The sequence below is a fragment of the Pararge aegeria genome, chromosome 7, assembly GCF_905163445.1.
Source record: "Pararge aegeria chromosome 7, ilParAegt1.1, whole genome shotgun sequence".
Lineage (NCBI taxonomy): Eukaryota > Metazoa > Arthropoda > Insecta > Lepidoptera > Nymphalidae > Pararge > Pararge aegeria.
The window spans coordinates 16,918,427-17,052,180 of NC_053186.1; the positions used below are offsets into that span (position 1 = coordinate 16,918,427).

At 36.0% G+C, this 133,754-nt stretch overlaps 4 protein-coding genes, 1 non-coding gene and 1 pseudogene across 5 annotated transcripts; 5 read left to right on the forward strand and 1 right to left on the reverse strand.

The window, feature by feature from the left end:
* Positions 1-13,353: 13,353 nt before the first annotated feature.
* On the forward strand, positions 13,354-43,380 carry LOC120625197 (ras association domain-containing protein 10). Its single transcript, XM_039892182.1, has 5 exons — positions 13,354-13,405; positions 39,488-39,628; positions 40,527-40,651; positions 41,633-41,847; positions 42,169-43,380. The coding sequence occupies exons 2-5, from the start codon at positions 39,493-39,495 to the stop codon at positions 42,962-42,964; spliced, it is 1,272 nt and encodes a 423-aa protein (XP_039748116.1). The 5' UTR covers positions 13,354-13,405; positions 39,488-39,492; the 3' UTR covers positions 42,965-43,380.
* A 3,214-nt stretch (positions 43,381-46,594) lies between these two features.
* LOC120624958 (proteasome subunit alpha type-1) lies at positions 46,595-59,849 on the reverse strand. Its single transcript, XM_039891801.1, has 6 exons — positions 59,711-59,849; positions 58,944-59,194; positions 57,924-58,083; positions 57,165-57,374; positions 55,249-55,425; positions 46,595-46,932 (listed from the first exon to the last, which is right to left on the reverse strand). Exons 1-6 carry the CDS (start codon positions 59,711-59,713, stop codon positions 46,912-46,914), a joined length of 822 nt encoding a protein of 273 aa, XP_039747735.1. The 5' UTR covers positions 59,714-59,849; the 3' UTR covers positions 46,595-46,911.
* Positions 47,956-48,072, forward strand: LOC120625481 (annotated as a pseudogene).
* Trnaw-cca lies at positions 49,168-49,239 on the forward strand. The gene has a single exon. It is a non-coding gene; the product is annotated as a tRNA-Trp (tRNA).
* On the forward strand, positions 51,623-54,065 carry LOC120624956 (alpha-N-acetylglucosaminidase). The gene has a single exon (XM_039891800.1). The coding sequence runs from the start codon at positions 51,663-51,665 to the stop codon at positions 54,006-54,008; it is 2,346 nt and encodes a 781-aa protein (XP_039747734.1). The 5' UTR covers positions 51,623-51,662; the 3' UTR covers positions 54,009-54,065.
* Positions 59,850-76,737: 16,888 nt separating the features above from the next.
* LOC120625272 (FMRFamide-related peptides-like) lies at positions 76,738-104,984 on the forward strand. The gene is made up of 3 exons (XM_039892286.1): positions 76,738-76,772; positions 103,398-103,533; positions 104,207-104,984. The coding sequence occupies exons 2-3, from the start codon at positions 103,403-103,405 to the stop codon at positions 104,634-104,636; spliced, it is 561 nt and encodes a 186-aa protein (XP_039748220.1). The 5' UTR covers positions 76,738-76,772; positions 103,398-103,402; the 3' UTR covers positions 104,637-104,984.
* The last annotated feature ends 28,770 nt before the right edge of the window (positions 104,985-133,754 follow it).

Here is a 133,754-nt window from a genome sequence, read left to right on the forward strand (position 1 = left end):
CCGATTTACGCGACTGTAGAATGTGGTTTACGCGTAAAACTCCATATCTAGACTGATTTCTCAAGTTCTTTTTAGTTAGTATTTTTTTTATAAATTTTTTGCAACATATAACTGCAAGATATAGGTATTTTCCTTTATATTGTTAAACCGAATGTAATGTAAAGATTAAAATCTATAGTAAAAGAGCGTTATGCAATCCGAAATTTAGAAGATTATATCCTCACTTTTTATTCGACTATTATCGTATCGTATCGTATAAAATTTAATAATAATAAATATAATTACCTAAACATAAACGAGAAAAATCTTCCATAAAATTTATTAAATCAGCGGCTACTTTCGCTCGATTGGCCATCTGAAGGAACATTGCTGCCAGCCTTAAAATTGTGAAGGTTGTAGTTTTAATTTAATTTGTAGGTTTTTTATGTACATTAAAAGTTTATTCACTAATTACCTTGTTATTTTGCAGAAACAATCAAAAAGAAAGGGTGACTGGTAAGACACGTTTCAAGATTTTGAGCACAAACGCTTATTTATGTTACATGCAACGCTGTAAATAATTAAAGTAAATACATAGAAAAGTGTAAAAGTATACTGTGTACGTGTACTAACATTTCTATGTACACAAAGTATTGAATAAACATGCTTCGCAAACACACATTATTTGTTTAATGCCTCACCTATCCATATTACGTTAGGGTGCAATCCCATTAGCGCGGCAGTCTTGCACTCACAGTTTACTAAGCAATTTAATAACTAAGTGATCGGTAGGTAATTAATATATATATTTATAAGGCAGACTTAATATTATGGCTGTTTATATAACTTATTACGATTCTTATAATCGTTGCACCTTGTAAAAGTCAAACTCAAATACTTCTTTATTAAAATAGGCACATAGACAGCACTATTACTAATAACATTTCATACAAAATATGTACATAGTATTGAGATGTTGGCAATAACTACATTCGTAAACTTAAAAGTAAAGCTACGTTAAGTCTATATACCTTGATATACAAAATAGAACGTAGGTTATAACTGCCAACTGAACAAAATGCTTTTATTTCTTAGAGTATTCTACATAAACCTTTCATAATAGCACATTGTACTATACTTGGTACATGAATAAAGAAATATTAAATACATTTCTACAGTCCTGCTTAAATCCAAAAAATATCAATAGTATTTCTTGAAATACCTACTATTCATTTAGTAATAGGCACATTCGGCGTAAAAAAGAACATCCGTGTAACATATAATGTTTATTTTTACAGCTCAAAACAATTATTTTCCAAGGAATCTGAAAAATAATACTTTTGTATGCATTTTTCGATTATGTCACATTTATTTTTTCTCTATTAAGCCATTTTTAATGCATATTTTAAACATAAAATAGTGTGAATGTGCCACATCTGTCAGGCGTCCCTTGATATATTTGTTAAGTTGTCTTTGTAATTTTTTTATTGCGTACATTTTTACTATACGCTTATTGTACTACAAGGGGACGCCAACTTATGCAATTAAATTAACTCCCGCCCCACCTTTGTTTTTACTCTACCTTGGCCCAACGGGATCATAACGTGTAAAATAGAATTAATTAAAAAGGTATTTCGGACACGAGGCACCAAAATATAAAAAAGACAACGAAACCAACTTTAATACAAAACTAGTGCAATTCATTATTATCAGACTTTTAACGTTCCACTGATGGGGTATGGTAATCTCTCAAAATAAAAAAAGTTTTAAAGCAAATACCCATCTTGCTCCTTCAAAGCGAGTTTGTGGTCATTAACTCGCTTGGTTATTACCACTAGCAAAATGTGCTAGTGGTAATAACCAAGACCGACAGCTCAACGTACTAACAACCTTGTACAAGAACAGAGTGGTGGGTTAAAGCTTCATTCCTCGTTTTAAGTGCAAGACGGTTCCCAACATTGGGACATTAATATACTAAGGACGGTGATTGTACTAGTCAATCCAAGTTGATATCCATATTGAGGAAGTTGTGTATATATAATATAATGAAATGTGATTCGCTATTTTGTGATAGCGCCTCTTGGATTTGAAATTTCTACTAGTCAAGCTCTTTCATTTAATACCGATATTGTAAAAAGAAATGTAAATCATCAAACATTGCTAAGAACGCTTTCGACTAATTCACCTTTCAAGCAAAAAAAACCAAATCAAAATCGGTTCATCCGTACGGTAGTTACACACAGAGAGAGAGAGAGACGTCAAACTTATAACACCCTGTCGTTTTAGCGTCGGGGTTTACAATCGCATATATTATAAGCAAAACTTGTTAACTGAACCGCACCTTAATGCGCAAACCTATCCATTTTTATTCGTTGTAAGGTGATATACCTATCTATAAGCAAGTAATGAAATTACTTTATAAATCGGAAGTTTTCGTTAGCACAGCTTCCTACAAGAACATTTCGATAAGTAGGTTTTATTTGACTTCGGAATATCATTAACTTCTTATTTTAACTAGGTAATTGATACCATCTTAAATTTAGCCTATCTCTGTTTTTATAGTATTGTGAAGAGTTAAGCGATAGACTAGTGGTTAGGACTACGGCTTCACTTACCGAGGCGCCGATTTCGAATCCCAGCAATCACCTTAACCTTTTCAAATTTATGTGCGTTCATGCAATTGTATTTGAAATATCACAACTTTAACGGTGAAGTAAAACATCGGAAGGAAAACTGCATGCTAGAGACTTCTCCCTAATGTCCTCAAATTTGAGCAATCTATTTCATTCAATTGATGAATTTCTGCAATTTAAGCCTCAGAACTAGATTGTTTATATATAATTGACCAAATTTGTGTGTGTGTGTGTTGGGGTTGCCTGACCGGATATGTTGCGACTTTTTATTTTGTTAAGAACATTTTATCACATGGTTATACAAATAAATACAATTAAATGGTTATACAATTCAATTTAATTTCATTTCATTTCAAAGGCATGTGAAGCCCACCAATCTGCACAGGGCCAGCGTGGTGAACTATGGCCTAAACCATTCTCATTGTGAGAGTAGACCTGTGTCCTGTAGTGAGGCGTTAGTTGTTAGAATGATCTCGTAGTTAGTAGTGCAAATCAATGAATAAGTTATATTTAGTATCGGGCCTAAGATACTTTGATAATATAGCTTAAACGTGCCAATTCCCCATTCAAATGTCCCTATTTGCTTAGTACATAAAGTTTAATCAATGTCCTATTGCACGCCTCATAAGCGAAGCGTTGAGGTCGGCATTACTGTCCGTTTGCGCATACCGAGTGATTCTCCAACTTAAAATATCACTTTTTTTTATTCTTTACTGCTTTTATAGGTGAATATAAATAGACAAATGTTGAGAAAAAACACTATTTTTAACACTCATGAAAATGTGTATATTTAAATCTCTTTTTATTATTTAAACTAATAAAAAAATTGTTTAAAAAAAGTTTTGTCTTGGACGTCCGTGTGTCTGTTTGTGCGGATCCCGTATCTTGCGGTCACGATAACGAGCGAAATACTTCACTTAACGAGTTGTTTTTTTTTATAGGCTTCAGTATTTTGAGGAATGCAGTTTAATTATTATTTAAAAATAATCTCAATTTTATTGTAATGAATGAGATTATGAGGCGTGCACTTTTGGATTTTCGAACTATTTCTTAATTGAGCAGAATTTTGTTTTGTTTTGATGGCGTTTCATAAAATCAATTTGCAAAAAATGCAAAACCATATTAGTAGGTATTCCACTACGTAGACAAAGACGCTTTATTCACAGTTATAAACATAAAGAAAACCGGTCAAGAGTGAGTCGGAACCGTCAGGTCAGGGTACCGTACTATAAATAATATTTATCTTCCCGTGGGAATTGCAAAGAGTTATGATCTCCGTTCACAGTCTGTTATCTGTGTTTTATGGAGGTGCACCTATGGAGATATTCAATGAAGGAAATTGATTTACATTTACGATTAAAGACGTTTATAATCGCAATAGGAAACCGACTGTTTATATTAGCGGCACATTCTGTGCGTTGGGTCCTAGATAGATAGGTCAAAGTCAAAGTCAAAGTCAAAAATATCTTTATTCAAGTAAGCCCATAGGTGGCACTTTTGATGCGTACATTACATGAGTATTACGCGGTAGTGAGATGAAGGCGATAACCATACTCGTAAACTAAAAACTAAAGCTACGAGCCTACAACAAACTTAGCCAAGTGTTTTTTTTGTTATCACCATCTCACATTGTCATTTAAAATTATTAGAAGAGCAACCTGGTTAGAACAATCATTCACACCCAACCTTTTTTATCGATTACGTACGATCCTTTATACTATAGTAGGACTTTTCTATAAGCTTACGTTTAATACAAACTTTGAACTTTTTAAGAGACGAGATGTCTTAAAGATGTCAATGGGTAGTTTATTGTAGAATTGTATGCAATTCCCTTTAAACGAATTACAACAAATCAAAAGTAAGAAACCATTACAATACATATTAGGATCCCGGTATAAAACTATCAAACCGGTGAAATGTTTAAAAAAATTTTTTTTAGTTATTACATATCCTGGACTGAAATTTGTTAGAAAACACAAATGCAATATATTTACTGACATATTAATTTAAATATATGGAATATGTTCTATTCCAGTGTCTGTTCCAGTGAATGTTGTTTTATATCGGATCTTAGAAAAATAGGGTGATAAGGTGGCCTTGTCACGTAAAGTGATCTTTTTAGTAGTATTGTCAGGACGTTCATTCCCTACGAAGTGTTGCGCCTTTTCTAGGCGATCGTTTTTGACATAGGTACCTTCAGGTGGGCCATGTGTTTGATCCATCAATTTTTACATAGATATTTGTATATTATCACATGGTAGTGATAATAACCACAGCTTAACGTGCTCTCCGAGAGACGGGAATGGATAAAACCAACTTCCCAACTCAGCGTACCAACTAAGATTTCCTTACGGCAAAACCCACTGAGAATCAAATCCACTAGGTCTCGCATGCACACGAGAGAGTTATTCTAAATTTTTCTGGGGTATATCTCTATAAGAAAAATTTGTAACGAGTAGAGATTATTATCTCTTGGCGCGCATGCTAGACCTACAGGTGACTATCTCACAGCGCGAGGTCTTAATTTAAGGTAAACATTTAGCAGAATAGATGGGGCAAAGGCCTCAAACCTTAATCTCAAAGGCCTTTAATCAACAGCCTTGTTCCTTAGCTTCAAAATCAAAATTAGCTTACTTTTACGTAATACCTAACTGTAAAAGGTAATTTGCATATAAGTCATATATGCAAATGATCACCTTTTACGTGAGTCCACGTGCGCGGGACATTATAAATCATCGTACGACAGTTGCTTTACATTGGCGGCCATCTTGTTACGGTTATCTAGTTCTTGATCTAATAGCCAGAGAGCCTGTGGTTGAAATTTCGAAATCCTTTCGTGTGGCAGAAGTTGAATTTTTTTTTATTACACTACTACTTTACTCTTGACTCACCTCTCTTATACTAGCAACCTCAGTATAAGAAAGGTGAACTTTTTTTTTTAATATGCCTTGCGCTTGAGCACTATCAAGCCTGATGGAAAACAAATGTCGCGGTCTAAGTTGATTCGCGCTTGTCTTGAAGCCATTCAAATTGTATGTGGTAGGAAACACCGATGCCGGTAGACCGTTCCAAACCTTAGCAGTTCCTACCAGAAACGTAACGCCTATAAAATCTGTTAGGGTTGTGGCAGTAAAATCCTTGTCAGTTTATACGCGGCTACGTACCGAAACGCTAAATGTCTTGGCAGCGCTTCTTTGTCATTAGAGTAACCATGTATTCACGGAGCCTTCCTCTAGAACACGAAATTATTCAGATATTATAAATTCCCATATTGCATTCGCCGAGAATTGAGCCTGCAACTTCCCACTTATAAGACACCAAAGTGCTCACCAGTGCTGAACTGCTTCATAAAACGTGAAGCTAAAGTCACTTGAAAAGCGCCTATAAAACCTGTTAGGGTTGTGGCAGTAACATCCTTGTCAGTTTATACGCAGCTACGTACCGAAACGCTAAATGTCTTGCCAGCGCTTCTTTGTCGATAGGGTAGTTACCCTATGTTACCTTGTTACCTTGTCCCGCGAAGCCTCTCCTCCTCTTCTAGTGAGAACACGAAATTATTCAGATATTATAAATTCCCATATTGCCTCCTTCGAGAATCAATCCCGGCACATCCCACTTATAAGACACAAGAGGTCTTCATATAACGTGAAGCTAAAGTCAACGTTTGCTATACTATTTATCGTCAAGCGATGGATATGATCACTGCTGATAACTCTTTCAGCGATTTACAACAATCTGGTGCCCACAGTATTACAATTTTCTTAATGTCAACTCTCTACCTAGAGGGACTTTACCAACGATGTTTTCCGACACCCTTCTACCGTTGAATTCCAACACCCATCGGTCTTTCGAGCTATGTACTTCAGCTTTGCAACTCTTTGATTTTACTCTGGGTTACAGTTCCATGTAGGTAAACAAAGAGACACTCTCGTACCAATATTAAACCATTCATAAAGAAACTTCAAAATGTTCTTTCCTTGTACTTGTTAAAGACTTTCATAAACAAAACTCGCTTTTATTGTGCCACTATGTTTTATAAATATTTTGGACTTTTGATAAGATAGCTATGTAAAAATATAAATTGTTTAACTTCTTGAGACCAACAGCTTCGCGTTTAGCTAAAAAGGGTTTGCACATGCATTCGCGCGGACCATAATATTGCAGCTAAACTTTACACAGTATTAAACTAACCTTTTCACTTATTGAACTCAATTTACAAGCTTCAATACTCAAAAGCTATAAACTTCCAACGATCTAACCATAAACTAAAATTGCCACTAGTTCCTATGATAATTACATAAGTGACAAAAACGGTGTCAATAACTACTGTGTTCGTGAACAATTAATTACTTGACTATTTACATCTTACTGCTAAGAGCTCCGTCAGACTTGAGCCAGTGTCTTTATACCGGATTACTGCTTAGTGCTAAGAGCTCCGTCAGACTAGGGCCAGTGTCTCGCTACTTTATACCGGATTACTGCTTAGTGCTAGAGCTCCGTCAGACTTGAGCCAGTGTCTCGCGACTTTATGCCGGATTACTGCTTAGTGCTAAGAGCTCCGTCAGACTAGGGCCAGTGTCTCGCGACTTTATACCGGATTACTGCTTAGTGCTAAGAGCTCCGTCAGACTAGGGCCAGTGTCTCGCGACTTTATACCGGATTACTGCTTAGTGCTAAGAGCACCGTCAGACTTGAGCCAGTGTCTCGCGACTATATACCGGGCTGCTTACATCCACCAACTGTGAGTATAACCTAAGCCCGGGCCTAGAGGTGCCTATGTGATGGCCAAAGCTAAGCTACGAAACTATGTACCTAACAGTTTCCACTAATGCGAACACGTTAGCGCCCCCTAGCGCATCCCTTGCTCTCATACTTAGCTGCTATCCGTAGCTCCCTTAGCTCGCATCCCTACAAAAAACATAACTTTGTTGAACGCATGTCCATCAGAGCTATTCTAAGATAAGCGGTGATAATAACAGGGCCTTATTGGAGGTCTGTCGGACACATTCTTAGCCATACAAGTATGTTTGGAAAGCAGGGGTTTACCCAAACTTAAGTTGTTCCCGAAGACGTTCGAGCATATACTAAAGTCTAAGTTCCCCAAAAACTATATCTGTACAGGCACTCGCGCTATATTTAAGTCCGGCGAACTGTTTGTTTTATGTTAAATGGTGTCAGGAGCGTTAGGTGCGATACGGTCCCTGGCTAGCGTAATTTAGCTAATATAAGTATGGAGATTGGCTTCAATTTCGCTTGTACTTTGGTCAAGAAGATAAATATTACTGTTACAGTATATAAAACTCATAAACAGTGTAAACGAAGGGAGTCTGTATAGTTAGTAAATACCTATTTTGTTTCTATCCCTTAATAGTCCAGCACTATCCATTACTATCCATCTTCACCTTTTGTATTCATGGGTCAAATTAACAAAACCCTCAAAAGCCGTTTACACTTCTACTGTATCGACATGCTTGAATCGGCGGCGTCATCAGTTAACATCAGGCGACGGGCCGCGGGCCATTCTTCGTTTACTATTAATTTAAAAAAGAAATTGACAAAATATATATTTATCTAAACCTCAACACATAAGAAGCATGTGTTAGTTTTCAATCAGCCTACGCGTGCCGGTGCAGTAATAACGACTCTAAAATGAACTCGTTTTAATTAGTTATAATCGGCGACAACGATAAATCGTTCCGATTGCGCCGATAAAGTTTAACAAATTAAAACACCTTCATAGATCATTGGCAACGTTTTGTCCGTGACATACATGCATCGTACAAAATTATTATATGAACAAACGGTGATGAATCTTTTAACTAATATTACACCAATCTGTACTGGGCCAGCGTGGTTGACTACGGCCTTTACACCTTCTCATTCATTGTGGGAGGAGACCCGTGCCCTGTAGTAATAGGTTGGTATGATCCTAGCTAATATTATTTTTATACTCTATCATTTATTGATTGCCATTTTTTTTTTTATGTTTAACAACGCATACAAAAACAAAAAACACTATTTAAAAATTTATAAGAAAAAAAATCCACCATCCGCTTGCGGGGCTTTTGAATGCCCAAGCAACCAGCGGTCAGGGCTCCAGAGTGAGGAACCTCCACACAATACGCGCCATTTCAAGGACTACTGCCTTCTGTATCCGACCCTTGATTCAACAACCAATCAAAAGCTTCTTAAGATGTTGGTCGAAGCTTTTCGCGAGAAGACCATTGACTAAAACGACTATCGGAACAACAACGGTCGACTCAACATTCCACATGACGGTAATCTCGTGAGCAAGGTCCAAGTATTTAGATACTTTTTCCTTTTCAGCTTTCACCAGATTATCGTCATCTATCTATATTGACGATAATCTAGCTAATATTATTATTATTATATTATATTATATTAGTATAAATATTCGACGCGGTGGTAGCCTAGTGGAGTGCTAGGGGGTTCGTATTCACTTTCGGGAGGCTTCAAAACAAAAACAGGTGTGTGTGTACTCGTGTTACTTCTTATTATACAACAGTTACATAAAATACTATTATCGGTTTCGGTGCTGCATCATACTTAACAAAAGTTGCAATGTCGTTGACGTTTCATTTGGAATGAAATGTTTATATATGTTATATTGATTGTTTTATATATTTCATCTCCATAATCATCCTGGTCCTTAGTCCCAATGCTGGGCAGATAACTACTTTTTAGAGCAAGGACCTACCACACTGCTTCAATAAAAAAAAAAAAATATATACTAAGCCAATAAACAGATCGCCCCAAAGGAAGCGTAGCTTATGTTATGGGTACTAAGATGACTGTTGAATATTTTTATGAATAATATTAAAAATACTTATAATATACATATAAACACCCACACAAAGAATGTTCATGTTCAACACATAAACATTTTCCAGTTGTGGGAATCGAACCAACGGCCTTTGACTCAGAAAGCAGGGTCACTACTCACTGCGCGAATGGGCCGTCAAGTCAATGTGTGTTGACGGTTTGATAAACTTAAAATTGAGGATTTTCACACACCTCAATCGTGGGTTTACCAACCAAGACGAGTACCGCGGACCACAGCTTCTAAAACAGTCACATCATCATCCGCAGCCAATTAGCGTCCCACTGCTGGGCACAGACCTCTTCTCTCATAACAGAAACGGTTTTAGAGCATAGACCCACCACGCTGCTCAAATGCAAGTTGGTGGGCTAACGACTGTTACCATAAGTAAGTGATAATAAACGGGACCGACAACTTTACGTGTTCCCCGCGCCAAGGGGGTTTTAACCGCCAATTTCCTAACCAGGGGCTAATAGGTCTGTTAAATCAGGAACAGTTTTCAGTAATACTATTTAATAATAAGTTAATAGGAAATACACAATACTTTTGGTATACAATCTTCTGCGCGACCCGGGACTTGCAACTTCAGTAAAAGGCTTCTTTTGCCAATTGACGTTACAAACAGATTTACTAATATACTTAAGTATGGCAACAGCTCTTCGAAAAACACCAACGCTACATTTGTGGCATAAAATTTCATTATACACGATTGACGGCCGAGTGGCGCAGTGGGCAGCGACCCTGCTTTCTGAGTCCAAGGTCGTGGGTTCGATTCCCACAACTGTAAAATGTTTGTGTTATGAACATGAATGTTTTTCAGTGTCTGGGTGTTTATCTGTATATTGTAAGTATTTATGTGTATATGTTCATAAAAAAATATTCATCAGCTATCTCAGTACCAATAACACAAGCTACGCTTACTTTGAGGCTAGATGGCAATGTGTGTATTGTCGTAGTATATTTATTTATTATTTTTTTTATTTGAACCCGGGACTCCGAACTTAAAACCACAGCGCTGCGCCAAAAGGGATTGCAGTGAACAAAAAAGTTTGACTTTAATTACATACCCGATGTATATGTGGATAGACGAGTGTCGTCGATATATTTGCGCAATCTATACAAATTTATCGCATAATCATTAATCTTTTAAATCGCGCACAGTCGCGTGCCGACATCATTTGGACTTCGACAAACCGCCATGTTAGTGTAATCAACGCTAATTAGCTTAAATACGACAAAAAATTGCGTAGCGCGGCAGCATAGTTGGCTAAACGCTAGAGGTGACGTTTAGTACGTATCTAATACCGATTTCAATTGTACTGTCGGCAAAAAAACTTAAGCAACGAAAATAATTTAATAGATTTTTACTGGATGGACCTAACTCGCAAAAACTGAAACGAGCGAGCGCAAAAGGAACCTTGTATGCTGTGTCTCCACCACTGAGGCGCACGATAACTGGTTGCCATTGAAGTGCAGTAAAATCTGATTGTACAAGCAGTAGGTAGCTGACTACGTCCGCGTTTTTTACTTGGCCAGCGTGAAAGAAAACTGCCAGGATCCTTGCTCTTTATTGGGTTGATAATGATGATACGTTGTACTTTCTTGCTCTATGTGTATATCTCTGTACTCTACATTTTTCTTCGGTGTACAAGAAAAGTGTATTTATTAATTCATTCATTCATTCATACATTGTTTGAAACATTACTCGCTAGGCATCCGAGTTAAAAAATACTTATTGTAATACGTATTTCGTTCAAGCTAAAAACTGGCTCTGCTTGGAATTAATTTAAGAGCTTTTTTTGTACTCCGCAGCAAAATCTTTAGACCTTGAATAATATAATATACCTTTTCAAATATTTTTTTGCAATCAGTACTGTCCGTTTCGATATAGTATTTAGGTTATGTCCTAACCGAGCACTTACTGACGATACCATAACGGTCAACGCTCATTCAAATTTATATCCCCCTGTATCTATCAAGATATCTATTTGACATAACCGTTAATCTCTTTTAGAGCAGCAAAATTAATACTTTCATACTTTTGTATTGCGCAATAAACTTTAATGTACATACACATATTGATATCATCATTAAGTGTTTAAAGATGATGTATTTTTATTTTATTTAAGTCTAGTTAAAAAAAACGACCAACAACTCTCATTATAATAGCGTGATATGAGCTCTAGATGATATGACTTCGAAACATGGTACTTAGGCTTAGTATGGGCCTCATGGGAAGATCAGAGGGAACAGCGTACCTTACGCTATAGATCAACTATGTTGGGAGCTAAAGTGGCAATGGGCAGGCGACAGAGCTCATGGATGATGGAGGATGCTGGGGTCCCAAGGTATAAACTCACCAATCGCACGACTCAAGCTGCATAACACAGACAGAGCGTATATTTGCAAATCCTTAACTTCTTTTCTCCGATGGGACTTAAACACCCATCGATCCTCCGAGCTATAGGTCCCACCCACTAGTTTAGCTTCGCCACTCTTTCAGCAAGCTACGTCGGTAGCTCTAGTTCTTCGCTGGATCGTCTGAACTCTGACTCTCCTGTCAGAATTGAATCACATGTTATTGCAACCACAGCTCTCTCCCGACCCAAGTGACACTGAACTCTCTCATCAAGATTCAAAGCCCCAAGTCATCTTATACGTCTTCCTTTTCTCAATGCGGATTTCTTCATAACTATTGAAACTGTGATAGCCTATATTGGATGTGATTTCGGCTTTCCTTTCGGGGAGATCGAGTCAAATCCCCGGCCCGCAAGTCTTCAATGTGTGTTTTTAATTTAAGCGATTATGTGACTTGATTACACAATTGAGAAAAACATCGTGGGGCATTAAGCCTGCATGACTGAGAGTTGTCCAAAATGTTCTCAAAGGCATCTGAAGGCTAACAATCCGCACTTGGCCAGTATGATGGACTATAACGGCCTAAACCTTTCACATTCTGAAAGAGGAAATCCATGCCCTATCTCTCTCTCTGGTCGTTCCTTCATCACTGAAGATCGTGGTCCTGGTCAAATCCAAACTTCGAGTGAGTAAACTGTCTTTATCGGCTTCTGTTGGAGGCCATTCTGGCGAGTGGACAGAAACGTCACAGTTTGACTTTTGCCCATCTCGTTGAGGACCGGCCTCTAGGTCGATTCCCGATACTGCGCCGGTTGCGTATGATGTTGATGATGAATCTTGAGCTTTATGCAGTACATATGACCGTAACACGTATTCAATAATGAAATCCACGTTACAAATCAATATTAATATGCTATTAAGCAGGAAAATGTCAAGAGTTGCCTCAGATCCGTTCACCTGTCGCCAAAGAAGAAATATCTATTGCGACTGCCAATTATTCCTTATGTCAAAGATTCTAATATATCGCCCGGTATTTATATTCGTATATGTATTTAATGAGACTGGAATGCATAATATATTCTAGTAACTCACTTGGGCATAGATATAGTTTACTACCCATGCGAGAATACCTCATGGGGTTTAAAAATTCCTAATAATTCAGTCAATTCGTAATTATGGTGAGAGATTTACATAAGCAAACTTAAATTAGATAAAGGAGTAAAGAGATTTTATGTATTTAAAAAAAACTTTTAAGTCTATATAATAATAATAAAGCATAAGTGTTTTTTGTTTGGTTGTTTGAACGATTGTATAAATATATGTATAAAATATATATTTGTATATACGATTTATAGACATACGTGTACATGAATGTGAATGTGTGTGAATATGAGTGAATAAATAAAAATATCTAAATACGTTCAGAATATACGGAGATATCGAGTTCCATCGCTGAATTATAAGGCATTTAAATATCGAATATATTGTACAATATATGTTAACATATTTTTTTCTTTGTTTACAGTTGTCTTGATCTCACCAAAGAGTGGAAACCAGAAATGTTCACTTGACGGTGTCTGGTCAACATAAAAAGGTTAGTGATTTAGTAATTCCCTTTATCCCTTTTATCCAGGATCGGGCTTCAGCAGTAAAAGTTACGATCCAGTCCCTCAGGAATGAGGAGGACACCCTCAGTTGATATTTGTTCTAGCTAAGGATGATATTCAATTCATAAAGTTAGAACTTTCATCCTCAGATTTTTTGTGTACACTCTAACCCTACACTGTAACTTTTCTCTTGTCCTGCGATAGGCTGGCAGAGATCGCTTGTAAGCGATAAGGACACCTTGCCTATATTTGTAATTTTTATTCTTGTTAAAGTTTTATTACGTTTGGTGTACCATAAAGAGTATAGAATAAATAAAATAGCATTTTTCTGGCGATAAAAATTCAATAGGCACGGGCAATTTGGGTATTTATCATTTCTAAATATCCTCCGGTCTGGTAAGCGTCGGCTCTAAGATCCGATTGAGTGGATGGAAACTGATCAGATTGATAGGTTTATTATAACTGCTCATAACGGGTTACCCCGTTGCCATTTTAGACTGTATCATAACTAACCTAGTGAGATTGCAGCCAAAGCCGAAGCATAGTCTTTGGATACATCAAAGCTTCAGCACTTGATGCTTGAAAAATAATATTTGATATCATACTTGACCTTTCTTACATAAGTAGGTTAAAAATTTGTCGTCACAATATCCATATCAGACGTAGTTACAGTTTCAAGGTCGTAGAGAATCAAGAGTCAGCTACCGTTACAAACAATGCCTAATGGAGAGTGAACCGCTCTTGGGATCGGTTCTGTTTTTCTGACGCATTGTCTGTGGTCAATAACATTTGGCACGTATTGAGGTAGGATGAAAAAGCACAAAAAGTTGTTTGATTGCAACGTTATTAAACGTTTTGTGTATTTTCTTCTATATCCATCCATACTTGTTATTGGTTGGAAAGTGTGTCTGTTTGTTTACTACCTATTTACTGATCAAATACCTAGATGTTCTAGAAGTTGGAATGGGCCAAGAATTATTTGGTTTTGGGTCATGAAATTACAGTACCAGCCCTGAGTTAGAAAATTGGCACTAACATATGATAATAATCTTATAGCCCACTAACCCGAACTGCTACAACGTAGTAGCTCTATGCTCTAAACTTTTTGCACTATGAGAAAGATCCTCAGCAGTGGGATAGGATTCTGATCTAAAACTTAAGCTTATCTTGCTTTAAAATTGCCGAAGGTTGGCTGTTAGAAAATAATTTAGCATTAAGTCCGTCTTTTGTGGCTACAGGGAATAAAAAAAAAACGCTTTAAAACTTCCCCAACATTGGAACACCGTTGTTTACCAGCGCTATTTTCATCATCATCATCATCCCACTACAGAGCACGGGTTTCCTCTCAGAATGAGAAGGGTTTAGGCCGTAAACTAACACGCTGGCCAAGTGCGCATTGGTAGACTTCACACGCCGTGGAGAAAATTATGGAGAACTCTCTGGCATGCAGGTTTCCTGACGATATTTTTCTTCACTGTTTAAAGCAAGTGATATTTGAATTGCTTGAATTAAAACGCACGTAACTCCGAAAAGCCAGTGGTGCGTGGTTTGCCAGCGCAATCAATGATTAATCCGCACTAAAATAGGCCACACCGCCTGTAACCTGTATTAATTGGTCGAATGGAACTCAAAAAGCGCCTGTATCAAGTACCGTGGACGGTATGATATGTATGGAAGAGGATGAATCGAGAATGTCAGCGAATATTTCTATTTAACTTATTATTTTCACATTAAATTTGAATTAGTATTCAAATGATCAACCTCTAACGTTTTTGAGTTATGTGCGTTTTCAATTTAGGCAATTAAAATATCACTTGATTTCTGAGTTTCTTGCCGGATTCTACTTCCTAGAATCTGCCACTCGAACCGGTGGTAGAGTCTCAACAAACAGACATACTCGACGATTCAAAAGTGCTTATTACACCTTAAGCAAATAAATGAATTTTGATATAGATTTGAAAACTTTCCCCATCTCATTCTCAAAGAAGACCGTGCCATGCAGAAAGCTTGTTTTTTTTTAATATATTCGATAGGCTTGCGCTTGACAACTATCATGCCTGATCGAAAGCAATTATGAGCGCACTTGCGCCAATTAACGACAATCAAAAACTTAACGACAATTATGAATCTCGGCTGGCCCCATATTGGCCCCGTTAGGTGGGTAATACGATTATCACAATAAACATAAAAATAGGCTGGTTTTCTTTTGTGATAATTTCGGGAAAATAGTATTACCATTTCAAAAAAGGAAACAGTTTTTTTTATTAGTATTTAATCAAAGCAAAAATCTTTACGAGCACTAATAAAAATGTGTACAGGCACTTTGCCATAACGTGTCGTTAAGGGCTTTATTATGGTATATTCTTGATAAGGTAAGGTATTCCTTACATTGTACGTGACAGATATCAGCATCCAGATGTTCATTATAATATCATAAATATTTATTATACGGCTATAAACTTGTCAACGTAGAGAGAAAACTAATTGAAATATCGAAGGTACATTGTTTTTTGGATAATTTAATCTTTACTCAAATCAATATACCTGATTATTTTTCCGACCCAAATATCGACCAATAGAATTGCACCATTCGACGTCACGTGGTACAACCTACATGGTATTATACTGATAATTTTTTGAAAATTTTCTCTGGTAGTTGCTATATATATTTTGCTATATTTATTCATTATGAAATTCTTATTTGTTAACTGTTCATTTCGTCTCATGGTGCAATTCTATTGGTTAAGAAATTCAATATTTCTGTCACAGTTATCTATCATATATTTCCGTCATAGTTATAGCCATGACAAAAAAAAAACTATTTTTCAAAACGATACCTTAACCCACTTTCATAGTTGGTTTGCTTTTAGTGAAAAGCTAAAGCTAATTTTGAAATAAATATTTCATATATGAAGTTATTATTATTAGAATAATGTTATGTATGCTTACTTAACTTAGGTGCAAGCAAACTATATTACAAAAAAATGGACCAAGTATCTCATATTATATACTCACCACTAGTCAAACGAAGCCGTTATAATTCCCATAACAGAAATAAACCTAATTGCATTCTAATTACCGACGTGGTGTTGCAAAAGAACCTAGGTTCGAATCCGGACAAAAACGAGCATTCTCGATACCTTAACCTACAATCTATAAAACAAACATCAATTACTATGAAAAATTCTTCAGTTTGAAACAAGCTACTTTGGATTTTATATACATGAAAGTAAAATACAAATTAGAATGGGAACATGACATGTGCTTTAAGTAAATTGCAACATCCTAGAAAGGATTTGCGTTCCAGACGTTATGGTCCTTTCATACAGATGGGATGTGCTTTTGAGAGCACGTTAACCATTTTAATGCTTCAAAATCTTTATCATGATATCAACCTATTGAAGTCCACTGCTGGACACTGGTCTTTCGTAGGGAGTTCAGAAGTCCACAGACTTGGTCCGCTTGTTTCCAGCGGTTTCCAGCGACTGACTTGATATCGTATGTCCACATAGTTGGGAACCGTATATCCTATATTGCCCCACCCATTGCCATTGTAGCTTCGCGACTCGTTAAGACTCATTGGTAACTCTACATCTTCTGCGGTTTCAGGTCCCCATTTCTGATTTGAGCACATAGAGATACTTCGAGCATAGCTCTTTCCTTCATCTGATGAGTGACTTGCCTTGTTATGTGGTCTAATGTTAGCGACCGCATGTCAAATCCGTGATTCAACAAATTTTTATTACTTACCTACACTTAATAATAATGTTATTATAGTTAATAATCGCAACCCAATATAATTTTAGAAATTTTCTTTCCTAAAGTGCTGAGCAAACCAGAAAAACAACAAACTCCGTCGCGCGATGTGCATTAAATTAGTATGTATAGTTTTTCTTTTATTCCAGTACAAGTTAGCCCTTGACTGCAATCTCACCTGGTGGTAAGTGATGATGCAGTATAAGATGGTAGCGGGCTTAGCTGTTAGGGTGATATCATAATGATGGTAATACTTACTTTTCTTTGTCTCCTAAAATCCTTGTTTTAAATTACGATCATATTATAACTAAAAAACTACAACAATACACATATAGCCCTGGAGAAATCGTAGCTGTGGCGTTGGGGGTACTAAGATGGCTGATGAATATTTTTATGAATAAACTAGCTGTCCCGGAAAACTTCTTACCGCTTTTTTTGACGTGACAACGTCTTATAATTCGATGGAGCCGACTGCTGATGACGTATGCGGCGTTACCTCGCTCTGAGGCGTTCCATTCAAGGCTTGAAGCGCAAGCGAGAGCGCGGAACGAGCGACACAGAGGCACAGTCGGCCTCCGCGTTCGACATCTGTCTCTCTCCTACTTGAGTGAGCGATGCGTCCGCGTGGACAGCTTCTATGCAATAATACATTTACATGTTTTTGGCAAGGATGAAGTGCAAGTGAATGTGGTGTCAATTGTTTATAGCAACGATAATATCTATCAAACAAATAAAATTAAAATTTTCTTTCGAAAAATGCAACCATTCCATCAGTATTTTCTTACGACGTTGTCACGTTCAACTATCGTCAGTAAGCCAACTTTACAGACAACCAATTTTTTGGATGGGTCGCTGCCCACTGCGCCATTCGTCCGTCAAAATTATTTATGATATGACTCCTTTTAAACAATCTAAGGGCACAAATAGTATAAAGTGTAAGCACGGCGTATTTCGAGTCCATTGAATGTGAAAGCTTCATCGAACGTGAAGTAATTATGAGTAGATTGTTCCCCAATTACCCGCAACTCCACCCTGTTGTAGGATAAGTATCTCCTTGACCTTTCAATCGAAACCGCTACATTTTATGTTACCTTAGTAACCTACTAGAACATTTGCTGCTTCAAGGTAGAATTAGTGGTAGCGACGACCTCTCTGGCGCAACGGTGAGCGCTGTGTATATAAGTAGGAGGTCCCTGATTCGATTCCCGACAGGGGCAATTTGGGAATTTATAATTTCTTAATTTTCTCTGGTCTGGTCTGGTGGGAGGCTTTGGCCGTGATTAGTTACCACCCTACCGATAAAGACCTGCCGCTAAGGGATTTAGTGTTCCGGTGCAGTGTGAAGTCGCGTAAAAACCGATTAGATGTATGACTAACCTAACCTAACCTAACAGGTAAGCCCGCTATCAAGGGCTAACTAGTAGTGGAATATAAAAAAATAAAAAAAGTAGTTTAGGTAGCGGTTGGGTCGTGACTTCCGCATTAAAGCATCCCGTGGGAACGGTTTATTTAAGAAAAGCGTATCATGCAATTTTTTATTTAATAAATAGTATAAAATATCTAAAAAAGAACCGTTTTGTTTAGGTTCTTAAATAATTTGTCCTTAAATTTCTTAAACTCGCGATAACTTCTGAATGGAATGTCCGATTGGAATGAATGAAATAGTATTTTATTGCTGTATAAACACACTTGATGATAACAACATTTATTTGAATAACAATTAATGCTGCGATACTAACGTTTAGGTACTACCGGCGATCTAATAAAATTTTAGAACACAAAAGTGACGCCATTTTTTGCTACTTTTAGTTACATTTTTACCACCTTCTACCACCTTTCGAAATAGGCTGGCCATACCGCTTTCCAACCACTTATAAATCTCTACTTCAAATATTTACAAAACTCCTAATTTATAGAATCCCAACCCTGTTTCGCTTATTTCCAAAGACATATTATTCACCCCAATATGATAACGCAGACGGTTTCAGCTAAAACTTTCATGGAAAGCAAATCGATAGCGACCACACGCGACCTGCAATGCCGTATACGGTATCAGAAAAAAACATCAAACAAGTACATATTACAATATCGCCAGACAACAGTACGGTAATAGCGGGTAAACACGAAACGTTGCTAAAAAAGCTGCAGAATTTATAATGTTTTAGTCTACTTTTTAGGGTTTCAGCTTGGGTACGAATAACTAGCGCTAAACCGCGTCGCAACTTCTAAAGGCGAAACAAAAACGCAGCGTTCAACTTGCGGCGTTAAATTTACGCCCAGTTCGGCCAATCGCAGAAAGCGCGCGTTCGAGCAAGAGTTTTCTGATTGGTCACTCGCGGATTTAATCGCTGCATAAGATGCAGTCAGGACGTGGCATTGCAGAGGCCCTATACAAACTTTCATCTATTATTCTAAACAGTATACCCCGACCTGCAGACTGCAGTAGATATACCATCGCCCGCCCTCCTTATTGTTTCGTTTTCGCTTAGCGTTATTACTGACTTTTCCTTTTCTTGCGTTTCTTAGAGTCGTAGGATGATCTTAAAAAAGTATGTAGCCTCTTGCTCTTACATACTTTGAAATGACATTGTAAAATGGTGATAGTAAAATAACCGACTAGTTTTGTTATCGGAGTTTTCTTAGATTAGTGCACATTTTGGTAGTTTTATTTTTAAGTTCACGAATGTAGTTATTACAGTGTCAATACTTGACAATAACAATGTTAGGATATAGGTCAATTATAGAAAGTGTTGACTTGTGATAACGACACTATGAGATATATTTGCAACGTCCGAATCTCTTGAATTGTCCGAAGATTGAAGTGTCGATACACTTAAATCGTACTTATATCAAAGTATCCCCCGGTATCCCCCAAGAAATAATAGTCAATGTTCATGACATGGTGTCATGAACATTGACTATTATTTCTTGAAACTATTAATTCATTAGATAAGAGTTATTAACATTCATAACAGTGACACTAAGTTAAAATGCTTATCAATTTAATAACATATCTGGCACATATAAAATTAAAGTTATCAAAAGTTTATTTATTTACCCACTTAACGAAATTTCTGTAACATATCAGTGATTGATTTTTAGGTGTTCCCATTTTGAATTTTTCTTTCAAGTAGGCCAACTGTAATGTCAGTTTCGAAAGGCCAAGTCTGTCTGTTTGTAGGGATTGGACTTAGAACACAGAAAGCCGGCATTACAAAACCATCAAACCAATTTTTTTCCAAAATTAATATTTACAATTTTTTATGAGGGTCAATGAAATTTTTCAGGTTACTAAATGTATATATTCTTTTCTGGCTATCTAATACAACCGAAGCTCTGTGAAAGAAATGAGACAGTAACAAGCTCCTTTTTGGCACCCTTATAGCATGGTAACCCTAAAAACATCAGATAACAACACGGGTCACTCCAATTGTTACATTTTGAGGATCATAAACCATAGGGTTGATTAGGATCGGTTTAGTTAATTAATATAGGGGTGTTCACTGTGGGAAAAGTAAACAGTTGGTTGTCACATCAATTTTTACTTCACTTATAGCTAACTCACGGAAAGTAAAAGGTTGACGACCCCTGGCGCAGTGGTGAGCTCTGTGGGAGGCCCTGGGTTCGCTTTCCGGCGGGGGCAGTTTGAAAATATATAAATCCAGAATTTTCTCTATTCGGTCGTGGCTAGTTACCATAGTAATGCCAAAAACGTACCGCCAATAGATTATGTGTTCCACGCATACGATGTCTTGTAGAAATCATAAGGGTATTGTTTTAATATAACTCTCATACCTCTAATCCCATACTTCGACCGCATCATAACATACCACACACGTGAAAGCAATCAAGGGTTATCTTGAAGTAAAACAAAATTTGTATAAAATATGTTTTCTATAAGCTCGCCGGATCGAGGGCTCGTATGCCGTCGCCCGTCACTAATAATGAAGCGAGACAAAAAAGTACTCAGGTTTGCACGTTTTCATATTTATGTATCTACTATATATAAAAAAATAAACAAAATATGAAAATAAATGACGTGTATTTTATCTTCTCAAACGGACATCTATCTTCTCGAACTAAATTTACTTCTTGAACTTAAAATAAATAGCACAGCAGTTCAACGGATGAGAACCTACGACCTTTCGGATTTCACTCCTTAAACATTGAGGTATTAAGCAAAATTGGTTGGTTAAACAAAAAAGTCAACAGAAACTCTTTTTATATTCAAAGCTACTAAACCACGGATAGCGTGTTAAAAATCACGGAAAGCGGACATAAAAGTGTCCACCTACCCTTATCGTATAGGTTAACACCCCTTACCCACTGGGTGTGTCGGGTGACCCCTAAACTGTGTCATTTGATCCCTCGTGACCCGTTTATGTTGTTATTTCACAACACCGGAAACTATTTGGGTCATTCTTGTTTTACCAAACTAGGATCTATCACATGTAGGTTCTTATATGAAAAAAAAATTAGATAGCTTTTCAGTTGGCATATACCCAGTAGTAGCGACTTCTTGCTTCTCTCGTCGTGCTCAACTTCTGGTTAACCCATGTAGTGTTTGTATTATCTTTAATGGAATATCGCAGATAATACCAACACAAAAATAAGATTTTCCTGGTAAAAGATTTATATTTTAAAGTTGCAAATTTAAAGTACTTAGTACCTTTAAAAAAAGACACCCCCCCAAACACATACACATGCATTCACACATGTTATTTAGCATGTTAATTTGTAGTTATTTTGTTTTCATTGTTAAGCTAGATAGATTGTATTCGGACAAGAGCGGGGTCCCTGATACGCAGGTTATATTTTATAACCTACTTCAGGTTTCCCAACACTATTGTAAACTGACGAATATTGTTACAATATATTTCATTTGAATTTGAAGTGGTGACAGCCCAGTGTTCAAGACTTCACTTTCGGGGGGCCGAGTTCGAATCCCACAACGCACCTCTAACTTAGAATAACTTATGTGTGTTTTAAGAAATGAAAATATTCGAACTCGGCCCCTCGAAAGTGAAGTCGAGGACCTACACAATCACCGCTTCATCCATTCTATGCTTTACATTAATCCTCGCACGAAGGCTCCAGACCCTAGACTATAGAAGACTCTAGACGAGGCTACATGTTAGACCTATGTGAGAGTTTTAAAAAACCCAGGGTTTTACCAAAAGGAATAAACAAAATTAGTAAATACAATTCACCAATTCAAACGGAATCCGAAAACCGGCGAGAAACATCCCATTTATTCAATCATCTCAATTCGCCGACAAAAACAAGACATAAAGCGGTGTGCGTTATGTTATAATGAGCAGGTAATTAGTTTTAAGTTAATTAACAATTATTAAGATAATTCCGTGCGTCGCATGCCGGTCGGATGCGCATGTTTGTCGTGTGATAGGCCACACGCGATTCCGTATGCCATTTTACCCAACAGCGAAATGTTAAGGTATATTTCCCTTATTTTAGCTAGGAATTTCCTTCCTTTCAAGTAGGCCTAGTTTATAAGAACTATTAAAACGCCAAGTCTGTCTTATTGTAGTGACTCTACCACCGATTCGGCGGGCAGATTCAACTGATCAGAATCCGTCAAAAAACTCACCAGGTGCTATTTTCACAATTAACAATTAATTTCAACATTATAATTAAAAAAGAAGGTAGCTGGGTACAGTGGCGTGCACTTAATACATGCAGAAATGCACTGCCTACAGTATAGGAGGAGGAATTTTGCCCTTTTATGCAATTCTACTGCCGTATGCATACCCTGGCAAGAAAACCAGTGCACGCCACTGGCTGGGTACCGACTGGAGAAAAGCTATACGCACATCGCTGTGCTCTCGAAAAAGCACATGTCCAGCATTGTACCTTTGACGAGAAAATCATCAATATTTTGATGCATTTTTAAAATACCAGCTAATTTTCGCGTATTTAATAATACCGCGGCAACGTATTTATAAATCATTCCGACAGAAAATTAGGCATTGGACACATGCATCCGTTTCTGTCAAAGGGAATCATCATACCCACGCTGCTTCATCTTGGGTTGACGGGCTTGAACCGCTAATATCCAAGTTAATGATATTAAGTGGTACTCTCGGTTTAACGTTAAATTTCAAGGCACCGGAGCGAACCCCCCCTAATTCGTTGGTTACTAAAATTCGGTCACTACAACTATCTATCGGCCAGAAACGATAATCTTACCCTCGTGCTACATATTTGAACACGCTAGCCACCTGACAGATTATTAACTTAAGTAACTTTCACCAAATTATCAGTAAAACAATAAAATTGAAGTACATAAACATAGTTGTCAAGCCGTACATTCGATTTGATGAAAATTAATTGACTTTTCCTTTACATCCAAAGCTAACAAATTACATACTAAAATAAATTAATTCCGTTGAAAAAACCTATCAAAGGCTGAACTATACAAACACGCTTGACATGGACATACATTAACGACAAAGCTGAAAAAAAATACGTTACCATAGCGACCAGGGTAGCAACACAATTATCCAACATTAGAGGAAATAATACTTTATGAACATTGAAATAGGGTTGCTTTTCATATGAATGGATGTTGTTTAGCCTTGTCATGACTGTAAGATTTTTAAGGTACTATTTAAATGCACGGAAAATGTGAGTCCATTAGGAAAACATGTTGATCATTAGTGATTTCAATGACATTGTTATTATGGCTTTGTGTGGGTGTTTTGTGACTGCCTCGGTCGGTTAGCTAAAATTTGGCTACTGAATTGTAATAATGTACAGAGGTTTTATTTGTAACTAGCTGTTGCCCGCGACTTCGTCTGCGTTTGATTTTGTTTTTTGATGGGGCATTCAATTTAGTTGTAGTTCTAAAAAAAATTAAAGTATTCAGTATCGCTAAGCCTTAAATGAGGGGTTTGCTGCTGTCCGCTGAGGAGTTATGTCCTCTATCTTTAACCACATTCATCAGATCTACACAAAGTTTGGGCAAAATTTAACCCATATTATAACCTATATAGTATAAAAATAATTATTTAAATCGGTTATAATATCACGGAGTTATGAGTTGAGTATGAGTATGAGTTATTCATCCTTGTAAGGATGAATTGTAATTTTGCACACGGGTTTAGCTTGTAATATAACAAGGATGCATTGTAATTTTGCACACGGGTTTAGTGTGTAATGTAGGCAAGGAACAAGGACAGATTTTTGAAATTCGTTTGATCTTTCTGTATTGACACTCCAAACATACACGTCGCTTTCTTTCCGTCTTTGGGAGCTCACTGAAAGTCTATACAATTTTATAATTTAAAAGTTTGTAACACGAATTTCCCGAAATGTTTGGTTTTCAGACACTGAACTTCAATGAAAATAAATTCTCTCTCTCAAAATTAAACCTATTAATTTTATATATTTGAATAATGTTACTCTGGCTAATGACAAATTATAGACGGCCCGACACAGCAGTTAGTGGACGTGCTCAAACAGCCTTTTATAGGATTTTGGAAATTGAAAAGTTTTTTTTCTAATCTAAACAACAACTATACTTCAATTAATATAACTAATCAAGACAAAAGCCTTTTACAAACAAACTTCATCAGTATGTCCCAAACAAAACGCCTTTTTTTCATTCGAATAAGCTACTAACCAATTAATACCTTCTTTTCAATGTACTCAATCCTCTATTTGTAATTTTAACGTGCACTTGACAGTTGACAATGGCAAATTATAGTTATAGTTACAGTTTCTCGTCGTAAACTTCAGTTTTTACTAATTATTCGGGGACTATGGAATTTTACGGCGTAAAATGCAGCCTATTCTACCCTTTATCTATTTTCATTTTAAAATTTTATTCAAATTGGTTCAGTAGTTCCGGAGTGACGTAGTAACAAACGTTAACTCATAATTTACAAACTTTGGTTGAGGAATATCTTTTAATCGAGCCAGTTAGCGTAGTAATACAATTCTACTGTATGAATGATCTTATTTCTATTTTCTTCTTGAAACATATTTATTTACCTTAGCTTTCCTTTAGTCAAAGGATGTTAAAACGGCAATGATACGGAAATTCGCGGTTGACCATTTTGTATAATAATGGCGGTAAAAAATATAAACGTTGAATTATGGACGCTTGGTTTTTTGTGTCAATGAAAGACTGAGCTTTTACGGTCATTACGAGTAGCGGCCATTTCTTGTCGCATTTTTAGCGCTAAAATTAGAGCGGTGGTTAAAACCTACCTAAATAAATTCATTGGGATTGAGGGATGTATTTCAGTTAGCTAAAATTATTACAATAATTTACCTCCTACATTAAATTATTTACTTCTAAAAATCTTCTTTTAAATTTTATACGTCATACAGCAAGGTCTTGAAACAATGGAATAATACACTGGATTTTCATCCGAAAAATAAAAATACTATAGTAGGTATATACTATATAGGATACCTAAAGTAGGTATCTGTGTGAAAGAAAACATTATTAAAATTTTTGGGCAAGTAATCCTACTTACATAACGTACACATAAAAAGTTTACGTGTAAAAGTTTACTTCCCACGCAAATACTACTTCACGTCGACGAAACCGGTCAGCACGGGTGGATAACATATCCGCCCGTGCTGACCGGTTTCGGTTCTTGCTGACCGGGCAAGCACATGGGCTATAACATGGCTAGCATGGAAAAAATGTATCCCCTAATTATATACACTGATAAGGGATAAAATATGCTTGTCTAGCTTTCAACGCTGGGCTAGCTTTTACCCCCGTTTAATATTAAACTTAACTGTATTATTTCGATATATCGCTGAGCTTATGCTGGGAGAGTGGATAAAATTGTAACAGAAGATGGTTTATCTCTTGCCCCGTGCAATGAAAATTTCTCCGAGCCGCCGTGCTGATTAAAAAGTCTAGTTTTATATAAATATAAGAGTGCTATCCGTTACCATAGTACAGGTTCGTCAAATGATTGAACTTATACTAAATAGGTTACGTTTTTTCATTATTACATGAGGAAATCTCAAAAATGACGTATCAATTCATATTTCTGTAATCTTGATTTTTGGAACCCCCACCGTGAGAACGGAAGCACCGTGAGAATTTAAAGTATTGTTTGTGAATACAAGTCTCTTACTTGTGTACAAATAGACATTTCTTATTTAAAAGTTTATAAAGATATGTACCTAATTTTAATGTTATAACGAAGAAGCACAGCAGAGCTAGGAAGAAGAGAGAAAGAAATAAGAAGAGAAGAAGGCTATGATGGGTCTTGGCACTGGGAGAATTCACAGGAGTTATATAATTACCCGTGAATTTCCTGATGCCTTAGCCCACTGTTGCCGCTGTCGTCAGAGAAGAACGTGAAGAATAAATAAGAAAAATGACATTAGAAGAGAAATTCGAAATTTTAGCTAAGCTAACCAATCGTCGTCATTATTGGCCTTTTAACGTCCCACTGTTGGGCACATGCTTCCTTTTAAGATGGTAGCGGGCTGTAGCGGCTGATGGTACCTGTTGAGGAGTATATAAGTATAATGTCAGTAAAGGTAATTATATAAACCAAGTCAAATATTTGTGTGCACTAAAAATTCCTTGACTTAATAATATGAATTTTAATTTCTTAAAATTCTTAGCCCTACCAGGGAATCAAACTCAGGACCTCGCGATCCTTATATTCCTAACTGGAAGTCTAAGTAACTCTTTGTACAATGTGTATATATGATATGCTTATAAGTACAATTTTTTTTTTTTTTGCAATTGAGTGGTTAACATGTATGATAAAACAATATACCTAGATACTTTGAGATTTGCATGTCGTAGACAGCGACTAAACATGTATATTAATTTTTCATGTTTTAAGCAAATAAATGAATTTGAATTTGAAAAAAAAAACTACTCGTGAAAGACATATTGAAATGATTTATACATGCATAGCTAAATTTTTATTGGAACATTGTGTTGGCAGCTTTGCTTAGAAATGATTTTATTTATTTATTTATTTATTTATTTTCTGTAATTATAAAGAATTCCACGGCCATCAATCGCGTAAGCTCGTAAGTAATGCACAAAAGCTTCCTGTCTCATTGTTTTATCTTAAACGCTAGACTAAGAATATTCCCAAGGGGCATAAGTTATGAGCGGCGAGCGATCGTTTGGTCAGCGGTGTATCCTAATATACACACACTGAGGACGACTTTTAGTAGTATAATAGTGGGTTAGTAGTGTTTAGTAGTGCATTCTCTTATTTAAATATTTATTGTATCTTCAAGTTTACTACTAGTTTTTTTTTTTTTAAATCTTTATTATACCACCTATAAATTTTTTCTGATAAACATGAATGTTTTCAGTGTCTCGGTGCTATAAGCATTTATTTATTTACACTCTTTATTTGCACACACAAAAAAATATACAGAAGAAGAATAAAAAAAAACATAGACAGAAGCAGTATACAAAAGGTGGCCTTATCGCTTAGTAGTGATCTCTGCCAGGCCACCTTAGGATAAGGAAAACAAAAGGATAACAGACTGCAGGTTGTGCATAATAAAAAAATAAATAGTTATAACTACATACTAATACTTGAACTAGATTTATTTTTTATTTTTATTACAGATATTATTTGTTTTTTGTGATTTTATATATTTGACGGCTGATTGACGCAGTTTGCAGCGACCCTGCTTGCCCAATCCAAAGCCGTGGGTTCGATTCCCACTACTGGAAAATGTCAGTGTCTGCGTTATATTCCAAGTAATTGTGTATATTATACATAAAAGTATCCAACAGTCATCTTAGTAACCATAACACAAGGTACGCTTACTTTGGGGCTTGATGGCGATGTGTGTATCATCGTATTGTATTTATTTATTATTTATTTCGTTTGTATGTGTTTAAAAAAATATCTACTACCCGCAGTCTGTTCTTTACTTCATTTCCTGATTCTAAAGTACAGCAATAGGAAGAGATTGCAATTAAGCGATAAAACCACCTTTGTAATATACTTCTTTTTTTTGCGTTCTTTTTTTCTTGTCACTATTTGTTGGTAGTGTAATGACTACTAAAAATTTATTTTTGCACTAAGGAGTCCAAAATGTTTATTACTTGATGTGGTGTAAAAAAGAGTCATAATAAGTCCGCCGTCTGTCACTTGTAACCCTGTAAGTATTAACATGACAGTTATCCGTAGTGTCTGTGGTATTGTTGACTGATACGCGGCGAACAATCGGCCTCTGTAATCCATTTGTGATGTGCGATTACATTACAATACCGTTCTGAAGCGCCTTCATCTTATAAGGCCTTCATTGTGCTTACTTTGCGTAATGGAGCTTAATATGAAAATTTACAATAGCTAGGTAACTACGTTTTAATTTACTACTATCATACGTTTTACATTGAACTTATTGTGAGAAAGCTTATAGTTAATAAAGTATTGTATTGTTATGTATTGTTTGGATATTCAAGACGGCCGATTGGCGAAGTGCGCAGCGACCCTGATTTCTGAGACCAATTTGTTGGTTCGATTACCACACCTGGAATTTTTTTTGGTCTGATGAACATGAATGTTTCCAGTGTCTCGGTGTTAATGAGTGCATTATAAGTTTTCTTGTTTATACTCTTTATATGCACACACAAAAAAATACAGAAGAAGAATAAAAAAAAACATAGACAGAAGCAGTATACAAAAGGCGGCGTTATCGCTTAGTAGCGATCTCTGCCAGGCAACTTAGGATAAGGAAAACAAAAGTATAACATACTGCAGGCTGTGCATAATAAATAAAAGACATACTTATAACTACATACTAATACTTGAACTAGATTGGTGTATATTATCAATAAAAATATTTATCAGTTGTATAGTAGGTACCCTTAAGACTATGCTATCGTATTGTGTCCAAAAACACACACCGTCACACCTGCGGAATGTTGCTAGATCACATACATTTTCCCATTTATGTTAAACGTTTAGAACATTAGAGGTAAATAATTAACTGTCAAATGGAATGAATTGACTGACTGCCTGTTCGAGAAATACTGTTAAAGTGGAGTGGTTTTTGATGCTTCAATATTAGTCGTGTTTCGGTACGTTCTTGATTCTGTGATCATATATATCCCCATGTTATACAGGATAAGTGGGTGTAGAAATCTGTTCAAACTTTTTCCCATCAAACAGAATTGCATTTTCGATCTTCCAGCTTTTTTGCTACCCTTTAAGAACATCTGCAATTTTTTTTAATAATATCTATGCAAAAAAAATCACGTCGATCCGTCACTGCGTCATAAACCAACAAACACACTTTCGCGTCCATTACACTATGTATGATGTATGAGATTTCGAGACATGCGTCACATTATCAAGTATAAAGTACAGTTTTTACAGTCCCATCCATTGTTCATGACTCCCATACTCGCTCCATGACAAAAAGATACAGACAAAGGTTAGTGACGTCAGTTTTTTGTTTTAATGTCATGCATGCATCATTGTATTTGTTTTTGTTTAGGTGACAGCTGTGCATGCGATCTCACCCTGATGATTATGTTTATAATGAAGAGTCTCGTCTCGTTGATCTAGTAATGAATTAATATTGTTACGTAGTGCACCAAAACCAATTATTTACCACCCGACGCCTTTATTTTAACATCTTGTTAGAACGGCAGTAATTTTTCATTAATTGTGTATGGAACTACACAATTTATGAAAAATTACTGCCGTTCTAACAAGATGTTAAAATAAAGGCGTCGGGTGGTAAATTATTGGTTTTGGTGCATACACAATTAATGAAAAATTACGTTAAACATTATAAAAGACACGATAAAATGTAAAATGTAAATTGATAATGTTGAAAAAGAGCATCTGCTGAGTTTCTTGTCGGCTTCTCGGTAGAATCTGCCGGCCGAACCGGTGGTAGTCACTACAAACAGACAGGTTTGACGTTTCACAAGTGCTTATATTAGGAATAATTGAAATATATTTTTTTTTAATTTTGATATTAATTACTTTGTAGGTACTATAGTGTAATTCTGCGAGTTTTGATTAAGGTCACTATTCTGTTACTATATGTTCTTTACCAACACATTTCGTAACGGTATGTTTAGTATTTGCATCAAAAATCCATAATGTTTATCGCATCGATGAACGTAACGTTTAATAACGATAAAATACAAATCAATTATCTATTGCAAAGAAAACAAATAGCGAAATCGATTAGATAATTAAAGTCGTTAGGAGAAGGTTCTTTTGTTTTATGTTTTTAGGGTTCTGTTTTTAAAAATATTTAAAAAAACGCCTGTGGTGTTGCCTTCCGCGTAATATCTTTTTATAAAGGTTGTTTTATTCCACATGTTAGCCCCTAACTATAATCTTACCTGCGGTTGGCGGGCTAACCTGTTATTATTTTCGCGAGATAATGCGTTTACGCACAGTAGGTACTCTTTCGGAAGCAGCGTCAAACGTATCCGCTTCCGAAAGTGTGTGTGGGACTCAGTGGCGTAGCGTGCCTTGTGTCAAAATTAGTTGAGGGGCCCAAATTAATGGTAAGGATCTCACACAAAAGATACAAAAATGTTTTTGCAAAATTGAATGAAAATAAATATTTATTGATTAAGTCAAAGTCAAAGTCAAAAATATTTTTAATTATAAAGTCAAAAGTAATTTTGAACATTTAACTTGGCACCGACTTAAAAATGTTGTAGAATATATTCATTTCTTACTTTTTAGTTGTAATATAAAGGTGTTATTTGTACATTATCATTTTACTAATTTCCTCTTATCATTTTAATAAAGCCCAGCGGATACTGCTGTATATTTCATAATGCGACATCTTTTATACATTTACATCGTGATTACATTTAAAGGTGCAGAAGTCGTTTTTTGGATTGAGTATATGCTTTTATAATATGATTCCCAAGGTAGTTTCGGACCGTACATTGCATAAGTTTAAACAATGTGTTAAAACACATTTAATAAATTGTGGTTACTGTACGATTGATTAATTTCTTGTCTTGTCGTTACAAGGCTGCATGGAAGGCTCCGCTCTCATCTCTCACAAGATTTCTAAAGATTGTAAACTGTAAAATGATGTTGAAAAGACCATCTGCTGTGTTTCTTGCCTGCTCTTCTCGGTAGAATCTGCCTTCCGGACCAGTGGTAGAGTGTCCACCTCGTTGGGGCTGACCTACGCTGCCTTAACCGGTGCTGGGGTGCCATTCTAGAACATTTAGACCCAACGGTTCTTCGAGCTATGTGCCCCGTCCATTGCCACTTCAGCTTCGCGATTCGCTGAGCTATGTCTGTAACTCCAGTTCTACGGATCTTCTCATTTCTGATTTGATCACGTAGAGATACTCCTAGCTCTCTCCATCGCCCGCTGAATGACTCTGAGCCTTTTTATGAGGCCCATAGATATCGTTTTGCGTATTAATATGTAACTCAATGCTATAAATGAAGAAAGCACTTGAAACTGGCAGACTACTAACCTAAAAAATAATTAATGTGTTTAAACGGGAACTGTAGACTTCTAAGAAACAAATTGGTGTCGAAAGAATTATACATTTTTGTGCGGCCATATTGTTATGGCACGGGTCAAATTGGCCGCTTAATTGTTTTCTGAGAACGGTCGATTTCATCCCAAAATTATCGATTGTATGAAGCAATCAATTTCTGCATGTTATCGATATTTTTTTACTTTATTATTAAATTAGATAACCGAAAAAAGAAGTGAGTCGGAAATATTTAGCAGCGGTGACTTGAATGACTTTCGAATCGTACATTGAATATACAAGCGGCTTATGACCGTGGATTTTTGAACTGGCTACAAAGACCTATGTCCAGCGAGGACGTCAATCGGTTGAAGTGATGAAATTTGTACCTATTAACTTAACAATCGACAAAAAAGGACTAATGTAGGTTATTAATACCGTGCGGTATTTCTTTTGATGTAGGTATATTTTATTCAGCAATAGCCGGATGCAAGCTGGCAACTGTAAAATGATTAAAAAACTATACCTACAAGTGATTAAACGGTATACAACCTTTGTTTACAAATTATTTTATATGTGCGAGAAACACAGGGTTCTCCTTTGGCGAGCTAATGATACTTACTTCTTACTAAAATAAGGTAACAAAGCAAACAAACTCATAAGTACTTCCGGGTAATAGGTTAGCAGCGTTTTTAGCGATTTTTCACTCATATAAAATATTCTTTGAGTGCAAATTCGCGAGAATACGCGTTCAACTGCACCGGACTTCGCTAATAATGTTATAAATGCACATGTTGCTGTGTGAAAGAAAGGTTTATGGTAAAGGTTTAAAATGATATTTAACTACACGCGCATGTGCTACTGAGCGCCTGAGTTATACTCTGATACTGTCTCAGGTGTCTAACCATTGCGCGTGAACTTTATCAAATAATAAGAATGATGATTCCATAGGTGAAATGCTCTTTTTCTCCTCTCCACGTTATAACACTCATATTGAAGCGAGTGAAAAAACTCAATTAGATACAAAAAAAAACCAAATATGAAGCCTATAACTATAAGCCTATGAAGTTTCACATAAAACAATGCAGCGAATTGATCACATCCCCCTTTTTCGGAGTCGGTTATAATTCTGTGTTTTACATTTTCCAAAGCAGTGAGTCACGGGTAATTTCGCACGTCCTTGCGTGCAGCTAGTCGGCGAGTCGGCTCGTTGCCTATAATTAGGCTCCGAGCTAGGGCTACTGATAATTCGCCTATTAGGATACTAGTGAAGTGACTGCATGTGTTATCGATAGTTGTAATGGACTTCTTACATAATAATAAAAAACTTTTATCGTCGAAAACAGTAAGCCTACATAGTAACATATTAGATCAATGGTCGAAAAATTGTTGTGGTGAGGCGCGAATTCATCAAATCATTCAATAAAAAAAAATTTGGAGAAATATGGTAAATCAAATCATATACACTTTATTGTACACCGAAGACAAAGCAATAAAAAAACACACACAATTCTAAAAATAGGCGGCCTTATCGCTTAAAAGCGATCTCTGCAAGCAATTTTATTAATTATTCTTATTAATTAAGATCTTAGTACATGAATGTACAGATTTTAAAAATACATTGAGTTAAATAAACAAAACTAGAACTACTTGAAATAAATAATAAAAACATTATTTATCTAGCCTCTATTTATCTTATAAATAGTAGTATGTGTTTGCAGTGGCGTGCACTCCATACATGTACAAAACCAATGCCTACCCTAAATTTTTTATATAACCCGCTCATTTATGCCGTCTTTCTGCTTTATGTCTACCTTGGTTTCAAACCCTGTGCACGCTACTGTGTGTTTGGTATGCATTTAATTTGCCTGAGTGCCTGGTGTCAGAGTTTCTACCTACGTCTACTTATTCGATCACAGAATATTTGACTACGGTTTCAAATTAAATTCCATATTCAAATAGCGCGATCTAGTGCCGTTGCCGAAAGGGATGCCAAAGTATAAGTTATCATCGATAGAATATCGATAATTTCACTATTCTACTAACACTATTAGCTACCGTGCAGCAATCAGGACGTAGCATGAACACTTCATAATAGGGGCAACTGGGTTGCCGACCAATTTGTATCCTAACTACAGTGTGCCACACACCTGGACAAATTCTATAGCAATTTTAGAGTTCTGTAGTTAATCAAGGGATCTTTGTCCTCATCGTCATATCAACACATGTCCACAGCTGGACATGGGTCTTTTATAGGGATTTCCATTCAAGATATAGTGCCGCGTATGATTTTGTTAGTCCAGCTAGTGGTAGACCGGCCAACGCTAGGTTATTCTGTATATTCCAGTACCTTCGGAATCCAGCGTTGGTTTTTCAAGGTCCGTCCTTTTCCACTTAAACTCCAAAGGAATTTATTTATATTATTGCATCGTCATAAAAAAGGTATATTTCAACAAAACCCAAAAGGGTCAAAATCAATCCCTTGAGGTCAACGACGACCAGCCAGGCGTCAATTTTAAATTGAGGATCCATATGAGTGTAGATAAATGGGGGAAGTGAGATGTAAATAGGGGTCAACGGGTTGTGACCATTATTTTGGCTCTCCAAGAATAAATTAGGTTAGAAATTTAAAGTCATCCGTAGCAAAGAAATGCGAAAAACATTTGAAATTCTTAAATTTGCAACAAATTAGTATACAGACGGTAAGTAGTGGGTCTACCCAAAACCGAAAAGCAAAACAAGCAGGATGCGAGACAAAAAAAGGTTTCAGAACTCCGGTCTACGTGTTGATCTGTCACTCGATGCCATAAGTTCCTACCTATTTAGTTACGTATTTACCCACCGCAAACAGTTAAGCTGGGCAATTTAGACGCTAAACGAGGCAAATTAGAAAACATCATGTCTCTACAACCTGTATTTCATTTAAATACATAAATTCCACACAGATTTTGCATTTCCTTTCCATTTCCAGTTTTCATGTAGCAGCAAAATGTTACTGCAGTTTTTTAGTCTGTGGGAACTTGATTACTAATTACTAATGTTGTACAAAAATAAAACACACTTCGATGCGAAATCATCGTCATCAAATGACGGTGATTCTCACATTGCTTTGTTAAAAACAGTGGTCCCTGTTGTCCCACGATGGCCACCACCAATTTTAAAAACTACATCCTTCAACCTTGTCAAAGTATGGAATAGAATAGAAAAACGTTATTGCAACACAACACAATAGGAGAAACACAAGGAACAGTAATAGTACTTAGTGCTCGGGTGCAAAGGCGGGCTTGTCACTAAAAGTGATATTTTAAAGGCAACATGAGCGTGCGAAGCCGATAAAAAGGTGGAAAAGTATAGCCGATAATTAAGATTTAAGAGTATAGCATAAAGTATGTTACAAAAAATAAAATAAACCTAATTTTAATTTTTTATAACATAATTGAATTAGAAAAGATATTTATGCTATTATAAACTTACATAATACTCAATTACATAGATATATAGAATAGAGTTTTCTCTTTCAAAATTGCTTGGAAAACTCTAGCAATCCAAACTTCGACGTAAAGCTCAACCTATATAGCAGGCGAAACTAAAATTGCACAATAACTACGAAACTAGGGGTGCGCCGCATGCCTCAAATGTCAGAAGGGTGAACTGGGGTGTAAAGGTCCCCCACGGGGTGCAGCGGGTGACGGAAATGCCTAATGGTGCCGAGTCACGAATCCAGCACTCAAATTACTTCGGCGCCTATGTTAATGGCTGTAGGCGGATTTATAACAAACGCTTTATTTTGCTCGCCTTATCGTTCTACTGTGATAAAAGGGTGCGGTTTCTTGGTAACCATGAGCATTAGAGTATAGTGTACGTTAAGCGTAGATTCATGGCCTTACTTTTGGGGAGTTCAATCCTAAACACACTCTAACTTTTCGGAGTTTGTTGCGTTTAATTTAACCAATGAAAATAAAACTTATCTTCTTCAACGGGGGAGGAAAACATCTTGAGTTAACCTCCATGCCAAAGACTTCTCTTTAAAGTTCTCAACCCATGGCTTACAACCTTCTCATTCTGAGAGATGACCCGTGCCCTGTAGTAGGCCAGTATTGATTTGATAATAATAATAATGCTGATTCTGTATACTATACTACAAATCCCTATCCCTACTTAATGTTATAAATGTCAATGTAAGTTTGTTTGTTACGCTTTCACGCAAAAACTACTTAGCCGATTCTCATGAAACTTCGTACACATAGTCTTGGAAGTGTTAGAAGTAATATAGGATACTTTTTATCCCGACATTAAGCTCGGTTCCTTTGGGAGAGGGGATGAGTGTTTGACGATTTTACACAATAACTCCGACGAATTATAACCGATTCATATAATTATAGATTATATTATATGCTATAGAGGTTATTATATGTGTTTAATTTTGCCCAAACTGTGGTTGGAGATAGAGAACAGAACTCCTCAGCGGACAGCAGCAAACCCATCATTTAAGGCTTAGCGATACTGAATACTTTAATTTTTTTTAGAACTACAACAAAATCAAACGCAGACGAAGTCGCGAGCAACAGCTAGTCTATTATAAAATGTAGTTAAGGTACGGGGACTTTTACAAACTTATGTTTTACTATTTTGGTCTGGTGGGGAGGCTTTGACCGTGGCTAGTTACCACCATTCCAACAAAGACATACCGACAAGCAATTTACCACGATAGATATACCACGTATTAGACACTATTTAGCGATTTAGGCTTTATGAATTTGCAATACCCTTTATAGCTTCGGCCGCTACCAACTTAGACTCTCCAACACTCAACGCCAGATAAGTCAAAATCAAATATTTCTTTATTCAAATATCGATGGCAATTTTGATGCGTTCATTACATTAAAATATGTACCTACATAGGAATTCGTAGTTATTGCGATAATAACAGTCGTAAACATAAAACTAAAGCTACGAGAGTTCCAAAAAGGGTAAGATAGGGGGGCTAGCTTGTATTAAAAACTTGCTTCGTAAAAATGGGTTGGTTCAGGTTTGTTATCATGACATCATTGTGTTTATCGAGGTTTAATCCGGGCTCACATCTTGGTGACGTCATGCTTCCAAATGGGAGTCTATAATTTGTGTCCACCAACTTAACAATATTACTCCTCCGGCACCATTTTAACATAAGATAGCGGAGAACGTTATCGAAAGGATTTTTTTTCAGTCAACTGCCTCGTTGGTCTAAAAATTGTTAGGTATTGTGTACTGGTTAAAATATCGCTTGCTTATTCGGTGACGGAAAACATCGTGAGGAAACCTGCATGCCTGAGAGTTCTCTATAATGTTCTTAAAGGCGCGTGGAGTCCACAAATCCGCACTGGGCCAGCGTGGTGGACGACGGTAATTGGTTGACATAATCAGTTACAAGGCTGCTTGGAAGCAATCAGAACTGGTTTTGACAAACTTGATATATAATAATATCATCATATGAACTCATTCATCGTTGCTATTTTTTTTTTGTTTGTTTTTTGTATGTTTTTTTTGTGTGTACTCGAACCTATTAATTGAATTAGTTGCCTTTAAAATGAGTGTACAACATAATAGAACAATTATTTAATGAGTCAATATATTAAGATAGTTGTATGAATGAATGAATGACTACACTTTTAATGTACAACACAAACAGTGGCGTGCACTTCATACATGCACAAAAGCTCCCTTACATTTGCTTCTAACTCATAAATGCGAAGAATTTTCCATTTCATTATGCATACCCTGGTCTAAAACCCTGTACACGCCACTGTACACAAAGAAAAAAAGTAGTTGCAGAGATAAAAACATAAAGTTACCGACATAGCTCAACGAGTTGCGAAGCTGAAGTGGCAATGGGCCGGGCACATGGTCCGGAGAAAGGATGGACGTTGGGGTCCCAAGGTGCAGGTGCAGGTGGAATGGCAGCCACGAACTGGTAAGCGCAGCGTTGGTCGGCCCCCAACGGGGTGGACAGACGACATTAAGCGCGTCGCAGGTAGCCGCTGGATCCAAGCGGCTCGGAACCGTGGAACTTGGAACTCCCTACAAAAGACCTATGTCCAGCAGTGGACGTCTATCGGTTGATGTGATGATGATGATGATGAAACATAGAGCATAGCAAATTGTATGGCTTGACTTCCTAATTAATAAATAAACGCTCAAAATCTTAATAAGAACGCAATTTTATATACAGGTATACATAAATTGTTCTCGAATGTTCTGTAGTTGATTACCACCATAAGAGTTTTAACAGCGTCATCGGGGGTTGGGGCGACTGCGGAGCTCGCAGGGTAATAGGTACCGGTACCTGTGTATACCTTTGTATGTTACTACCCGCAATATAACCATGGCAACCGAGTAACAACACACAAGTTGCATAAGCCGGGGGTCGGACCGCCTGGCACGGGGCGGCGATTACCATACGATAACGCCGGGAAGTTTCTAAACAATGCAACTATACTTTGGTAACAAAGCGGCTGGGTTTTTACGTAATGGTTTATAGGGAGTAGGCACATAAATAAATGGAATTGTACCTAAATAATAAATGTAGCGTGTTTTCAGTAGCTCGCACAGGTTGAGCATAGCTTGAGTGTACTTTAAAAATTAATTCGTTCATTCTCAATATGTCTCAAGACTAAAGGATACCTACAGTTTTACCATCGAACTGCGAGGCACCGTAAAGATCTGCACCCCTACGTGGTTGATATACCATGGACGCGTACGAAGCGCATTGCATCTTCTTTTCTGATTCGCAACGAAAAGATCTGGAATGCCCTTCCAGCTTCCATTTCCCCCAGCACATATAATATCTTCAAATCAAAAGTAAATAGGCATCTTCTAGGCAAGCGCGCTCCACCTTGGGCTGCATCATCACTTACTATCATGTCAGGATGATTGCAGTCAGGCGCTCGTCTTTATACTTATATAAAAAAAAAACTTAAGCCCACCACGCTGCTTAAAAGTGGCGTTCTCTGCCGGGCAAAGGGGGCTGCCGGGAAATCATAAATTACTTACCATGCGCTAGTCACTGAGAATTTCTGAACACCCCTTATCTTATACATGTTTCAAAAATCATGGGCTATGAACCAATCTATTAATTAAAGAATACTTGATCAAATTAAAAACAAATTAAAAAAAATTGCTATTTACAGCATATCGTTAAAGTAAATATATCTTAATTAATAGCGGAATATAACTGAATTTAAAGCGGAGAGAGAGTAGCTGGCCTACGTTGGCAGAGGAGCTATCGCAACTACAAGCGCCTATCGGTGCGTCTATTAGTTTTCTCCAGCCACTGGAACGAAAAAAGTATATAACTTAAGATGTCCTGTCATTACCATTAACTTATAGCAGCTTATAGCAGTCCACTGCTGACTAAAGGTCTTTCTCAACGGGAGGGTTTGCCCAAAATCACCATGCTTGACCTCGGATCGCAGTAGTTGGTAGTATTAGCTCAGAGGAGGCTGCTGGCCGTGCTCCGGTATATTGCCTCAGTGACCGACACCCACAGGAAGAAAGGTGTTGACAGCTGTATCTGATCTGCCTGATGGCTTATGATAAACGACTAAAACAACGGGAGGTATCTTTGCATCGTTCGAGTCCACGTAGGACTGAAGTGTAACGAAAAAGCAGTCGTGTTTATATCAAAATACCCTTGTTTTGTTGTACCAACATTGTTTTTGTAATTGTACCAACATTGTAAGTAATTGTACCAACATTGTTTTTTAATAAAATTTGCAAATATGAATTTATAGTTATCTTGAGTTTAATTATTAACCCATTTTATAATATTATTGTAACACTTAATAATTTGCCTAACAGCTGTTTTTTTATATCCCAGGTGTCATGGAAGCGTCATCATCTGACTACAGCGATGAGGAGGTGGGTGTGATAGCGAGAGGTCAGAAGCTGTGGGTCCGCGGAGTCAAAGCGCATACCACTTGCGCTGACATCGTTCGAGCTCTGCAAGACACTCCTGAAGGTAAGTGCAAAATCTAAACGCAAACTGAAAACGATTATAGGCTTGAAATAGGACAATCACGCGACTTAGACGACGTCAAGCTCGCAACTTTAAATAAGCACGTAAAGGCAAGCTGAAACCAAGGCGTCAAACATGAGTCGTTAGCGGCGTCTAACGTCTGCGAACAAGCGGTCTTGTGGAGTCCCAGAATGGATCGTCATCGTCCATTGATAAATAACATGACCCCTGAGTTATCTTCGTCTTCTTCATGAAAGAGCCCATTGAAGTAACGCTGCTTGGAGCAGATGGTTTTTGCTTTCGAGCATTTGTCACGTTTGGTTATTGGCAGACACCCACCGTAGAATACTTCTTAGATAATATTTCAGTCGGTACTTATTGTGTTGCAATATTTTGCCTTGGTACGAGATCTTACGCTGCTTAATGGTTCTGACGAACTCAGTTCTTTTCTGTATTGTGGATTCCTCATCATTATAATCACTTCAACCGATTTACATCCACAGGACATACGTATTTTGTAGGGAGTTCCAAAATCCCCATTCGTTTGTTTCCATCGGTATCAGCGACTTGTTTATTGTTGTCTGTCCACCTCGTTGAGGGCCGTCCAACGTCCAGCGTTTTGCGGAGTTGGGTCGCCATTCCAGCACCTTAGGATCCCAACGTCCATCGGTTCTCCGAGCTATGTGCCCCGGTATTGCCACTTCAGCTTCGCGACGCATTGAGCTAGGTCGGTAACTCTAGCTCATCTAAGGATTTCATCTCTTGATCACTTAGAGTTACTTAACATTGATCTCTCCATAGCCGGTTAAGTGACTCTGATCCTTATGAGGCCCATAGTAAGCGACCACGTTTCTCCTATTGATCCCTAGCATTACTACATTACAAGTATTTTTACCAACAGGTGGCAGCGCGAGCGACCATGGTGAATGGGTGCTCGCGGAAAGATGGCGAGGCGTGGAACGGCCCCTACCACCCGATGTCCCGGTCTTGCATGTTCTGGCTGCTTGGGGGGACGCCAGGCATGAGGTAGGTAAAAGAGGTGCCTATTGTATCGCTATAATTACAAAGTACAAAGTACCAAACTGCGCGAAATCTTCAGGCTGAAGCGGTTATATCCCAGTGGATAGGACTTCGGCTTCACTTTCGGGGGGCCGAGTTCCGGCATGCACCTCTAACTTTTCTTCAAGTTACGTGCGTGTTAAGCAATTCAAATATCACTTGCCTGAGCGGTAAACGAAAACATCCTGCATTCCTGAGAGTTCTAATTTGCACTGGGCCAGCGTGATGGACTACGGCCTGAACCCTTCTCAGTGTGGGAGGAGTCCCGAGCCTTGTAAAGGTGGAGTCGGTAAATGGTTGACATGAAGAATAACTCGGTTGCTTGGAAGCAGTCGGCACCGCTTTAATCTAACTTGATAATGTTTTTTTTGTCTGGTGGCTTTGGGAGTGGCTAGTTCACCCCACCAACATAGTTCCTGTACGATGTCGCGTAGAATCTGATTTGGGAATGGGTTTAATATAACTGACATACCCTTAGCAGGTTAGCTCGTCACCATCTTAAACTGCATCATAACTTACCAGCACGTGAGAATCCAGTCAAAGTATGGACTAGGTAGTCTTGTTAATAAAATAAAAATAACGTAGGAAAAGAACAACTGCTGAGTATAAGCAAAGTGACTCGCTAAATCCTCTCGGGTGAATCTTTCTTTCGACTTAAATAGACTTGTGGTTTCAAAAGTGCTCATTGTAAATAAGAAAAGTGTGTGTCTCTTCGTGTTATATGTTGTTGAGGTAACAAACTTATAAAAATAATAATTAAAAGAGTTGAGATGCTTTTACTGAAGAAATTGCATTTTGCAAAACACAGAAAAAATACAAATGCAACACAGTCGCTTTTTCAAAGAAAAAACTTTGATTAAAGGTGCAATATATCCAATTTATAATATAGAAAAATATTTTAGAACTTTAAAAAACGTAAATACTTATATAAACATTACCTATGTCCAGGTCCGTTTGTCACTTCGGCGATTATCCAGCGGTGGAGAAGACGACTCAGGGCGCGACAGCGACGGAGGCAGTAAAGCAAGATCAAGAAGAAGGAGAAAAGGAAACCGAGCTGTCACACCGCCTCCGAGATCCAAAAGCGAAGACCCCGCAGCCAGACTTGTCTCCGTTATACAGCATCAGACCAGAACTATACACCAGCAGCTTGACAAACTTAGGTAAGTAACTATCCAACCTACGGAATCCTAGTGGAATTTTCTAGAGCAGATAATATTTCTGAATATATATAACATATTCACTCGATAGTAAAAGTGAAGTAGTCTAAAATAGAATTCCCTAACCTAATAGATAGAGCAGGTTCTATATTTTTACTTCATTGACAGCTATTAAAACATTACATCAAGAAAAGTAAGATAACACTTAAAACTTTAGGACACGTATGAAACCTATTCCGTACGGTAATCAAGCAAAAGATCTATATATGTATGGACGTAAACATTTCCAAAACTCGCATATTGATCACAAACTTGTCATTCCAGAGACCAAGAAAAACTAATCGACCAACTAGAGGACCAGACCCACAAAAGTAGGATGGAAAAGCACGGAACCAATTATCTCCTCGAATCCTATCTCAGGGACTTGGGAAGATGTAGCGAACTCAACGACAGCCAAGCTGGGAACAGTGACAGCGGCGTAGGGGTCGGCAGCGGAACACCACCAAGGCGGCACACAAAACACAAGTCCAGAAGAGAAAGACATCTAATGAGAGAGCATTACTTCACGAAGGAGCTCACAGATATCTGCCAAGTTAACTCTGAAAGATTGATGCAAACGTCCAACGATACAGATTCTGACGCGTCAGCTGACGAACTTTCTCGAATGAGAGAAGAAATCGAGTTATTAGAAAAGTTAGCGATCATAAACAAAAGATTACACAGAGAGGAAGAACTTGTTGTGCGATTGACTGCCAAAGTGAAAAGATATACGGACGAAAATAAAGCGAACAGTTGCGAAAACGTCTCCCAAGTGTCAATGCTCATCGACAAAATAGAAGAAGAGTTAGGTAACACTACAAAAGAAATGCAAGAAAACGCAACGGAATTAGAAAATGCTGATAAGGAAATAGAGTTTAGGATGAAATTATTGGATGAATTAACCTTAGAATTAGAAAAAGAGGACTTACAGAACACGATCCTAGAAAGGCAGCTAAACGAAGCGTCGAGTCGACAACCAATAATATTACAAGAAAGTTACATACCTGTTCTAGACCAAACGAATAGCCAACCAGTCTTCACCTACAGCGGTAACAGTTATGTTTTAGACACCCTTGTATGACACACGTGTAATTATTTGACCCTGAATTTGTCCCAAAGATCGCTTTGAAATTACCATAGATAGCTTCCAATAAATATACGATCAAGTGATGTCTTTCCAAAATAATGGTCCCAAAATTTATAATAGTTTATATTTTTAAGTTAGACAGGTGTCGATTTAAATGTTCGAATACTAAACTTCAGTTTATTTTGTTATTTTTTCAATAATAAACCAACAGATTATAAAATACTTAGTCGATTTTTAACTGAAGCGTAGTGGAACTCAGTGTAGTTTATGAAGGGGCTTGCATTTCCTTAAGAATAAAAGTCCCGAAAAGATAAATATTAAAATATATATATATATTATGATCAACGAGCTTATTTGAATTGCATTAGTTTTTTTTAGAAATATGGAGACTTTTTATTCATATATCAACTAAAATATGTGAAACATTTCATAAAAATTACCACTTGATCTTAAGCCATGGATCGACTACTTGGCGAACTAAATTTAAATTAATTAATAAAGCGATTAAATTTTTCTTAATGTACTGATGAAAAAAAAACCAGTTTGGTTTAGTTTTCGAATGGTTTGAATCGATAACAATAACGGATGGTGCTAAGCTGTGTAATAATATGAAATTAATAAATAACTAGTTTTAATACTGTATGTAATTTGTAGATAGATTTAGATTTATAGAAAAGATATTTATATATCAATTCAGATACCAAAAAATGTACAACAAGAACCACCAATCACAATATGTATATAAATTAGCACTAGTCAAATTGATGATCTTTATTAGAATTTATATCACGAAAGCGATATGTTAATTTAAAAATTTAATGTTAAACCATATTGAATTTTAAGTAAAAACCGTTTTTATACATAACTGTACCCCGCAGTTTTGCCTAAGTTAAAAACAAAATATATAGCCTCAATAGGTAGTCTAACGCAAAGCACTTTTTCAAATAGGGTTATCTAACTAATTACGGCCGATTGGCGCAGTGGGCAGCGACCCTACTTTTAGAGTGCAAGGCCGTTCGATTCCCGCAACTGGAAAATGTTTGATGAACATGCATGTTCTTTAGAATCTGTATTTTATATGCATACTAGCTGTTGCCCGCGACTTTGTCTGCATTTGTTTTTTGATGTGGCATTAAATTTATTTGTAATTCTAAAAAAAAATGTAAGTATTCAGTATCACTAAGCCTTAAATGAGGGGTTTGCTGCTGTCCGCTGAGGAGTTCTGTCCTCTATCTCCAACCACAGTTTGGGCAAAATCTCTATAGAACAAAAATAATTATTTGTCGGAGTTATGGTGTAAAATCGTCAAACACTCATCCCCTTTCCCAAAGGAACCGAGCTTAATGTCGGGATAAAAAGTATCCTATATTACTTCTAACACTTCCAAGAATGTGTGTACAAAGTTTCATGAGGATCGGTTAAGTAGTTTTTGCGTGAAAGCGTAACAAACAAACTTACATTGACATTTATAATATTAGTAGGGATAGGGATTATTCATAAAAATATTCATCAGTCATCTTAGTTCCCATAACACAAGCAACGCTTACTTCGAGTCTCCTCTCTCCTCTCAGAATGAGAACGTCACAGGCCGTAGTCCACCAGCCTGGCCAAGAGCGCATCGGTAGAGTTCACCGGCCTTTGAGAACGTTATGAATAACTCCAAGGCGTTCAGATTTCCTTACGATGTTTTCCTTCGCAGTTAAAGTAAATAATATTACTTAAATTAAAAACGCACATAGCTCCGAAAAGTCAGAGGTGCGTGCCGGGGGTCGAACTCGGTCCTCCGAATGAAAATCCGAAGCCCTGAGCCCCTTGCCACTACTTGGCTATCAAAAAACTGTTATGACCTAACAAAAAATCGTTGCATAACGTTGGAATACATATGCAGTGTTTTCCAGCCCTGTCGTTTAACAGTGGAAGGGCGACAAAACATTCCATAAGTATTCCGACGTTTATTCAAAGACAATACTAATAGTTAGGTCCTAAAATTCAGCCGGTTTAAACTTATTTTTTGACGCAACGTTGTGCGTTTGCGTCCTTCGGGTCTTGAGGCAATCTGAGTAATGTAATCTCATAAAGATAACGAAAAAGTATAAAACTGTTAAATGTAATATTTTTGATTATTATATTGTATTAGATGTAAATAAGAATTAAATATACAACGATTTTGAATACACATGTGTTTTATTTGAGAAGAAATAATGAATAAAAACAAAAAGTTATAATATAAGCCTTTAATTTTTCAATTCAAAGAAGCCTTGGCCAGTGCATAGATTTTAACATTACTATAGAAATAGTACCGAGCAATATCGAAGAGTTTTGAACGATATTTAAAATGATACCGAAACATTACTTTACTGATCAAGCAGAACTCTACAATACAAGAGATTATTATGCTATGCCAATATTTACTTTCGTTTTTCTCTTTTTTTTATTCCACTACAAGTTAGCCCTCAACTGCAATCTCACCTGGTGATAAGTGATGATGCAGTCTAAAATGGTTGCGGGCTAACCTGTTAGGGAGTATGGTAGTCATTTCCCTAAACGGTTTCTACGCGACATCGCACCGAAACACTAAATCGCTTAGCGGCACGTCTTTGTCGGTAGGGTGGTTACTAGCCACGGCCAAAGCCTTCCACCAGACCAGACCAGAGAAAAAGCTGAAATTATAAACTCCAAAATTGCCTCTGCCAGGATCGAACCCGGGGCTTCCTACTTAAATTCACAGTGCTCACCGCTGCGCCAGGGAGGTCGCCAAAACTGATATTACCAAAATACTAACTAGGAATTTATTTTACTATACTTCAAGACTATGAAAATATAGAAGCTCCTTTTACTATTGCAGATAGAATTTATGGATCAACATTTTTTATAGCAACAGGATTCCATGGACTTCATGTTATTATTGGAACCTTATTTTTATTAACATGTTTTATTCGTCATTTAAATTACCATTTTTCTAATAATCATTTTGGATTTGAAATTAATTTTATTACCTTACAGATATTACCATAATTAGATATTCGTTAATGTAACTGTTTCAAAAAGAAAACCCTATTTTTCTATTAATTATCAAAGTAAGCTAATAAAATCATTTTGGCAGAACTCCAATGCACAGTAAGTTTCATTTGCCTAATAACATCGCAATGGCCTCCACCGTCATAGTTGATATGGTTTTAGGGTACAGACTCACCACGCAGCATGTTGGTTGGTTGGTCTCCACGTGGGTTGGTGGGCTAACGATAATTATCACAATATGTTAGTGATAACCGTGACCGATGACTAAACCTGCTCTTGGGAGCGCTGGGTTGACACTGCCAATTTGCAAACTGTACACTGATACTGAGAATTTTTAATTAAATTCTTGATGCAATTCGGGAATGGAACCCAGGGCCTATTGATCTGAGGGAACATCTAGTCTATATATATAAAAATGTTATGTTGGTTTGTGTACGCTTCAAAAGTTCTGCACCGATCGAGCTGATATTTTAGCATGATATATAATCCGCATCAAGGATTGTTTTTATCTATTTTTTGCATCAGTCACATATCTGCCAGTCTTTATATCTACGCAGACAGTAGAAAAACAAAAAAAATATTGTATATCCTCAAATATTGCAAAATTAAACTTTTATGTAATGTATTATTTGTTTTGTTTCTCATTTCTCAACCATTCCATAAAAATGTGCCACAGCGAAGCGTTGTAGGGTACAAACAGTAGTTAATAAAAAGAGTTATTCCAAACAGTAAAACGATTTATGTAAACCTAAGCACTGGCCAAGGCATACCTTTGAGAAAGTATAAAAGGGAGGGTAGAATGGAATTTACAAAACGTACAGACGCACTTTCAACACACACAACAATCTGTGTCACTTGTGTGATAAGTTGTCCTTCGGTGTCTTTACTTGGTTTTCGTACGTTTTCCTGCAAGCGATCCTTGTCTACTCCGTGTCCATAGCAACCTGGAACAAGAAATTTATAATTAAAGAGATACTTTATAGTTATAGTATATTCGTATCATCATCATCGTCATCATCAACAGCCTTTTAACGGCCCACTACAGCGAACGAGGAGACATACGGAAACCGTGTACACGAATGAATGAAAGAATACACTTTTATTGTACACCACATAAACATATAGAAAAATTATAAATAAAAATTTAACAAAAAGTTTATAATATAATATATACATATATAAAGTTTATAATATAATATATACATATATATATCTTCTTTAGGTGCCTCTCCAATTAGGGGAGCGTCCATAAATTACGTGAGGTGTTTTTTTTAATTTTCTGTCACTCTCCCCCCTGGTGAGATGTCGTGAGATTTTATTCAACCCCCTCCCCCATAACCCAAGCTCACGTGAAATTTTTCAAAATGTGGGTTTCTTACGTTACCGCGTTGGATTGTTATTGTAAAAAGACTAATGGACCAATGGATCAAAATAGTATATATATTTTTTTTTTCTGGGAAAAAAATTGCGTGATATTTGCCGAGACCCCCCTCTCTCCAACGTAAGATTAGATGAGATTTGTCTCGACCCCCTCCCCCCCTTAAACATCTCACGTTTTTTATGAATGCCCCCTAGTGAAGTCTGGCCTTCAGTTTTTGATAATTTTTCTTTTCTCTCGCGAGGCTAAGCAGCTAGGCGGCACACTTTATACACATAATAAACTTACAATATAATATTATATAGATACTGATAAATAATATATACGAGTACCTATAGAATGACACACGACTAATATTGTAGCATAAAAATCGCCTACCGAACCGGTGGTAGAGTTTTTACAAACAGACTGACTTGACGTTTCAAAAGTTCTTATTCATTAGGCCTATTTGAAATAAATAAATTTTGAATTTTGAAAAACAGGCGGTCTGTAACTTCATGCCATTTAGCAGTTTTTAGTAATTGTTCTAAGCGTATACCATAAAATAGGACAAAGTTTGTGAGCTGGCAACATTACGCGGGTGTGATGTGTACTTGCTTCGGCAAAAGGTACATATACTAAAATTGGAACGATACAGAGAAGATTAGCATGACCCCCGCGAATGGATGTCACGCAACGTGAAGCGAGACGTGCGCGAGGCGTTTTTTGTTATTAGACACAATGCACTGGATACAATAATTGCTGAATTCGGGTTATGTTCGTTCTTTATTCTGTGCTCTCATAATAAGAAGAGCTAAGACCGTCGCTGGCTAAGTGCAGATTGTTAGACTTCACACACCTTTGAGAACGTTATGGAGAACTCTCAAACGTGCCGGTTTCCTTGCGATGGTTTCCTTCACCGTTAAATCAATTGATATTTTAATTACTTAAAATAAAAAATTAACACATTAATCGAACTCGGTACCCCCAATAGGAAGGCAGAAGCCGTAACCACTACGCTATCAGCGCTTCTTATTTAAACTGCCTTGTTGGTCTAGTAGTTAGTAGTAGTCCTGGATTCGATTCCCGGATCGGATAAAGGATTACATGGAGTTACGTAATTGCTTTTGTTGACCCCCATGCTTTAAAATGCAAATAAATAAGTTGAAAATTATCGCGCGAAGGACACAAAAATTTAGTTTGAATTCCAATCGCCTACAATTGGGTTACTGTGAACTTGACTTTTTAATTTTCAGCTCCCTGATTGGCCGAAATGGTGGCCAACGATGACTTACACTCTTGACGTCATATTACAGTATTTTATTTCCAGTTTCCAACCCGCACCAAATAGAACCAAAAACGTATCTAGACGTCTAGTAAGAAAATTGGATTCATTTTAAAATACAATGTTGTTTCATAATAGGTTTTATCGCATCGAAATGTGTTATGCATGTTACACCAATACTATTGAAGACTTCTTTTCTAGAAATTAAAAAAAAAAATTGCAAAATGAAATATAAATTATAAAATATTGACAACACTTTAGTTCATGTTTAGTGAATGTCATAAAAAGCGATGATAATAAATAATTAAGATTCAAACCAGCAAATAAGTGAACCGTGTTTTGCCGTAAACAACAAATGAACAAAAATAAGAAATCGTTTAAAAACATAACTTAGTATATTTTAGAATTGAATTCTTTAATTATTGATTAGCTAATTATCTACTACATATATATATATATATATATATATAATGAGGATTTGTTATGGCAGTAGGTGCATATTATAAAACGGTTCACATTTTCGCCTCAGCGTATATCGACTCCGTGGCGCAACGGTAGCGCGTCTGACTCCAGATCAGAAGGTTGCGTGTTCAAATCACGTCGGGGTCAAATTTACTTTTTGCTTTTTTTTTTTTTATTTAAGTTTCTATACTTTATATATATATTTTTTTTTAATTTCAATCTGCATTTGAAACGTGATAAAAAAGAATAAACGATAATTTTCTGAAACCGGTTACAAACGCACATATGTCCTTTTATATCACTGAGTCAAACACCTCTAACGAGATACAGTTTCCTTCATGCTCTTTTCCTTGATATAAACAGGTGATATGCTTAAAACGCACATAACTCCAATTTTCCGCAATTAAAATATCGCTTGCTTCAACGGTGAAGGAAAACATCTTGAGGAAACCTGCATTCCTGAGATTTCACCATAATGTTCTCACAGGTGTCTGGAGTCCACCAATCTGCACTGGGCCAGCGTGGTGGACTGCGGCCTTAACCCCTTCTCATTGTGGAAGGAGACCCGTGCCCTGTAGTTTGCCGGCAATGGGTTGATATGATGATGATGCACATAACACAAAATTTAGAGGTGCGTACCGGAGATGGAACTCGGTCCCTCCGAAAGCAAGCTCGATGTCCTAACAACTAGGATATCACCGCTAGATCTAATGCAGTCAGCATCAGCATTTAAGTTTTAATGTTACATTTGTAATATAATATTGTTCTATAAAAAACATCAAAACGAAATATTTATTAACACTAAAATGAGTGTAGGTACCTATCTACATACATCAATCAATATGATATGATTCTTTGTTATGTATGCCTATTGTCAAGGGGTGGGTCAAGAAGGGAAAAAAAAGAAATATCTATAGGAACAGCCGAAAAATCTGTATTTTATCTGTTAATTATTTATTTTTGTTGTAGGTACTGCTTTAATTGTCTATTAAGTGTTTGTAACATTAAACTCTAATTTTGGATATCAATAAAACTGTAAACGTTATTAATAAACGTAAAGATATAGTGGTTTTTGTATCACAACATCTTCTCGTATCACCTTGTCGAAAATAAACTTCGATTGCAATATTTGGCTCTTATTTTTTCCATGTCAGCTCAATGGTTTGGTATAGGAAATATAAGTTTGTATGGATGTTTATTGTTGGCATAGCAATTTGCACGCGGACAAATCACAGCTAGTCAATTATTATAACAAACTAGGTCGAAATCACGTCATATTTAATAGTGTACTTTTAGTATATAGTTATTGCACTGCTAATTTAAGTTGAACTGATAAATAATGTTGAATGCAATGCTTACTAAGAAGGTACATAAGACAATGCTCTACATAACACATTCACGTCATCATTTCTTATACTCCGATATAATAGGGCTGCCTCTAATAGGTTATTTTTTTTGTTCGACTTAAAGTTTAAAATTGCAATTTCACTTGTTGAGCAGGCATGCGCAACAGGAGTAAATTATGCCCCCCCCCCCATTAGCTCGTGTCATCATCATCATCATCGTTTATTTATGTATTTCATATAAATTGAGGATGTTATATGTTATATATTTTATTTGTATTTATATGTAAAATATTTATATATATATATATATTATAGTTATATTTATATATTTGTATAATTTTTAATCTTATTTATTGCACCACCTACCTCTTTCCCATGTTTTTTTTTTCCTTTTACGCCATTGGTTGCCTGGAAGAAATCGCTATGTAGCGATAAGGCAACCAATTTGTACTCTCTTTATATGTATTTATATCTTTGTAACTACGTTTTTTTCATTGATGTACAATAAAAGTGTATTCATTCATTCATTCATTCATTCATTCATTCATTCATTCATCATCATCATCCTAACAACCCATTACCGGACCGCTACAGGATGCCCTGTTCTCCTACGAGGATTAGTGAACTCCATACGCCTTGAGAACATCATGGAGAACTCTAAGGCATGTAAGTTTCCTCACGATGTTTTCCTTGCTTAAAGTTTTTTTTTTATTTTTTTCATTACGCCTTTGGTCGCCTGATAAAGATCGCTAAGCGATAAGACCACCAAAAAGTATCATCTTGCGCTACTGGGTTTATTATATCACTCTTATAACTTTTTTTTTTATGTACAATTAAAATGTTTCAAATATATATATACATATTTGTCTGTCTACCTGTCCGGATACTCTCCAATTCAACTGAACCGATTATGACGGGACTTTAACAGGCAGGTTTGAAACAAAGGCTACTTTATAGTTGGAAATTTTACTTATATAAAATGGCTTTTTATACTGTATTAAGGTCCCATGCTTTTGAAAGTTAGGGACATAAAAATGCAGAAGGTTCTGAATTTACAAACAGATAATTCAATCTTTTTAAAATTCCTAATAAATTAAAACATAAATGCGAAAGAGGCAACCCTAACTAATAATCGTTTATCGTGAGGTCAACGGTCAACCTTATTGCCGGCGAGGAATCCGACTATCATTCAAACGTCGACTAAGCAATCGGAAACATCATACGATGAGCATATTCTTTACCGGTCTACTGCTATACAATGTATTTGCGAACGCGGTATCGCTTAACCTCGAGTTTTTAGATCCAGTTAAATTACAAACGAAGACATCGCCGAAGGTGCAAGAAGATGCCGCTTATAGTATTATTAGTAAGTACATTGAACAAGTGAGAATCGTCGTCAATCCGGTTATGTTTCACGCTCACAAAGACGTGTTCTCTCTACGCACTATCGATGGGACGCTGCAAATACGAGCGAGTACAGGTGTGGCAGCGGTATGGGGTTTCAACTACTACCTCAAAAAATATTGCAAGAGTCAAATCGCATGGCAAGTTCAGAGGGTTTCAATACCCAACCCACTGCCCGAGGTGGATGAAACTGTGATAGCAAACGACAGGTTTCGATACTACCAAAACGTTTGCACAGCATCTTACAGTTTCGTTTGGTGGAACGAGCCCAAATGGGAAGAACACGTCCAGTGGATGGCGCTGAACGGGATAAATCTGGCACTCGCCCCAGTCGCACAGGAATCTGCGTGGGAGAAAATTTATACCCAACTAGGCATGTCGCGAGATGAAATCAACGACCACTTCACAGGCCCTGGTTTCCTCGCTTGGCTCCGGATGGGCAACATGCACGGCTGGGGTGGTCCACTGTCTAAAGCGTGGCATGACCAGCAAAAAAAGAATCAAGATCTAGTAGTCGACTACATGTTCCGACTCGGTATGGTGCCCGTTTTCCCAGCGTTCAACGGTCACGTACCGAAAGCGTTCGAGAGAATATACCCAAACACAACTTTCCACAAAGTAGAAACGTGGAACAAATTTAATAGCGACTACTGCTGTAACTTATTCGTTGATCCTAAAGAGCCGCTTTTTAAAACGATCGGAAGAATGTTTATGACAGAAATCACAGGAGAAACCGGCACGAGTCACATTTATACAGCGGATCCTTTCAATGAAATCAAAGTCCAAGCGTGGTCAACATGGTTGGTGCAAGAAACTGCGAAATCTATATTTTCCACATTGACAGAAGTCGACCCAAATGCCGTGTGGCTCGTTCAGAACTGGATGTTCGTTCACAATCCTCTATTGTGGCCATTAAACAGAGTACAAACGTTTTTGACGTCCGTGCCCAACGGTCGGATGCTTGTTTTGGATTTACAGTCTGAACAATGGCCACAGTACAACTTGTATCAGATGTATTATGGTCAACCCTTTATTTGGTGCATGCTGCACAATTTCGGCGGCACGTTAGGTATGTTTGGAAGCATGCAAACCATAAACAAGGATGTTTACGAAGCGAGATCAAAGGTGAACAGTACGATGATCGGTACAGGATTGACGCCCGAGGGAATAAATCAGAACTATGTAGTTTATGATCTTATGCTGGAATCTTCGTGGCGGCGGGACCCAGTTAAAGATTTGAACGAATGGGTGGGCGACTATGCGGAAAGACGATATGGGTGCAACAATACAGCTCGCGCATGGAGATATTTACTGAAAAGTGTTTATAACTTCGATGGCCTCAACAGAATAAGGGGTAAATACGTCGTAACACGTCGGCCGAGTTTCAAAATACAACCTTGGGCTTGGTATAATAGTAGCGATCTATTTAAAGCTTTAAGAACTCTCGTTTTTGTTGAAGACAACGCATGCGATTCCCCTGGTTTCCAGCACGATCTCGTGGACGTAACAAGGCAAGCGTTACAGTACAGAGCCGAGCAACTGTATATGAATTTACTAAGCGATCGTTCATCAAACAGTTTCATATTTAACTTTACCATAAATCGTTTCCTCGATGCTATGACAGACATGGAGAATATATTGGGTACGAATACAGATTTCACGATAAATAACTGGCTACAAAGTATCAGAGAAATGTCAGGAACTAGATCGGAGGATTTGTATCTGTACGAAATGAACGCTCGCAACCAGATAACGCTTTGGGGACCAAATGGCGAAATCACAGATTACGCGTGTAAACAATGGGCGGAAATCTTTCATTACTACTATATACCGAGGTGGTCCACGTTCTTAAGTTTGGCTTTGGACGCAAAGAACCGGAACGAATCCTTCGACGAGAAGAACGCCCAGCGTGTTGTGAGGTCCTCTGTCGAGGAAAGGTTCCAGACAATGAAAATCAACCAGTTACCCGTCAATGATACAAAAACATTGGCGATGCTACTTTATGAGAAGTGGGCGTACGTTTCGGGTCTCGAGGATTTACCCATGGCGATTATAAGACGCGATCCCGGAAAAATGACCACCTTGGCCGACATTAACGAGGAAACTGAAGATTATGGAGAATTAACTCCGGCAGTTCTATATTCGCAGCCTACAACGCCATTTTAAATGTATCCGAATATTTTTATTTTAATAAAAAGGGTTCCTATTAAAAAGTCAAAATTAGTATTTTTTTAACACATTTAAACAAACTAGGATAAACCTAATGCTTCTACAGTCTATTTTCTTACTTTCGCTAACTTATCTTATAATGTAAACAACATTATAAGATAAGTAAAACAACACGACAACATTGTATGGACCACTTCCTATCGCAATACTGTGGTACTTTTTAAACTTAGTTATTTTTTCCTTTGCTCTTTCTTGTGTTAGTTTAGCTAGTTTTGTTCTATAGTATATATTGTCAACATTTTTAATATTATTTTATATATAACTAGCTGTTTCCCGCGACTTCGTCTGCGTTTCTTCGTTTGCGTTAGTAATATATATAATATAATAAAAAATAGCTAGCTTATATGACACGTTTGTCGGTTTACCATAGCAGTGCCATCTATTAATTACTTACTCAATCCAGTCGAAAAGTATCGACATCTGTTAGAATCTTTTGGAGTTGACAGATAATTGTGACTGTCAATTAATTATAGACAAAATATATATTAAGATTAAAGTATTTGTTTTTTTTAATTTATTCTAAATGTATGTTTTTGTTCGCGGTGCTAGATTCTTCAAGTTTATGTCGAAGCCTGATGGATCTTACAGCTTATAAGTACTCTCATGTCTCTCTTAATCGTTTTTTCTCCTTCTAACTGACAATATAGTTTTGTATTCGCAAGTTGTGGCAGTCTTTGTGGGTCTACGATATTACATTTATATGTCTTTTTAATTTTTTGTTTAGTTTTATAAGAGTTGTTGTAACCTGTTGATTGTCCATTAAATAAATAAATAAAAACATTTTTGCTACTTTAAAATGTTAAGTTGATTTTCTGTTATTGAAAATAAAACACACACGAAGAAAATCTCGTTTTATTGTGTTCTTTTCATTTATTATAAAAAAATGGAGTTCATAACCATACACCAAGGTGAGGTAAAGGGTCAACTCTTCTTTCTTGGCAGTGTTTATTCTAAGCTAAAATGAATGTGAGATGGTGATAACAAAATAAAACCCGGCTAAGTTAGTTGTGTTAGACCAGGGCGCGTTTGGAACCTTCGTAGCTGTAGGTTTAAGTTAGCGAACGTCGTCATCACCGTCAACTCACAATAATGTTAACATCAATGTATCAATGCTTTATAAGTGACTGTGATAGGCCTACATAAAAAATGAATTTTTGAATATTGAATTTGAACTCACCTGGGGCTGGGGTTCTCTTTCGTCCCCCGCTTCAGGAGCTGGGCCGGCGTCCCCCGTGGCACTCGCACCACCCCCGCGTCTCTCTTCACCCTCAACCAAGGCGAGGTAACGTGTTAACTCAGCCTCTTCACATATACGGAGTGGTGTCTTCGGCCCGACCACTGAGATGGAGACATTCTGTAAAAGAGGGTTATATATGATTTAATATGGTTGCTGAACAGTGTTACTTTTTAAAGTCGTGCGGAAAGTCAGATTTTTACGCTCTAGTGCTTTTCGCTTTTCCATTTTTTTATTTACTACTGTTCCAACCAATAAATTAATAAATATATTACGACAACGCACACATCGCCATCTAGCCCCAAAGTAAGCGTAGCTTGTGATATGAGTACTAAGATAACTGATGAATATTTTTATGAATAATATACATAAATACTTAGAACATACATATAAACACCCAGACACTGAAAAACATTCATGCACATCACACAAACATTTTCCAGCTCTGGGAATCGAACCCACGGCCTTGGACATGCAGGGTCAGAAAGCAGGGTCGCTGCAAACTGCGCCAATCGGCCGTCAACCGATACATCCGACCTAAGAGTTTAAGGATTAGTTAGAGAGAGTAAGTTATTTCACGCGGCTTCTAGGGATAAATACAATATTAAAGATATAATAATTTCGATTTCTATTGCTAAATGGTTAAAGTCGGTCCAGTAGTTCCGGAGCCTTTTGAATAAAGAAATATTTATTCATATTTTCTTATGTAAAAAAACATATTTATTATGTAAGCGGTGATGGCTTTGTTAAAACTTCGGCTTCACTTTCAGGGAGGCCGCGTTCGAATACCGGCACGCACCTCTAATTTTTTTAAGTTAGGTGGGTATGTGTTTTACTCAATTAAATATCACTTGCTTTAACTGGGATGGAAAACATCGTGAGTAAACCTGCATGCCTGAGAGTTCTCCGTAGTGTTCTCAAAGGCGTGTGAAGTCCACCAAACTGCACTTCACCAGCGTGGTGGACAGCCTAAACCCTTCTCATTGCATAAGACCTGTGCCCTGTAGTTGACCAGTAATGGGACGAAGTACCATAAACTATGACCACAAACACTTATATATGAGGCTACACAATAGGGTGATCCAAAAAAAAAAAAAATTTTTTTTTTTCCAATCATTCTCAAAAGTTTCTTTTGGGTGTAAAAAAATTTTTGGGTGTGAAAAGATGAGCCCTTAATATAAAGATTATTCTCATCGCATTTTTTTAATTCCCAAAAGAATAATGAATGTAAATATTTTTATGCTTCTTCTGATTTTTTTACCGTACCTGTTTCAATCTTCAAGGTCTGATAACATTTTTTTTATTTGTCCACGCGTTCAAAAGTTATTCAAGAAAGTTTAATTTTTCAAACATTTGATCGTTTTTTATAAATTACACCAAAACTATTGGTTTCAGTGTCAAAATAAGAATAAAATTTTTTGTCAAACATAAATTAGACTTCTTTATTACACTTCCGATACTTATCAGAAGATAAATGTTGACCAATAATTTTTTTTTAATTAATCAAATAAATAAAGAATATAACTGCTGCCTAACTTAAGATGAAGAACAGTTGCAGTATATATTGCGGGTTGTTTGTGTGTGTCATCAACAACGTTTTCCAAATTTTTATAAAAAATCACTCCAATCATAAATATTTAATGTAAATAGATAAGCAATTTTTTAAGCAAACTTATTAATAAAATGAATGTGAACGTAATATTTTTTTTGGATCACCCTAATATACAAATGTTCCACCAATCCACACTGGGCTGGCAATGGGTTGATATGATGATGATGCTACAAATGCTTATCTCTCTCTATAAGAGATGAGCATTCCAGCCACCCAAAGATGTGAGTAAAATGATTTTTAAAATTACCTTTGTGTTCAGATCAACTTCGTTAGGCAGAGTATCTCTCAAAGCTCTCAGACCATGAGCCACAAGGTCATTCAAATCACAATCCATGAATGTGTTCAAGTGTTTCTCTAGATAGGTCCGAGCCGATTGAGAGCGAGCGCCGATCGCCATAGCTCGGCAATCGAAAAAGTTAGCCGATGGGCATGTCTGGTAGATATGGGGTCCTTGGTCCTGAAATAATAATATTTAATATATTAGTAGCGTAAGAAAAGCATCGTCAGGTAACTTGCATGCTTGGGAGTTTTCCGTAATGTTCGTATTATGTATAAATAATACGATATTTGATAGTAACACGTTTATTGAGCTAGGTAGCAAAACTTAACCGTCTGTATACATGTAATAATTAAACTACCCACTTGGTTTTACTTTTGTTAAGAAAAGGTAAACAAATGATGTAGATACTTATATGTGACATACCTTCCCCCCATCTATGTCGTATAAATTAAGTAAAGTTTAACAATTTAAATCAAGAAGTCAACAGCACACTAATAAAAATATATGTAATAGGCGTGTTACATCTACTGATCCACAGTTGGCCAGTGAGGTAGACTACCGATAAACCTTACTCATTCTAAGTGGGTCAGTAATATGTTGCACCAGTCAGTCAATTGAATTGATACTAGTTGTATAGTCCCACAAACACAAAGAACTTCACCCTTATTACTTTGCATTCAGTGAGGATTAATTAAATTTTAAAAATGTTAAATTAATTATACTTACATCATAGCCAGCTACCAACAGCCCAACACCTAATGGCCTTTTATCATATCTCTGTGTACATATCTGCATCTTGTTGCCGACCATTCCGATGAGCCTGCCAACTGGCATTGGAGCATCATGAGCATACCGATAGTTTAAACATTCCGTACGCATAAAACGGCTATAAATAAACAGAAATGTACCATTCACTCATCACATTTGTAAAAATATTAGTCATAGGATGTAGTTTAACAAAAAAGTAATTTGAAATAGTTTTGAGAAATATATGGTGTATCTGTGGTTTCAATTTCATACAGAATACTGAATCTTTTTTTTTTGCCAATATCACTCAATATCTCATCAACCCTAAAGCAATTGATATGATCGTGTTTATAATACAAGAGTAAATTTCTGCAATCAGTGTGTGCAACAATAAACATGGATACATCAACATCAACAACGTCTATAAACAAGAGAGGATTTTCAAGTATAGACCCATCCCCACCCACCCATCATGCTGGTACACTGTCTGATTGTAGGTTTTAAATATTTATATCGCCTGTTTCTGTGTATAGCACCCGGACTGCATAACTTCCAGACTAAAAGCTGCCACTGAGAACAAAAAAATCAAATACCTTAAAACCTAATCTAAACTTATTGGCCGACTCAGAAATCAAATTCTGGATCTTGTGATCCATTGTTGAACAACACCTACTAGATGTTAAGCAAAAACTAGCAAGGCATTCTATTGTTGTAACTTTATAAATAAATAAATATACTACAACAATACACACATCACCATGTAGCCCCAAATTAAGCGTAGCTTGTGTTATTAGTGCTAAGATGACTGATGAATATTTTTTTATGAATAATAAATATAAATACTTATAAAATACATATAAACACCCAGACACTGAAAAACATTCCTGTTCAAGCTAGCATTTTCCAGTTGTGGGAATCCAACCCAAATCTTTGCCAGGAAGTTTGTATGAGTTTCAACTTCAGAGATTAGCTAAGTTGATAAAAAAAAATGATTATTACCTCAACATACGAGCATCAGCCGTTAAACCAGATATAGAAATACTAATGTGCTCGTCAATTGGTATGATCTTCTTTTGGTATGCAGACAGTTCACTCACAGCTCTCTTCAAAGCTATTAGCACAGCAAACTGCTTGCTTTTCAAGGCTACAGTTGCTGAACCTAGCTTCACAGCTTCCATAGCATATTCCACTTGGTGGAGACGGCCTTGGGGACTCCATACAGTAACATCACTGTCATACTGGTTACGGAACTGAAAGTGGCAAATAAAAATGTTGTTTTTAATCTGTCTAGTCCCATAACATGCATCATTCACATAAATTTTTCGTTATTTACTTGTAAGTTTTCAGAGGTTAAACTCAACGGCAAGTAAGGACCACTCTACCAACAAAGACATAAAAACCGATCAGGAGTACAGATTTAATATAACTGCCATATTCCAAACTGGTTAGCCAGCTATCATCTTAGACTGCAGGATTACTTACCACCAAATTAGTATATATTCTGTAGTGAGTAAAAACAGGCAAAGTTACGACAATTTATAGGTTATGGGTTTTAAAATCAGCCTACTTACTAAAGATTAATTTACGAAGCTCAAAGTATAAAAAAATCGATTTCGTAACCATTAAATAATAGATAAAGCAGGATTTTGTAATCTATAACTAAAAAAAAAACTGTATTTCATTGATGCTACTAGTGACAATGCATATTTTAGTATTATTGTTGAACATAATAAGAAGTTTAATCTACTAGTAACAAATTGACTTACCATGTTTTAAATATGTACTTGTACGGTTATCTTTTGGACAATAAACACGTATTTTCAACAAACAACAAGCTAAATACAAAATACCGCAAAATACAAAATGCAAAACGATGACTCTTCAAGTCTTAAAAAATCAACTTGACAAGTAAATGACATTGACAGGTAACCTCAGAAACTGATTTTACCGCTCTGGGTACTACTACTAATACTACTCTTAAAACAGATATTATCATTTCATATACTTTTTTATATCAATGATGATGAAAATCATTGTACATAGCACGCCACCGTAATCCCGAGTGCCAAGTGTAAGATTTTCTACCTACGTTTATATATTTGATCTATATGGAATCGAAAGCGCCATCTAGTGGCAGTACTGGGAGTCCGTACTGTCTCCAAATGGCGTTCTTAAACCTTTTATTGGTTTTGTCTTATAAGTTGTATTTTTTATTCTTTTATAATGAAATGTGACTCCAAACTTATACAACAAGAAATTAGCGTAGGCCGTAGGTACACTAGTTTTTTCATCACACTTGCTCGAAACATGGACCAAGATATTAATAACACGTAACTTATTAAGATGTCCCAATCAATGTTAGTTTGTGCCTTACTGCAAGTTTTATATATGCTGACGGATGGATGGATTTTAATTTAACCGGGTAATACATATTATATTTTGAATGGTACCAACATTGATTATTTATGCGGCTAAAAATGGTACCTAGGTATATTACATTGTTAAGAACAAATATTTGGTATCTTCATATTGATAAATGATCAATTATTTATATCAAATAAATCACAATTCATAATTATGTAGTTAAATTTTAAATACGAAAATATTCCCTTTATTATATTTTAAATAAAAGCTGTATGTCGGCTTGGTTCGCGGCCAGCCTTGGCTCATTAAACAAAACCTTCGTTTCACTTTCCCTAACTAATATTTAGTTAATATTATTAATTTCAAATGTCCTGTTTAAGTTTTAAAGCAGAGCAATTATAGATTTGACTCCGTCGGAAATAATAATCGAGACACGAATCGCGAGTAAATAACCTATACTCACCAAAATCTAGAGAGCGGCCTAAAAAACTTTCATACAGTGGATAAACCAACGGAAAAACCTCAAATAACGTAGATCATTTTCTGAGAATATATTTGAAAGTTGTCCTGTTTTCCTGCTCGCAACTGTGATGAAAAAAGGCGTATGGCTTATTCTGGAACTGATCAGAAATCAAGGCTGGCAACACCCACTGTTCTTACACTATATTTACCATATTTCTAATAGAATTTTCGACCTACCCCATACGAAGCAATGAATTTAGTCTATTCATAACATGTGCACAGCAGTGGCATATCTTGTGAATGGTGACATGATCCGAACATAGTCTGAAAGATGGTATTGTTACGTGATACCGTATTGTTACGTGGAGCAAACGTAGTTCTACGCAAGTCACGTAGTTCTGTTTGTTTATTGAACGTTGGTATAACCTATGTTCTGAAACTTGCACCTAGTATTATATAATTCAAATGAGAAATCTTTACATTGACGTGATGAGAAAGAAATGTGTTTTTAGACCTCTAGTTGGTATCCTTCGAGGGCAAGTTTAACTCAAACTTTGCCGGTTTTTTTTCTTACTAGGGGTAGCATTTAATAGTAGTTGTTCTTCCGGGGAAGTACTAGCCTTCCACCACCATCCTTATTTCTGCCGCCAAGCAGCAGGGTTCCAGCTCTAAGGGCATGGTCGCCGCCCTTATCGCTAAAGCGACCTCTCTTAGACAACTTTAGCGAGAGGAAATCCAATAGAACGCGTTGGTGCGGCAATAACTTAATTATATTAGCCAACGCAATCGATTGAATTAAGCGGCACTGCTGGAGGATTACACGTACCTATATTTCGTCGAAAATATTCCTGTACTCATGTCAAATTGTATTCACTAAGTAGATGAGTAATAGAATATTGTATGAACTTATTTTGGTATCTTCTAGATCAGAGTTTAGCAACCTTTTTAGATTTAGGAGACATTTCAAAAAAAGTATATCTTGGTAAGTTTAATGACTGTTTCATGTAGGTACTTTACCTATTAATGTATCCATGTACAATTGTTAGGTATAACATGAAAATATATTATACTAGATTTACCCTGCGGCTTCACCCACGCAAATTACGGAACGTAGCGTACAGATACAAAAATACAAATAGTAGAAAACCTTAAAGACACTCGGAAGCTACTTATTAGTTGACTTGTTTGAAGAAAGGTTACCGAGAAAATTTCTAAAATTTTTTGGCGTGTCCTAGCAGTGAAGCCCCTAAATGTGTGATAACACACTGTGTATTCAATTCAGTTAGGCCTTTTGGGATGGGATAGCTGCTATTTGGTGAGGAGTTATGTGCCTCTAGCTCCAATAATATTCATCAGATCTATACGAAATTTGGGGAAACTAAACTTACTATACAACCTTGCCAGAGCCGAAAGAATTACCAAAATCGATTAACGTTTGACGGAGTTATGGTTTAAATTTTTTTTTCAAAATTCCTCTTCCAAGAGAATTGTGCTTACTTAAGTATCTACGAGTATGTCCTACCTCGTGATATGAACTAAAATCATGCCAAGTGTAATTATAATTCATTCTGTAGTTTCAGCGTAATGCGTGGCCGGGATACAGACACGCAGACAAAAACTTATCGATTCGGTATCCATTCGAGAGTGCCCCTTAAAAACAACTTTCAAAGTATCTTCAATGTACAGAATTTGACCCGTTTTATTTTATAAGTATAGCTTTTTCGATACATCATATTTTATTCCATCATTCATATTTTTGCTGCAAGCCTATAAATACTTGGCAATCATCTTTTGAAAATGATTCAAATGCGCTAATGGTTCGCCATCTCTGTCCTAGAAGTTTTTGTATATCCAACATTATCTTTCATCGGTGTCGTAAAACAGTATAAATATCGTGGAGTATTAATATACTTATAACTCCTAGAATTTGGACTCTGTCCAGAGCGTGGTTTGACATGAATGAAACTCCCACGCCCATGACTCAGCGTAAAGACCTTTCAGATTAATCTAAAAGAACGCCGCCTTTGTAGCTCGAGAGTTTGTAAAATATGTCATTTAACACAGAGGTCCTTGGTCAGTGAATATTGTGAAACTAAGAAAACAATTGATTTCAATGGCCTCTCAAGACTAAAACACCTGAATCATTTATCGATTTTGATTTTAGAGAGTTAAAAAACCTGCATACACTGTACATGACTATAAATTTTAGGACTTTCCATAATATCCATGGGATTTCCTTATCTTGTTCGGTCTTGTAGACCGCGGAATAACTTCAGGAGTTTCTTCAGTCAAACTTAATTCAAACTTTTACCTGAAGGAATCTAAAAAACTAACAACTGTAGTAATGAAAGGGCATCCGTATATATTTGAAGGAAATGATCTATTTAAAAAAAAGAACATTTTTTTAAACACAATTTAATTATATGCTAATTAAAAAGTTCTTATGAGGCCCATATTAAGCGACCACGTTTTGCTATGGGCCTCATAAGAAGGCTCAGAGTCCCTACGCGGGCGATGAAGAGAGCTATGTTGGTAGTATATCTACGTGATCAAATCAGAAATGAGGATATGCGTAGAAGAACTAGAGTTATCTACATAGCTCAGCGAGTTGCAAAGCTGAAGTGGAAATGGGCGGGGTACATAGATCAGAATACCGATGGACGTTGGGGTTCCTAGAAATGGCAACCCTGCACAGCTATACGCAGCTTTGGTCGGCCCTCAACGAGGTGGTAAGACGATATCAGAGACGACAGAGTCGCTGGAAGCCGCTGGAAACAAGTGGCCCAGGACCGTGAATTTTGGAACTTCCTACAAAAGACATATGTCCAGCTGTGGACTTCAGTCGGTTGAATGATGATGATGATGAAAAAAGTTTAAAAAAGTTAAAGCAAAACTATCTTATATTGAATAATATGAAATTAGATTTATTCGATTTTTTTTTATATAAATAGTTGATCGAGTCTTTGATAACAAATAAAACGATGAAATGTCGTTTTATAACAGAGTTCCTATGGCCACCTTTTGACTTCTTTCATATCGTCCAACTGCATGTCTTTTAGCTCAATCGGAAACTGGAAAGGTGGTCAAATTTCATTTGTATTTTTGAAGGTAAAAGTTTGAGTACCTACGAATCCTCTTATTTAACAAAAACTTATGCAGAACAATCGAAATTAACTTTAGTTGAAGCGGTGTGAAAAGTTTATCAAAGCATCAACCTCAACCCTCACATTTAAAATTACATATTCCAATTGAATTAAAGGACCACAACTAGTATCGTGCATTATCGTCATTTTAGCCTATATACGTCTACTGCTGTACATAGGTCTTTCACACGTGTCAAGAAACTCTATGCTTATTGGCTTCATGGCATCTGTCTACCTGAATCTGGTAGTAATGGGCCTAAGTATTTCGTCAGTCAGTCCGGTACAGTTACCCTGTCGTACGTCAGTTTGTCGTAAGTCGTTATTCAGTTTATCTTAAGTCACTCTATCGTCAGTCGTGTCGTAAGCTAGCCTGTTGTCTCAATCTTTCAATGTTATGAATTATTAACGTATTTGTAGATTTCATCATCATCATTATCATCATCACATCAACCGATAGACGTCCACTGCTGGACATAGGTCTTTTGTAGGGAGTTCCAAGTTCCACGGTTCTGCCGCTTGGATCCAGCGGCTACCTGCGACGCGCTTAATGTCGTCTGTCCACCTCGTTGGGGGCCGACCAACTAGATTAGAACTAGAACTTTGTAGATTTATGCAATAGGTAATAATTTAAAATTTAATTAGTTAAAATGGACTCCATTAATTGTTATTTATTTCTAGTTCCAGCGATTTATTGGTAATGTGTGAAAAGGCCTTAAATTCCACATAGATGTATAGAGCACCAATCAAAACAAGTGCGTTTATTCCGTCACTTTATAAAATGAGGTAAAATATTAGATTTCAAGTAACTGTGCACCCACAATACATAAATTTGTGATCTATGGGTCGTTGATAACTAAGAATCTAAGGTCAAGATAAGTCAGGGCTGCATTTCTTCAATTTTATTTTAGTTCTACCCACATCTCCATGATCAAATTTCTTTTCATGTTTTAGTCAGAGAGAATAAAAAAATAACTGTTATGCCTGCCTAACCTAAACTTCCCACTATTAAGTGTTATGGCTTTAAGTCTACAAAAAACATTGTCCTTGCCCAGAATAGGTTTTTTTTTCTCCTAACCGACGAACAGTTGGTTAAAGCTAACCGCAAACTATCGCTGTTAGATATCAGCTTGACTGCAATGCTCTACAAGTAAGCTTAAAACAAACGAAATTATTCATTTTCTGAAGTATTACATTATAACGACTTACGGAGTATTTTTTTTAATGAATATTAAATTTTTATTAACGGTCTATTATTATTATTCCTTACGGAAAAAATAATTTATTGTGAAATACTCAAAACTTTCTTTAAACTAGTGACCTATAAATAATGACACATGCATATTTTAATTTTATTGTGTCGATATATAAAATAAAGATGATGAAATAAAATGAAATATTTATTTTACACGAGCGACATTGCTGATATAAGGATATAAAGTTCAAACATATTCTGCTGATATATAAACATGCAAAATTTTATCTTACATTGTATTTAATTACATTGTATTAATAATCTTAAATGTTATAAATAATATCCTGAGATTTCAACATATGTTATACGTTTTAATGGTAACTAGACGGAGATCTATTAAAACAATTTTTTCGATAATATCGATATCATGTTTAAGGAAACACTTGGTATAGTCTAGATCGTCTGGGTATTTTCTTGCCAAGAATATACTTATCTTGGATCCACGTTATAACATAGGTAGGTACTTTTGTTTCTTTTCCTTGACCTATTTTAATTTCTTGTGCAGCACTAATATTTTAAAAGAATCCACTTAGGCTAATGCGTTTACTGTTACCAAAAGTTTTAAGAACCGTTTAATTGAACATAAAATAAGAAATCTACTTAAAATTTGTTGTTAACTTACATTTTATTATTTACACTTAGGAATACATGCCAAATTCTTATTTCAAAAATAAAAGCACGATTTACAAGTATTTCAAGTTTCGAATGAACTTTGTCCTAGCGGAAGGCTAGAAGTCTTCGCAGCTCAGCATTGCATTAAAAAAACTAAACTTATTATTTAATATACTTCCCACAAACTTTTAGGGTCATATAAATCAATTCGAACTTAACTACCTCATTTTATCTACGCTCATATAATTGTATGAAGCGCAACACAAAAATTTAAAAAAAATTGTCGATCTGTTGCTCTGTTAGTCTGCTTATCTATGTTTATCGTTGTTAATGCTGAAACTATCACAGACGTGTAGGAAACCTTGCAAGGAGTAGGTAATCTAAGACATACATTATCATCAGCCTATTGAAGTTCCACTTCCGGACCTACAATCTGCTCTCATAGTAGAGAAGGTAGACCATATAACCATCACGCCACTTCAAATTACTAAAGTTGTACGCGCTCTCCAAGGATAGAAATCTAAAAACATGGCCCGACCTGTAAATAAAACCCAGTTCCTCGGAATTGGTCAACTACCAATCCATTATGTCAACTAGCACATACATATATAAATAAATAAATATAACGTGTAAATGAAAACAGAAATAATACTTCACAGGCCTTAGAGGTATATTATGTACTGTGTCTGAGGCTAATCTGGTTAAACCGAAAACCCACTAGTTTTTGAGTAAACCCACTGCCCTAGTTTTTACTGAAAGAAATCAGATACAGCCCTAACATCACATGCAAAATTAAAATCATGTAAATCTTGTCACTTTATTACGCATATTACGCGACGCGTAGCGTAGTTACTATGCGCGTGTCGGTATTTTATCTTCAATAGGATTGTCATAAGTAAACACTTGTGTTGTTGTGGTGTGATGAAATCGTTTATATGGAAAAATAATTATGCTTCTTTTGATTGTATATTTTTGCAGGGAGATTCCTTATGCCAAATACTCATGCAATATTATTTTGTAATTCTGCTACACGTTGTATACTACGACAATACACACATCGCCATCTAGCCTCATAATAACCGTAGCTTGTATTAATTATACTACGATGACTGCTTAATATTTTTATGAATAATATAAATACTTAATATACACCCCGACACTGAAAAACATTCATGTTCGTCAGACAAAGATTTTCCAGTTGTGAGAATCGAACCCACGGCCTTGGACTCAGAAAGCAGGGTCGCTGCCCACTGCGCCAATGGGCCTTGATAACATAATTACATACAACTGGTGATATCAAATTGCATACGAACTTTTCTGTTAAGTAAGAGACTTTGCAAAAGAGTTCAAGGCTTCTCATGAAGTACTACTTCCCATGGACGAAGTCGCGAGTATTTGCTATTAAAATAATAAGTCATTCAGGCATGAATAAATAAAGTAAAAGTAATATAACTTGGTTGGAAATAGTCGACTAGTCAAGTTTTTATATTGAGACGAAACTCAAGAAAACCCTGGGAATATAAAAGGAAAAATACTATTCAGCAGTCAAGTTGATTTCTTTATCAGTAGATTAACTCCTCAGCCTGAAATAGATTGAATACGCGTAAGTTCATAGACACAAGTGAAGGGAAAATATTTTATTGATGAAAGTTATTTTTACAGCCATAACAAAATTTTTTTGTCAATCTGAGTTCGGTTGCCTCGTCGGTTTAGTGGTGATCATGTTCGTATGCAGAACACGAGGTCCTGAGTTCCATCCCCGGGTCGAGGTAATGAATAAGAATTGGATTTTTCTATAGAGAATTTATCTTAGTACCAACCAGAAGTTCGGATATTGGTGATTCACCTTCGAGGAGAGGGTTAAGCTATCGGTCATACGCCTGATCTCTTACCATTTATGTTGGAGCTGCTGTCCCATTGGTCTACGATAGGGAATAGAGATCGCACTTTTGTTTGTGCACACTCTTGTGCTCTATAATAATTTTGTTTGTGCACACTCTTGTGCTCTATAGTTGGAAAATCTATCTGGAGAATGTATTTGAGAGATTATTACTCAAGTTTTATTTATAGTAATAATTGGACAGATCAAGCAGAAGGCTCATTTGATGGTAAGTGGAAGACCATCGCCTATTAACAACACGTCCTGCAACTTGCCCTGTTTCCATCAACCTTAAACGTAGGTGGTAACCCTAACGTATATTACTCTCAGGCATGCGGGTGTCATTCACCGTTATTTGTTTAAAATAAAAACGCAAAGAGCTGCGACAGAGTTCTTCTGGGGAAGTACTATCATGGATCACCATACTTATTTCTGCCGAGCAGCATTGTTGAAATGCTGTGTTCCGGTCTGAAGGGCGCGGTTGCTGGTGTAATTACAGGCACATAGCTTAGCACCTACGTATCCAATTGATGGACAAAGTGTGGCATGTAGCAGGACGTGCTCCTTGCATGCCCTTTGAAGTGCAGCTCTGTTTGTAGGCGATAGTTTTCCACTTACCATCAGGTGGTACATCTGCTTGGTCCATCAATTATTACTATAAAAAAAAACAGTTATCCCATAAAAAAAAAAAACCTCGGTCCCCCCCAAATGAAAGCCGAAGCCTTACGAACTAGACTATCACCGTTCGCCGGGTAAACAAATAATAATTTAACATATTTTAGATATAAGTTAACAAAAGAAGCCTTTCCTATCTTATCTCAACCTGCGCTTAAATCCGTTACCCTCTTGTCATTATCTGCAAGATAAAAACATGGCTAAGGATTTCGTCAACCCTTTGTATCGGAGTCCTTTAGCTTGTTTATGTAAATCTTCTTATTATTTTGGAAACATGTTTAGATTATTTTTAGTGGCAACTGCGCACTCAGTCAATTGCGTTTAAATTTTAATATAAAAAGCTAAAAGTTTCAATAGTAACTCGATTTAGTGAAATGATTATAAATGTTCAATATATTAACTCAAGTAAGTCTGAAAATTTATATTCCCCAAATTTTTCTACGCTTCGGAGACATGGATACTGAGGGAGACAGAATAAAATGAAATGCTCTTGAGATGTGGTGCTGAAAGAGAATTTTGGGAGTGAACTGGAACATGTTCCGTACGAATAAATCGATTCTCCACGAACTCAGCATCAAACCGCGCCTTAATTCGCGTGACCAGTCGTATAGACGTGTCCATTGAGCATCTTGTAGTTCAAAGGAAAGTAGGAGGTACCAGAGCACGCGGTACATCACCGATGAGATGGACGGACCAAGTGAAGGCCGCAATCGAGTCTCCTCTACATGAATGCGCAAGAAAAGCAACCGTTAGGGAAGAGTGGAACGGATTGTGTAGCGAGTCACAGCACCCAGATAACGACCACGTCCAGTCTGTCGAGACTGTAACAACTACGAATTTTGAAAAAAAATTCAACCCTTACCAATTGTCATAAAATTCATTCGCATTTACACGCATATATCCCATGCAATTGAAGAATAATAAATTTATAAAAAGCGATCAATTTCGCGTTATCTCACTCGCACGACCGTGGATTATGTGAAAGAGTTCACTACATCAGTCGCCTTTTTTAACTATTTTTTAAAGGCGCGGGCTATATACCTCTATGTATGAATGTATGGGTGGATTATTGTTCTAACATGATCTAGAATCATAACCTATTTTCCTATTTGACCCCTAATGTAACCGCAGCTGATGCTGATGTTATGGTTGACACTGCGTAATTTATATGATAAGTTTGTGTTGCATGCGCTAAAAGCATTTCTGTAAAAGTATTGATTTGTGGGATTGAGTATACGCTTTAATAATATGATTCCTAAGGTAATTTTGGACCTACAAATGCATAAGTTTAAAAAAATTGTTGAAACACATTTATTACAGAAAGTTTACTATACAATTGATAAATTTCTTAATGACAAGGTTGCTCGGAAGCATCCGGCTCTGCTTATATCTCACACAAGATAGAAAAATGAATGTTAAAATGTAAAAAAGTAAACGGTCGATGTTAAAAAAAAACTGCTTAGTTCTAGCCGGCTTCTTCTCGGTAGAATGTGCCTTCCGAACCGGTGGTAGAGTCACTACAAACCGACAGACTGGACGTTTCAAAAGTGCTTATATTCGCTGCGCTTTCATATGAAATTGGCGTTTGTATTCGCTACTTTGATCTCAAATGAATTTTGCATTTAAATTTTAATGCTCAGTTTATCAGAAAAACATCAAGCAGCCGTACCAAGTAACCACGGAGCTTACATCTCCAGATTATAATATCGGCAGTAGCTGTTACCTATTACGTATGCAAATTTGAATGCATGTGCAATGACGAAGGCGTACTGGCGTAATGCCGTCTATTAAATAGTGCCTTGAAACAATGTAGCGGTCGCCTGTTAGTCTAGTGAAAGCATAATGGCGGTTTTAGTTTCGCTTTTTGAGTTTAAGTGGAACTGTGCCATTTATAGCATCCCTTTATATATTTCAATGTAAGTTTGTGCAAATGATTTTGTACGTGTTTTTTTCAGTTGCATTAGAAGTTAGCCGTTGAGTTAGGTAAATATTGCATAGAAGCAGGCGCTACTTTGCGGAAAGCCATGATATATTATGAAAATAAAGCTTAATTGGCTATACTCCGCGAAAAGAAATACTTTTCTTCTTTCTTTAATTTTCATAATCTATGGTAAGTTAATCAATCAGTCATCATATTAACCCACAACGGGCAGCAGCTGTGCTACTACTACCTATAAGCTTACGTAATTTAACCTGCCTACCGATGTTTAATAATGTTTATGGAAAGAGGGTACAGGGGTACAACCTGCTTTGTGATTTAGAAAAATATTTTTCTTTTCTTTGAAAAAAGAAGAAATAGAAAAAAAAAACCTAAGCAAAATATTATATTATATGAAATATTATAATTAGGGTACATACAAATACCACAAGGCGGACGTACATACATACCATTGCTACAAGTTCCTTCGGCATTACAGAATATATTCTTCTTTTATTTCCTTACTGTAAATGTTAACAAGCTAGTGCAACACTCTCGAGTGCAACCATCTTTAATAGTTAAGACTAGTGTAATGAAAGCGAGATGTAAACTTTATGTATTTTTATCTTGTATAATATTCTACTACTACTACTACTACTTTATCTTGTTTGATATTCTTCTCACAGGCAATTGATTGATAACCAACTTCTTTATTGGATAGAAGCAGGCGTTACTTTGCGGAAATCCATGATATATTATCAAAATTAAGCTTAATTTGCTATACTCCGCGAAAAGCAGGAGAATCAGTGTGGTGTAATTTATAATTTCTTCAATCCTCATACCCCACACCAAACAGATCTTCGGCAATATACCCTCTACGCACGTTTCGCTCCGAAACCGGAGCATCATCAGGAGATGTTGACTTTACAATGAATAATTGTTAAGTGAAAAATTCGCCAAATGTGTCGCCTATTATACCTTCTAACCCCCACCTAATCTATCTAAGCCCCTCCCACCTCATTAGTGCCTCTGAATATGTTCAATCAATAAATTCAATCAAAAAAACATCGGGGACAGATAGACAGCTAGATGTTTTTGTGGAAAAGCTAAATAAAATTCATCCAAAAATTAAATTCAAATCAGAGATGGAACAAAACAATTCATTAAATTTCTTGGATTTGGTAATAACTCGTAGTAACAATAAGCATCGATTTGAGATTTATCGGAAGCCTACATATACAGATAACACCATTCCAGCTTCATCTTGTCATCCTTGGCAGCATAAACATGCAGCATTTCTTAATTATGTTCATAGATTATTATCTATTCCATTAACTAAGGAGGATTATAGGAAAGAGTTATATGTCATTTATCACATGGCAAATGCAAATGGTTACAATTCAGGTTTGGTTGATAGCATAATTAAAAAGAAACAACAGAGGCTGATTGCTAAGGAGTTATACGCCGTACCAATGGACAAACTGAATAGGTATAAGACCAGTCTGACTTACTTCGGATCTATATCAGAGCGTGTAGCAAGGATACTTAGATCACATGGCGTTCATGTGGCTTTTAGAACAAATAACCAACTGAGAGCTATTTGTAACGGTAAGGACAGATTGGACAATAAGCACAGATCAGGGGTATATAAACTCCAATGTTCTGAATGCCACGCCACATATGTGGGTCAGACCGGACGTAAATTTGAAACACGTTACAAAGAGCATATGGCAGCCTTCAATCATAACCATCCTGAAAAATCTCATTTTGCAAAACATCTTTTAGACAGTGGACATAACGTAGCCAGTAATCATTCATACGAAATATTACATCCTTGCGACAAAGGGTTGAGACTTGATTTGAGAGAACAATTAGAAATTATTAATCATAGGAATGGGAGGTTCGAATTACTAAACGAACAAATAAACTTATCAACTTCACCTCTATTGAACATATTCAGAGGCACTAATGAGGTGGGAGGGGCTTAGATAAATTAGGTGGGGGTCAGAAAGGTATAAAAGGCGACATATTTGGCGAATTTTTTACTTAACAATTATTCATTGTAAAGTCAACATCTCCTGATGATGCTCCGGTTTCGGAGCGAAACGTGCGTAGAGGGTATATTGCCGAAGATCTGTTTGGTGTGGGGTATAAGGATTGAAGAAATTATAAATTACACCACACTGATTCTCCTGCTTTTCGCGGAGTATAGCAAATTAAGCTTAATTTTGATAATACAACTTCTTTATTTAACAAGCGATTTATAAACAAGGTATATTGACGTATTATCTATTTAGCAGATTATTTTACACGTGACAACATATTTTGTGCCCTAGTTTAGTTTTCAGTCACACCAGGCTGTTCATTAATACAGCTTTGTGCATATAATATGAAGGCACTCTAAATCCTTTTTTAATATTTTTGAATATATTGAATTTCACTCTGGATTTTAAAGAATAAATAATTTTATTTTAAAAGGTTTCTAAGACCCCTCGGCACCTGCGGCGCCCCTACTAATATTATGAATGCAACTAAAAATAACCAATCCGCATTTGAGCAGCGTGGTGGGCCTGAAAACCTATCTCCTATATGCCTGTACCTAGCAATGGGAATTTAATAGGCAGATTAATATTACGACGATAAATATAGCAAATGCATGATAGTTACGACTTATGTAGAAAACCCGCTACGGCGCTACGTGCGTAGACCCCACGTAGACCTTTACACGTACCATACGATATAGTCCTATATACACTTTTCTGCATTACGCAATAATATTATGAAGTTAGATTCATGAACTCAATTCATTTCATAAGTTTCGGACACGTGCGGAAACCATATGTCTCCTACTATTTTAATAATTCTTAAGGCTCATACGGAGTGAAGTCCATAGAAGATAGACAAGCCCAGATAATCGTTAAATTTCAATTTATAAAAGCTCTACTAAGCTAAGCTAAAGTTGGTCTGGTCTGGTGGGAGGCTTCTGCCGTGGCTAGTAACCAACCTACTGACAATAACGTGCCGCTAAGCGATTTAGCGTTCCGGTAGGGGTATTGGCATAACTGCCACACTCCTAACAGTTTAGCCCGTTGCCATTTTAGATTGCATTTCACTTAACAACATGTCAGATTGCAGTCAAGGGCTAACTTGTACTGGAAAAAGAATTGTACTACTAAAATATCTTTCCGCTTACATTAGAGACACGTGGCGAGTCTGAGTTCTAGCTCCCTATCTGCTATGAGAGATAAATAATTAATTGGCTTACGTTGAATTTAAGATTATTTTTACAAACGAATAGTTATCTTTTCGTTAGTTATTATAATAAACCGTAGCGAGTAATAAACGTCGTGGAGGTTCCAAGTTCGTGGAGCCCCTCTTGTGTGTGTCTCAGGATTATAATTTTAATATTAAGGATTACATGAATGATATAAAAGCTTGGGTATGAATTACTCTAACTTCACAGCTAAGTATTTATTTGACTGTGAGATGGTGATAACAAAAAAAAAACCCGGCTAAGTTTTTTGTGGGCTCTTCTTAGACCGGGGCGCGTTTGAAACTCTCCTAGAATTAGTTTTAAGATAACGAATGTAGTTATCACGATCACGATATTGATGGTAACATATTGCGTGAATAAAACATTTATGAATTAGATTTTAAATATTTGATAGGTTACAAGCTCATGCATTCTGTGTGTGTTTGTGTGCATGTGTGTATGGATGGGTGTGTGTGTGTGTGTGTGTGTGTGTGTGTGTGTGTGTGTGTGTGTGTGTGTGTTGTGTATGTGTATGTGTGTGTTGAAGTTCTGTGTAATAATATTATATCTCTTAAGAGTGGAATTTTTCGTCAGGCTCAGCCTATAAATGTCCCACTGCTGGACACAGGCCTCCTCCCAAGTAGGAGAAAATAAATATGAGCATCGCCAATTTCCAAACCAGAAAAAATACGATTCCAGACTTGACCAGAATATCGAATCCAGGATCTCGTGATTCGTAGTGGAACATACGAACTTCAAACTAATGAGCCATTTCGAGTCTCCAGCATCAAATATCATAATCAAAGCCATGATAATTGCGCGAGTAAAATTAGGTAGGCGAGGCTGATAACCTGATGAAAATATGGACTACAAAATTTCGCTATTTAATTACCTAGATAAAGGTCAAGCGATTTATAGCAGAAAACCTTGTTTATTATAATGACTATCTTGTTTTGATATAATAATATAAATAAGTATACAATTACAAATCTAAAAGTGGGTTTGTTCCTTTGTCCTCCCTTCACGACATAACTAAGCGACCAATCAAGTTGATTTTGATTATTTAAAAGGTCGGAGAGTAACATAGACTAAATTTAACCCAGGCAAACTAACGGTTCCCACGCGATTTGTAAAAAACCGTAATAAAAAAGAACGAAGATCGCGGGCAACAGCTAGTAAAGAAAATTAACAAACTAATAAATTTAGTTAGCAATATAAATAAATAAAATATGAATAAATATTTATCACTCATCTGATGACCCCAGATAGTTCACAGCTCCCTTCTTCTCTTTTCTCATTTTTTATTAATAATATTTGAGGATATATCTATCCTTTATTTTAATTATTTTATTTCAGATTTGATTTATTATTTTATTTTCAAGTAAATATCACTTTATTATATTATATTTATAATGGTTATTTATTTATATGTCTTCAGTTACAATTTTTTTAATATATATGCTATATATTGAAGTCATGAAATATTTACTTTACGGGTATATATATACCGAAAATATTTAGGTTGTATATATATGTATATATGTATATATATATATACAACCTAAATATTTTCTGTATTTTTTATCTTCGCCATTGGTTGCCTGGGAGAAATCGCTATGAAACGGTAGGGCTGACAAATTGTATACATTGTTTTGTTAAATTTTTCTTTTTTTTATGTACTTTTTGTGGTGTGCAATAAAAGTATATTAATTAATCAATTCATTCATAAATATTATAAATATTATAATATATTAATATATATACAACTTGTAAATGAAAACTGAAATAATACTTCACAGGCTTTAGAGGAACGTAATGTACTGTCTGTGAGCTTTATCTGTGAAACCGAAAACCTAATAGTTTTTGAGTAAACCACTGCCATATTGGTTACTGATAGAAATCAGATACAGCCCTAACATCACATGCAAAATTATAATCATCTGACTCCTGTCACTATATTAAGTACGCGTCGCGAAGCGTAGGTACTATGGACGTGTCGGTCTTTAATTTTCAATAGGGTTGCCATAAGTAAACACTTAGAATGTTTTGAACTCGTTTGTATGGGTATTCAATGTTTATTTTGATTTAATATGTTTATAGTACGATTTAATATGTAATAGTAATAGTTTAGGGTGATTCGGCATTATTTCTTAATTCGGTTGGAACAATACACACATCGCCATCTAGCCCCAAAGTAAGCATATTTTTATGAATAATATACATAAGTACTTATAACAATTAATAAACACCCAGAAACTGAAAAACATACACACAAATATTCTGCAGTTGTGGTAATCGAACCCACAATCTTGGACTCCATAAAGGGTAGCTACCCACTTTGCCAATCGGCCGTCAAATCAATCATCATTATTCCATGATGTGTCAATGCGTTATGTAGATCATAAAACTTGATATAATAACAAAGAATGAAATAATAATGTAAGTTGAAACAGTATTTAAGTCTATGAATATGTAATATAGCTGGATCCCAGACATTTTAAATATTAGGTTTTGATTTTCCTATTAAGATTTCCCAGAACCAGCGGGGTTAGGAAATTAGTATTGTTACCCTAGTTTCTTAGAGCCGAGTAAGCCTGGTCAGTCCTGGTGATTATCACTACTATGTGATAATAAACGTTAGAGTCCGCCATCCCACATTAGAGTAGAGAGGCACTAATTTCGTCTGCTGCACTAAAAGTAAGTGATGATGCAGTCTAAGATGGTAGCGGGTTAACCTCTCAGGGTCTCTCAGGTATTGAATTCATATCCCTAATTTGTTTTTACGCGAAATCGCACTGGAACCGAAACCGAAAATTCAGAAATAAAAAAATCCCAAATTGCCTCTCCGGAACCCGGGAACTCCTACTTAAATTCACAGCACTAACCGTTGCGCCAGGGACGTCGCAAAATTGCTACATTAATAGTTTGATGATGATTTTAAGATTCAATTTACAAACGAAGACAAATTGCTAATAAATAAACAAAGCTAGTTAACTTAATAAACAGTTATTATTCCGATATCCTATCGTCTATAACGTGAAACAAATAAATCTACTACTACTATTTCATCGCAAATTACAGTTGTTACTCAAAACTATCGCTATCCTGCCATCTTTCACCATAAATTGTACAGATCACAGTGTAACGGTACACCGTCCTACGCTAGCTGACGTCACACCATGACGACCACATAAAAGCAGCGGTTCTCCGCTGGAGCCTTCAAAAACGTGGTGTGCTTTGATCGTTGAGGACCGCGCTCGTGTTACACGGGTATGTACGAAAACTTTTATTATTTCATAAACTGTAAATAAATGTATCCTTAAATTATTGCATTAAATTCCGCAAAGTGATATAATAATTATTTGCACGTTAAAATATGTTCTTGAAACCATAATTTAGCTTAAAGTTTATGCAGAAATAAACTATAGTTGTATGCGTTTATATTTTGTGAGAATAAACATAATCGCCTACCTAATTAGTCAAATATAATGCTTGAAAATTTGACTAAAAATTATTGTTATAAATTTCGAAATCAGAATACAACCATAATGCAAAGCAAAATTTACATTATGTTAGCGTGTTATTAAATGTGAAACTATAAACATTACACGTAAGTAATTAGTTATTAATGTATTTTATACAAAGAAAAATAATTTATTTTTATGCGAAATTAAGGATTTTGATAACAAATAACGCGTGAAATTAATAATTTTATTTCAATACTACGGTTTTTGGTTTTAGAAAATATTTTCAATAACAATAACGAAATTATAATAATTAAATTGCTTGTGGTATTTAAAATGAATCTTTTAAATTTAAAAGATATGTTAGAAAGTTTTTGTAATCAAATATTAATTGTTTTCAGTATATAAAAATTATTTAAAGAAAATTTAGTTTTAAATGATTTTAGTAAGATATATTTATTCAACAGGGCACGTTGGAAACCCTTGTAGTTAATAAATTTGCAAATAGAATTATCTCCTCAACAACTTGAATATATTTGTCTAGAAACCGGTATTTCCAAATGTACACATTTATTTAAAATATAAAACCATTATTATTTTCGTAAATAACCGTAACTTATAATCATTATAGTTACTTCCTAAAAAATTTGCATTCATTTTTTACCTCACAAGAACTAAAATCATCACAAGAACTTAGCCCTAAGCGATATGGCCGCCTGTTGTATTCTACAATAAAAAGTTTAAATAAAATAACTTGAAAACAGTTTGTATTTCAACTCATTTAAGAATTAATACTGCTTTTAAAAACTTCTATTAATAAAAAGTAATATACGTACGTTTTCTGGGGCGTCAAAACATATTACGAGAGGGTGTAGGTAGTTTTTAGGGGGTGATTGATAAAACTAAAACTCCCTTTAGCGGTTTTCTTCTGCGTTGTTATCTTAATTTTTTAAATTATTTATCTTAACTTAGACTTCCCAGCAAGTCAGTACTGACTTAGGGTAGGTAAACAAAACTGGGCTATAACAAAAGTTACAGGTATTTGCTTATTCATATCTTTTCTATAAAGTTTATGAAAACAATTATTTTAGAATACTAATGCCATTCGGTTTTGCGTTCAGTAAGATAATACATATGTATCTTGTTTGTACTAAACAAGATTTAAGTCAATCGCTTTACCCTAAAATAGGCAAAAAAATAACATATACACATTTTCACATTTATAATATTACTATTAACTTCAGCTTTCAAATATTATTGTTAGAAAAATCTAATTTATTTAAAAATTTAAATTGAGTGATGGTGATTGAAATTTGAGTGATGGTGATGATAGTGAAAAAAATATTAAGACATAATCTGACAAAGACTTTCGTAAGTTTCCATTTAATAATTCATTGTAGTGTCTTGTTAGCCAAACTTTAAGCACATAGAAACAAACAAAATTGAACTCCAAATCAAAACATTCTTTATTTAAAAACTTTTGAATACCATTTATTATAACGTAAATTACTCGTATTGAAATAAATATAACCTAAAATTTGCTAACTATTTAAAACTAAACAAAGACTAAACCTTCGCAACCACCCAGCGAGGCCCAGTTCCTAAGAAGCTGGCAGCATTGGCCCTTTGGACACTGTAACCCTTTTTGATAAATCTTTAAAAAGAGCTCGTGTCTCGGAACCCCGCCGTCCCAAAGTCTCTACTCCAAAAGGCACAAAAATGAAACTGCTGAATTTAATGCTATTTAAATCAGTCTATACAATCATTTTGACGCGCCCACAAATTTATAATTTACATGACTTTCTTTATTCCACTACAAGTTAGCCCTCCACCGCAATCTCACCTGATACATGTGATGATGCAGTCTAAGATGGTAATAGGTTAACCCGTTAGGGGTATGACAGTTGTATTAAACCCACACCACTAATCGGTTACTACGCGACATCGTACCGGAGCGTTAAATCGCTTAGCGTAATAATAATCGTCTTTGTTGAGGATTAAAAAAATCAGAAATTACGAAATTCCCAGGTTGCCTCTGCCGGGAATCAAACTCGAAACTTACACATTTAAAACCACAACGGTCACAGCAATGATTGGTATTTCGTCAAGGATAATGCTGATATAGTATTGTAGTTTAAACCAAATTACCCTCGAAAATGGTTCAGGCTATATTTTACCAAAGTTGATATCATACGATACAAGAATGGAATAACTCTGGCCAAACGCCAATTGTCAAATTTATTGATTAGATCCGTTTTGAAAATTATTCTTGCATAACATCTTCAACAAAAATAAATGTTATGGTGCCATGACGCATGGTAAGAGTTCAACCTTCCCAGTTAATACGTGATTATATATATTTATTTAACACACAGGCGTTCGAGGTACATTTTGTACTGTCTCTGAAAGCTATATGTGAAACCAATAACCTAATATTCTTTGAGTAAAGCACTGGTATAGTTTCCACTGAAAGCCCTAACATCACATACAAATTAAAAACATTTGACTGCTGTCACTTTATTGGGTACGCGTCGCGTCCGTAGATACCTACTATGCACGTGTCGGTCTTTTATCTTCAATAGGGTTGTATTATGTAAACACTTAAAACGGTTCGAATTCGTTTGTATGGAAAAATAAATATGCTTATTTTGATTTAATATGTTTACAGGGTGATTCCTTATGAAACATACTTATGCTACCTCCAATCTTATTTCGTAATTTAGTTGCACGTTGTATATGCACCACCTACCTACTTTATGTATTTGTTTCTATTCGCTATTGGTTGACTGGAAGAAATCGCTACGAAGTGATAAGGCCACCAAATTTGTTTACGTTGTTTTGTACTTTTGTGGAGTGCAATAAAATTAAAATAAAATATTCATTCATTCATACGTTTTAACGACGTTTAATTATTTTATTCATACGTATAATTTTTTTATGCTTTTAAAATTTTACGTCATATTGGCAATACAACTGTATTTTTTAATAAATCTATCTACGAAATTATGTTTTTGTGCTTTTATTATTATTTTTATGTTGATAAAATACGCTCTCACTACACAACTGGCGTAAAAGATAAATACATAAAGTAGGTAGGTGGTGCATATACAACGTGTAACTTAATTACGAAATATTATTGAAGGATGCATAAGCCTATAATAATAATTTACTAATGTAAGTACTTATGCCCGTTTTCAATAAAGAACAATTAGGCAATGCCTTAATAAGTTACGCCTATTTAGGCCAATCTAAGGAGATTGCTAGGCATACATAAACCGTTCACCAATAGTTATCATTTAAGAGTTGGTGAAACGTCTGTAGACATTTTATGTGACATAGTTTAGTGAAAACGAGCATTAGATACCTAGGATAGTTAACCTTACAGTTGACCAGGCACCGGTTGTTGACCACTTGTAGCATCAAGTGTAAATATAATATTCCCGCCTCAATCTATTTCTTTTTTTTATTGTATATTTTTAGAAAGAGACTGAAAACAGAGCCTACAATTGCGTTTTTCGGCGGCTTACCAGTGGTTCGGCCGCCTTAGTTTTCTTTAGTTTGCTCACAGAATCACCATAGATAAAATTGGTCAAACTCTGGTACAAGTCTAGTTTTCGTATTCTATTTGAAATGATTAATTAAAGCAATATGGATTAAATGTTTTTCTATTCGTATATGTTTTATTATTTGCATTGGGTCGGAGCTCGACTTCACTTTTGGTGGGCCGAGTTCGAATCACAGCTCGCACCTCTAACTTTTCTAAGCTATGTGCGTTTTAAGTAATTTAAATATCGCTTGCTTCATCGGAAAACATCTTGAGGAAACCTGCACGCCTGAGAGTTCTACATAATGTTCTCAAAGGTGTGTGGGGTCCAACAATCCGCACTGGGCCAGCCTGCCTACGGCCTTAACCTTTTCATTATAGTAGGAGACCCGTGCTCTGTAGTGGGCCTGTAATGGGAACGATGAGGTTATAACTTTAAATTAAGAAGATCACGATTAATAACAGTAATAAAAACAATAGTGGATATCGAAACTATACTATATAACGACATCTTTAATTGAAAAACGATCCATATTTGGTATGGGACTGGTACATCCATCATATAACACCATTATTATTAGTTTTATCCACACTTTTATACCATCGAAATAAAAAGACATCTTACAGCAGCAGTTGATATCTTATGGACAGTTACAAATCTCTAAACTTCCTCGTTTCTAATTAGAACCGCAAATATCTGAAAATCCCTTCGACTTTAGTACTCCCTGATACCTATAATATTATTTCCTTCATAACCAAGCGAATAGGTCGAATCGTCTAGCTAAGCGCAAACCAACTTGGCTGCAAAAGATTTAATAGCAGTATACCCCTATAAAGCCCGTTTCTTTATATAAAAACCAATTTATTTTAAAAAATATACTGCGACTTTCACAGAGTTTTCATTAATTTTTCATGATTCTAGTCGAACAATTCCAAGTCTCGTAATATGAAATTTCAAAGTGCAGTCAGTAATTTTAGCAAGAAGAGGTTTTAAAGAATTACTCTTTAGATTTAAAACACTGATGACATCGTACACTACGTAACATTTTGTGGTATGATGATAAGTAAACTCGTTGTATGACTGTACCTGCTCCCTGCGCCGTCGGCAGTTGGCCAATGGTAATTACATTAAATAAACCAGATGTAAATGCTAAGCTAAGAAAAACTACGTTCTTTTTTATTTTTACTATAGTGATACATTACATCATAGAACACGGGTCTCCTTTCAGAATGATGAAGAGTTTAATCCGTAGTCCACAACGCTGGTGAAGGGTGGATTGGTAGAAATCAAACGCCTTTTCGAACAATATGGAGAACTCTCTGGCGTGCAGGATTCCTCTCGATGATTTCCTTCAACTTAAAATTAATATTGCTTCTCTTGGAAGAGGCATATTAATTCGTTAAAGCTGGGGATCAAACTTGGCCTCCCGAAAGAGACGTTTTATCTGTTTATTGACAAAAAGTGTTTCAATATAATCGCACTTTATTGTTAACTATTATAGTTATAATAGTTTTTACAGCCGATTGGCGCAGTGGGCAGCGACCCTGCTTCGAAGGCCGTGGGTTCAATTCCCACAACTGGAAAATGTTTGTGTGATGAACATGAATCTTTTTCAGTGTCTGGGTGTATTTTATAAGTATTTTATTCATAAACATGTCACCTTAGTAGCCATTACACAAGCTACGCTTACTTTAGAACTAGATGGCGATGTGATTATTGTCGTAGTATATTTATTTATTTATTATTCTCAGAAACAATTATGTAAATAACACTAGCTACATTGGAGAAAACGTCTTTAATTAAATGAAGTCTCGCTACCGTGAAATGCAAATGGAAGTATCTAAACCTATCTTTCTTTAAACGAAGCTTCACGTAAAAAAAAAATGGAGTCCCCGCATAGTTTGTATTGGTGTTTATCTAATGTTTTACTGTACACTATTTAGAAGGTATAAAGATTTGAAATTAGTATGATATTTCATGATGTTTCAAAATTTAGATTATATAATATGTCTGGGCTACAAAATACACTCACGGGTAATTCGCTGTTTCTTTCTTTTTTTAAATACATCTCTAATTTTGCAGGTAAGAGTTTGCTAATGCATCGTTACATACATTATTTTCAATACGCTTATATTTTTTACACTTTCGCCTAATACAATACAATCGAATTTAGACTGATATGAAGTTTTTTAATCATTCTGAAGTTATAAGGCATAATAACGGCAAAATAAGTTATAAGGCATAATGACAGAAGGACGGTCAACGGATTAATATAAAAAACAAGTTATTAATCCGTAACCTCATTTGTATGTACACACAGCTGGATAAACGCATATTGAATGAATGAATGATTGAATACACTTTTATTGTACACCAAAGAAACAAAAAGTAGTTACAAAGATATAAATACAAATCAAGAGAGTACAATTTGGTGGCCTTATCGCTACATAGCGATTTCTTCCAGGCAACCAATGGCGTAAAAGGAAAAAACATAGAAAAGAGGTAGGTGGTGCAATAAATAAGATTTAAAAATTATACAAATATATAAATAATATATATATATATATATATATAAATATAACTATAATATATATATATATAAATATATTACATATAACATCCCCAATTAGTATGAAATACATAAATAATTCAAATTACACACTTAAAATGATTCGCTTCAGCGTTGTTCGGCTGAAAGAGACAAATAATGATCCTTTACTAGTTTCTTGAAGGTCCCAATCGATTGTGCCTCACGGATATCTAACGGCAAGGCGTTCCATATTTTAATAGCCTGAACCGTAAATGATCCGTTGAAGAAGGAGGATTTGTGACCAGGCACCTTCAAGACTAACTTCCTCGTAGAACGAAGTTCGTCTTGGAGTCCTACAAATTGAAACCTCTCTTTCAGGTAAAGAGGAGTAGAAGGATGAAATAAAACGCATATTATGGTTGTCACAACGTAATTTTTTAAATGTAAACTTTTTACACTTTGTACCTTTAAAGTATCGATCCATGGATTTTAATTAATTATTATTTAATACCGCATCGGCATATAGTACGTCTATACTAAAAAGCTATGTATAAAAACAGTTTCCCTGACCGATATCGGCCACTGTGGTCAATCTCCAAGACAGAGTTTCCAAATACGCAGGAGATATTATAGTGCAGACACTCTCATAGTCCGATGGGATTGCGGCTCCGAGGGGACCAGAAAAAGATCTAGCCACATGCTCTACAAAGCACGGGGGTAAATCGCCGCCAATACTACGGGCTGGTACTTAGATTTCTTGATAGTAAAACCTGATACTTATTTATTGGCCTGACCCGGGGATCGAACCCAGGTCTTCGTGATCTACCGTCGAACAAGCTCACCACTAAGCCAATGAGGCAACTAGCTATGTATACTTATGGACTTCGTGAGTTACAGTTGAGCAAACACTAGACCGACGAGGCAACTTGCTATGTATAATTATCTATTAAAATATTTTAGTGGAAATTTTGAATTGGATTAAATTTCACATTAATTAGAGAGGACGTTAGGTATGAATAGGCGACATAACATTTACCTTTTCTTCTTTGTCTCAGCATTAAAGGGTTAATCCCATTATTTGGGGGTCGGATCCCCTTGTTCTTAGATGCGAAGATGATCTATTTTAGATCAAAAGAAGTTCGGAAATTTCGTGGTCTCTTTAATGATCCGGGCCCTGTTTCTAAATGATATTAATATCGTAACTAAGCACGAAATATAATTATTAGTGGGAGAACTTTTCTTATTTCTGCAGCCAAGCAGCATTGCTGAGTTTAAGTCTGAAGGGCAGGGTTTCCGGTGTAATTAGAGGCACATGAGGTTAACCTACCTACCCCTCAGTTTGATGGTCACAGAGTGGCCCTTTGTAAGACTTGCTCCTGGCCTGCCCTGCGAAGCGTTGTTCTGTTTAGGCAATAGTTTTCAGGTGGATCATGCTTGGTACGTCAAATAAGCCTTTTGTTAGACTTGGTCCCTGCCCTGCGAAGCGTTGTTCTGTTTAGGCAATAGTTTTCAGACGGATCATGCTTGGTACGTCAAATAATTACTATAAAAATATATTTTTAATAATCCAAAAAGAGGCTTTTAATTCAGGCCAAATATCCATATGACAAAAACTAAAACACAAAATATTGCTAAGATAAGAAAATAAAGACTACGATAATATAACTTAAATCAAATTAAATACAAAAAAAAAGATTTGTATTAAAATTTAAAAACTAAAGGAATATCAAACTACAAAAACAAATTTCAAAAAATTAAATCATTCTCATTATTATCTTTAATAGTGCTTTGATATTTATAATTATAAACCTACACATTATCTTACCCCAAACTCGCATACTTACCTTCACCTTTTTTTGTGTGTAACAGAATACCATGTAGGTATCGGACGATCGGAAAATAAATGAAACAATTGCGACCTTTGGCGATCTGTTAGTAGATATTACCACAAAGATATTTCACTGTCCTTAAACATGAAACCTGAAGCCTCTCATGTTATACGAAAAAAGGAGATAATTAGCGGACCTCATCGCCTTTTGTATTTACACAAGTTAATTATAACCGTAGTCTTACAAAAAGGTGAATAGGCCATTCCTATTTTAGCAATTATCTCATTTGCTAACAATACTTCAGAAACAAGAGTCATGTTTTATTTCAATTCCATTCATCACCCCATTTGAAAAATTAATTATTAAAGTGATTTTAGCTTTGAATAAATTTTAAATGCACATAAAAATCGGCCTATCCAATGAGGTTCGATTAAGTCTGGCTGTCTGTCTGCATGTTCGCACATCACTCGGAAACTTTTGAACGGATAAATATGTCATATTTTATGCATATAGCCGATATTAGCGGGTTAGGATTTAGACTATTTTTAATCCGGAATAATAATAAAGTTCACATGATGAACACATTTGCATTGACAAATACGTTTCAGTATGTGTGAAAGAAGTTTTATAAAGAGCTAGAACTCTCAAATTAATTGTCGTGCCATATTTTTTTCATGCATAGAATACAATATTAGTTATTTTTAATTTCATTAAAAGATACTAAAAGTTGCTGGTAATTTTGTTGTTATTGCTCCACGGCTAACGAAAATATTAGCCGGATGTAGCATTGTGAGTGTAGACTAAGTGTAGTATGTTTATAAAGTTGATCGAATTGGGAATCATGACGGGGACGGCAGAGAACATGATATAATCGTTCACACAAATTGAAAACGAATCTTTAGTACACCGTAGAGGCTTCCTGTACGTTGTACGATGTAGAAGTAAAACTGAGAGTTGTTTTTACGTACGCACTTTTGAACTAATTTATTCTGTTATTTATTTTATGGCGAAAATTTAATGTTTAAAAAATGATTTAAATACGCCTAATGTAAAACGAATTAAATTCGAGGAGGTATCAAAATCAATACGTGAACCCGTAAAACGCTTAAAATATGATATTGTCAAAACTGGTAAGACAAAACATTACTCATTATAAACAAAAAGTAGATATAAACAACCGCCTTACTCGAAATGGATATAAGTTAGTGACCTTTGCATATTGTTTGCGATAGGTGCAGAAATCATTTGTGGGATTGAGCATATGCTTTTCTAATATGACTCCCAGGATAATTTTGGATCAGCCAATGCATATGTTTAAACAAACATGTAATAAATCGTGGTTGCTACACGATTGATGAATTTCTTAACGACAAGGATGCTTGGAAGCAGGCTCCACTCTCATCTCTCACACGATAGAAAATTTAAAAGATTGCAAACTGTAAAATGATGTTGAAAAAGAGCAATCTGCTGAGTTTCTTGCCGGCTCTTCTTGGTGGAATCTGCCTTTCAAACCGGTGGTAGAGTCACTACAAACAGACGCGACGATGACGTTTCGAAAGTGCTTATGGACTGGGCCTATTTGAAATAAATTAATTTTTAATTTTGCTATCGAAGATGTTTTAGATTTTTATTTAGTTTTATTGTTGTACTTCGGTACTTTTACGTATATGGTCCACATGATTACTGCTATTATATATTTTTAATAATAACTGTGAATAACATAAAAGTGTTAAGATAATTTTTGTCAATAAATAAAAAACAAAATAAAAAAATTCTAAAACTCGAAATGTATTATGAAACTTCGTTCTTATGTAGTTTCCCAAGACACCACAGATTATTTTTTTATTTAAATTTATAGTAAAAGAAGGGGTTTTTTTTTTTTTTAATTTATAGTAAAGGAAAATTCAATTGATATAATTAAAGACAAACTAGGCTAGTCAGTTTTCTTTGTTAAGCGCATTAATATTGATCTCTCTTTCTTTTTAAAATAATTAACATAAAATTAGTATGGTTTTTTTAAGTTTTGTATAATTTTGTATATCTATTTTTTCCTTTTTTTTTTGTTTTACATTTTCTTTTTGTTTTATCGTTTCCATCTTCATTAAGCGTCGACTAGAATAGTTACTTAGCATGTTGTAGCTACCTAGAAGTTAAATCTTATGTGTATTTAATACCTAAGGCTATTATCATTTGACAATATATTACATGTGATTCTGTTGGTGGTGCTTTGAATAAATAAGTAAGACCTATGTCCAGAAGAAGTGAGAGCCCAGTGGGTAGGAGCTCGACTTCACTTTCGGGGGGGCCGAGTTCGAATCCCAGAACGCACCTCCAACTTTTCGAAGTTATGAGCGTTTTAAGTAATTAAACTATCACTTGCTTCATCGGTGAAGGAAAGCATCGTGAGAATCCTGCATGCGTGAGAATTCTAGTTATGTTCTCAAAAGTGTGTGGAGTCCACCAATCTGCACTGAGCCATCGTGGTCAACTACGGCCTTAACCTCTTCAGTCCTTATGTCAGGAGGAGATCCGTGCTATCCGTGCGTTGATATGTTGATGATGAATAAGGTATTCTACTTTTGGGGTAATGCTGCTTATATTGGCAATATTTTCGCGCAGACAGTTCGATTCCTGGAGACGAACCTAAAACCTTTTTGTTTTATAAAAAACAAACATTTATAAAATCAATATAATCAGTACCTTCTATATATATACTTTACTAATCTATAATACAATATTGTTTGATACCAATGTGGTTGTACACACTATAGTTGCAATTACAAAACCGCTGACCGGTCACGTCGGAACTACCCTGAATTGAATCTGACCACTGTTCCCTGACGTATGTACACACTACGCAGTGAGTGCACTAAACGCCCACTTTATATATAACTGTGCTATTAGCATTCAAATGATTGGTTTTGTATGCTAATATCATGTTTAATTAAGCGAAATACTTAGAGCTTGGTTACGAGATTATATGTTGCATATTGACCTAACTGTTATTTGGCAGTTGGTCCTTTTTATTTATTCTACTACAGATTGAAAGTAAAATTCCAGTGAATAGTTAAGCAAGTGATATTTTAATAACTTATAACACACATTCTCGTAACTTAGAAAAGTTAGAGGTACGTGCTGGGATTCGAACTCGGCCTCCGATAGAAAAGCCGAAGTCCTAACTGGGCTGTTGCCGCTTCCTATAATTATTTGTTTGTTTGTACTTGCTTTACGCCCTAACTTAGCAAAAAATCAACTTCTATAATACTTCTATAATTCACCATTCATCAGTAAAACAGTTTATAGTTGTGCAATCAAGATCCGGCTCCGCTTTCAGCTCTCACAAGATAGAAAAATGAATGTTAAAATGCAAAATGTAAATTGTTGATGTTGGAAAAGAGCAACTGCTGAGTTTCTTGCCGACTTCTTCTCGGTAGAATCTGCCTTCCGAACCGGTGGTAGAATCACTACAAACAGACAGACTTGACGTTTCAAAAGTGCTTATATTAGGACTACTTGAAATAAATGAATTTTGAATTTTGAATTTTGAAGAACAGAAAAAAACATAAACAATAAAATTATTCAACAATACATTTCCTACCAAACTAACACAGACAGGAGATAAAAAAAGGATATAGAAGCGACGAAAACTATATCTCTATCTCTCTTTAAAATGACATAACATCAGAAGGCTCTCACTGTTCTTCTAAGAGCGATATGAAATTGGGATAAAGATCCTAACAATATGTATTTAACTTAATCAGTTATAACGCTTTAAATAACGCGATATAACATACACCCACCGCTCTTTGAGTTGGGATTAAAATGTCATATAATTGTTAACTGTACGCTATCACAAAGGGCGTCAGAGCCATTGTATTCCAACGGATGCTTTCGATGTAGGAACGTCAGAAATAGCTATTTATAATGTTATTCTAGCCTCGACGTGACCTGTTGTTTGCGTTGTTCCAAGCTCTGTTATAATAAAGCACAGTATTAAAGCACCTACATACATGCCAAGAAGTCAGTTACCGCGTTCCAACTAAGTTGGATTCTAATAAAATTAAAATTTCAACAAATGCGTCCAACAAATATCACCGAACATCGACAGCCCTTTTAATCTATCCCATCAATATATACAGTAAATCCAAGCAATATTAAATATAATAAAATTCGGTTACCTACACCAATGATAAAAATTAAAAATTACATTTATTGCATTTAGAAATTTGGAAGCAGGTGATAAAATTAAGTACCTATTCGAATATTTTTTCTTCAGCATGAAACGCCACCACATGATGATGTAGGATGCTTCTGTTACACCAAATTATTAAATACATTTTTAAGATGTTTTTTCTTTATTATTTTTTTTTCCAATGAATAGTAGACATTGGAAAACACGCACGGGTAACAGAAGAGAGAAAGCAATCATACAGCTAAACATACTTCAATTTTCTACTCTCTTGATATTCAAAACTACATATAAAGAGAAGGATATTCTCTAAAGGAAAAGTCATCGTCAATGAAAAAGACAGCACTATATTTGTACAACTGAAATGAATGAATTTAAATATTGAGATCTAACTCCTAGAAGATAGACTCTTTAAATCATTTAAATGAATCTTTTAGGTATAATTAAATAATGAATGAACGGAACCATACAAAACCATTTGGATGGTATTATCACTCAGCGATATCTTTGTGGCAAGCAAAGCTTTAATAGGATACAGCTATAGATACAAGGTAGATGCTACAATACATGTATATTCCATAATTATGTGTTTCAATTAAGTTAGATTGTGCTCAAGCGCGTGCCTTATTTGAATAAACAAACACTTAGCAACTGAATCAAGTTTGCAAGTCGGCATGTCTGTAAATACTTATAAATAATGTGGCCATCCGATGTGTTATCGGTATTCATATCTGATGTTGTTATTTCTCAGTGGACTGGCTTGCCTATTTGCTGACATTTGTTTTAATGATTTCTTTCTACAAATATAAAATATAGTAAAACATAAACATGTATACTCGCACTAAGGTAACTTGTATTATGAGTGTCGCAGTGTAGAATGGTTTCTTTAAGTGAAGGAGGCGTTACTTTGCGGAAATCCATGATATGAAAATTAATCTTAAATTGCTATACTAAGTATTATAATTTACTATACTCTTATAACTTGACACTTAATAATTATTAGCGGACCCGTGCGACTTCGTCCGCGAATGAGCCGACTTAAGAAAATATTCGTATGTTGTGCGTACTGATTTATAGAACTTTAAAGTAGTGTTGCCCAAATTCAGTCTTGGTCTTGCAGTCTTGGTCTTGTTCTTGCGTTTTTGCAAGACCAAGACCAAGAACAAGACCGCGTATTTTTAGCAAGACCAAGACCAAGACTGACCGTGCAAGACTTGAGCAAGAACAAGACATAGCCTGCAAGACTCTTGCGTCTTGCAGCTAGGACTTAGCGCTATTTCACGGAGTAGTTAGGTGTAACAGTTCGGTGTATAGGTAGGTAGGTACGCTTAGGAATTCTATGAGACGCAAAAAACTATATCAAAGAATATGAAAAACTGGACCTATGCGCATTACGACTAATACCATAAACATAGCGAATAAAAAAATATCTATTAAAATCAAACTGAGTGCATGCATAGTTATGTTTTAACCATCGGCACTTTGATAATGCGGCATCAAAGGTTTTGTACTTACTTCTCAAAGAAATTTGCCGCTTTTCGGAAGTACATGGTTATGATACACGCGCCGGCGGCTTCTTTTGAAATCTATAACAATCGTTGCCGCCGCGCCGAAATCATAACATTTGACACTATTCATGCAAAATAATTTCGAATTTTAAGAGTACCTACAGGTGTTCCAAAGAATAAATAAGTTTCAGAGTGCTTAGAATGAAAATGAATACATTATACTGATCACGCAAGTAGTATTATGATTAGGATAAAATGGTGAGGATAGGTAGTAGATGTCATAATAATTCATTCTAGTAAGTAATTATAATATTGATTACTTATATGGTTTTAAACTAATTACTTAGGTACTATTATTGTACATTTAGTCATTATATTTCTTAAGTTTTTACAAGAAAAAATAGCAAAAAAGTGTTCGAATATCTCTGAGAGAGATGATGAGAGTAAGTATTTACTAGCTGTGCCCGCGACTTCGTCCACGAGGAATAGTAACTTTGGAGGTATAGTGACGTTCAGGATTTATTTATTTATTTTAAAACTTCTGTCATCAAACATACAAACGAACTCTTCAGCTTTATAATATTAGTATAGATGCACGCCAAAACATTCACTTATATGTAAAGAATAGTGATTGGCACTAATTCTTTACATATATTTTATTCACGGGTCGCGTCTGTACAAGTAGGTAATATTTAGTGTGTGTTTGTACGCCGCACGCGGCATCGTTCGATTTGCGGCGGCATCCTTTTCATAGAGCCGGCACGTGGCGAGGCGGCGCGGTAAAAAGCAAGGAAACGTACTATAAATGAAGGAATTATTTTAATTCCAGTCATTTCCAATTGAGCTGTGCTTCGATTCTAACTTAATAATTGTTTTTACTAATTCTCGTTGTTTTCTAAAAACGTATCACGTGTACAATTTAATATGAGTGACGAAGATTCAAATTATTCTAGTCCGAGTAACGAGAGTTTGAGTCACAGATCTAAAAGACCCAAAAGCAAATTTGAGGAGTTTTTCGAAATAATTCATGCATCCCAAACTGCCTTGTGTAAATTGTGCCAACATAAAAAGATTGAAATAAAAATGAAAAACAGAAACACTTCAGGCTTAAGGAAACATCTAATGTCTTTCCACAAAAAGGAATCAGAAATATTTCTTCCTGTTAAACCAAAATTAAGTGGAGATATCACAAGCTTTTTAGTAACCGCTGGAAGAAGTGGACAGGTAAGAATATTTTTTTAACAGTTAAAAGAATTTTAACTCCGCGTAGCTATTCATGCGATACTTTCAAAAACGCCATTAACTTACGTAAGTATTTTTGAGTTAGTGGTGTTTTCATCTAGGGGTGCGACATATTAAGTATGTAATTATCGTCTTAAATATTTTTTATAAACACCCATATTTTCATTTAATCGGCCAGTAACAACTAAGTACTTTATTTTGGTAAATTACAGTACAGTGCAACCTTAATATAACAAATATCAATTTAACGATTTTCTCGATTTAACAACAACAAACCTCCTCCTCTTATACGCTCAAACCTAGTATGTTTTAAATAATAACACAAGATTTATTGTTTTGTTTCAGTCGGAAAACAGCAGTGACAACATCACGACAGCTACAGTTGATTGGGTGGTGAAAAAATATCTTCCCTTCTCATTTTTCGATGACGAAGCTACACAAGTATATTTTCGACGTATTTGCCCTAATATGGTGTTTCCTAAAAGGTCTACACTTAGAAGGAAAGTCAAAGAGCGATTTGAAGAGCTCCAATTGAATCTCAAGGAACGACTTCAACCATTATCATCTAAAATGTCGTTTACCATTGATGGGTGGACGTCAATTGCTGGTAGGAGTTACTACGGGGTTACTATTCATTATATAGACAACGAATGGAAGTATCGATCTGTAGTTCTTGATTTTATACCATCACGCGGTCGACATACTGGGGAAGATATTGCAACGATTTTCCATGAATGTTTATTGGAATATGGCATAATTGATAAAATACAAGGTATCACGGTCGACAACGCAACTGCAAATACCAAATTTATGTATGAACTGGGCAAACAGCTGCCGCCACACTTTGATTCAGACAATCAACATTTCCGGTGCTTTGCTCACATTTTAAACCTTGGTGTACAAGATTTATTAAAGACCTTAGCATTACACTGTGAGTCTGACACTAACGCGCAAGATCAGCAGTACGAAGACTATGCAGACGAAACTGAGGATGAGGAAGATGAAGAATCTGCACCAAATATTGCTGACTCGCGTACATCTGTAACAAAGTTACGCAGTATTTCCAGTAAAGTAAAAAGAAGTGAGATAGTGAAGAAGAAGTTTCAGTCTGCTTGTGAAGCAGCTGGCGTGCCATCAAATCTAAATGCCATTCTTGACTGTCCAACGAGATGGAATTCCACACATGATATGATTGGATTTGGTTTAAAAGTGAGAGCGGGCATTGACATATTGTGCAGTTCTGTCACCGAATTGAATGATTTTCAAATCACAGCTAATGAATGGCAGGTACTCGAAAAATTACATAAATTTCTAATAAACTTTTAAGTACAAAACTTGGTGGAGACAAATATGTTACGTTACCGCTAGTCATTGTATCATTTAATCTCTTGCTAGATAAAATTGAATCCATGGTAAAACAGTTAGATGAGAAACCTAATCGATCTGAAGTGGATGAAAGGCTCATTCTAGCTTTCCAAGCAGCTCGAGACAAAATGCTTAAACATTACAAGAAGAGCAACTGGATTTATTGTACTTCTTTAATTTTAGACCCAAGGCATAAGGCTCAGGCTTTTGACCTGACAATGTGGGGGAAGCAACTTAAAACAGAAAGTCTGCGCAAGTTCAATGAACTTTATGAAGAATATAAAAGTCTACACTCACTGAACAAATCTCTGGAATTACCAGAAAAAGACAATAAAGTATGTGATGAAGATGAAGACGTAATAGACTTTGATAAACTCTATGAATGTCCCTCGACGTCATCTGGATCTTGTCTTCAAGGCTTAGTGATAGACGAGTTGGACGAGTACCTGAGAAAACCAAGAACTGCCAGCTCGGAAGACATTTTAGATTGGTGGAGGACGCATGAGACAGAGTATCCGATTTTATCGAAAATGGCCCGTGATTTTCTCTCAATACCTGCAACTTCAGTACCTGCTGAGAGGTTATTTTCTAAAGCATCATTAGTAATTAGAAAACATAGAAATAGGTTAAGTGATGAGTCAGCCAGATGGTTACTTTGTATTAATTCTTGGTCAAAAGAATTGATATAAAGTATCATAACCTAATGATAAAGCTGTTGATTTGTGTTGTATTTTATTTTTTATTCAAATAAATGATAAATCGTAAAACTCTTTTATTAAATTTCTTATAAGTTGAGGGTTCAATCTCTCTAGACAGATAAGTATTGTTCTTTAAAATACAGTCAAGTTATTGTAATTAATTTGTTTTTTTACATGTTTTAGCAAATGTAAGCTTATAAATCATAAATGTTTATTAAGAAACAGTTACTTCCATGGAAAACGACATATAGGTCAGTTGATTTTTCGAATTTCTTATCAAATCTTCAGTTATTTATTAATCTGCTTGCTGATCTTTACTATGGCTATGTTAATTCAAGCTCACAATGTTCCAATTCTAATACGTTTTTCTAAGATTTAAAGTAAACTTTAATTAATAGTAATAGACTAATAGGTAATTGCAAGACTTGCAAGACTCTTGCTGCAAGACCAAGACCAAGACCAAGACTGGGAGCGCAAGACCAAAACCAAGACCAAGACCAGGTGTATTGGCGCAAGACCAAGACCAAGACTGGCTAAGTCTCGTCTTGTTCTTGCATTTGGGCAACACTACTTTAAAGAAACAACAATTCCGATGTACTTACTACATCCTTCCGTCGTTTGGCGTAACGTTTACCGTTCACGCATCTCACGCATCAGAATCTCTCAAAAAGAATATTTTTTGTAGTTTTTGCCCGAGATTCCAATATAAATGAATACTAGCTAGATTGATTTATCGCCCTCGAAACCCTCTGTATACTAAATTTCATCAAAATCGTTGGAGCCGATTCCGAGATTCAAATAATATATATATTTATATGTTATCTATATATATATAATGAAAATGGTGTTCGTTTGAGGCTCAATCACGCCTAAACCACTGATCGTATCGACATGAAACTACCACCATTCGATGCGAAATTTTTCCTAGATGGTTTATGGCTATCTATTTTTTGAATTCCAACATTCCTTGATTTTTTTATTGCTGTTTTACTTTTATGAACATTTATCCCGCTAATAAAAACAAAAGATAAGCATTTTCTCTTGATTCTTTTGTTTTCATGGATTTCAACAGAGTGTATTAAACGGATTATGGTTTTTTACATTCAGCTAAGAATCTACTCACGGTAGTGGAGAACGGCTGGACCAATTGGGCTTTTTTTTATCTTCAGAATTGTCAGGAGAAAGTTTTGTATGAAGGAAAATTTTAAAAAAGCCCGATAAAAAGTTAAAAATTTCGATGATAATCGAAGAATTCCCATCTATATAGTCACTCACCACGAAATCTCGGGAACCATAAGACTTGGTAGGAAACGTGAAACTTGGTAGGAATATTACTTTTGCTATGTTGAGGTCAGCTATGAATAGATTTTAAGAAATTCATTCCCCAAAGGGGATTGCGGGGGCGTTAACAATGAACAATTCCCGTTTTTAAACTATAGCTCCTAGACTTCAAATTTGGTAGGAATCTTCTGTAAGAGGTGTAGAAATAGGCTATGAACGAATTTTACGATAGCTCACCCCACAGGGGGTTGCGGGGGTGGGTATTAACAATTAATATTTTTAATTTTCCAGCGATAGCTCCTATAGACTCCAAATTTAGTGAGAGTGTTCTATATGTAATATAAAAATGATCTTCGAGCGGATTTTACAATGAATCACCTCCAATAAGGTTCGCGGGGGTGGGTGTTAACAATAAAAAATTTCAATTTCGAAATATAGCTTCTAAAAATTCTAAATATGGTAGGAATCTTTTATTATTCACATAAAGAACATCTCAAAATGGATTTCAATAAAATCTACTTCCGACAGGAATTGCGGGGGTGGGTGTTAAAATCTAAAATTTTTATTTCTAACCTGTAACTTCTACAGACTCCAAATTTGGTGGGGATCTTCGTGTATGTAGGGATAGTCGTGTATTTCCTTACAACAATCGTCTTTTTGGCAGCGGAGAAAAAGTCATTGAGAGGTTTCAAAAACTTAACTTTACATGTAGCTATCCAATCAACGGACTAAGAATTTTACATTCATTTTACTTTTGCAGATTACATAACCGACGAATTCTTTTATTGCGGGATCGCGGATATGTAACAGATTAAAATGAATGCATTTTCCAAGCACATGAGATGTGGAAAAGAAATTTAGTTACTTATTCCAATAGAATTCATAAAAAACATGCACAATTAATTTTCTATAAAAAATTGATGTCACGGAGAAAATTTTAGTTAACAGAAAATTCGTCGCACTTGAACCTAGACAGATTTCAACTTCACATATGAGACTTACAATGACTTTAACTTAAACTTTCAATGCTCATTTCAAATTTTTTTCTTCATGTCAATTATTATTAATTTTTGGAAGAAAGGCACGGAAATGTTATAATGATTGCACATTGAAAGATACAATGAATATTAGTGAGAAAAATCACCTGGATGAAAGATACAGGCTAAATCGATGGAATTTGGAATTTGAGTAAGTCTAAACAATATCGATGCTTACAGTTCTATCCGCGGGGCCTATTTATGTTCATACAAAAATAAAGGAGAATAATAAAAATATGAAAAAAATAAATAAAAATGAAACATAAAATGTAATTTATTTCCTTTTTCAATTCGCCCAGCGAAGCGGGCTGGAAACGGCTAGTATATGTATATAAATTTATCGATAAAACACGAATGAAATGTCGTTTTCTAAAAATAAATCTGAGCTAGATCGATTTATCGCCCCCGAAACCCCCCTATACTAAATTACATGAAAATCGTTGGAGCCGATTCCGAGATTCAAATTATATATATAAAAGAATTGCTCGTTTAAAGATATAAGATGATAATAATAATATTCTAGCTGACCCGTGCAAATTCGTCTGCACCAAATCGGTTATTACCGGAAAACACGAATAAAATGACATTTTCTAAAAATGAATCCTAGCTAGATCTATTTATCGCCCCCGAAACCCCCTGTATACTAAATTTCATGAAAATCGTTGGAGCTGATTCCAAAATTCCAATTATATGTATACAAGAATTGCTCGTTTAAAGATATAAGATATAATATATATCACTTAATAATTATTTATTGTAAAGACAACATCTCCTGAAGATGCTCCGGTTTCGGAGCGAAACGTGCGTTCTGTGTGGAGTATAAAGATTGAAGAAATTATAAATTACACAGTACATATTCTCCTGCTTTTCGCGGAGTATAGCAAATTAAGCTTAATTTTCATTAAAATACAATCCCTTTATTCTATTTAGAAATCATAGACGAAACTTACATTTTATTAACAATTTATGTAAAATAGTATGAATTGTAATTGTCAGAAAGGGTTAACGAGTGATTATAGAGCCGGCTGATTTGACACCACCAATTTCCTAACTCTAGGCTCGTACCGAAAATTCTTCAATAGAAAATACACAATACTTTCTATAATTTGAATTTGGGACCTAGTGATTGGTAGTTGAACATGCTAATCACAAGACCACAAGGTAAAATAAACACATAAGATAAAATAAAAAAATATGTTTTAACCAAATTCACTAACGTTAGATTTTTGCTAAGTAATCTTAAGCTGGGACAAATTCCTGCTTTGAAATATTAATCGCAACTTGACGACACATCAGAATAAATCCGTATGATCCGACATTTTATATTTCGCTGAGTATTTTCATCTTTGAATAAAAGACAAATTCGTAAATTAATTTTACTTTTATATGATGAATGCCATTGATAAGTTTTAATCGCTGACGCTAGAAATAAGTGTCTTAAGCTCGACGTGTTCACCAGTTCATCATCAGTTTAGCTCTGTCAACATTTTGTGTAGATCGAGTGACTAACATTGGAGATAGAACTCGGTCTGTCAAAATTTTGTGAAGATCGAGTGGCTAACATTGGAGATAGAATTCGCTTTGTCCAATTTTTTTGAATATCGAGTGACTAACATTGGAGATAGAACTCGCTCTGTCAAAATTTTGTGAAGATCGAGTGGCTAACATTGGAGATAGAATTCGCTTTGTCCAAATTTTTTGAATATCGAGTGACTAACATTGGAGATAGAACTCGCTCTGTCAAAATTTTGTGAAGATCGAGTGGCTAACATTGGAGATAGAACTCGCTTTGTCCAAATTTTTTGAAGAACGAGTGACTAACATTGGAGAAAGAACGCGCTCTGTCATAGTTTTGTTTAGATCGAGTGACTAAAATTGATAGATAGAACTCCTTAGCAGGCAGAAGCAACCCACTCACATGTTAAGTTTTACATTTCTTAATAAAAACACAGATGCCACGTAAAATATGAGGGCGTGACCGCTTGCACTTCACAAAAAAATGGCGGAAATTATTTTAGTTTAACCCTTTACATACGAATCAACTTAGAAATCGATGTTGACTCTTAATTTAACGATTCTTTTGTTTCTTTATTCGTTTAGCTGGTATAACTTTTCCTTGTTAGTTATACAAGCTGAAACCGACGCACACCTAATTCTCCTTTAAACCTCCGAAGTGTGTCACCCATCAATTAAATTTAGTCTACGTTGCTTACCCAGCACAATGGACTATTTTTAGTGCTGTTACGTCATATCTCAATTATAAGTACTCTTAACCAATTTTTAGTGATATCTGCATATCGTCTGCGAACGTGCAAAACTCCTTTGTGGGGTTGAGTTTACGCTTTTACTACATCCTAAGGTAATTTTGGACCTTATTATGAAAATTAAGCTTAATTTGCTATAGTCCTCGTAAAGCGGGAGAATCTGTAAGGTGAAATTTTTAATTTCTTCAATCCTTATACACCGCACCAAACAGATCTTCGGCAATTTACCCTTTTTTTTTGAGAAAATAACTGAAACTATTAAAAAGCTTTTCTCTAAAGAAATTCCAGGCTATAACCTATAATCGAGTTAAATCGAGATCACCGACTTCCTATTTGTCACTGCATCCCTGGTAACTAGGTTGCACTAGACATAACATAATTATATTTATGGGATATAACCGATATTTTCAACTTGTTATTCCCGGATAATATACAACATGCGCTTCGGATTCATCATAAAATTATACCGAAAAGTCGTAAATCCACAGTTTTATACTACGACTCAGATAAGAGATTAAAGTTAGTTGGTTTATGAATACGAAAACTATTATGATCGCAGAAAATGTTTAATGCATCTAGTAACAATCCAGTTATCACTAAATCATTTTTATATTTCGAAAACTAACGTATAGATACAGATTTTAATAATGTATTTATTATCGAAATTAAGCTTAATTTGCTATACTCCGCGAAAAGCAGGAGAATCTGTGTGGTGCATGTGATTTTACAATGACAACTAACAATTATTCATTGTAAAGTCAACATATCCTGAGGATGCTCCGGTTTCGGAACGTCCTGAATAGATTTAAATATATAGGTTACCATTTACTGGGGTACCTTACATTGACTGGGGTGAATTAATTAATTAATACACTTTTATTGTACACAACAGAGAAAATTCACAGAGATCCATATACAACAGAGCACACAGAGATCCATAGAGACAATAGAGCATTAAGTTAGAAGTTACAATTAAAAAAACAAAGGGCTGATACTGGTATTAATAAAAATATCTAAACTGTATGGCGCTATTTTGAATTTTACTTGATATAATCGACGGACAAAGCCGATGGCGCTTCTGACGGTGGAAAACGATGTACCCACGGGAGGCACATCATACAAAGTAACGGCTAGCACATTTTTTTTTTTATTTTTTTTAATAATTCTACACATCCTACAAAGTAACGCCGTGTGTACATCAACCTAAGGCGTTGGTGTTAAGCCTCGAGTCCCTGTAATTATACCTACTCGCGACCTTCAGACCGGCAAGGTGATTACGTTTCACACGACAGTGACGGTGACCGGTTGTGAGATGCGTAATCACCCTGCCGGATACAGAAATATACCGGACGTGGGCTCGCACCACGTTCTCGGAAGCGTGCGGATTAATCACCGTCCGTAACCCTTTCACTCCAATCGTCGCCTGAGCCGAGGTTCGGCCTCACATAAGGCGCCCTCAGGCCGACGATACCTTCGCTTCTTCGAGCCCTAGGGTTCAAACTCTTCCTGGCAGAGCCCCATTCCGAGGCTCGACAACAAGCCCGCGTTACGCTGTTAAAATCAATAGGGTTAATCAGCTACACACAATCAGAAAAAAAAAAAGGATACAGAAATGCTATGGCGCTACTTCCCCGAACGAGCTCCGTCACAAAAAGATCTACCGCTACTAAAACTCTTGACGTTTCTCTAATAAAGATTGCAAGCGTGCGAATCTTATAGGTACTAGGAGTGCAGAACAATCGCGCCGGCTCCACAATGTCTGTCGCAGCGAAGGCCGACCTTCTGTTGTTGAAGTTTATAGTTAGAGGGGAACATTTTGGTTAGTTAAGCAATATGGAAGTTAATACAATTGTTCACCAAATTGTTTCCACTAACCACTACAAGTTTACAACATTGACATATTAATGATATTTCAACTACAATTTAACTGGAAGGCGAACAGTTTTTTTTTTTGAGGTTGGATCGTCCTCAATTGTTTTAGTTTTTTAAAATCTCGTGTGCACGAATGTTTTGTAGGGCTATAAAGTTAGATTCTTTTTACAAACAAACAGACATTTCGCATTATTATGTGAATTAAAATTCAATTCAAAATGAATTTACTTAAAATAGACCTAGTAAAAGCACTTTTGGAAAAAATCAAGTCAGTCTGTTTGGAACCACCGGTTTCAAGGCAGATTCTGCAAAGAAATAAAAGCCGGTAGGGAAGTCATCAGTTTATATATTTTTAAAACCCTATTATACAGCATTAGATAGGCGAATACTTGACGAACGCTATTTGTCGGTCGGTATGTTGTTAAACAAAACGGTAAATTATACTTCCATAATAATAAGTATTATAAATGCGAATAATCGAAAAGTGTGTTTGTTTGTTACCTATGTTTGGATCAAATTTTGATCTTGGTGAAATTTGGCACACATGTAGCTTGCATCCCTGACATAGACGTAGGACAATAAAGCTAAAGCTTTGCGACTCGCTGAGCTATGTCGGTAACTCTGGTTCTGCTCCTCATTTCTGATCTCGTAGATATACTTGCAACTAGATAGTTCAAAATATTACCTAGAATTAGCAAGCATTGCATCCTGGATGCATTTTGTCCCGAAAATTTAAATGGTTTATGCGGCATTTTTAAAAACCCAAAATAAACCACACGAAGTAGAAGAGGCAAGTTCAAATCAACTCTAAATGTCAAAATAGTCAATAAACTACTATAGGTACTTTACTTGAGGATATGCTAACCAAAATCTTTCCCAAATATAACGTTGTATGTTGTATAATGTCGTCTTCGTTTATTGTGTGACTTAAAGGTCAAAACCGAAAAGGTCATCGCGTCAGCCGCTGTGGCGCCGACATCGGAAGGACGTTAAAGTTCTTAAAACTACTTTAAACAGGATGAAAATAAGAGTAATATCTTTATATTTCAATCATGTTAATAGGATTATTTGTTGACAAGAAGTCAAGACGATATGTCTGGTTTTAATTGATGTAATTTCTAGAAGTATTAGAGCTTTTTCTGACGAAAAAATTCTAAATTATTATTTTTTTTTTTCATTTTTTCATGTTTATTTCTGCCGCTATGCTTTATTCTGCCGCCATGCAGTACCTATTGTTGCGATGCTGTATTTCAGTCTGAAGGTCGTGGAACCACGACCATTGACACATTTGGCTGTACACCTACGCTTCAGGTTTATGGACGCAGGATGACACGTTGCATGCCCTGCGAACTGCTGCTCTGTTTACCGGTGATTTTCCTTTTACCATCAGGTGGGCTTGGTCCATCAAATATAAATGTAAAAAAACCGTTTAACTTTTCCATTGTGTTTAAACAACAATGGTTATAAGTGGACGCAACAATTAGTCATAATGCTGCAAGTGGTCAATGATCGGTACATAATCAACTATAGGGTCAACCCTTACATTCGGTTTTAAAATTAAACTACGAAAGTTTTTAAGACACCAGCGGTTGCCCGCGGCTTTGTATGCGGTTTTTTTTTGTTGTTCATGGATCATGCGAACATTTTCCGCGGAACAAAAAGCCAGGGTATATATATAATCTATCTCAATTACAAAATTCAGTCAAATTGGTTCAGTAGTTGTCAACCCTTACAAACATTTGCATTTATAATATTAGTAGGAAGTAGGATACAGGGTGTTCTAAGTCTACTGTAACAAATAAGTCTTGGGGGACAAATGAATCAATGACAGAAAGATTTGTGCTTTTTTAAATTAACGTATTTTTTTTTTAATTTTACAGTAAATTAAATTCATCCACAATGGGCCAGCCCGTAAGTTAGGTGCCATTACGAACAAGTACTAATAAAACCATTTTGTCTTAGCGTAGGGCGAATTATTTACAAAAGTAATATAATATAACTTTTATGTAAAGACGATTGATTGCTTACCAGTTATAGGTATGGAAGTTGTTTCTATACCGCATCGAAACGGAACGCTTAATCGCTTAGAGGCACGTCATTGTCGATAGGATGGTAACTAGCCACGGCCGAAGGTACAAGAACAGACAAGGGAAAATTCAGAACCTTTAAATTCCTAAATTGCCCCTGCCAAGGTATCGAAACTGGGACGTGCGATTATAAGACCACAGTCTTCACCACTTTCTCTGGGAGGTTGCTAAAGTTTAGTTTTGTTTAAGGTATAGATAATCTGGAAATTAAGAGATAGCTAGCTTAGTATAGGATATATTAAAACTATATTAAAACTAAGCTTAATTAGCAAAACAACGCAAAAAGCAGAAGAATCCGTGTGGCGCAATTTATACTTTCTTAAATTTTCATACTCCACAGATCAACAGATCAGATAAACATATCTTCGGCAATGTACTCGTAGCGTCTGTAATTGCAGCATTGATCGTAGAAATTACTAAGACTTGTAGTTTTGTCTTTTTGGGAAAGATATTTTTGGACTTTTAAAGATGCTTTACCTTAATAAATCAAATTCAATATTTTGTAAATAAAATTCTTCTTCGCTAGTTCTTTTAAGCTAGCTTCGTGTTTAATTTAGAACAATTAACAGTACAATTAAATAAATGATAAATAAATAAGACAAAAAATCTACGACAGTACACACTTCGCCATCTAGCTCCAAAGTAAGCGTATTGTTGGTATTGATCAATGTTTTTATAAATAATCTACATAAATACTTATTAAATACATATAAACATCCCCCAAAAAAGAAAAACATTCATGTTCATTACACTATGATTTGTGGGAATCGAACCCACGGCCTTGGCCTCAGAAAGCAGGGTCGCAGCCCACTGCGCCAATCGGCCGTCATGAGGACCATCAAATGAGGACCTTTTAAATGGAAATGTGGTCTGCTAAGGCCACCTTATGATTCCTCTTTCATACAAAATGTCACGGCTACCACTGTACCATAGACAACATTTGAAAGAAACGATATCAAAAATCTATCCTTTTTCTCCTTCTAGAAGAAATGAGGAACAACAGAAGCATGATAGCAGTGGTCATCCTCTGCGTGATAGTAGGCGTGGTGCCCAACCCAGTCCGGCGTTCTCCAGACTTGGAAGCAAGACGTAGAAGTTCCATCGATAGAAGCATGATAAGGTACTATTTGATTAGATTTTTATTAACCCTGACGCAAAAACGACGGAGTCTTATGTGTGTCTGTTTATCTATCTGTGGCATCGTGGCTCAAGGAGTTCTGATGAAGAGTTTCGTAGTCAGACAAAGGAACTTTTAAAAAATCATAAATCTGAATACCCTGTAGCTCTAACAACTGAAAGACAATTTCGATACTCTTAACGAACTTTGAGGTGACATATACATTAACATTACGTTATTTACTGTCCAACCGGTTCTTTAAATATAGACACATGCGTATTATTCTGAACCAGATATATCAGAAACTTTTGCCACCTCATCCACGTATCGTTAATGCTAATAAACCTACACGTATTATATTATGCAGAATATGCGAAACTAAGGAGATTGTTTTGGCCGGAAAAAATAATATTTTATAATCAAACAAGTTTACAGGAAGACACAAATATTTTTTCAAAGATAAACACAAGGCCAAGGTGTAAAATGAACAGCAGAGGTGTTATTGCCTGCCACGTTTGATTTGAGTTACATCAAGGTTAGAGTGTCTAGGCATTTTTAGAAAAGCACGTTCCGATCTAGAAGACCTCGTCATAGCTTTACCTAGTCGTAAAATCGAGCGGGCAAAACGAGTTACCAGAACTTTAATTTCGCTACTATTGTATTCTTTTTTCAATAGGTTCGGAAGATCCTACCCACCAGAGCCCTCAGCTGCCGATCTTCGAGAGGCCTTCCAGCGCCCAACACGTAAGGGCAACAATTTCCTACGCTTCGGCAGATCTCAGCCGATAACTTTAACGACTGATGACCTCATATCCCTACTCCGAAGCTACGAAGATGAATACGACAGTCCCACTTCAAAACGCGTATCGAATTTCGTGCGATTGGGAAGGGACCCTAAATTCATCAGGCTTGGCAGGTCAACTGATGAAGAAAAACTCGGATACGAACAGACCTCGGATCTAGTTGTAAGCGGATATCCTGAGAGGAAACATAGGGCGAGAGACCACTTCATAAGACTCGGCAGAGACAGCGAGGAGCTCAACAGAGATGATGAAGAGGTTCCAGAGGAGAGGAAGAAAAGGTCAACTGATTGTCACGACTGCTAAGCTTAAGCTGATTGATTCCCGATGTTCACATGGTTTCAGTGCCAAGGATTTTGTGCCATATTTATAATAGAAAACAAGGTTAGTTTAGTTACTATAGCGTATTCATGTATTGATCTTTTCTCTTATTATCTGGAACTATTCTGTATTTCTGTCGTTGGTTGGAGAATACGTGAGTTATGTGTTTGCGTGTTTTACTTTGTTTTTCTGGTGGACTAGCTTTAATTAGTAAAATATTGCTCTGAGTTTTGAGCCGAAATTGCTAAAGGCCACTTACGGAATTAAAAATATGCAAACTGATTGTATTCACTACAATGTAAAGCGTTTTTAATTTTTCGCGTCGGGCTGTGTATATAGATCATTATTTTTCTTTATTATATAAGTTATTTTTATTATTAACAATGTTATATTATTATTTGACACTTACCTAACCACAGTAATTTATATGTTGTTTTCGTAAGCATTGTTTCAAATTAATTTTAGATGGACCCAAGAGACCTAAGAGATTTTGAATTTGAACTTTTAAAGTATGCCCAATTTTGATGCCAAGTTCGTATATGTCTAGTTCAGAACATTGTAGATGATTTTAAAGAAGTTGACAAGTTTCACAGTGGGATTCTGCTGTAACGTATATTATACCATTAGCAATTATTTTCATAACGAATTGCTGTATGTAACGAATAATCTTTCTTGAGTAACTTTCTAAATAAACCTCTCTGTTGCAATGACAGCTTTATTATATTGTTAATGTGACTTTCTGGCAGACGATTGGAAGGCATTTTTTCAATGGTCGGATTAAAGTGGTTCTACATAAATCGCTTAAACAGGATTGTAACATATTAAATTAATGTCTTAAACTAAACAGTCTCAAAGCTAAGCTATCTCTTACGTAAAGAACATTTAAATTAATAAGGATAGCACGACTTTTCTAGTAGGATCTCTTAGTTTTTAATATTCACTAAATGTCTCAAATACAAAACTCACGATTCTAAATTAAATGGACGTTATTTTAAACAAAATAATATTTTTAAAGTTCTAATTAATTATTAATAAGTTATTTCCGCCGTTTATAACACGCATTTTTATAATTAATTTAATAATATATTACAATATTTTTCAGTTTGATTATTGTTAAATAAAATTCTTCTTTAATATTAATAGAGCTATATTCCAAAGAAAAAAGTATAGTTAAAAAAAATGTATCCATAAATGTTTATATTATATACGATAATACAATTATTATGTAACTAATATAAATTTATTAAAATGTTTTTAAATAAATTTTTAATTAATAAAAATTTGAAATTTATTAATCTCTATTTGAATAGAATTAAAGCAAAAAACGCTTCGATATTAACATTGTATTACATTTTTCCTATACTTTAATGTTTTAGGGCTCCTTCACATCACGGTATTTTCACGAGAGCGTATCCATAAGCAATTTGAAAGCGGTTTCCGATCGATGCATATTTACCAATGAGGAGATCATCGGTAAATATGCAGTGATCGGAGACAAGTCTTATAACTCCAATACAATGAACTAAGTTTTAATGAATATATAAGTTAAGTAATAAGTTTTTTATCCGCATTAACCAGATAGATGTAAAAAAACATCACTCAAATTTGTCTACTTAATACGGGTTGTAAGGTAAAGTTCTACCTAAAAAATTTTATCTTATTATTTATTTACTTTTCTATTTGGAGTTTGTTTTGGATAAGAATGATTTTTAATTTCGGACTTAAGGCTGGGTCCATTTACCCAATTCAAATCTTTACATTACTCTTAATTTGCCCCTAAGAATAATATAAATAAAGGACATCACAAAATCTCTAACCCACGTCCGTTGTGTCCTGTCAGTCCTTGCTTGCACCTTGTGGTTGTTCGTGTGATTGCATTTCACTGTGAACGCAGCCTAAATCCGTTGGTTTAGCCTTGCTTTAGCAATTTGACATCAAAAACGATTACAATACAAGTCCGGGCTGGGCGGCTGTTATCCTTAAAAGAGTTGAACGAAACGTTCCGGTGTGCAGCTAGGTCGCCGTTGAAAATATCGTGAAGTGCATGGGCACTTATGTTTGGGCTTTCTGCGAAAAAGTTGCAATTTTCAAAGGAATTTTATTGATAATACATGTGATTTAATTTAAATTATTCCTATGGCCAGTTTGACTATATTGGATTGAAAGTTTTGATATTTAATTTATATCCTAAAAAATATCCTAACTGGCTGAGTAATAAAAAATAACAAAGTAGTTTAAAAAAAACAATTACCTAAAGCATTCGAATATTTTATTCTGCTTGCTATATTTTTATAATAAAAATAAATATTCTTCATTTTTTTACTAATGTGGCTAAAATAGGTAGCAGTAATACACGTAAGGCAAAAAAATCGCCAATTTTTCAAACATGTAATAAATTTAACCTGAAGCCTAGACTAAGCCAGAACTATTTCTAGATCTTTTTATACTGTCAATTAATTTGTTAATCTTGTAAGAATTTTGAAAAATTTTGTACTTCACTAAAACTAAATTGAAACAAAACATTAACTAACTTCTTTTTCGTAGGCACGTATAATACCTGTCCGTGGTATATGTCGAAATAATTATAATTTAGTACACATGCTTGCATAAAGTTGGAACATTATAAAATCAACATGTTTGTGAGCAAATGCCTTAAGCTCTCATTATACAGAGCGCCATTAAAGCCCTTATTAAGTTTAAAATTTACTTAGTTATTTCAAATTCTCAACAAAAGAACGGTTGGCGATATAACAATTGCGTTTATGGGGGTGTTACGATTTTAATATCGTAATACGAATAAAGCTACCAACATATGGATTTGATGCAACAGTATTTCAAGATGTTACACTGAACCTGTTGTGACTTCTAGAAGGTACCGCCTTGTGTGGCCACGGTGCTGCCGACAGTCTGTTAATACTACGTGTGAAGACGTGCGTCAAATGATTTAGTAGTATAGTGTAGAAACTAACTGATTAGGGGTATCGGTTTAATATAACAACCAAAGCCTTAAAATGTACCACCTAACCTAGATAGCTGTCAAAGGCTGCAAAAGGTGTAGTACAATAAAAAATATCCTGCCGCAAAGATTTCATTGACGTGATGATGCAATAACCAAACCGACGCATCTATCATGCATCCGCATTGGCTTCTAAATTCGCGGAACCAATCAGAACTCTTGTTTAAACTACGGTGTTATGATTGGTTGCACGCGACTTGCCACCACCAATGCGGGTTGGAGGAATGCCTTTGGCCTTTGTTTGAGTCTTACTTGTCCTGATAACTTTTAACTGTGACTAGGTAACATACCGTAGATGTGTTTTGGAATGGTCTCCTAATTTTGCTAGCATGTGTATTTTAAACTTCTGTATGTAACTGAATAAACAAGTCTCTTTCAACAATATTAGAGACGATGCTATTACGGTGAATGATTTTTTATTTGGACAAAAAAGTTATGTTTATAAGATGTTCGAATAGGGAAGTTTGTATTAAAACGCATACGATTTTGTAAGGCTGGGTTGCAAAATCGTATTCTCAGTTAGATAGGTACCTAATATATTTTTAAACTGCATCAAAAAAGTAGATTTAAGAAAATTATTTATCATCCAATGTTAAAAATCGATGTCGAAAATATATTATATTAGAATTATGAATTGTTATTATTATAAATAATGCAATGTGAATATGTTTCTTGAATGTTATTTTTTTTTGGGAAATAAACTCTCTGTTACATCAATATTTTTGTTTTTTTAATGGTTACATTGATTGTGTTATCATGGACTGCCTCGTTATTTGAACGGTAAGCCGATTTAACCCGAGTAACGATGTCCGGGGTGCCACGAATTGTTATGTATTGGCAGAAAGTAAATAGTCATTGTCCGTCCGTGTCCGGAATAATCGTAGAATACCGGTATAACGGTAGAATCCTTCCACCTGAGCAGACCAGAGAAAATACAGAAATTACAAAAAAAATCCTGCCCGGGACCTCCCAGTTATGAGACGCAACGCTCCGCCAAGGAGGTCATATGCACCTCTATTTTTTTTTTAATTAATAATTATTATAATATTTGATTGAACAAGCATATAGCCCACTTGATAGTTACGGAAAACGATCTCTTATTGACAGACCAACACTTCCCAGCAAAGAACACATCCTGCAAAATATCGGCCTTTGTTCATCAACCCGAGGCGTAGGTTTTTAGCCTCATGTGCCTGTAATTACACCGGCGTCCAAGCCCCTCAGACCGGAACAAAGCATTGCGACATTGCTGCTTAGCGGCAGTTATAAGGAACCCAGAGCACAAAAGAAGGTCATATAAAATGGCGTGGTAAGATTAAAAATTGTTAACGAGTGACGCTTTAGACCCAATTCTGAAATCCATGCAGATGTAGTCCCATAAATATTGAACCCAAAGGCAAAAAATGGTTTATTGCAGTCATAAATACCGATGTTATCGCAGACAACAGCTAATGAGGTCCTAGAGAGGCGCACGGTCTCTCAAACACTAATTAATTGGTCACTTCCCATCGTAAGTGTCACCTTACACGGCAATTAGCTATTAATTTATCCCCCTAGTGGAAGAATTGGGGCACTAAATCTTATGTAGGCAAATTAAAATTAAGAATATAAATATTATATTATTATTCTTCTAGGTAAGCTCGATCACTTACCATCAGGTGTTCATTATCGGATGATGTTGGCCTAACCTTACTGAGAAATAAACTAGGCAAAATTCCTACAAACGTATTTGCAAAAACTCTCCTACTGAGTTAAGCTTTAACAATCGACACTTATTATAAATATATATCTTAATATATATAAATCTCCTGTCACGATGTTTGTCCGCGATGGACTCCTAAACTACTTAACCGATTTCAAATTAAATTGGTACACCGTGAGCAGTCTGGTCCAACTTAAGAGATAGGATAGCTTACCTTTAATTATAGTCGCATTTTTTTTTTATTGCAAATTATTTGTCTATAATTAGTTGAGTCACATGTTATATATATATATATATATATATATATATATATATATATATATATACTACTATACTCATTGAAGGCTTAGCGATACTGAATACTTTAAAAACAAAATCAAACGCAGACGAAGTCGCGGGCAACAGCTAGTTATATATATATATATTGATCAACCCGCTAGTATATATATATATATATATATATATATATATATATATATATATCTATATATATATATATACAAGCGGACCCTAGCGCCATCTGTCGGGCTGATTTGTGAATCTAAACCATCCAGGCACCCTGGATGGTTTTGATTCACAAACAACCATCCACAACCCAAACGCATACCAAAAAATTCATTCAAATCGGTCCAGCCGTTTAGAAAAAGTTCAGTGACATACACACGAAATATATATTATTAAGACGAGAATTTTATACACTTAAATAAATAAATTTTAAAATGAAAAACCTCAAAGTTTCTAATAGTCAAGCCCTTTAGTTTGATACAGCAACTCTGGAAAAACAAAATCGCCATTTTATGGTGGCGGCCATCTTGAACCGATTTTCATCAAAGATAGCTTAGAACATTCCCGACATATTCATCATCACCGAAAAGTAGCAAGTACTTTGTACTGCTCCTCTCCACTCCACTCTGCCGAGCTCCGCAGTTATCTTTTTAGAACTATATGACGCACGTCTCGAACGTTATAGTGAAAAAGATTCAGTTATGTATTCAAATTCCAAAAGATAAATTGAATTTAGCTTTGTGTTCTTGCCCTTTTGAACGTAGGTAATATGAAAGTCTTTTGGCAATCTCATATGTTTAATAATTCAACAGTTTTTTCGCTGACATGGCATAACTACGAAATATAATTTACAACGAACTAGATTTTCTCCGCGACGTTGATTTGTCAAGCGGGATAAAAACTTGCTTTTGGCAACTAAGGATATACTTAGATTATATTATATACTAGTTGTACCCTGCCACGCTTCGCTGTGGCACATTGTGATTGAATTGTTGAGAAAAATAGATAAAAACTATTCTTGATGCGTATTATATATCATGCTAAAATTTCAGCCCAAACATTGCAGAACTTCTTGAGTTTTTGAAGCGTACACAAACCAACATAACATTTTTATATATATAGATATGTTTTAGCACTAAAGATGTCCCTCCTACTTCCAGAGGCAACCAGTATTATTTGGAAATTATAGATAGTTGCAATCATTGACTACAAATCTTACATAGACTCTTCCGCACTTAAAGTTTTAGTAGTAGTACCTATTAAAGCATATTGTGGCCAAGCTTGTCCCGGGAAGTCCCTACTACCCCCCATGCCTATTTAAGCTGCTAAGCTGCGTTCTAGTCCGAAGGGAACGGGAAGGGTCATTTTATAAGATGTGTTCCTTGCATGGCATTCAAAGTGTTCCTCTGTTCATGTAACAAATTATGGTTTTTCACTAACCATTAGGTTACCACGGCTTGGTCCATCATTTATTACTATAAAAAAAACCTTTAGGATTTTTTCAACAATTATAATTAAATAAATAATTAAACGCCCCCACAATCTCCCCTAGGGCTAAAATGTTTCAAAATCTGATAGTAAGTGACCTTAATTTAACAAACATGAAACTTTTATTACTTTTAAGTCTGTGGTAATATATATACAACGTGTAACCGAATTACAAAGTAATGTTGAAGGATACATTAGTATATAACATAAGGAATCACCCTGTGAAAATATTAAATCAAAGTAAGCATATTTATTTTTCCGTCCAAACGAATTAAAAACTAAATGTTTTCTTATGACAACCCTATTGAAGATAAAAGAACAACACGAGCGTAGTACCTACGCTACGCACCGCGCACCTAATATAATGTCAGGAGTCATATGATTTTAATTTCGCATGTGATGTTAGGGTTGTGTCAGATTTCTTTCTGTAAAATCTATGGCAGTGGTATATTCAAAAACTATTAGGTTTTTTGTTTCAAAGATAAATCTTAGAGACATTACAGTTATATTCCTCTAAAGCCTGTGAAGTATTATGTCGGTTTTGATTCACACGTTGTATAATTTAAATTTTGGCCAAGGTCAAGTCTTGTTGGTAGGGTAGGTTGTTAGCTAGCTACCATCTTACTGACAAAGACTTGCAGTTAAGCTATTTAGCGTTCCGATACGATGTCACGTAGACACTGGGTAGGGGTATAGGCTTAATATAGGCCAAGCTACTGAAGGAGGCGCCACTGACGCGCGCACTCCGTACCCTCAATGTGATAGCCGAGAAGACGGATTTATTTTGTTGCACTCTGAGTGAACTCACAAATATAGCGATTTGGATTTTATCATATACACTATAGTTATATATATTATTAAAATTTACATAGCTTGCTGCATTGTCGTATTAGGATAACTTTTTCCTGTAATGACAAAAATGTAAGATGGGAATAAATAAATAAATAAATAAATATAACTGTCGTCTGTCACATTGCATCATCACTTACTACCAGGTGAGATGCAGTCGACGGCCAAATTGTAATGTAATAAAATAAAAATAAGAATATCCCGTCAGAATTAGGTAAGCTGTTTCAAAGATTATCAATAGCCGTGTCTTCAAGTTCGAAGAAGACATATATTGCCACATAATGGGGGTAAGGGTAAAATTAAGACACACTTAAATTCATATAATTAACCATTTGTTTACATTTGTTTATCTGCTACATCGTTTAAAATGCACATACATTTTTATTGTATTATAACTGCATACAGCGAGTGTAATAAAGCAATTTGTAGAAAGAAAATGAAGAGAAATACACATTTTTATCAAGCTAAGTTATGGTCCTTACGGCCAGTGCAGGATTACAGATATTTATCTGCTTGGGTGTCGCCGTGTCATCTTTTACAGCTTCACTGCAGCTTTATAGTGAATTATGAACTTCTATTTATTTTCTTAGCTTGTTCTCAGTTTTCCCACGCATGCTGACTCTACTAAATTGTCCCCCCGTACAATTATTCTTTACAAACTTTACAGAGCACTTGGATAGTATTTTAAAACTGACAATATTCAATGGGGTGTTATAAGTTTGACTGTGTTTGTCTGTGGCACCGTATTTACCGAAAGGATGAACCGATTTTGATTTTGTGTTCTTTTTTTTAAAAGGTGAATTAGTCTGGAGTTGTCTGAGCTATTTTTCATTTTATTTAAACATCTTAATTGCGTAGAAAAGAAAAAATAAAAATTAACAAAATTAGAGGCAAAAGGCGACCTGACCTTATCACTAAAAGTGATCTCTTCCAGGTAACCTTAACTATAGGAAAATACATTTGAGACGGGAAATCGCAAAGCTATGATTAGCTATGTTTAGAGCTATGTTTGATGAAAATTGGACACAGTTGGACGCTGCCACGAAATGACGAGTTTCAATTCTCATTCACAATTCTCTCAGTATGGTTATCAAATGAATAGTGGAATAATAAACACTATATTGAGAGTCAGGTGTTTTTTTTACATTTTAATGAATTTCATTCAATTGCTGTTAAATAAAAGTGTTGATAAAATCGTTTCTCGGGACTCCAAATACATTTCTCCGGGACTATTTCTCTGCCATGGCGCATTCAAATCAAAAATAAGAGAGTCGATATAAATAAATAAAATAAATTAAGACTTACAGCGCTCGGGCCACAGGTTCAAATCACAGGTTCAAATCTTGTCGGTTCCATGAATTTTTATATGCAATTTAAAGCTATTCTTCTGCCCGCGGCTTTGTCTGGCTGGACTTCAGAATTGGGTCTAAAGCTTCGCTCGTTAACAATTTTTAATCTTACCACGGGAACTATTCGAGAGATCGGTATAAAATATACATGTCTGAAATGCATACCGTATTTCAAAGCGAGGCAGGGAGGCCGACAAAAACCTATTTATGCGTTCTATTTAGACATGAGATCATTTTCCGTTTAAGCAGGTCCTTATACACTTATAATCTCCGCGGAGATACGTTAGCATTTCATTCACTAGTCGATCAATCTCCCACTCCCCACAATTTGTCACCCCACGGGTCAGTTCACAGAATTCGATTGATGGCTCATTCAAAATGGAATATAAAGCGTTTTGTAACGTGAATAACACCTACGCGCGGCTGCGTGTTGTGTTGCGTCTATTCCTGAACACAAATGTGGTTCAATTATTTAGTGCATAAATTTGCTAAAAAGAGTTTTCTTTTAATTTATTACGCACGTGTATGTATTTAGCTCGCGTTGTATCAGGCCACGAGTTCTACGCTACAGGTTGTATAAGGTAAAACTCTCGTCATCATCAACAATCCATTACCGGCCAACTACAGAGCATGGACTCTTCTCATACTGAGTAGGTTTAGGCCGTATCCCACTACACTGGCTATTGGTTTACAGCACACGCCTTTGAGAACGCTATGGAGAAACCCAGCACCCAGGGCACTGAAAAACATTAATTTTCATCACAAAAACTTAGAATGCAAGGTCACAACCCACTGCGCCAATCGGGCGGTTTCTTTTTTATTTATTACTCGTGACGCCACTCAGTCTGAAGAATGCTTTACAGCGTGAATATCGTGTCCATTACTCAAATAACAATATAGATGTAAATAAATCGAGTGAGTCATGACTAATGAATCGCTCTATTTTGTAAGAAAGCGACAGATTGGTATGAAGTGTGTCCTCGAACGTCTTAATACAAATATTTATTTATTTTATTTTATCCCACTACAGGTTAGCCCTTGACTGTAATCTTACCTGGTGCTAACATGTTAGGAAGTATGGTAGACATATCGGTTTGTACACGACATCGCACCGAAACACCAAAACGCATAGCGGCACGTCTTTGTCAGTAAAGTGGTAACTAGCCAAGGCCAAAGCCCTCCACCAGATTGGGGTAAATAATAAATTCCTAAATTGCCTGCCGGGAATTTAACCCGGGACTAAAATTCATAAAATTGTTATTGTCATAAAAGTGCTTATGCTTTCTTTTCATTTCATTGATTTATTGCTTTCATGTATACACATACTTCAAGCGAACCAGAAGTTTATCCTGGGCCTAGAGCCTATATAAACTCCTAGCTCTTATAAAAGATAGTTTTAATTAATTAATTAATTATTAATTATTTCGGGATTTATAAAAAAGTTGCAGAAACGTCGGGTATAATTTTAATGCTTGTGTATAGTGTAATATGAGTTTTTAATGTACTTTTTGTGGTATGGAATAAGAAATGTATTTATTCATTCATAAATACGTTCATTCATTTATTCATTTATTTATTTACTCATGAGCGAGTGAGTGAGTGAGTACCTAATTTTGATATGCTTTGTGTTTTGCTAAGAAAACATAGCGCCTAAATTAGCATACTTTCTAGCTAGCTTCTTCTACGAAGGCAGATCCTATAATCTGTCTTCTTCTTCTTGCCGGCTTCTTCTCGGTAGAATCTGCGATCCGAACCGTTGGTAGAGTCATTACAAACAGATATAATTGACGTTTCGTTGAGTGCTTATCAAATCCTCTTCAAAGAAATGAATTTTTAAATTTTTGAATTATTTGTTTCAGTCATTCTAACCACTAAACCCTCGTTCTTGTCAATAACAAATATATTTCTCTTATTTTACAACAAAGGGCCCACTTTTGATATCTCTCACTCATTCAACCGTAAATAATACCTTTTTGTACCCTTAATATCGGGTTAAAAGTATAATACCATACGAATAACGAAGATAATATGCGAAAATATTCAATATTACATTCTCGCTTCGGTAGACTACAAAATATGTTAATATAGGTCGTATTACACAATCGGAATACAAGTATTACGAGTATCTTTATTTTGCTAGATATTACTTTAAGATAAGTATTTTTATATTAAGGTAAGTCTCGCGGTGACTCTATCACCGGTTCGGAACGCAGATTCTACAAACTCAGCAGTTGTACTTAATTTTCTTAGCTGATTTACAAAAAAGGAGGAGGTTCTCAATTCGGTTGTATTCTCCAACGTCATATTTTCAATTTAACAATCCTTGTTCTATCTTGTGTGAGATGAAAGTGGAGAAACTTGCTTCCAAGCAAATTATTCATTAAGAAATTCATCCATGGTATAGTAGCGTATCCCATTCATCTTGGTATCAAATGTGTTTTGATATATAATTTAAACTTTATCATCATCATCATTACATCAACCAACTACCGGCCCACTACAGAGTACGGGTCTCCTCCCACATCGAGAAGGGGTAAGGCCGTCATAATTCGTTTAATATCGAATTATGACGGCCTTACCCCTTCTCGATGTGGGAGGAAATTGCATACAATTCTACAATATACTACCAATTGACATCTTGGAGATGTCTCTTAAAAAGTTCAAAGTTTGTATTAAACGTAAGCTTATCGAAAAGTCCTATTATAGTATAATGGACTAAGTCATCGATAAAAAAGCGTGGGTGCAAATTATTGCTCTAACCAGGTCGCTCTTCTAATAGGTAATCTTCTAGGTAATAACAAAAAAAAAACACCCGGCTAAGTTTGTTGTGGGCTTCTTCATAGACCAGGACGCGTTTGGAACCCTCGTAGCTTTAATTTAAGTTTACGAATGTGGTTATCGCCATCGTCTCACTACCGTGTAATTCTTATGAACGCATCAAAAGTGCCACCTATGGGCCTACTTGAATAAAGATATTTTTGACTTTGACTTTGAATTTAACTTTAACTTTGACTTTGCCGTAGTCCACCACGCTTATAAAGGACTAGTGCTTAGTGCGGATTGGTGGACTCCACACACCTTTGAGAACATTATGGAGAACTCTCAGGCATGCAGGTTTCCTCACGATGTTTTCCTTCACCGTTGTAGCAAGTGACATTTTAATTACACACACATAACTTAGAAATGACAGGCACGTAACATAGAAAAGTTAGAGTGGATTCGAACTCGCCACCCCGAAAGTGTAGTCGAGCTTGTACCCAATGCGCTATCACCGCTTCTAATTTTGTAATTTATACATTATTTAAACTTATGAAAAGGTAAATCTAATATTGCCTTCGATATATTCATATAAAAGCTTATTGTATAGCTTTGTAGATAAGAAGTCGGGAAATTCAGTTTTTTTGCAGGTTTTTAAAAAAAAACTAAATGCTGTCTTTTTTCTCCTTAACTTGTTAATAAAAATCCCAATATGCAATGTGCTAATTTACGATACATTTTTCTAGACAGCGTGTATTCGAATCTCTCATATTTCACTTGGCCATCACTATTTTCCGGAGCTTGATCAAGTTTTGAAACGTTTTTGAATTTGTTGACTGGACTAATTTATGAAATTCTAGACTTGAATCTACTTAAAATAAAACGTGTAACTGATATCACCCCTTTTCAACTCGGCTGACACCAGTGCCCTATACACACAAACCGAAATGTTATTCCAATCGGCCAAGCTCCAATGTCCGGTCACGTTGAAAAATGTTGTTTTTAGATCACGTACCGCTTTAAAATTTATCAGTTTCCATAAAAATCTCATTGTAACTGGTTTCGCAAAGCGAAAAAATTTATTGAAAAAATATTCAAATAAAAATAAAAGTCATGTGACTTTATTTAGAGTCCATTTTTTTTATCCTATTAATAACACTGCTTCTATTTCGTATGTATTTATTATCCTTGACTTTTCCCGTATTCTATGTATTATATATTCTAGAATTCTGAAACGTTAAAAGCCCAGAGGGCAGGACTTCGACTTCACATTCGGGGGGCCAAGTTTGAATCCAAGCACGCACCTCTAACTTTTCTGAATTTTATTCGATTTAAGCAAGTAAAATACTTGTTTCAACGGTGAAGGAAAACATCTTAAGAAAACCTGCAAAGGTGTGTGGAATCCACCAATCCGCACTGGTCCAGCGTGGTGGACTACAGCCTTAGCGCCTTCTCAATGTGGGAGGAGACCCGTGCTCTATAGTTGGCCGTTTGTGGGTTGATATGATGATGATACTCGAGATACTTTTTCTTTTTTTCATTGGTAATAACAGTCGAATAGGCCGTGTAATAAACTTCGATATTACATCATCTCACTTTATTCTTCAACGTATAAATGAAAACCGAAGTATTACTTCACATGCTTTCGAGGTTAATTATTTACTGACAGACTTATCTGTGAAACCGAAACGCTAATAGTTTTTCAGAGTGAACCACTACCATAACTTTAACTGAAAGAATTCAGATACAGCCACATGCAAAATTAAAATCAAGTGACTCCTGTCAATTTACTAGGTACACGTTGCGCAGCGTAGGTACTATGCGCGTTTTGGTCTTTTATGTACAATAGAGTTGTCATAAGTAAACACTTCATGTTTTGAATTAGTTGGTATGGAAAAATAAATATGTTTCTTATGATTTAATATTTTTACAGGGTGTATCCTTGTGAAATATCCATATTCACCCTTCTGTTAGGATTTAAATTTAATTAGCATTATAATTTCAACTTCTTTGTTTTTTTTTAATTTAATCTTATTTTTGAACGAAACGATCGGTTGTCATTCTCAGATTGGTTAACGCCGGTAGACGCATAACGGCGGGAACCAATCAAATTACTTGGACCTTACCTGGACGGCTATGAGTTTTGGCGGGAGTTTGGGTTTGTTTTTCTTGGCGGGTTAGATCGTTCTTTAGAGAGTTATGAAGTGAATTGCGAGGTTGTAAAACGATAAGTTCATATTGTCATAGTTTATAAAGTAAATTAATAAAGTGATATTTGTATAGTATGTTTATTTGCATCTTTTCGTGGCCTCATCGCTATCCTACTACAGTTCTAATACTTCAAAATTATTTCATAATTCGGTTACACGTTGTTTAAATATATGGGAGAATAGTAGCACTTAACAAATTATACTTACTGTATTCTTACGCTCCTGCAATCACCTGCCCGACACTAATCTTTTGGAAAGCAACCTTACCGCTACCCAATTACCAACCGTCGTGAGGTTCATACTAGCAACTAACTCAAGGAGAAGACGCCACAAATATTTGTGACGTAATCTAGAGAAATAAAGAAAAATAATAAAGTTATCGTCAAACTGTTACTTTGCTCATTTTGCAAAGCAGTCAATAACACTATTTTATTTAGAAGGTAATTTAAAATCTCTAAAAATCTTCAACAAAGTCACGGAGGTATTGTATAACCGGTTCATCTTATTACCAACATTATTGCAGTAATTTATGTAAGCCGACGGTAAGGTAAGCTAATTAGAAGTGCAGTGGTTCCCAAACTGGTACAGATTAACACTCTCATATGGACAGTCATAATCATCATATCAAGCCATTACCGGCCCACTACGGGGCACGGGCGTCCCACAACGAGAAGGGGTTAAGGCCGTACTCCACCACGCTGGCCCAGTGGCCACGGTGAGTCTCTGCGAAATAATATCGTTAACGTACTTAAACAAAATTCTTGGAAAATTAATAAAATATTGTCATCACACTATTTTATAAATTTAAAATGCATATAAAATTTTCGGAACCGACAGGATTTGAACCTGCGACTCTCGGGCAATCGCGCACTGAGCGCTTTCACCAATTAAGCTACGGCTCGCCTACCGTCGCTGTCCAAAATTAGTATATGCCTTTCACATCAGTCTTATAGCGACTGTGGCGACATCTAGTAGGAAGCGTTGCATCACACTAGTATTATATTAGTTGTTTACGTCACACTAGTAGTCGTTCACGAGCTCTTTGTCCGCGTTTTTTTACGATTTTTTACAAATCCCGTGGAAACCATGTCTGAATGTATTAATTATCTATCCTATATTCTATTTTTATCCTTGGACACCATCCTACCTTAAAGAACGCTTCAAATTTCTTGGCCCAAGCACATCCGAAAGCTCTCAGAGAAAATGAACTACGAATTGTAAAATGTAACTAAGTCCCTGGCTATTTTTAAATGTTTAGGAAACACTATTTGTTAATATGAATATCTTTATACTATTTGAGTAAGTATTTGTTTTTATGTATATATCATTAAATTCATTGTCTTATTTAATTATCTATGTATTTTTAGTGCGTATATATTTTTTTTGTATTGAAATGCGATTACCCGTCTCTCATTGCCTTATTACGTTTGATTAGGTAGCCTGGAAGAGATCACCTTTAGTGATAAGGCCGCCTATTGTACGTAATATATTTAAGCAAGGGTTTCCTCGTCGTCTGGACCTGGCAACGTATAACGCACGCACGTTGAGGACCGATGAGAAGTTAGTCGAGCTGGAAGAAGCAGTGAGCAAGTTGCGCTGGAGTATCATGGGTTTATCTGAAATCCGTAGAGAGGGGGAGGATACGATAATCCTAAAATCCGGCAACTTGTTCTACTACCGGGAGGGCGAACAACAGTCCCAAGGTGGTGTCGGATTCATCGTCCACAAATCCCTTGTCAACAACATTGTTCGAGTCGAAAGCGTGTCGAGCAGGGTAGCGTACCTTGTACTCAGAATAACCAAACGGTATTCCCTGAAGGTTATACAGGTCTACGCACCCACAACTGCGCACTCCGACGAGGAAGTAGAGGCATTGTATGAGGATATTTCGAAAGCCATACATGCCTCGAAAACCTACTACAGTGTTGTGATGGGGGATTTCAACGCGAGGCTGGGCAAGCGAAGCGGTGCAGAGCTGAGAGTGGGGCAATTTGGATATGGGCAACGGAACGAACGGGGCCAAATGCTGGCCGACTTTATGGAGAAGGAGGGCCTCTTTATGATGAACTCCTTTTTCGAAAAGCGGCCGCACAGGAAATGGACCTGGCTGAGCCCCGATGGTTCGACGAGAAATGAGATCGACTTTATCATGTCGACCAAACGGCATATATTCAATGATGTCTCTGTGATCAACAGGGTGAAAACCGGGAGCGATCACCGTATGGTAAGAGGCACATTGAATATAAATGTAAAGCTGGAAAGGGTCAGACTGGTAAAGTCTACGCTCCGGCCTACTCGTGCTCATATCCAAAACCCCGAGAGCTTTCAACTGGAGCTGCAAAACCGGTTTGATTGCCTGGACTGCGATTCTGTGAACGATCTTAACAACAGGCTTGCGGAAACTGTCCATACGGTTGGGTCCAAGTTCTTTAAGACCCACCGTAAACATAGAACCAAAAAGTTCTCAGCCCATACACTCGGGCTTATGGAGAAGAGACAAGAAATGAGACTACAGTCTTCAAAAGATGCGTCTGAATATCGGCGTATTAATAGACAGATCTCGAAGTTGCAGACGAAAGACTTGCGACACTTTAACACTGAGAAAATTAAAGTCGCCATTGAGCGCAACAAAGGCTCGAAAGTGTTCGCAAGAGATCTGTCTATCGGACAGAGCCTGTTGACTCGCCTGAAGACTGACAATGGTAGTCTCATATCTTCTAAACCAGAGATCCTGAGTGAGGTTGAGAAATTCTATGGACAGTTATACACCTCAACACAAAAGCCTGTTGAAAGTTTGGCTAAAGACCCTAGAGCCAAATTGACCCGACACTTCACTGAAGATATCCCGGACGTCAGCCTTTACGAGATTAGTATGGCTCTCAAACAACTTAAGAACAACAAGGCACCGGGTGATGACGGAATCACAGCAGAACTCCTGAAAGCGGGTGGAAAACCGATACTTAAAGTCCTTCAGCGGTTGTTCAATTCCGTCATTCATCAAGGCACAACGCCAGAGGCATGGCACAGGAGCGTGGTTGTTCTGTTCTTCAAAAAAGGTGATAATACCTTGCTGAAGAACTACAGACCTATCTCGCTGTTGAGCCATGTCTACAAGTTGTTCTCAAGAGTCATTACGAATCGTCTCGCGAATAGGTTCGACGACTTCCAGCCTCCTGAACAAGCCGGTTTCCGAAAGGGCTTCAGTACCATAGACCACATACATACGCTGCGGCAGGTTATACAGAAGACTCAAGAGTATAACCGGCCACTTTGCTTAGCGTTTGTGGACTATGAGAAAGCCTTTGATTCGGTGGAAACCTGGGCTGTGTTAAGGTCACTGCAGAGATGCCGAATTGACTACCGGTACATCGAAGTTTTGAAGTGTTTGTACAAAAACGCCACTATGTCAGTCCGTATACAGGACCAGACTACGAAACCGATCCAACTGCAGCGAGGAGTGCGACAGGGAGATGTTATCTCCCCGAAGCTGTTTACCGCTGCGTTGGAGGACGTTTTTAAGCTTCTGGATTGGAACGGGCTTGGCATCAACATTAACGGCGAGTACATCACTCAACTTCGGTTTGCCGACGATGTAGTCATAATGGCAGAGACTCTGGAAGACCTTAATGCGATGCTCAATGACCTCAGCAGAGTTTCTCAACAGGTGGGCCTTCGTATGAACATGAGCAAGACGAAAATTATGTCTAACGCTCATGTTGCGCTCCACCCAATAATTGTTGGGAACTCTGCACTCGAAATTGTAGACGAGTATATATACCTAGGACACACGATCCAGTTAGGTAGGTCCAATTTCGAGAAAGAGGTAAACCGCCGAATCCAACTCGGATGGGCAGCGTTCGGGAAACTTCGTGACATCTTCTCGTCCAAAATCCCCCAGTGCCTGAAGACTAAAGTCTTCGAACAGTGCGTGTTGCCAGTGATGACTTACGGATCAGAGACATGGTCGCTAACTATGGGCCTCATAAGAAGGCTCAGAGTCACTCAGCGGGCGATGGAGAGAGCTATGTTAGGAGTATCTCTACGTGATCAAATCAGAAATGAGGAGATCCGTAGAAGAACTAGAGTTACCGACATAGCTCAGCGAGTTGCGAAGCTGAAGTGGCAATGGGCGGGGCACATAGCTCGGAGAACCGATGGACGTTGGGGTCTTAAGGTGCTGGAATGGCGACCCCGCACCGGTAAACGCAGCGTAGGTCGGCCCCAAACGAGGTGGACAGATGACATCAGGCGAGTAGCTGGGAGCCGTTGGAGGCAAGCGGCCCAGGACCGTGCATTGTGGAACTCCCTACAAAAGACCTATGTCCAGCAGTGGACGTCAATTGGTTGAGATGATGATGATGATGATGATGAAGGGTTTCCTGCGTGTGTTTCCTATGTTTTGCAATACAGTGGTTTTAACAAATAAATAAATACCATCGCAGATGTTTGCTTTCTTGTAGACCTTTGGAAGGTGTACAATACTTTGGTAGATCATTTTGATCTAGGGTTCAGCATAACGTTTGCAATGTAAGCGCAAAATATAAAAAAATGTGAACGTTTTGTAGCTACGTTGAAGTCGGTTTTTTTGTTTAAATAAAATCGTGTTGTTAAAAGTCGTGTCAGGAAGTACTATTTGTCACTATTAATATGTTAATACTATATGGGTAAGTATTTGTATTTATTTATTTATTTCCAACTTACGACTAGTTTACAGGAATTTCCTAATGCACTAGCGTAGATACTGATGCCTACCTACACACTAAACTTTACAAGAGTAGCAAATGCACCACAAAGCAACCTTTGTGAGTTTAGTCAGAGTACAACAAAACAGATCCGTTCTCTCAGCTATGTCGTTTAGGGTGCGAATCGCGCGCGTCAGCGGCGCCTTGTTGAGCAAGTTGGTTCGTAGTTCGTTATGTATGTACTAGCGGACCCCAGCGCCATCTGTCGGGCTGATTTGTGAATCTAAACCATCCAGGGTGCCACCCAAACGCACACCAAAATTTCATTCAAGTCGGTCCAGCCGAGGGGGAGTTCATTGACATACACACGCACACAAGAAATATATATATAAAGATTATTAAATTTATTATTTTATTGAATTATCTATGTAGATCTATCTTATTGCGATTTTCCGTCTTCCATTGCCTTATTACGTTAGTTTAGGTAGCCTGGAAGAGGTCACTTTTAGTGATAAAGCCGTCTATAAGAAGACTTTCTTAGAGATCTTTTCAAGGTGTACAATACTTTGGTAGATTATATGGATGGATGGATGCAATGTAAGCGCAAAAAAAAAAGTTGAATGTTTTGCAGCTATGTTGAAATCGGTCTCACTTGAGAAACCTCTAAAATTATCAGTGTTTCTATAATATATTATGCATGAATAAAAGACAAACGACAATAAACTTCGTCCACGTAAAAACAAATTATTCGCGGTCCCTTTCTGTAACACTGTTGCACGGAGCATGGCACCTAAACCGTGTTAATTGTCGCCATTCAATGCGCTCTTGGACAGCAATGCTCAATGTGATCAATTCAATGACGCGTGGACAGCATTGTCCCGTGAATTGTTGAGATACTCTGAGAATATTGCATGAACGAAACTCCAATATTCGCAGAGTATCACTATTGTACAGTATATTAATATCATGTCTTTTATAATGTTTTATGCCATCTTCATTCATTTGTGTTATAGTTATCCATAGATAATGTAGTTCTATCTAGTAAGTGTAAGTGGCCCTGCCGTACTAACAAGATATAAAATGAATAAATGAATTAATACATATTTGATAAATTTAAAATGCATATAAAAATTTTCGGAACCGACAGGATTTGAACCTGCGACTCTCTGAATTCATAAAATTTATAATTCCTCCAAGTGTAGCTAAAAACGCTAATAAAAAAAATGAATTATGCACATATCTTAAATCCATATGAATTCTCTTGAATCACTTTATCTACTTAAAAAACCGCATAAACATCCGTTGCGTTGTTTTAAAGATCTAAGCAGAAATAGAGACAAACAGACAACAGGAAGTAACTTTGTTTTATACTATCTAGTAAAGTAAGATAAAATGTTTATCTAAATCAGTTTTGTCCGGACAGAAATGGATTATATCAATAAGGGTTCTAATAAATTGTCACTTCGAATTGGTAACTTCGCAGGTTGTGACTTGCGTCAACTCGCTAAATGCTTCACCACGTTTAACACCGCGAGGTTATTGCGAAACGCACTCACAATCACCATAAATTTTATAGTTGTAGATTGTCGGAGTAAACAATAGCTGGGCTCGATACAAATAAAATAAACCGTCACTCAAAATCGCACTGTGGACATTCTCACTTAAACTCGAATGCGATTGGAATTGCGAAAGTAAATGTTAGACTGTCTTTGTTATGATAGACCGTATGATCTTGAGTTGATTCGTCGTAACTTTTTTTGAGTTTTGCTGTCAAAATAATCACAGTTTCAGCCACAGATTAAAAATATGCGTTTTTCACTTGAAGCAAACCAATAATCTATTCATAATATAGATTATATAAACTTTATTGATACTATTGTATCGACCAAATAATCTTATGGAAACTCCCTAATTTTCCCCTCCCTCAGGATGCAGACTATATGTATCCTAGACGAGTATTATCGATATTCAAACTGTGAAAGAATTAATTACTTATGCGTAATATTATGCTCATATGAACTTTGAGAACCACTGTGCAGTGTCATTCGTAAATAGGTCAATCCGTTCTCTTTTGAAAGACGTATAGGAATCATAAAAAGAATTCATAGGCTTTCCTATCATCTGTTCTAGGTAAGTTCCAGATTTTGGCATGATTAAGTTCGCTTTCAGGTGAAGCCGAAGCCATAACCTCTATCTAGTCTATCACCGCTAGTAGAAACTGATTAGTGATATGTATTTAATATAACTGCCATACCCTGTACAATCTATTAAGAAATATATTTTTTTTAGTAATAATTGACAGACCAAGCTATTTGACGGACGATTGGCGCAGTAGGCAGCGACCCTGCTTTCTGAGTCTAAGGCCGTGGGTTCGATTCCCACAACTGGAAAATATTTGTGTGATGAACTTGAATGTTTTTCAGTGTCTGGGTGATTATCTATATATTATAAGTATTTATGTATATTATTCATAAAAATTATTCATCAGTTATCTTAGCACCCATAATACAAGCTACGCTTACTTTGGGACTAGATGGCGATGTGTGTATTGCCGTAGTGGGAATATTTATTTATTTATTTAAGCTATAGGCCTCATCAGAATGCTCTGAGTTACTCGGAGGGCGATGGAGAGAGCTATGCTACGAGAATCTCTACGTGATCAAATCAGAAATGAGGATATCCGTAGGAGAACTAGAGTCGCGAAGCTGAAATGGCAACGGGCAGGGCACATAGCTCGGTGAACCGACGGACGTTGGGGTCTTAAGGTGCTGGAATGGCGACCCCGCATCGGTAAACGCAGCGTAGGTCGGCCCCCAACGAGGTGGACAGATGGCATCAGGCGAGTCGCTGGAACAAGCGGCCCACGATCATGGATTGTGGAACTCAGTATAAAAGACCTATGTCCAGCAGTTGACGTCTATTGGTTGAAATGATGAAGATGAAGCAGATGGCCCACCTGATGGTAAGTGGAAAACCATCGCCTATAACAGAGCAGCACTTCACAGGGAATGCAAGCAGCACGTCCTGAAACATGCCGCCCTGTGTACATCGATTTAAGGCGTAGGTGTTAAGGCTCGTGTGCCTGTAATTACCCCGGCCGCTCCTTAGCGGCAGAAATAAACATGGACGAGCTCTGTCACAAAAACCTCTACTACTACAGACAAATCAAATCAAAATTTCTTTATTTATGTAGGCATATCACAGGCACTTAGGAAGCGTTCATACATATAATATGTTTACATAATTGCAAGGGGATGGTGATAACTTCGTTCGCCAACTTAAACCTAAAGCTACGAGTGTTCCAAACGCGCCCTGGTCTAAGAAGAGCCCACAAAAAACTTAGCTGGGTAAATTAGACTAACTAACTTTCTCAGAAGTTAGTAGTAGGAATATAAATCATATAAGTCAGTTTTTTACCATTTATATGAGTATCCATACTTATTATAAATGCCAAAATGTGTATTGTTTGACCTTACTTTACGCCAGTGGCAAGCATATAGTATGTACAGGGTATGCAGGTGATAGAAAATGAAGAAATCTACAGTACGAGGTATAAAAACTGAAGGATAGGTATTGTTAGAGTTATAAAAAGCTTCACATTAAGTATTTATATGACGTACTGGAGATTTTCTTCATTTTATATCATCTGCATACCCTCCATGCATGCTACTGCTTTACACCCTGACTTACCAACCAATCGGGTCGACAGCCTAATCCCGGAAAAACACACGGTTCCCACGAGATTTGTAAAAAATCAAAATAAACGCGAACGAAAAATGCGGGCAACATTTAGTTATTAAATTGTTCTCACAGTCGAATGTTTCTTTCGCTAATCAAAGTTGAGGAAAAGTCGCCGAACGTCTGTATTACTGAATGCGAAACGACTTTCAGCCCATTTATATTAATAATCTGGTATTGATGTACGTACGGCCAACGGGTAAAGTTTGATTAGTTATGTTTATTGTGAGATGTAGTCGGAATTTGTGTGTGAATAATAATGAACCGGGCTCGAACAAGCAAGTATTGTTGTAATACTCGATAGGAACCATTGTTTAAGTAAATCTTTTGACCTTTCGAAGAGAGGGAATGACCCTTAGTTCGTTAGGCACAGGCCCTACAATGCGATATTTTGCAGATTCTTAAAATGCATATAAAAATTTTGAAACTAACAGAATTTGAACCTGTAGCTCTCTGGCAATCGCGGTCTGAGATATTATAAAGTATGATTAATAATAAATAATCCCTACTAATATTATAAATGTGAATGTTAGTTTGTTTGTTACGCTTTCACCCAAAAACTTTTAAACCGATCATCATGAAACTTTGTACACATATTTTGGAAGTGTTAAAAGTAATGTAGAATACTTTTATCCCGACATTAAGCTCGGTTAATTTGGGAGAGGGGATGAAAGTGTTTGACGATTTTACACCATAACTCAGACAAAGTATAACCGATTTAAATAATTATTTTTGTACTATAGAGGTTATAATATGTGTTTAATTTTGTCCAAACTGTGGTTGGAGATAGAGGACCGAACTCCTCAGCGAACAACAGCAAACCCCTCATTCAAGGCTTAGCGATACGGAATACTTTAAATTTTTTTAGAACTACAACAAAATTTAATGCCACATCAAAAAACAAAATCAAACGCAGACGAAGTCGCGAGCAACAACTAGTAATAAATATAATAAATAAATAATAAATATAATACGACAACACACACAGCGCCATCTAGCCCCAAAGTAAGCATAGCTTGTGTTATGGGTACTAAGATAGCCGATGGATATCTTTATGAATATAATACACGTAAATACTTATAATATACTGATAAACACCGAGTTCTGAAAAACATTTATGTTCATCACACAAACATTATCCAGTCGTGGGAATCGAACCCACGGCCTTGGACTCAGAAAGCAGGTCGCTGCGCAGTGGCGCAGTCGGCTGTCAAAATAATAAAGCCTTTATTTTTTTATAGTTGGAAATAAAGGCTATATTATTATTATTTATTCTATTCTATTTCCAACTATAAAACATTCGTATTCATGTTTATACATAACAATTTTCAGTCATTCATAATAATTAATAAATTTATTCGATGTAATTTCAATCAGTGTGTGTATTTACATACATTTAAATTTTACAATCATTTACTATCTTAATTATTTTTGTTTTTTTACTTTGTCATTTATAAAATCGTTGTATGTCAATCTTAGGTATTTAATTTCAATGTTTGGTATTTTACGTCAATCGGAATGCCCATTTTTGGGCAAAGGCCTCCTCCATCCTTTTCCATCTATTTATCTCTCTCGCCACTGCACTTTAGTAGTGTTTCTGGAATAGGTGGTTAGTTACTTCACTGCATTACAGTTTATTTTATTATTATTTATTTTTTATTCAATTAGCACCAATAACACTAATTTAATACGTAGTAGATTAAATAATACAAATTTAAACGAGAACAAAAGAAAAGTAATAGAAAAAACATAAATATAACAAGATCATTAAAATAACTTTACAATAGTTCTACCTACTAGTAACTATGCTACGTTCTTACACAATCAAGTTGTAATATTTTTACACCTATTGTTCCAATAAATAAATATATACCTTTTATTGCTATGGCAGATGAGCTTCTGGCATATTTGAAATTAATGGCTGTACAGCTACCCCTACTAAGGCCTTCGCCTTAGAAGATTCGCTGTCAAATTCAAAATTGGAAAAAAAAAATTCAATACCGAAGTAGAGAAAGATTATTTAGAGACAAATTACCTCGTAAACAGATACTTTAAAATGAAATGTTCCAAACGCTTACCATAAAATGGGGAAAATGGGAAACGTCTGTAAGGTAGCAACATGACTCGGGTGTGAAGTGAGACGTCGTTTCACTGTTTTTGGACCCAATGCACTGAAAGCAATAATGGCTGAATGAGGGTTCTGCATATTCTTCATTCTGAGCAGGTACTATGCAAAGTTTTACTTAAACCACGGGGCTATAACTGAGAAGCATTACATTGATCCAAAGCAGTAGGTGTAATTAGTGGTGCCAGCCTGCGGTCTGCGGTATATTGGATTAAGAACTAGTTTGGTTCAAGTTCAATGGGTATGCAGGCCGGCCTTGTCCGCGTTTGTAACTTAACTATGCGATTCTTTACAACAAATCTCTATATATATAAAAGAGAAAGTGTGTGGGTATGTTCCGTATAGGCTCCGAAATGGCTGGACTGATCTCAATGAAACTTTCAGGGAATCTCCGGATTGACCTGACGAGTAATCCTGTAAAGTTTAGTGACGATCGGACCAATCCTATTTTTGAACTGTCAAACTGTCAAATACAGCTTTTGTTTACTATGATGATATTCTATTGTTGGGTGTATATAGGTGTAGATAATGATCTTCACCCGCTCGAGAAGACAATAGAAGAGAATGATTACGGCGAGAAATAAATGATTTAATATATTATGAGACTTGAATTAAAAATGTAATAATGTAAGTTTATTGTTTGAATAAAATAAAGCAAAATCTAGCCCAGCGAAGCGGGCTGGGTACGCTAGTTATTTATAAATTGTTTTCCAACATCAGATGAGAATAAATAAATAAATATACTACAACAATACACACATCGCCATCTAGCCCCAAAGTAAGTGTAGCTTGTGATATGGGTACTAAGATGACTAATTATATTTTTATGAATAATATACATAAATACTTAGAATAAACATATAAACACCCAGACACGGAAAAACATTCATGCTCATCACACAAACATTTTTCAGTAGTGGGAATCGAATCCACGGCCTTGGGTTGAGAAAGCAGGGTCGCTGCAACTGCGCCAATCGGCCGTCCGAAGAATACAGTTGTCAATACCCCTTCTCTTCCCACGGGAGTCGTACTAGACGACTTATATAATGTAACAGGAACGGGTAGCATTATCCTCTACCACATTTTTTTTTTAGCGTGGTGGAAAAGCTTTATTGCTTCCTCCTACCCTTGGGCAGGAAGGAGGTTATGTGCGACTCCCCCTCTAAAGGCAGTATACCCGAACTAAAAACAACCTCGGCATGTCCCTCTTGTTGGCTTTGTTAGACGCCCGGGGAACCCGTTGTATACCTCCCGGACGATCCTCTACCACCTTACCTACTATCACCATCGGTATTGCAATCCTAATCCGTCTGCCCAGCGTAGGGTTAATAGGCAAACCCTGCTTTTGGGTGAGGCCTTTAGTCCAGCAGTGAACTATTATAAGCTATATATGGCAGTGGCGAGTTAAATTGCTTACATTAAGAGTTATAAAAAATCTTGAAGTTTTTGCAACTTGTACTGGGAGTTTGTATGGACACCACTGATTGATGAAGTATAAAAAGAACATTATCACACCACATTATCTTCCCACAACGGAAGTGGATTCGGAACAACATTAATTTTTAAACTGGATGACAGGTGTTGGAATATTTATAACGACCAACCGCCTGCTTTACGCCAACCCTCGTTCTAAATATTTTTGTTGGTGAATTAACATTCTTTATTCTATTGAAACTATTTTATTAACAATTATAACTTTTATTGCTTATGTAGCTGAGCTTCTGGCATGCATAAAATGAGTGGCTGTACAGCTATCGACCTTTGCCTTAGAAGATGCGCTGTCAAATTCGAAATTCGAAATTGGAAAATAAAATATTTTAATACCGAAGTAGAGAAAGATTATTTTGAGACAAATTACCTCGTAAACAGATACTTTAATAGCTTTTAAAATTAAATTGCTTACAAAAATAATACGGGTATATAATTGCTTAAACCAGAATTGAAACTGCGTGAAGGGTTTATGTTCCAGAACTAGATCTCCATAAGAGAAGGGCATTTGGCCATCAGTGATACATTGACAATTAAAAGAATTTGAAGATTATTCAAGGCTGATGATATGAAAATCATGTAAATCCGCTGCTGCGTGAAATTAGGAAAACCATGCCCAATTGTCAATATTCATAGTTTGTGACGTATTAGGTGATATTGTATAATAGATTTGGAAATGAAGTTATGAATAACGGCCTCGGCAATACGACTTCGATTTCTAAATTTTTTCCTTAGTCCGGTCAAAATACTAAGATTGGATTTGACTCAACACGCGTGATGTGGAGTGCTCCGAATGTGTTAACGACATTATTGTTTTGTCATTGTCTACTTACGTAACTAATGGAACTGGGTTAATCTCAACTTAACAAACTAATCGAATAAGTTAAGCAAAAACGATATCTATTACTGTTGTCAAAAAATCCCCTAACTCTATTTACCATGGTTACAAGTGTTAAAAGTAGCTTGGTTTAAATGTTACCTGTCAAACTAATGTGATTCATTAAACACACACACTAATAAATGTGTGTGCGTTTTTAATGTAAGCAGTTTAAATACCGTGATATTTAAATTGTTTACATTAAAAACGCACATACAATTTCGCACACGCACATTTATACTAGGTACCGCGACTTTTTGAAGAAAAGTTTAGTTAGTAATATAAATTATTTCGGCTTTTTGTAGTCAATCAGTTTGGATCCCACGTAGCTCTAGAGGTGCTACATGCATGCTACGCGAATGCTACAAACTAGCTACGTATATAAACTTAATTTTGCGCGGATTGGTGGGCTTCACATGTCTTTGAGAACATTATGTAGAACTCATGCATGCAGGTTTCTTTACCATGTTTTCCTTCACCGTTAAAGAAAGTGATGTTTTAGTTGCTTAAAACGCACATAACCTAGAAAAGCTGGAGGTGCGTGCTTGAGATCTCGGCCTCTGAAAGTGTAGTCGAAATCCTAACCACTGGGCTAACACCGCTAATTATTTTATAGTTCCTTATTTCCTATCTTTCAAGGGGTTGGAGCAAGAGCCAAAACTAAGTCGTAAATAGTACATTATTGTCCGGATTATAGAATTGCGTTCTTTTCTGGCCTCTTTCGTTAAACGAGTAGAGTTTGAATTTACTTACCGCAGGCGAGAACAACACTTCGTAGAATTAATATCAATGTTACATTATCAATGTTATTTTATTTGAAATATTTAAATAACAACATAAATTAATAACTAGCTGTGCCGGCGATCTTCATACCGCGGATATTTTTTTTTTTGATGAATGTTATATTTTAATACTTATTATACTATTCTGGTCTAAGAGGAATCCAAAAAATCTAATATCATATAAATTGATCCAGCCGTTCTTTAGTTATAAATGGTGTAAGTAACAAAACTTTCTTTTATATATATAGATTTGTTCGTTTTTCTAATTTTTATGTTGCTCGAGGCCGAGCCCTGAAACCTCGACAATTTGGCCTAGCGTACACAGAGTATACAAACAATACATTACCTAGCGACAGTCCTTTGAAGAAAATTAACATTGAAAAGCCAACCTGGAAATAAAATAAAACATAGTTCGACATTGTTGTCACAAAACACAAAAGTTCGCATTTTTTCAGGAGAGATTCCTTTTTTTAATTATAATCAAAGTTCTGTTCATATTCAGGCAAGATATATTTTGCGTATCCTTTTTCTAAATGTTATAACATTTATATTTCTATATGCGAATTTAGTGTTTCTGTTTGTTGTATATAGATAGTAACATAAATCAATGGTTGTATAACAATCTTTCAGTCACAAGAATTGTATTACGAACACACAGAATCCTCATTCATCCATTAAAGTATGCAGTGCATTGTGTCCAAAATAGGTGAAATCGCCCCGCGCACTGTAATTACTGTCAACTGTTAAATGGTATGGAGTGACTAATCGTTTGTTTATAAAACAATTCTATAGTGGAGTGGATTTGATGCTTCAAAATTAGTAGTGTACACGGTTTCTTAATTCTGTGGTCCAATGCGGCACTCTAACGGTAAAGGTAATTCGAGTAATCGAACCGTAACAAAAAAGGCGTGGTATTTTTTATTACCCATAGCTGTCGCATCCAAGTTATATTGCTTGTAAATACTGATTTAACGATTTGTTTATTAGCATAAAGCGTCTCTTTCACACTCAATTTTAATCACTTTTTATCCCACTGCTGGGTAGAAGTCTCAACAAATACAAGGGTATGGTTTTGTCTGTCTAGGAGGCTTCTGCCATGGCTAGTTAACAACCTACCAACAAAGACGTGCCGCTAAGCGATTTAAAGTTCCGGCACGATGTCGGTAGAAACCGATTAGGAGTATAGGTTTAATAGAACTGTCAAACCCCTAACAGGTCTCACCAGGTTAGAGAAAATATTAATTCCCTGCCAGGAGTCTGTTACTTATGTTGTTACGTTATTTAATAGAACTCTACCATAAGATTAAAGCTTACGTGCATCGACATCATCATCATTATTAAGAGCCTATAACAATCCACTACTAGACAAAAGACCTCTCCCTGCATCGGTGATCGCAATAAATGGTAATAGTAGCTGTGCCACTGCTACCATTTATTGCGCTCCGTTATATTCCCTTAGTCGCAAAAATTTTACCTATTGCAAGAAAAACATCAATCGCTCGTCCGTTTCTGTAAAAAACGATACACCTACAAACATACGGTCATACAAAGGAAGTCACTATATTAATCTGTTTAAAGACCAGCATAATTCTACATACTGGATTATTTCAATTCAATGAAATTAAAAATCCGCGTTTATTTTGGGTTTTGAAAATCTCGCGTGAACCTTTTTTTTTGTCTGTCTCAAGGATGCAGACTATTTAAATGCCAAATTTCCCCAAGATAAGCGGTCAAGCTATACTAATAAGAAAAAAA

Bases quoted from the DNA above. Each gene is read 5' to 3' on its own strand.
- LOC120625197 (XM_039892182.1), top strand. From the start codon at position 39,493: ATGGAAGCGTCATCATCTGACTACAGCGATGAGGAGGTGGGTGTGATA. The intron at 39,629-40,526 runs GTAAGTGCAAAA...TTTTACCAACAG, and splicing joins TCTGCAAGACACTCCTGAAG to GTGGCAGCGCGAGCGACCAT. The intron at 40,652-41,632 runs GTAGGTAAAAGA...ACCTATGTCCAG, and splicing joins GGGGGGACGCCAGGCATGAG to GTCCGTTTGTCACTTCGGCG.
- LOC120624956 (XM_039891800.1), top strand. From the start codon at position 51,663: ATGAGCATATTCTTTACCGGTCTACTGCTATACAATGTATTTGCGAAC.
- LOC120624958 (XM_039891801.1), bottom strand. The intron at 58,084-58,943 runs GTAATAATCATT...GTTTATTTATAG, and splicing joins GCTGATGCTCGTATGTTGAG to CCGTTTTATGCGTACGGAAT. The intron at 57,375-57,923 runs GTAAGTATAATT...TTATTATTTCAG, and splicing joins TGTTGGTAGCTGGCTATGAT to GACCAAGGACCCCATATCTA.
- LOC120625272 (XM_039892286.1), top strand. From the start codon at position 103,403: ATGAGGAACAACAGAAGCATGATAGCAGTGGTCATCCTCTGCGTGATA. The intron at 103,534-104,206 runs GTACTATTTGAT...TTTTTTCAATAG, and splicing joins ATCGATAGAAGCATGATAAG to GTTCGGAAGATCCTACCCAC.